The 144,179-nt window shown below is 35.9% G+C and overlaps 1 protein-coding gene across 2 annotated transcripts; it reads right to left on the bottom strand.

Annotated features, from left to right (window-relative positions):
* Window positions 1-23,698: 23,698 nt before the first annotated feature.
* Window positions 23,699-65,662, bottom strand: CRISPLD1 (cysteine rich secretory protein LCCL domain containing 1). 2 transcript variants are annotated; one of them, XM_028111956.2, is made up of 14 exons: window positions 65,405-65,662; window positions 40,528-40,646; window positions 40,047-40,179; window positions 38,896-39,011; window positions 38,086-38,186; window positions 36,270-36,410; window positions 36,032-36,092; window positions 35,859-35,925; window positions 35,522-35,652; window positions 33,762-33,805; window positions 33,596-33,668; window positions 28,839-28,914; window positions 25,157-25,287; window positions 23,699-23,750 (listed from the first exon to the last, which is right to left on the bottom strand). In XM_028111956.2, exons 1-14 carry the CDS (start codon window positions 65,660-65,662, stop codon window positions 23,699-23,701), a joined length of 1,503 nt encoding a protein of 500 aa, XP_027967757.1. The 2 variants fall into 2 exon arrangements, with proteins under 2 accessions (XP_027967757.1, XP_027967765.1); XM_028111964.2 differs by lacking the exons at window positions 38,896-39,011; window positions 40,528-40,646; window positions 65,405-65,662 and having other exon boundaries at window positions 40,047-40,114.
* Between the last annotated feature and the right edge of the window lie 78,517 nt (window positions 65,663-144,179).

Here is a 144,179-nt window from a genome sequence, read left to right on the forward strand (position 1 = left end):
TACTGCCTATCCTACTGGGGAAGGGATGGCCCAGAGAAGCAATTGCGGAAACAGGCCTCCTATCTTGAAAATGATGCCAAGCATATTAAAAGCATTAATTAATGTGAAGAAACCTGACTTCACACAATTCATGAAAATGTTCTATACTGCCAGAGCGCTCTTAACACCTTTCCCTGATTCAGGTACACACCCCAGGCAACTTAACCTGAATCTAAGGCTCTCCCCTTGCCTCAAAACTTGTCCTTTTACTTGTCCTGTTTTGGACCCCAGGGCCATGTACACTGTGCCTTTATTATTAAGGACACTGCCTTTTATCTTTTTGGGTTCCCTTGTGCTCATACCTCACAAGTCAGTGTCACTCTATTTCCATACTCCAGCCAAAGAAAGACCATTGGACCACCTATTTGCCCCAGGGAAGAAAAAGATATGTGTTAAAAACCCTCTTTATCCAAAAATACCTTGAAAATAATTGAACCAAATGAGTATTTCAAAGAAAGCTTTTCTACCAATGACTTCTTGGAGTCAATGGATATGATTGTGTCTATATTTTTTGTATGAAACATAAGTGCATAAAACAAATTTCACAGGATTAGAGGTGGAATTGGTAAAGCAGGCCTGGAAAGTACAAATGCCGCGAGAGTTTCCAGAGATGGCACGTCACTATTGCTCACTCTCTTCTCATATCCAAGATCCAAAAATGTGAGAATTACCTCATAGCCACAGAGAAAACATCTGTATTCCCCCAACGACATGTGGGGATTGTGTCAATTGATATACTTAAATACAGAAATACTCCTAATATCCAATATATTAAGAATAAATATCCTGGTCAGCCTATGTATGCATATCGCTAAAGCCACTTATACCATATGTAGAGAGGTAAACATGCAGAGAGAGAAAGAGTTGCCGATGGGTTCACTCAAAGTCAGTATTGTTTTTCTTGCATCTAAGTCTTGCACGTGAATTAAATCAGAGATCAGCGGTTTTAGAGATACACAATAGTTCCAGCAACCAATCAGTGACTGTTAATATGTCATTGAGGAAAGGGAAGAAAATTTAATTAGGTGTTCTAGGCAAATCAAGCCACCCAAGAGTGTATTTTCTGGACATGATGGTATTTTTACTGGCATGGCATAGTTACATGATGCTATTTTCCTAAGTTAATATATTTTTTGAACAAAAGTTTGACCAAAGCAGTTGGCAAAAGTCAGATTTTTAGTTTTTCAGTTGAAGGCGTGGTTCAGAGGAGGCATCACTTTGACATTTGTCATGTATGAATGGCATGAATGGCTGTAGGTTCTAAAATTGGCTAAAATGGCACTACTGGAGTAGCATTAAGAATTCTTAGGGGGGAAAAATTAAAACCTGGTGAAATCTGAAAAGTTCTCCAGGAAAACTGACACTGTGTTTCATATGCCATTCCATTACTATTAATAATTAGCTCATTTTCCTAAGGAGGAAAAAAATGTTCCAGATGGCCAGTGATGAGAAGAAACAATTGTCAACATTAAATAGATTAGGCAGCAAATCAATAAGGTAGTTAGCACTGTGCAAGCACTGTCAATAGTATAGAAGATTTGTAAGATGTGATCAGTATCAAGACACATTAAAATTGGAGAAGTCTAAAATACATAGCAAAGAGGGGTGCCTGGGTGGCTCAGTCGTTAAGTGTCTGCCTTCAGCTCAGGTAATGATCCCAGGGTCCTGGGATCGAGCCCCACATCGGGCTCCCTGCTCTGCCGGAAGCCGGCTTTTTCCTCTCCCACTCTCCCTGCTTGTGTTCCTGCTCTTGCTATCTCTCTGTCAAATAAATAAATAAAATCTTTCAAAAAAATATGTAGCAAAGAAAACCAGATGGTGTGTAACTTTAACCTATACAGCAATATTCTTTCCCACCATTTTTGCCTGGCTAATTCTTAATCATCTGCCAAGATTCATTTTACATATTAGGTCCTTCAGGAAGCATACCCCAATATGCCACACTTCCTTGTCCCAGTCCCACATCGCACTGAGTGGTATTTCATTGCACTCTATGCCTATCTCTAAAGTATAGTGGAGGTCACACTATATCATTACAATCTCCCCAACTGGGCAATGAGTTCTTGAGAGCCACATCTTTTCATTTTTGTTTTCTAGCACTTGGCACCACTGGCAGTGAGTAGGAGCTCAGTAAGTGTTTGGTATATTAGCCTTAAACCATCAATGGGGACAGAAAAAAAGAAGTAGGGTATGTAGCAAATATGGATTTTAATATTTACCAGTTCCAGAGTTAAAGTGGCCAACTCTCTCTTCTCTGCCCAGCACCCCTCTTTCCAGAAAAGAATGACTCTTTTCTCATCCTATGTAATTCTAGGATGCCTTCCCTTAACCACAGACAGTCACCCAAGCTGTGTATAGAAATCAGTCAAAGAATTGGACATGTAACTCAACTATAGCTGATTAGAACCTTTTCTTGAAATGTACCACCTAGTCACAGGGTGAGAGAGGGTCTTTCTTCCTTTTGTATATCAAGCTGGAAGCCTGTCATCTATTACCTTGTCCTCTGTGTGGGGACAGCATATGTGAAGTAGCAGAAGATGGCCAAGAAGAGTGGCAAGATGCACCAAGAAACAGAATCCATGCAAGCACCAGATCCAGATTTGCAATGCATATTCTGTGTCATTTCAGCTAGAGTTATCTGTCACTTGGAACCAAAAGGAGCCCAGCCTAATGCAATAAACTTACATTAAACTGTATAGTAAACCAAATTTTCTCACAGTTCTTTTAAATTCCCAAGTTATCGCCTATGATTAACATTATTATTACTTGAGTTTTAAAAATCAATAAATTGGGGCTCAAAAGAATCAAAATATCTTGTTTATTATCTCACAGGAAATGTGTCAAATTCACCTTGATATTCTGATTTCAAATGCAATGCTCTTTTCATTACGCATTGCTGCTTTAGGTTGGAGTTAAGACTCCAGCTCAAATTTAGAAAAGCACAAAACATGCTATGACACAAATGTATAGAAGGGTGACCTAGATGAGCCTATCCCTCTGAGAATGAGGGCAGGAGAACAACAACTGTCCTCATTTCTGTGCAGAGTACAGGATGGCTTTTGCTCAGAGAAGAGCATTTTTTCTTTTTTCTTCCCCTCTGGCTTTCAGCAGACGCATATGAAGTTAGTCATACCCAATGTTATATGCTGTTTCAGCATGAAGCATACTCCACCCTTGAGAGGTCATATTTCAGGAATGACGTGATTTGTGTGTATATGGTGGGGGATGGGAAGGTAAGGAGAAGAAGGAAAGACTATGTATATATATTCATATAAGGAACTGGGGCTTCCATTGGGTTGAAGCACCATATAAACACATTATTGTTAGTAAAATTGAAGACCTGGTTAAACTGGAAAACCAGAGGTAAAAAAGACTTTTTGTTTTTAAATATGGAAACAGAAGAAGCCATAACTGAAAATAAAGTGGGGTTCCTGGAGAGTCAGTCTCCTGTGTTTTTGGTCAGTGAAAGTCAATGGAACCCTTTCATAGCAAGCAAAAGTTGGCTACAGAGGCAGCTGACATTGGAAACATAGCACAGAGCTTATGTTTTGTGGAGTTTATTGACTGCTTCCCAAACAGAAGAAATAAACAGAGGACTGGGTTTTTAATTTTAGGATCTATTTGCACCCTACTAAATTAGAGAACCCAAATGACGTCTGCCCGGAGGAACTCCTGGCTGCACCAGTGCTTTCTTTCCTAGCTTGACAAAAGATGATTCAGTTCTAAGCAGGCACATATCACTCTCTTGGCCAGAAGTACCAGTCACTGGGATGAAACAGAAAATCATGCTGTTGCCATTGTGTTTGTGATAATGTTACAACTTTAGCTCTGCCAATTATTTAGTTTCAATTCAGTTTTAAGAAGTTTATGCAAAAAACAAGTTATGTACTAAAAGTCACAAACCAGTTTGCTAACCTGTGGTTTGCACTGGGGGCTTACAGCTTCCCCCTCAAAATTCCAAATTAAATTTCATTTTGAACTTTGTTTTGTAGACACTTATTGAACATTTTCCATATATATTATTTTCTTCTTTAGATAAAAAAATTTTAGATATTTTGTGAATATATTCTCTTTTTTTTAAGATTTTATTTATTTATTTGAGAGAGAGGAGGAGGAAGAGCAAGGGGGAGGAACAAGCAGACTCTGCACAGAGCACAGAGCCCAATGTGGGGCTCAGTCTCAGGACTCTGAGATCATGACCTGAGCCGAAATCAAGAATCAAGAGTTGAGCCCACCAGGTACCTGTACTGATTGTCTTTTTTAACACTGGAACGAGAGCTCAAAGAGAGTAAGGAAGTTTCCTGTATTTGTAGGGCTGAGCATAGTGCCTATTACATAGTAACTACACAGTAAACACTGTCATAAAACAGAAAAATAACACACAGACACACACCTGTGAAAATTGGGGTGTTTGACTTTAGAATGATACATTTTTAGCAAGAGTTTTGCTCTGTATTGTCTTATGACTTGCATAAAAATTAATAGATTATTAATACAAAGATATAACCTGGTATCTATCAAGGAGCAACATAAAATGAACTATGGATTTTTTTTCTTCTCAAAGAGGCTAATTTGTGTAAGATTTCATGTAGTTTTATAGACCTAAAGGCTTCCAGATGATTTGAACGTTGCCTTAAATATCTGGCCCACCCAACCAGAAATAAATCTTATTCTAAAGACAGCTAATAATTCCTGGATTTTTTAGTTAACTGCTTCTATGATTGTAATGTTGAAATGGAATGGTACTCATATTTCACTACCATTTCTTTTTTACTTATGTAGCAACATGAAAGTTAAAAACAAAAAGCAAGTTTTAAGAGACTGTATTTTATTGTAATCTCAGGAAGACTACAATTGAAACAATTCTTCAAAATAATGATTCACAAGTCTTCCTCCTCCCCAAAATGGAGGCACTGTGAAGAAATTTGCTCTCACTAGTTGAAGTAGGCTTTTAGCATGCTTTCATGTTGTGGAGCCAGCTGTTTATTTAAATCCAAGTAACTTCTTCCGAGACTCAGTTCATAAATTCACAATGTAGTATGTTTAAAACAAAGATTACTTCATATACATGTATTATGTATGTATTTGCATATGCCCTGTATCGTTATAAAAAAATACCAAGTTTGGAGGCCAAAGTTACTAATTAAAAAAAATAATACTATCTTTGTATCTCAGTGTTCTTATCCCCAAACAGAAATAATATTACCTAGTCTATCTACCCCCACAAAGGCCATGTAAGGATTAAATAAAACTAACTTGCATTATAGTGCTTTTAGAATTCTAAAGTATGGTATAAATAAAAGATATTACTGTATTCAATAAAAACTTGAACTTTCAGATAACCTTAAGAAGAAAAAATTCAGGAAAATGTGGCAACCAGCCAAAATTTAATTTAATTAAAATATGTATTTATCAAGTATCACTATATACCAAACAATATTCAAGCATTTGAAATATGGTGAACAAAACACACAAAAAAACACCCTGCCTTTAGGGAGCTTACCATCTTGTTGAGAGACGCATCAGAGGGTGTGTGCTTAGAGAGTGAGGACATATGTTTAAGGGTGGCCAGAGAAGAAAGAGACAGTTATTTTAAAATTTTATCTATTTATTTGACAGAGAGAGAGAGCACACACAAGCAGGGGGAATAACAGAGGGAGAGGGAGAAGCAGGCTCCCCGCTGAGCAGGGAGCCTGATGCGAGACTCAATTTCAGAACCCTGGGATCATGACCAGAGCCTAAGGCAGATGCTTAACTGACTGAGCCACCCAGGTGCCCCAAGAGACAGTTATTTTAAATCCTAAAGGTACTGTTTCTCCCCCTTGTTTCTATGAGAGCTAGCCTAATTCATATCAAATGGAGTATACAGGTTTTTACTTCATCATACAGAGAGATGCATTGAAGGAAGGGGGAAAAAATGAGTCTAAACTTCAAAACCACTAAGTTCATTTTGGTTAACTAAATTAACTCAGGAGAAGCCATTATGAGTCAAGAATTATGTGGAATTGCTTAACATTACAGGTGAGAATATCTGAGTCTTCCTGGTAGAAAAAAGGACCCAGGCACACCTGGAAGGTTCAGTCGGTTTTGTCTGCCTTCAGCTCAAGTCATGATCTCTGGGTCCTGGGATCCAGCCCCACATCAGGCTCCTTGCTCACCAGGGAGCCTGCTTTTCTCTCTCTCTCTCTCTCTCTCCTTCTGCCCCTCCTCACCACTTGTTCTCTCTCTCTCAAATAAATAAATTTAAAAAAAAAGAAAAGAAAAGGGCGCCTGGGTGGCTCAGTTGGTTAAGCGGCTGCCTTCGCCTCAGGTCATGATCCTGGATTCCTGGGATCAAGTCCTGCATCGGGCTCTCTGCTCAGCAGGGAGTCTGCTTCTCCCTCTGACCCTCTCCCCTCTCATGCTCTCTCTCTATCTCATTCTCTCTCTCAAATAAATAAATAAAATCTTAAAAAAAAGAAAAGAAAAGAAAAAAGAAAAAAAGAAAAAAAGAAAAAAGGGCCTGGAAAAGAGATTAAAAGGATAAATGGGTGTAAAGAGTTAAAGCAACCTGTCTAGAAGTCCTTTGGGACAAAATATGTATTGAATTCAAATAATGGGATGCCTAAAGGATTATTAAATAACAGGAACTTATATTTTGAATCATTTTTGTTGTTTCAATTTGAATGCTTTCCACTACCCTAGACTAAGATAGGTCCACTATACACGGAAATACTTGGGTTTTAAGAAACTTAAGTGATTTTTTTTTAACATCTGTATTGGTATGGAGCAAAGAGAGGAGAATATTCCCAGGAAATGAAACATGAGTGAAACAACTGGGACCAGGAACTGGGATCAGAGAGTCACCATAAAAAATAAGATCCTAGAAATGCACAGCAATCTAAGTGAAAACACTGAGATACTGCCTACCATCTTATACATACAGAAACAGAATATAGATATGTGGGCTTGAGCCAAGTTTTTACAAATATCATACAGATTTAAATGGATGGCTTCAATTAATAGTTTTTCCAACATTCTAACATGTTTTATTTTTTTATATTTCATTTCATTCTTTTATTATGTTCAATTAGCCAACATACAGTACATCATTAGTTTTTGATGTAGTGTTCAGTGATCCGGGAAGCAACATGTTGTTTTATTCCAATGGACATGACTTCCTAAACCAACAATCAGAAGTACAGAAGTAAAAAGCATTACACATTTAGATTGTGAGATCTACAGGTACCTTGGTATTGTGGGACCATAAATTCTGGAGCCAGAGTAGCAAGTAATGGGGCTGACTACAAAGGAGACCCATTTCATAGTGATGGAAAGCTTTATATGGATCAAGGAGGAGCGTGGAACACCCCATAGGCAACAGAGAGCCTTAGAGATTTAAGCAGAGAAGTGATACATCAGATTTATGACTTAGTAAAACCACTTGGCATTGTGAATAACATGGCTATAAGGGGGGTAGGTATATAGTGAAAAAGACCACTCATGAATCAGTTTAGCAATAGGATTAGCAACCTTCCGGTTATCTAATACTTGAGCAGTTTCATTCAAAATTTTCTTCAGAGGCCTAGCATCCCTGCCAGTGTAAAGTACTGAGGAGCAAGAAAATGCTGCCAAAAAAATGGAAACTCAGATTCAAGTTAAAAAAGACAAAACCACAGGAGGATGACTTTGGTATTTTCTTTTAACTAATGAAAACATCAGAAATTGCTAATACCCACAGTTTTCCAGGAAGAAAGAATTGCTTTACATGGGGCTTTCCTGCCAAAGTTTTCTTCTCTTCTACCTTTTAAAAGAGAGCCTTTGGGGCACCTCATACTCTATAAATTCAGTATTTGAGTAATTATTTTTGTTCTATAAGTTTTGTATAGAAAGTAAATTTCCCTTGTAAAAAAAAATTTTGCTATAGGTTGACAACTGAGAGAGCCAGAAAATTAAGATTAAAAAACTGTAGTCCAATGTGTTCAAAAGAGAGAAAGGAGGCTCTTTAAGCTATGATAAACTGGAAAAAAATAATCATAAATATAAGAATACTGTGAATAAAATTGAACACAGAATCACCTAAGATAAACTTCTTGAATTTCCTACACAAAAGAGCTTTTTAATCATGTTCTAAGACTTAACACAAACAAAAAGAAGAAATGTCCAATGGTTAAAGATCAAAAAGAAGGCGTATCTATTCAAATGCTATTTCCTTTCAACTTCTCTGTCAGAGTAGTTAGAGAAAATGACTAAGAGGAAATTAATTCTTCCAATCCATTGACACAGAATATCTTCCCATTTATTTGTTTCTTCAATTTCATTCATCAGTGTTTTATAGGTTTTAGTGTCTTTCACCTCCACAGCTAAATCTATCCCCACTATTTTTTTTGATACTATTGCAAATGGGATTGTTTCTTAATTTCTTTTTCAAATACTTCATTTAGTGTATAGAAATGTCAGTGATTTTTCTATGTTGATTTTGTACCTTGCAACTTTACTGAACTCATTTATTAGTTCTCAAAGTTTTTTTTTATTGAGTCTTTATAGGGTATTTTATATATAAGATCATGTCATCTATAAAGAGAAACTATTTCACTTCTGCCTTCCCAATTCTAGTACCTTTTATTTCTTTTTCTTGCCTTATTGCTCTAGCTAAGACTTCTAGGACTATGTTGAATAGAAATATGAGAATAGGCACTCTTGTCCAGTTCCTGATCTTAGAAAAAAACCTTTCAACCTTTCACCATTGAGTATGATGTTAGCTGTAAGCTTGTCATATATGTCTTTTATTATGTTGAGATATGTTCCTAAATTGTTAAGCAGTTTTTATCACGAATAGTTGTTGAATTTTTGTCACATGCTTTTTCTGCATCTATTGAGGCCATCATATAATTTTTATACTTCATTCTGTTAATGTGGTTTATCACATTTACTGATTTGTGTACACTGAACCATCCCTGCATCCCAGGGATAAATCCCATTTGATCATGGTGAATGATCCTTTGAATGTACTGCTGAATATGGTTTGGTAGTATTTTTTTTTTAAGATTTTATTTATTTATTTGACAGAGAGAGAGCACGCACAAGCAGGAGGAATGAGAGAGGGAGAAGCCGGCTTCCCGCTGAGCAGGGAGCCTGATGTGGGACTCAAACCCATGACCCTGGGATCACAACCTGAGCCAAAGGCAGATTAACTTATTGAGCCAAGCAGGTGCCCTGGTTTGGTAGTATCTTATTGAGAAATTTTGTATCTACATTCACTAGGGAAAATGGCCTGTAGTTCTCTTTTCTAGTAATGTCCTCTTCTGGTTTTAGTATCAAAATAATGCTGGCCTTGTAAAATGAGATTGGGAGTGTTCCCTCCTCTGATTTTTTGGAAAAGTTTGAGAAGGATTGGTGTTAATTTTTTAATGTTTGGTAGAATTCACCAGTGAAACCAACTGGTCCTGACCTTTCTTGATTGGGAGGTTTGGGATTACTGATTAGTAACTGGTCTATCCAGATTTTCTATTTCTTCCTGATTCAGTCTTGGTAAATTGTATGTTTCTAAGAATTTTTTCCATTTCTTCTAGGGTGTCTAGTTTGTGGGCATATAGTTGTTCATAATAGTCTCTGATGATCCTTTGAATTCATGAGGTATCAGTTACAATGTCTCCTTTTTCATTTACATTTTGTCAATGTGAGTTCTCTTTGATTAGTCTAGCCAAGGATTTGTCTTTTTAATTTTTATTTTGCTTATCTTTTCAAAGAAACAACTCTTAGTTTGTTTCTTTTGTTCTCTTTTCTATTGTTTTTGGTTCCCTACTTGATTTATTTCTGCTCTTATCTTTATTATTTCCTTTCTTCTGCTAACTTTGGGTTCATTTGCTCTTCTGGTTGCTTATGGCAAACAGGTTGCTTATTTGGGATCTTTCTTTTTTCTTAAAGTAGACAGTAATTTATTTTCAGTCCATTTTCTGTTATTCAGATTAGGTAAACCCTTTTGATATGTCCTCAAGTTAATTTATTTTATCCTCTGACATCTCCACTCTAGTACTGAACGCATCCAGAGAGTTATGTGTTCAGTTATTGTACCTTTCAGTTCAATAATTTCCATTTGATTCTTCTTTGATATTCTATTTTTTAACTGAGATTTTCTCTTTTTTTTTAAGATCTTATTTATTTGAGAGAGAGCACAAGCAGAGGGGAGAGGGAGAAGCAGGTTCCCCATTGAGCAGGGAGCCCGACATGGGGCTCAATCCCAGGACCCTGGGATCACGACCTGAGCCGAAGGCAGATGCTTAACCAACTGAGCCACCCAGGCGCCCCTTAACTGAGATTTTTATTTTTTTTCATTTGTTACATGAGAATTATTTTTTAATATTTAAGATTTATTTATTTTAGAGAGAGAGAATGCAAGCAGGGGGAGGGGCAGAGGGAGAGAGAGAAGCAGACTCTGCACTGAGTACGGAGCTGGACATGGGGCTCAATCTTACGACCCTGAGATCACGACCGGAATGGAAATCAAGAGTCGGATGCTTAACCTATTGAGTCACCTAATCACCCCTGTTTCAAGAGAATTTTAAATTGCTTAAATGCTTTTATGATGGCTACTTTAAAATCCTCGTCAGATAATTCCAACATTTGATTTGTCTCTATGTTGCCACTGTCTTTTCTCATTCATATTGTGGTATTTTCCTGGTTCTTGATAGGATTTTTTATTGCATCCTGGACTTCTTGATTTTGTAATACAAGAAAGTGAAACACATACACATAAATATATTTGTGTTATGTCCAGGGATTTCATATTTATATATACTTTTATAAATTATATATCTATAAAAGACTTTCCTCCTGTTGAGGTATAGCACAAGGGCCAAGTAGGTATTTAAGACTAGCTTCTTGCTTGGTCTTACCACACCACCCCCCACAAGTGGGATACCCACTAGTGCAGCACTATTTCTTCCAAGTAGAGGTGTAAGAGCCTTTCCCTGCTGGGCCCCACGCTGCTAGAGGAAGAGAAAGGGAAAAGCAGAATACAAACTAGTCCTACGTCTTCTTACCATTTCACTGAGCCCTGCTGATGTGGGAGGCAGTAGAGGGTGAATAGTCTGTTTTGCATCATCTTGTTCAGTCTCCTTGATGCCAGGTGGCAGTGGAGGTTCACCAACCACTGGACCACATGGAAACTATCTGGGTGGGGTAGTGGGGGGATAGAAGCACTGCCTGATTCTGCTGGATGGGGAATAGAGATGGGTTTCCCACTCAGCCCTATTGCCACTACCCTAGCAAGGGAACCAAAGCATCTCCTGATTAAACTAGTTGAGATTGGAAGGTCAACTGCTTGTTTGGGCCCACCCATACCCAATGGGGCAATCAGAATCACTGGATTCTGTGAGACAGCCATAGTGAGGTACAGCACCTCTCTGAAACCATAAGTATAGGGTGGTTGTTTTGTTGGTGTTTGACTGGAGTAGGGGAGATATTGCCAAAAATGTGTTCTATTGTCAGATAACTCTTTCTTTTTTTTAAATCTGCTTTCAATGTAACGCACCTACATCATGGGTATTCTTTTACTTTATGCCTATTCTTTGAATTCTGAGTTCTTCTAGCAATATCTTATCTTGCTTTATCTTTTACATTACACATCCAGCTTGTCTAAGGTATCTAAACTGTTCCTTAAACAAGCAATGTTTATGAAAATTTACATATCTATCCTCTTCTGTTGAATATGTTTACAAAAAAATCTGATTGAAAGGTTGATATTTGCAAGTTTTTTCTATCTTCTCCATTCATAGATGTCTACTCATCTGCTGATACTGCAAGACAAAGTGGTTTATTGTTCTCTTTCCACACAACTTAATCTGTACACATTCTATGAAAGGGGTTTGCTTAAAAATGATTTTAAGATAAGAAGTGAAATGACATTAATAACTTTAAATATTTCAACCTTTACTTGTATCTATTTTTAATGGTGTTTCTGAAAATATGTTTTTATTACAAGAGCATAATTGTTCCTGATCCTCACTATCATCTTTCCAAAAATGAAATCTTTTAGGTTTTATTTTATTACATAAGGTATAAAATAAATTATATGCACCTAGTACAAATACTTGTTTTATTTATTATAACAATAGTTGTGTTATGTTAGTTATGCTTATATTATTTTTAGGAATTCACTTGTACTTTACTTAGGTTATTACCCTATAAATAAACATTATTAATGCAAACAAATGTAAGTATTTTTCAATGAACATATACTTTTCCTTTCATGTATTCTATATTAGGGTTTTGAAAATAGAAAGAAATATTTTTCAACATATGTTCAACTATCGGTCCTTTCAATCTGATACTTTTTATCAAAGTGCAATAAGTTACTTGTTTCTTATGTAGGATAAATGGAAATGATAGCTAGCATACATTTATCTATAGACATCTGAGGAAGACTACAAAGGACAAGAACATATTGGCTAAATTTTGGCTCAAAAATGTTGAGAACAACGACAGCATTTCCTTAACTATTATGGTGGCATGTTTCCCTGGAAGTAAAACTTCAACTTGCTCTTGGAAGAACTGTATTCCTTCTAAGTGTAAAGAATTTGTAAGAAGTCAACACCTTTGATACTTTTATCTAAACACTTCTTTCATTGTATTGTGTTATTTTAAAAATCCATGGAAGCAGGGGCACCTAGGTGGCTCAGTCGGTTAAGCCTCTGCCCCAGGCTCAGGTCATGATCCCAGGGTCTTGGGATCAAGCCCTGCATCAGGCGCCCTGCTCCACGGGGAGCCCGTTTCTCCCTCTCCCTCTGCCTGCTGCTCCCCCTGCTTGTGCTTCCCCCCACCTCTGTTAAATAAATAAATAAATAAATAAAATCTTAAAAGAAAAAAACATTTTAAAAAATCCATGAGAGCAATGGTTATGTGGCCATGAATTATACATGAATATTTTCCACTTTGATTCATCATCCTAAAATTTTTATTTTTTATTTTTAAGGAAAAGAATTCTCAAATCCTTTTCCCTTTTTTTTTCTGAACTTTTCCACGTCTCCTCTTTCCCCCTCAACCCAAGTTTTCACATCTATGTTTCTCCTTTCCAGTCAAGTGTTCCAACCAGTGGGCAAGGCTGCCAGTAAGCAAAGATTTACTCAACATGTGAGGCTGTGGAGGAATATTGGCTGGTGCATGCACGGGCTGGCTTTCTCTGGCAGTGCTACACTAACAGCTACTGTCAAATAGAACATCATATTGACCAAAAGAGCTGGGGAAGAGCCATTAGAACCAGCAAAAATTACCTGTGGCTTAGTATAATTTTTTATTTTACTTATTTATTTTTTTTACTCCTTTTTTCCTTACAGGATTGTTATAGATCTTCAATTGACACAAGGAAAGTGCTTAAATGGTTTCAATAAGATGACTCATATATGCAATAAAGAGTATATTTATTAATAACTATTAGTAAAGAGCACATAAAGGAATTCTTATTCATATTCTCATTTTCAAATGTTTGCAAAATTTTCATATTTACTGTATTACATGCCAAATGCTATAATTTCAACACTTTACCACCTGTGGTGTTATGAGGCAATAGTGTGTGCACAGATAAAAAGAAATAATGCATATATAAGAAATAAATTATGTCTTCTGTTCACACTTAAATGGTTCTTAATATGTATACACTGATGCATGTCTATTCTTGTACATAAATTCTTAAATGTGCCAATATTTATGGATACTATCCCATGAATAAAAAAATATTTTTAAATGATTAAAATGTGGCAATAACCAAAGAAACCCTGATTTATATGGAATGTCTCCTAAAGGCTGTATACATTCAAAGTAGATCCTGCATTGCAATGGACTAACATTCCCTTAGATAATCACAGGTAGGTCCACACCAGATCACATGCTTTACTACCTCTTTTTTATATAAAGCAGTTAATAGGTCAGACATTTCAAAGGATTACACTATTTCAACAAAGGAAAGGTATAGTGATGAGCTCTCCTAGAATATGTGCCAGACAATATATTAACACCTAATTCTGTTGTATCTGACCTACACAAGCCTCCAGAGCAGCTGCACATACATTTCTTTTTGACATTACAGACAAATAAACTTGTCCAGATGCTTAATCTCTTCTGCATTCTCCCTGTTTTTATTTTTCTGTTATGTTTACCTTACTCTATTAACTGTAGGTATTCCATACTCCCGCCTAATTTAGCAAGCAAGAACTGATCCCCACCCTTTTTTGATCTTCCAGATCTTGGATTCCCCCAATGCCTGGAAATTATGAAAGCAAAACTTGATGAACCATAGACTTTTGGTCCTAAGTGTCTGACCTACCTGTGTGACTGTAACAGCTCGGTTTCAGTTTGGCATCAACCAAATGAATGGAGGATTATTCTCCAAGTATAGCCAGATATTTAAAATAGTATTTACTATTTACAACAATGTGATGAATATTTGTAGCAGACAGAGAGATAGGAACTAAGTGAGAATATTATCTAAGTTCAGTGCACAGCTCAATGTTGAAACACATATTTTCCTATGCTATTCTTTTTGGTCCTGCCTACAACTTGTTGCCCATTTATATCAAGTACTTCTTTGTGATATGGTTTATACATTTATGTCATCAAAGTCCTATTTAGATGGACTAGGCTTGGTTTTGTAACAGGAGACAGAAAAAGAAAAGGAGCTCTCAAGGGGCTCTGCCTGAGGGTGTGTATGGAGGGAGTAGGGACATACTAGCACATCACAAAGTGCATATTACATATGACCTCAGGTCATAGGCTCTAGGGATACAATTGATCCAGTTTAATAAAAAGGACAGAAATAATGGTAGCAGGAATTGCAATTATGATCAAAAGCAAAAGCATAGGGTGTTCAACATTATACCTGTGTTTTTCAAACTGGACTATCTAATTGACAAAAAAATGACTTTTTAACTGAAAATATAAAGATGTGAGACTAATTGGGAAAATTTTTAAATATGAGTAGTAAGCCACAACACACATTAAAACATATTACAAAAAAATTAATAAAACATGTTAGTACTGACTAATAGCTACATAATCAGAAGACAGCAACATATCAGAAGATAGAGCCAATAGTTATATCCAATATTTATAGAAATTTAGTTCAAATACAGCAGCATTTTCAAATTTATGTAGAAAAGATGAATTAATCAAAAAACAGTGTTATGAAAAATGGATAGCCATTTGGAAAAATATAGCTGGATTTCTTATACCAAAATAAATTTTAGATTGATTCAGCATTTTAACATAGTAAGTGAAAACTTTCAAGTGCCTGAAGAAAACATTGAAGATACTTTTAACATATGCTTGGGGTAAGATGATCCTTCTAAGCAGATGACACAAAATTCAGGAGTCATTAAGGAAAAGGTTTGATAAATTTAACAACATACAAATACAAAGTGTAAAAATGAAAAGAAAAATGGTAAAAGTCGTTTAAATTAATAAGGAAGTGTTAATTTCTTAATCAGAGTCGCATAATGTTAAGAGTTCACAGGCATATATGTACAAATTCATAAATACACACAAAGACATGCATATCTGTGATTCTAAATGCATACAAAGCTTAGCTGAATTTATAAAGGGAAACGGGGGTCAGAGTAATATATTTTTCATTATATAGCTTTCAAACTTCTATATTCTTTTTCATTGTCATCATGAGTTACATTACCTTTCTGAACAAAGTACAATTTATAAAAATAAACATGTGTGACCTTCTGGTTCCAGCCATAGTAAAATAACTTGTTTTGGACTAATCCTTCAGCCCAAAACATCTATAAAAGCGGGAAAAATCTATAAAGCATGGATTTGAAGGTTTTGGAAAACATCCAATATAGAAAGGACTTGAAGAGCTAACCTCCTTGAGAGAAGGGAATGTATAATGTGAGATTCATATTCTCTCTGGCCTTCCTTGTTCACTAAAGTCATTTTCCAAATATCAGACAAGGGAAATAGAGCATAGGCAGGAAGTGCAAGTCTTGCTGCACTGAACAGAGTGACCGCAGATTTTGGGGCTCCCATACTGACTGCCATTTAAAGGGCAAACCCCAGGGGAGAAGGAAACCCCAGAGAAAGAGTTCAAAAATTAGTATACAAATCTCCCCTAAATCACTGGCTGACTTCTAAACTGCACTCAGAGAGTAAGACTTAGAAAAATCTTTTTAAGTCTTAGTAGAGAGAGCATGTGGGGGGGCTAAAATGCTAAAGCAGAGATCACAGCAGCCACATGGTATTGGGAGAATAGCTGGAGTTCAAACCCTGCCAAGATGGTGGCTTTGGTAAGACCCAAAGCTTTAATCTGAGACCCCAGAAAGGCAACACTGTAATATTAAGGGCTACACTTTAGGAATAAAGACAAAAATAAAATAGCTCTAACAAAGACTAAAAAACCCAAGCCTTAATAGGACCAAGGGGATCCACGAGTGCTCTGGCTATTTTCCAAAAGAAAATTTAGCCCACCTGGAGGAAGATAACATCATTTTGAATTGCTACAATTTGATCCAGTCCAAAGTATGAGGCAAGCAAAACGAAAATAAACAAATGACCAAAAATCAAAGAAAAATAAGAAAGAAAAAGAAGTCTATGGGTGATTTCAATATTTTAGTTACTTGTTAGTTATTAGTTAGGTTGCCAAAAAATAAAGAGAAAGAGAAAATTTTAAGAGCAGCCAAAGAAAATCACACTTTGCTTTCAAAGGAGAACCAAAAGAAAAAAAAAATTAAAATTTATAGTTTAAGGATCATCATTAGTATGGAAGGCAAAAGACAATGGAATATCTTTGAAGTGATCAAAAAGAAAAAGACAATTCACCTAGAATTCTAACAAAAACATCCTTCAAAAATGAAGGCAAAGTACAGACGTGTCAGATAAATAAAAACTGAGCAAATATACAATGAGTAAGCTTCACTACCGGATATGAAAAGATAGGCCCTCATATTGAATAAATATGACACTATATAGAAACACAGAATATCAGAAGTAATGACAAACATTGGAAAAGGTGAATGCAAATGAATATTGACTACTTCAGTGAACAATAATAATGTCTTGTAAGGCAGATCACAAACATAGAAGTAAAATTTAGTACAACAGAAGCACAAAAGGCAGGAGTGGGGTAAACAGTGAAACTGTTTGAAGGTGCTTGCATTGAGAAGTGACAAATGTGCTAATTTAAAGGTAGGCAGTAATACATAAAAAAAAAAATGCCTATTATGTTCTCTAGAAATTACCACTGTAAGAAAAATAAGAGAGTTACACTGTTAATGGAGAAGGGAAAAAATGGAACTGTGAAAATCAATTTTTTAAAAAACTTTAGAAGGGAATCAAGAGACCAGCAGGGAGCTCCTCTGCCCTACTATTCAACTGCAAACCCAACAGGAAAGTTGCAAGTCCATACTATGTGAGTTACTACTTCACTACACCAGCAGGAGGAAAAGATTCTTCTCTCCTCCCTACCACAGCCCAGCCAATGAGACACAGTCCCAGCTTTGACAATGAAAAGCCCCTATAGTCGCAACTCCCAGGCTACTCCAATGGACTTTTTGTTTATAACAGCCCTCACAATATCCTCCTTTCTTCTATGAACCTCCTTTGTTCTGCGGACTTGCCTATGGTTTTGCTGTAGCTTGCTGGTCCCAGATTGCAATTTTCCGCTATTCCCAAAATAAATCTATTTTTTTCTGGTAAAATAACTGGCAGTTTTATTTATTTATTTTGACTTTTATTTATTCATTTAGAGAGAGAGAGCTGTGGGGAGGGACAGAGGGAGAGGGAGATAAAGTCCCAAGCAGACACACCGCTGAGTGTGGAGCCCTACTTGGGCTCTATCTCACACCCTGAGATCAGGACCTGGGCCAAAAAACAAGAGTCGGAAGCTCAACCAACTGCATCACCCGGGCACCCCAACTGGCAGTTTTATTTTTAAGATTAACAGAATAATTAAATTAAACCTGATTCATCCAAAAGTAGACAAGAAAGGAGGAATAAATGAATAAAAAACAGATGTGCAAATGGAAAATATATACCAACCATAGGGGGTAAATATATTTCAAGGAAAAATATATAACCACAGGTGGAAAAAGCACACACAAACTTACTCAACAACGAATGCTTTGACTCGTTTGCATGTGGGGGGATAGCCCTCACAACATGATACTGATCAGAAGCAAAGGAGGGGGAGAAGAGAAGACAAGGGAATATAATCAAGGGGCCAAGGGACTGCATAAGGGACTTACATGTCCCTTAGGAGTCCAGCGGGGCATTTGTCTGGTTAATGGAAGCCTCCTCTGCAGTAAATGACTTCTTCAGGGCATTTGTTTATGACTAAAATATCTTCACACTTTGTACTTATTCTGAAAAAAGATGTTTACATAAAGAGATTAGACTGTCTATACACCTAACGTAAAAGATGCTGGCTATGGGAGGAGAAATAATTACTTAGAGCACAGAATCCAGAGCCGTATTTTAACAGTTTGAATCCTGACTCCAATACTTATTTTCTGGGTGATTTTGAGGAAGTTACTGAACTCCTCTTGTCATCCATAAAATGAACATGATAATAACAGTACTCTCCTCGCTGGATTACAGTGTGGAATGTGTGAATTTAGGTAAAAATTACTTAGGATAGTGCTTGGCACAAATAAGCACTATGTGAAAATGGCTATTATTAGTACTATTTTTAAAAAGCATTCAATAGGGGGCTCCTGGGTGGCTCAGTCGGTTAAGCTGCTGCCTTCGGCTCAGGTCATGATCCCAGGGTCCTGGGATGGAGCCCTGCATCGGGCTCCCTGCTGAGCAGAGAGCCTGCTTCTCCCTCTCCCTGCCGCTCTGCCTACTTGTGCTATTTCTGTTAAATAAATAAATAAATAATCTTAAAAAAAAAAAAAAAGCATTCAATAGGCTTCTAGTTCATACAGAAATACTACTTGTCTGGTTGCTTTATAATGTCTTTGAGAGTGCATATGCGGTAAAAGATGTATTTTACTTTTTAAAAAATAAAATTCTCATTGTTCTCATGCAACAAATAAATATGCTCCTAAATTGACACATCTAAATACCCAATTAGGTTTATTTCTTATTAGTGTGGCACTCACCCTTACATGTACAGTATTGTATTACATTGCAATGACTTTTGATATTTTCTGAAGTTTGTGAGCGAGTATTCAAAGTATTTAGGCATCAGGACTCTAACATTTGGTTTGTGCTCTTATTCCTGGCTGTATCTCAGGGAAATATAGAAAATATGATTGGAAATATAAGGAATTTATTTGAAATTAGTCACAGCTCTATGTGACTTTGGCCAAGGTAGTGCATATTCCATTTTTTTTCCATCAGCAAACTGAGAGAATAAATGGTAGTTAGATGAACTCTAAAATATTTATCTAACACAGCATCAATCTGTGACAAATATAAATTTATACACACACATAAACTCACATACAACATAGGCAGAGGTTATCCAACTACAGTTCTCAAAGGAGCCTAAGATTTTTTGTTTTGTCGATTAAAACCCTATCAAAGTTATGGGACAATTTCCAGCACATCTGTTCTGGATAATATTACCATAATTATTTCCTTCCATTGAACATCTCAGCAGTACCAAAGCAATAAGCCAAGTAGGGGCAAAAATCTTATTATTAGGCAGGAATAACGGTCTCCAATTTTCTTCCTCTAATGTACGATAACTGAAGTCAGTTAAATACTTCTGGTGGAATTCTTTGAATTAAAATAAAGGTCATTTATACTTAACAGCTATAAATGAACACTCACCTCTCAGCTAAGTGTAAATACAGGATCTGGCCTATTTTTATTACTGCAAGGTCCAGTCTGCCCCCCATCTGGGTCTGGGCAGTGGATAGAGCAGGCCACAGGCAGGGACTTCTGGGGAACACACCAAGCTGCCAAGGTCCAGAATGCCCCAAAACAGAGATGCCTGTTCCCCTGCAGCCAGATCTCACAGGAGCTCCTTAGTCTTGCCATCCAAGGCACTGTCGGAATGTCTGCTGATGAGGCTCCTCGGAGACCTGACTCCCACAAGGCCCTATATGCCAGCCCGGCACCTCTGGCTCACGTGGCCTTCCACGCTAGGCATGGGGAACGCAGCAGGAGGAACCTCTGGCCCCAGGAGGATGGCTGGCTAGGCTGCGGTGGCCCTTGTTAACTCAGGCCTAGAGTTCCAGGATGCCTGAAGGAAGGCACTGTAATAGTGAACTCTGCACGCGCGGTTCGTGCTGACTTGGCATCCAGGCTTCCTGAGATCTTCCAGAATCTGGGTAGCGTAGAGCTAAGACAAGCCAAAGGAGCGAGTCTGTTGAGAACACCCGGAGTTACCAGGGTCCCTTCTCCTCCACAGCAGAATAGTTAACGCCGCGAAAACCAGATCTCGCGATACCTCAGAGCCAAACCTCCCGTGATCTCAGAAGCCAGTGCGGCGACCCGGGCTAAAGGAGATGGGCGGCACCTGTGAATTACAATTGCTTACGTCAGCAGGACCTTACCCAGTATGATGTAATCACCTTTCCAGACTCTGAATCCACGAGAGAGTGGGCGTCCCCTGGTGCCTTTCAAAAATTCAAACTGATCTAATTTAGCCTTGAATTCTAACAAATTAGTGAAAGGATCACATTATTTGGCTAAACTGTTTCTTCAGCTTCTGAAAATTATGGTGCCAGAGTTGAGACACTACCTAAGATAAGTGTTTTAAATCAACGTAAACAATATGACTCTTTGTGCAGTAAGTTAGTTTAAGCCCCAAATCTGAAGTTTGGTATGTTTGCAGAAATGATAGCTGTTTGTTTAGCTCGCTATGTTCTTCCAGAGTACAGTTCTTTTAAAAACATTTTAGAAATGCTAGAGAAGTCGATATTTCAAAATATAATATTGAATAGAAAAGCATACATTATAATGAGCCAACTATATAACAGATTAGGAGAGCAATCTTTCTGGAGAATTCGGCTTTTCTTGAAATACACAGATCACTTTTATTAGATGCAGAACATTAAAGAAATAATTAACACATGGTCTGGTAAACTTTCAAAGTTGAAATAATAATGTTAATACCATTTTATAAGCGTTGACCTGTTTTAGATCCACATTTAGAATGTTTATCAATGATCTAGTTTCATTAGCTATAGTATCTTCTGCTGAGAGTATGTAAGAATATTCATTTATGTCCTCAAGAATAAAATTTAAAATTGTTGGAATATTCATTTAGCAGTACTGACCATTTATAGAATGTAAAAATCATGGTATCTCTGCAACAGAGAGATAAGAATGTTACAATTCTCAAGGAGCTTATCCTTAAGTTTAAAGAACTAAATATAATACAAGGCAAAATCTAAAAATTAGTATGGTCAAATTAAAAGGACATATTAGAGAGCATTATTTAATTCTTACCAAGAGAATTGCAAGAAAATTCCTAGAGGATTTCATATTAAGTGCTGAAGGATCAGTAGTTTAGCATGGCAGATACATAGTTTCCCCAAGGTAAGTAACAGAAATGATTATATTAATAACTAACAGATATTTACCGCATACGATGTGTTTGATTAAGTATGTTATACATAATAGCTCAATTAATTCATAGAGCAATCCCTATGAGGTATTATTCATCCCATTTTTCAGGCGAGGTAATTAAAGTTTGGAAAGTTAAGAAGCTTACTCAAGACCACACCTTGTATAGAAAAGCATAGGTAAGCAATGTGGAGCAAGACTGTGGAGGTTCTTAAATGTTTTTATAAGATGATTAGGTTTTCTTAAATAATGGAAACTTATGGAAAAGAGTAATTCCAGTGAAAACTTTAAAGATGGGTTGAAGAGGCATTGGAAGAAACAAAATAAGGCTCCAGTTGGAGACACTGTAATAGTACAGGAAAATTGTGAATATCTAAACTAGGAACAAATATGAGAATCTTTATACTGATAAGAAAAGATGGGACTTCCCTACTGGGGGGGGGAGCAATGGAGAGCAGAAGATGAATCTGGGTAAAGTTTTCATTTCAATCATGCTATTTAAGAACAGGTGTAATGTGTCTTTTGGAAAAAAAATGTTCTCACAAATCTGATTAAATTTTGATATTTTTAATCTACAAATGCTTAAGTTTTGACTACCCATATTTTGAATCACTTAATTTCTGGCCAGTGCTTGATAAGTGATCATGGCATTATTTTCTTTACCATTTGTTCTCCAGCAATGGTCTATATGAGCCTCTCCTTTCTTGTTTTTCTATTATCCAGCTCTCTTGCTTTTCCAGATCTCTGCATATGATTTATCTCCCCTTTATCTGCTCCTAAACACGTAATCATTTATTTTCTGAAAATATATGAAGTATTTACTGTCTTGTCAATTCTTTTATAATTACTTTATATTCTTCAGATTCTTTCATTTTATTCAAATTTTCTCTTGATACAATGCTCCTAAATATATGATTGTCTTCTCTTTCATATACAAATATCTAGTCAAGTTCACTTTACAGACTTCTGGTATTAAGGATGTTATTTATATTAACATCAATAACCCAAATTTAAAAGACTTCAAATAATTTCATTAATGTAAAATGATTTCTAAATCAAAAAAAGGAAGAAAGGGGACTAAAAATATTTTGAAACATGATTAATTTTAATACGTTTACAGGGAAAGAGTAAATTCACCAGCAGGAAAAAAAATACCAAAATTAACATTTTACAGGTTTTTAGTCTCAAAGCACAATACATTTTTCATAGAAACAAGTATATCACCATCATAGGTACCATAATATGGCAACATTTATACACAAGGCCATTTACCATTAATAAAATCAGTGGCAATGGTGATGCAATACGTTAGTTTATCTTTGTTAAAATTTTTGCTATCATACTTCCTGGCCTGCAGGAGTATTTGCCAGGATACAAAAGAAAAATGTGTGACCTCACTTTGAACAATACATAGAAAGCTCTGGCTGCCTGTGCTTAACCTATATTTACTATATTATCACTAGGAATGTTTTCATACCACTACTCTACCATGGAACAATAGTTCATTCCACTTACTATTAAAGCCATTCCCAAGGAATCAAACATTTTAATAGATTCATTTGGATAGTAAAGAATTAGTTTATACAAAATAAGAAGTGCAATATCAGGACATAATATTCGATATGCCTAAACTTAACAGAAGAGAAAAACTATACAGGTATTAAGTGGAAAACAATTTCAGATTATTTGGAGTAGGTAATGGCACAGTATTGAACTGGGGGAAATGTGATACCATGGTTCCTTTCATTTTTTAAGAATTGATTATTTTTAAATGCACCAGATGATTTTCTGAAGGCCATTCACATTCAATGTTTAGATTCATTTTATTAGTGGCATATACAAAGCACCATATAAAATAACATGTGAAATGTAGAACAATCATGACTATGTAATTAACTATAGAAATAACTGCTAAGAAAATATAGCAATATTTAACACAGGATTTCTAAAACCATTACATATTCATTACTTTTCCCAAAGTTAATAATGTCCCATGTTTAATTTTTACAGAATTTATCTATCAAGATTTATATGCATTTGGCACTTTTTGGGGGGCTGAAAATAGTTGATATCTTCTGTACAGTAATGTTACAATTTTATACAAACTTCAGAAATATGGCATTTGGAATAGTCTTTACGATCGTCTTCCAAGTGTTCCATTTCACACAACAGCAAATACTCTGAATGCCTTTCCTCCTGGAGGATTCTGTAAACTGCAAAAAAATACAGAAAGTATATTGATGTCATCTACACATATAATCTTCCAAATAAATCATGCTTACTTATGACAGTCAAGAAAGCAGCTCTATGAATCCAGATGGCCAACTCTCTTAGGCTACTATAGTTTATAGTTATTGGAAAGCTTGAGTGAGGATGACGTAATTCTTTAAATCTTGGTTGTATGCTGGGCTGCAAGTTTACTAAAATTTAAGGTGCACAGTGGTAATAATAGTATTTTATATATAACTTAACAGATTCCAGACCATGTTTTCCTGTATTACCACCTTTGATTTTAATAAAGCAGAGTTAGGCAGCCATTATTCCGTTTTACTGGGGGAATATTAAGATCTAGGTTTACAACTGACTGATATGGTTAAAAGTTAGCTGCAAGTTAAGAAGATAGTGATACTTATGCAATACTCTAGAGTACTATTATTTTTGAGCACCTACTATGAATTTCCCAGATGCATAACAGATGCTAAATGCAAAGCTGTCTTTCTATAAAGATGGCACTCAGATGGTTATGTGAAAGACAATCTAGATACCTTACATAGTACCAACCTTTGGTGTCCTTTATAGAAACCTTACTGTATGTACGAAACTTCCATTGGCAATTTTAAAGAACCCAGTAAATGTCTAAAAGTTAGGAACTTTTCTGTATCTAAACAACATACATGAGAGTTAATGCTATTTCCCCAAGTACAAATGATTTGAAAAATCACTATAGGTTCTTTGCTCTTACCTTTTTAAAATACTTGATAAAGTAAGTCATATGAATTTTCCCAACCACTAAAATATATAATACTAATGGATTGAATAGTATGAGATGACCAGAGGGCATTCATTTATGTCATACTAGGTATCCAACTTCTAATCAAAAAGAGAATTTGGTTCTGGGAAAAATCAGACTCGTTTTTTGCAAATACTTTGTCATATAACTGGATTAGAGAAATATTCAGTGCCCTGCTCACCTAGAAAGAATTACATATGAGAACTAATCTAGAAAGTCCAAAAGAGGATGAAAGAAATTTCCTTACTATAAAATCAATTAACAAAAGAGTGGTTCTGACTCATAATCCGATTTTCATGTTGATTTTTATAAGCCTGTAGGAGACAGGCATCTCTGGTACTGCAGCTTCTCCCATCCCTATAAGACCAACTATCACACAGGGTTTAAAGGAAACACTGGAGCAGCCACATAACTCCAAACCCATACTAAAGTGAGTTGGTTGTAAAGCAAGCATAAAGGGGTTTGTGTGGTGTGTGTGTGTGTGTGTGTGTGTGTGTGTGTGTGTGTGTGTGTGGAGAGAGAGAGACAGAGGGGAAGAGAGAGGTGGGGAAGAGAGAGACTATAAATATATAAAATAGAAAATATATATGTATACATTTTTAAATTTACCTTTCTGAGAAGATTCCATTTTGAAAAGAAGCAGTGTAAGTCTTTCTTTTGTCCACAGGCATGACGTCTACATAACCACCATGATTTCGCACCACCCCAGCATGTACTGCCGCTCTGCAGATACTGGACAGCTGAGGGGAAAAGGAAAAACCCATTGTTATTAGGAAATTCCTGCTGAACTTGTCCAGTCTACTCTTCCATTGGATTGATATTCGGCAGTTACAGGTGGATGTTTTGTGCATAAAGGAATGTTTCAAAAGTCACAAAGTTAAAGCCCATTCTGAGGGAGTCTGAGGCAGATCCTAAGGGTAACTACAATGGTAAAATCCCTTCACCCTTTAATCTAACAAACACTTGCCTTTCCAAATAGCAGGCTTTTGCTATAGTGAAGCAATCAGATGCAAATTTGCTCCTTTTATCTCTTGAAGGGCCTATTTATCATTCTTAAATTTCAGCCTTTGCGAGTCCCTACTGGAGTCACTCTGACCAAATGTTCACAGGCTTATTATCTGCACCTCATTTATGTTCAGTTTTGACTTACAAACAAATCATAGTTCTGTATATCTTTACAGTCCCATTTCCAAAATACAAGTGTGTATTAAATGGGGAGTTTTCTTCTATTAAATAAAGTGATCTATGCAGAGAAAATCAGCCCAAGGAGAAAAATATAAAGAACAATCATAGCTTCTTACCTATATTGGCAATGTCTATCACTTTGGTTTGAATGGTCTGACATGAAGTACTAGGAAAGTGCTATGATTACATTGTACCAGTTATACAGTCTGCATTGAATTGTATTTCTATGGAAGAGAAAATTATTTTCAGGTCCAACACTTTAAAATTATTAACTGGATTTCTAGAAGTCAACTCTTTTCCTTTGTCCCATTAAAGTCTCCTCCAGACTTTGATGTTTGCGCTTTAATCCTAATGTTCTACCAAAATTTGTCAATAGCTGAATACAGCCTGAGGAAATCCCACAAAATGAAACACTTGAACTGTTTCAGTATAAAACAATCCCCCTCATATCCGAGGGGTCTTTTCTGATCCCACTGGTGTGTTCTTTTTTTATCTCTATGCACATGTGCGTGACTTAATGTGCTTTTTTAAGTTCACATAAGCATGTGCATCTTACATGACCTTGCTTTATTACTGTGCTCTGAACTTTGTGGCATCAGTCAGAACTTATTAGATCAGAGAGCCTGAATGCCAAGCTGTTTAATCCTTTTCATGTTTTTGTTATATCACAAAATACCATATATCTAAAGTCTTGAATCCTTACTCTAAAGAGACATTTTATTCAGTTTAAAGTCCCTCATTGAATTAATGTTTGTATCTAATATGGTACATAACAGATGAAATTAAAAATAATTCTGTACACATTTCAGTATTTATCTTACTGTTAAAAGAGTATTATCAGCATTTTCCCCAAGGCAATAAAAGTGCTTAGATATAACATTCACTAAATCCAAGCACTTAATATGTTTTGAAACTATTGTTTTGTCCATAACTATGCAGTCAGCAGGCATTCCTATTTGAGTTCAAAGGTCAGAAGAGATTTTCTTTTTATACCCGCACTTTGTAAGAATTAATATATCATGAAAAGAAAAAGAATTTATCTGTGAAAACAGTGAAACATTTTTAATGAATGCAGAAATTAACTTTATTTTTAACAAATGAGAAAAGTTCAAAGCAATAGAATGTACAAGTTGTAGCTGTATAAACAGAAAGAGAGAGACAGAAGGAAATGTGGGGAGGGAGGGAGAGAAGATATCTTTCCTTATCTTGTATTCAAAAAGATAATGTATTTTGTAGGGGGTGGGAAGACTGACAGTTAATGCTTGAATCTCTGACTCTGTACTGACCTCATAATAGTGATCCTTATATTTCCAACTTACTTTTAAAAGGATCTACATAATAATACATAATCACCTATATTCATTGCACTAAGGAATATAAAATGATCTCAAGATATAAGTTCTAATAAAACATTAACTCTAGAAAAATAGATGGCTGATAGGTATAGAAGTATATAGGATATTTTAAAAGATTTTTCACCAGGCATGACTAAAATGAAAAGTTTTGGTGTTTAAAGGGACAATCTAAAAAGAATAATTTCTTTTGAAATCTCTGATAATTTTAGCTAGGCTTATTCATGTACACTTATTAATTTATTTTTTCGACAAATATTTATGTGCAAGATTATTTGCTTAATTTCTGATGTCACTGTGTGCTCTAAGTTTGTTAAGGCATGATGTAATTCTGTCTTGTTCACAGGCTGGCACACATCAAATTGTTGATGAAAAAATGATGCATGAATAGCCCAGCTGTCGCCCTCAGGGAACTTCAAAATAATAAAAGAGGTGGAGAAACAATCATGACACTAACAAAATAAGCTACACGCTAAAAGGAAAAGAATAAAGTTATACGGGTTGAAAGAAGGACTACGTTATACATGTATTAGGAGATCCCGCAATACACTCCACAGAAAAAGTGGCAATAATTTAGGATGTGAAGAATGACCATGATTTTAACAGACAGGAAGATAAGATAAGCACAAACATAAGGACTAATAAATTAGGATACCAGTAAGACATTTAAGCTGCAGATATGTATAGTGCAAAGCTGAAGCCTGGGAAGAACTCAAATATGGAGAAAATTTCAGAGCTAACACTGAACTAAAAACAAAAACAAAACAAACCAAAACCCTGGACCTCAATGAACTCACCAATAGAAATAAGATGGTAAAGAGTATTTTAGACCTCTTTTCACAAACCTATTTCCGTAGTATTCTATTGAATATGTGTTTCAAGAGTATATTTCCTGAATTTGTTTTTGCATCTCTCTGACTTAGAAATTTGTAATGGTTTCTAAATGTCTGCCACATAAAAATCTAAACTCATCAGCATCCATTTAGACTCTCCATTTACATGTTTTAAGAGCTGGATCCTTCCATCCCTTGCACAAAATTGGCTGCAGTCCCTTGGAGATTCAACGCTCACCTGTTCCGAGCAAGCAAACCTATGTGTTATGCGTGCATCTCACCTGCTGTCACCTCCCCGTCTTTGTAGATGCTGTTCATCCAACCTAGAATGTTTCCCTAATCCAATTTATCAACCCACACTTGAAACCTGGCTCAAAGAGCACTTGTCCATATGGAAGCCCTCCCAGCTAATAGTCCTTGTCCAACCCAGTAACGTTATCCATTCTAACATCCCCTCAAGTGGTGTCCTTTTATACATATTTTAATGTATTATCTGTCCTTGATTCTATGCTACTTTTTAAGTGCTCCTTTGCCACAATATGAAAGAGATTGTACATACATTTGATAATTTCTTAATTATCAAGTTTACACTATAAATTACTGAAGAACCAAAAGGAAGATTTTTAAAAAAGCAAAATGAATTTTCCTTCAGAAGAATGACACTGGACTATTTCATAGGGGTCTGATGTACAATGTATGGGTAGGACATAAAGAAAAATTTAGTAAAAATGAATTATGCACTCATATTTGCATAAGGAGAGTCATTTTGCAGTGTTATTGCTGACTAGCTTCTCTGAGAATATGTATATCCACATAGAATCTATTCCCTATTTCTATATATAAATATACATACATACATTTAAATGTGTATATACATATATATACATGAATACTGAGAGCTGAATAAATTAAGATACTTACATCAGAATAAACTCGGGTTCCAATCACACGAGCATAATGCGGATTTGCCTGCATACAGTTACGAGGACAGTAGACTCTGAAAAAATATATATATATAAATATTAAGTAGCTGGTTACTTCAGTCATTCTCACTAACAAGACCACAGACAGGCACACAAAAAAGTTAACAGCATTCTCAATCCTACTCATCTTTTTTTCTTCTGAAATAGGTCAAGGTACAAGCCAGGCAGTAATGCAATTGCTTCTGCTTAATTTACCCACTTCCAGCTTTTGGCACAAATGTGTTCTTTTCTTTTTTAACTTAATCAGGAAGCTTTCTAGTTTCTGGATTAAGCAGAAAGAAACATCAGGGTGCATTTCTGAGTATCTGGGAATTGGTACCCAATGTGTCTGTAGAATTTAGTAAACCAATAACTTGAAAAATGTGACTCATTGTCTGCCTCACACATCTCACAGTTTCTTTCTTCTGTGTTCACATCTTTGGTAGCTCCTCTAATTTCATGGTTTTAAGCATGACTATAAATTATTGATTTCCAAATTAGTATCTCCAGTTAAGACTTAATTCCAAATGTGTATGTCCTATTGCTTATTCAGTATCTCCACTTAACTCTAATAATCATTTCAAACTTAGCGTGTTTAAAACCAAATTCCTAATCTCTTCCTCCGGCCCCCAAATCTGTTCTTTCTTTAGGCTTCCTACAATAAAGGGCAACTTCATTACTCCAGGTGCTCAGGCCAGAAACCTTTATTCTAGCCTCAATCCTTCTCTTTATCTCTCACACCTTACATTCAATCAGCCAGCAATTTCTCTTGCTCATACATTAAAATAAAATCAGAGCATTCCTAAACACCTCAGTTACTATAACCCTAGACTTTATGGTGTCTAGCTATAGGTTCTCCTATGATCTCCCTGCTTCCAACCTTGCCCCCTCCACTCTTGTTTTTCCCCACTTATATAAAAGCACACCAATCCAATCATAACATTTCTCTGCTCCAAATACTCCAGTGGCATTCCATCTCATTCAGAATAAATGACAAGATCCTTACAATGGCCAATAAGCCCTTCATATCTTGTCCCCCTCACCATTACCTTTCTGACCCTATATCCTCTGCTTCCACTTTCTCACCCAGCTCCAGTGATACTCACCTAATAGTTATTTCTCAAACATACAAAAAAATAGGCTCTTCCTCAGGGCCTTTGCACTTATCTTTCTCTGTGCCTAGAATATTCTTTCTCCAGACAGCCTATTGCTTTACTGATATCTGATTGGCTTAGCTCATTTAAATAACATATCCCAAAGCCCTTTATTTAAACATGGGGTCCAATTATCACTGTTCAATCACATGTTTAAAAATTCCACTCTGAGAGTTTAAGAAACTATAAAGTGGCACCTTTTTTTAAGCAATGGGCTCTTCAAGTCACACACACACACAGACAGACAACTAGTGCACTAAAAGGAAATTAAAAACTAAAACTGGAAAAAAACAATTCATTTTAGTAAATAGTACACCAGAGTCTCAACAAAATGACTAATGAAAATCATTGTGTGATGAAGGGATCAATGATTTTCCCAAAAGTATTCGAAAAAAACTTTAATCACAACTACCTTTACCAATTGAAGAAATTCCTTAAGATAGCTCTTAATAGCTGCATTTCTTATTTCTAAAACCTATATAATGTTGTACAGCTTATCTGTTACTTATAACATCTAAACTAGAACCATTTAAATATAAATAATAAATGAGTCTGAGCTGATTTTTATAAAAGATGCTATTGGGGATTTCTATAGGAGGAAAGTTGTCCCCATTGACTGTGAAATTTTCCCCATGTGTTTGAGAACAGTTGGGCATTCACTGCCTATTCTATGGTAGTAAAATCATCTGTTCTGCTCTTAGGATCACACTGCAGGCTCTATCTTGACTATATGTAGCACTTGGTTTGTGGAAGGCCAAGGTTGGTTGCTTCAAACTGAGTTTCTACTTAGGCAAGTTCAGGTCAAAGAAAGACTGAAGGAGGTTTTTACTTGCTTGTGTTCTAATCTCTGGTTTTAACACCTTGTTATGTACTACTGAGAATATAGATAGTGACCTGGTAAGCATTCCTTTATATATAATTTAGTTCTAAGTTTTTAATAAAAACGTTGACACATTTTAATGATACCTGCTTTTACATCTTGAACATTCAGTAAGTTTCAAAGATCAAGTTATTTATAGATTATATGTAAATCAGGATATGATTTCTGCCCTCCACTTCATGCCCCATCCCCAGGTCAGGAAAAAAAATTTTCTAGTAGCACACACAAACACATGATATTTACAAGGTTATGGAACTAAATAATAGAGACTGCTTATTTGGGGCTATTCTGCCTGCTATGGAACCTCTTAAGGACACAACTGTACAGGGAAATATTGTTTCTTCATGCTCGTCTTAAGCTAATTTCCTTTCATTTATTTGTTCTTGGCATTTTCTCCAGAATAGATTTATGTCTCAACTTATTTAAGTCACATAAAATTCTGAAACAGATGTACCAACCACATGGTTCCTTAAAAGTTATACACTGTTATATAAATCATACCATTATAGCATAATTTATGAAACTATTAAAAATTTTGTATGAGAAAAGACAACCCTTTGTTTCACTAGTCTTTAGAAGAAAATGGGGGGGGGACTTCCAGACTACTTAAGGTCAAAATTAGTTATAAATCATTACTTCTACCAATTTGTTACGCTGGTAACAGTAAAAGGTAAAATTAATTTTTTTAAAGATTTTCTTTATTTATTGAGAGAGAGAGAAAGAGTGTACGCACAAACAAGGGGAAGGGCAGAGGGAGAGAGAGAATCCCAAGCAGACTCCATGCTGAGCATGCGGCTCAATCCCACCACCCTGAGATCATGACCTGAGCTAAAATCAAGAGTCAGATGCTTAACTGAAGCCCACCCAGGCACCCCGGTTAAATTTCATTTTAAAAATTTCTCGGACGCCTGGGTGGCTCAGTTGGTTAAGCGACTGCCTTCGGCTCAGGTCATGATCCTGGAGTTCCAGGATCAAGTCCCGCATCAGGCTCCCTGCTCAGCAGGGAGTCTGCTTCTCCCTCTGACCCTCCCTCTTCTCATGTGCTCTCTCTGTCTCTCATTCTCTCCCTCAAATAAATAAATAAAATCTTTATAAATAAATAAATAAATAAATAAATAAATAAATAAATAAATAAATAAATAAATAAAAATTTCTCTCTTGGAGGAATATTTTCCTTCCTGGAGTAACCAAAGAAATAGGAAACATTTATTAATATTTCACTTCAGTGATTTTTATTTTTTTTGGAACAATACTGCTATAAATTATTCCACAGATATTAAAATAACCATTTACTGAGCATCTACTAGAGGGAAGCTTTATGCTGGGGTGCTCTACAGAGATTATCCTTACTATTTGGTCCTCACAAGCCTAGTCACATGGCTGAGATAGGGCCTAGCATAATACTGTACATAGGGGGTATTTAATAAATATTCATGGATAATTCTAAAATTTTTTTCATTATATCATAATGGTAAAATTTATAAGCTTCACCTACTTTAAGAAGTAGCTACTTCTTGTATCATCACAGTCTTTTAGTACCTTGTGAATAACCAGTCTCATTCTTTAAGTGAAACACTGCTTTAGTTTTAAAACACTGATGAAGCTTTTCCAAGATAAATAAACTTTTCCATAAAAAGTCAGCTCCCTCAATTTTTAGTAATTACAGGTTATCAATTACCATTCTACCTCTAAATCTTACTACTGGTTCTTAGAATTAACATGTTGGAAGTCACACTGGATGTGAAAAGACATATTTCATTTTTCCTATGTATGGTTATGATGTATGCCCATAATACTTCTAACAGTCTTCACCTTAGTGTGGTCAAGATAAATGAACTATTTTTTCATTATTGTATAGTAGATAAATTCCATTATAATTTTGAAAAAGATAGTTTAAAAACAAAAGTAAAAGGAAGGCAGAAGATGGGCTTTTTGACTTACCAATCACAATTAGATTTATCCAATTTAGGAACTGGATGGAAATGCTTAAAAATATGTTACATCATTATAGTTCTTGTGGTAACAACTTGTTATAGACTGTTTGTGTACCTCCCAATTCATATGTTGAAGCCCAACTCCCAGTGTGACTGCATTTGGAGATGGGCCTTTATGGAGTTAAATAAGGTTAAATGAGATTATCAGGGTTCAGCCCTGATCCCAGGAAAGGAGAATCCTCTCTCTCTGTCTCTGTCTCTCCCCTTCCCTACCTCTCCTGTCTTGCAAGGACACAGAGAGAAGTCAGCCATCTGCAACAAGGAGAGAGGCTTCAGAAGAAACCAAACCTGTCCACACCTGATTTTAGTCTTCCATCTTCCAGAATTAGGTGAAAATAAATTTCTACTTTTTACACCACCCAGTCTGTGGTATGGTGTTATAGCAGCCTGAGCAGACTAAGACAGAACTCTTCACAGCACATGTGAACATACAGAATACATCCAACAGCGCTGGTATTATGGAACAGCCAAAAGCACCCTGGCCTTTGGAGAAAGCACACTGGGAGTGCCTGGAGTGCAGGTAGTTTGTGATGACCCACCACTCCCTTCCGCTTCACAGCTCAAGATCATACACCTTTCAAAGCCTTCATACAGCAGAATTCCAGGCAAGAACAGTTATCACAGAGTAAAAGCCCCATGCATGTATGTTCACTGGTCAAGAAGAATGAGAAAATTTAGAAAACATTACCTTGGGCAATGTGAAGCAGGCTTATGAAATGGACAGAGCTGTTCCACAGTTGTTTCACAAGTGACAGCCTGGACTGAAGAATTGAAACACAAAACAATAAGCAAATCTCTGGCAACAATAACATGCAACATGGCCATAAGAAAATAAGATTTTAAAAAGTGCTAACCTGTTACTTTAGAGACTGTGAAGGAATTAGCAGACTGATATTTGCTGAAGATAAAAACATAAACATGTCAATCATTTTTTAGATGCATCATCATCAACATAATTTCTGATATTATTTAGGTCTATGAATACTTTATTTCTTCTTAAACATTGTTACTCAAATATCTAAATAAGTATTAGTATAAGAATAAATCATCTATTTTTTGCTAAATCCATATTACCTTCAAGTATGAACCAAATCAATACCAACCAAATAATCATTCTTGATATTGGAAAATGGTCTCTTCTCATGATCAATCTCAAAATATATAAATAACAGCATAAAACCACACAGATTTATATCTATATATTTGTTTCCTATTAAAATTAAAACTCTAAATATACTAATCCCCTGTCACCATAGAACCAAACTACTTAATCTCTCACAATAGTAAATACAAGGTAGTATTGTAGAAAGACTACTAAATCATAAGTACCTTAAAGGAATGTGTGTTAATCACTTTTTGTTCCAAGTATCTAGTAAAGTGTCTGTGATGAATGAATTCCTCCTTATTATATGCATCATGCATCGTTAAAAAGCAGGAATAGAAGAATAGGTATACCATTATATATCAAAATTTTAATTGGTTTATTTATACCCAGATTTTCAGAAAAATATCTATTACAAAAGATAAAGCTTATTTGTGATAGTATTTTAATGACACACCTTCACATTTCAAAAGAGTTTTTGTAATAAACATAATCAAAAACTAAGTTCAAACAAAAAAGTAAATAGGATAAATTCTTTAATCCAACACCCAGTGTTTGGCTTACTAAAGCTAATAACTTTTATTATTCATTAAAGGTAATTAATAAATATCTGCTGAATTACTAAGCTAATCAATAAATGCTTCTATAAAGCTTTTACTTAAGAGAGTAATTGCTAATGACTGAAAACCACACACAAAGCCTTTGAACAAAATTGTATACATAGACTGTCATTCTACCAAATTTGCAAGGGTTTTTAATAAATTCTTTCTTATCATTATGACTCTTCTACTGTGGAGTTTCATGCAATTCTATAGTTACAAAGAAAAGAAACTGTCATATATCTTACGAAGGAGCATTCCATATGAGGCCTAATGTTTGTTTTTTTACATAGAAGAAAGACACTAACAAAAAGTTATTTCAAAAGGCCATACTGTTCTAATTTCTGTAGAGTATATATCAAAATATATAGTTCTAAAATAATGTTTCATATATTTAATATGAGAAACATTTCAAAAGTTAATGCTTTTATGTTAAGTTACATTTAGATGGACAAAGGTACATAATATATTACATATTTAGAGAACTTTTCAAAATGCTCGTAATTTTACCTATTAATCTAATTTATCTTACTAAGTTATTGTTGCATGAAATAAACCATTTATCCATAGGCAGGGCAGGGAGAATATGCAAATCAATTAGCTTTCTCTGGGGTATTTTCTTTCATAGCTGAAAAAATCTGTTGCTTCACATCAAGAAAAACAGTAAATGTGTACATTCTCAATGAAACTCCAGAAAATGTGGAGCTTTAGCATGTTCTTTACAAGTAAAACTGTCCAACTTTGAATTCACATACTTCAGCTCCTTTTTGTCTTCAGAAATTACAGAGCTCAAATGAGCCTTGACAATTACCAACTTCCATATAAATCCTTCTATGCTAGGCTCTGAAAGAATTTGTCAACTCATTATTACAATTTAAAATCATCTCATCCAAAAGATCATTTGTGTACTTACCCAATTGTTTGAACACCATTTCTATTGGATTTGATGAAATAATGTTTTCTTCCTTGTCTAGTGATATCTACCCAACCGCCATCATTGTCTATTATACCATAATGAATTGCAGCTCTACAGATGCTGGATTGCTTGGAGAAAAAAGAAGGGAGCAAAGGATATTAAAATATTAAGAGTTCTCCATAGGACACATCTAATTACTATTTACATGACTTTAAATTAAATGAACATATCTGAGCAAAATATCTATATTAATATAAATTGTTATTTTTGCATTTAAAAAAATCAAATATGTAACAAGATCCTATTCCCAAATCATTATATTTATAGTACTTACCATTTCATAATGTACACTGCCAATAACCTTAGCTTTACTATCCAGACAGCCAGCAGGGCATTCATATCTAAATGAAAGAAATTGGAAACAAATTTATTTTCTCTGAATGTCAGTGTAAAATGAAAATACATCATATTTTGTCAGGTAATTTTGAGAATAATAACAAATATTACCTATTACAGGTTGTTCCTTTGCACTGATCTCTTAATCTTACTTCACAAGAAACAATTTGGGCTGAAAAAAGAAAAAAATACCAAAATAATTTAGATAATGTAAAAGCTACTGTAGTTCATAACATATAGTCTAATGTCAAGCTTTTGCCATTCTAAAACTGTCCCAATTAATAAAATATAGTCGCATATGCCATCTATGTAAACTTTAAGATTTGTGTAAATCATGCGGAGCTCTTACACATTTGCTGTGTGCTTATGACTTCATTTCTGTTACTATCGTCTGCTCTTGTCCGAACGTGGGTGTCATGGACTTGTGACTGCTGCCGTTCAATTTCATTTGTTTCTTCTTCTCGAGGAGGGTAATACCTGTCTGATCCTTCTGTTAGAGAGAATAGATTTAAGAAACATGAACCCACCTTAAATGTACACAAATCATCAAATAATGATATACCATTATATGCCTGGGTAACACTTAAAACTAGAAAACTAGAAAAATCTGTAGTTTTTTGGCACAGGTGTTGGCTTAAGGTGGTCATCTTATGTAATGCATTGGAGTAAATAAAATAAATGTATAAGGCTTTGAACTCTTGATTCATTTTTGCTTCCATCTGGCTAACATTAAATGGAGTCATTTCTAAACTTGCTTTATATTTGAGAGTGGTATCAGTGATTGCCTTTCATAATGGTACCATGAAGTCTACACAGTGATCTAATGAAGTAAAGGCTTAGTGTATTTGAACTTGTTTTCCCAAATGAAATCATATTTTTAAGAAAATCGCTTTTCAAATTTTCAAAAGGGTAACATTTAAAATTCTCCCAAAAGGAAATTCAGCTTAAAGAAGGCTTGCCATGCCCTTTTAATTTACTACAATGTCAGTTTCCATGGAAAGGTTTTTCTCTTTTAGAAGGAAATCCAATGTGCAGAAATTTAAACTTAACAATGGAGAATTTATTTTTTTTTCCAGGTTGACATATCAATGGTTTAACAGTGGCATAATTTGGAATGGTATGTTATTTTCATGTATGTCCAAGAACTCAGAACCTAGAAAAGGGAAGTGTGAATTCAGAGGAGAGTCAGTTTTAAGTAAAATAGTGGTCACTGGTGAAGGGGCAAGTAGGGTGGAGGTTTAGAGATGGAGAAAATGGAAAACAGACTCACACACAATGAAAAATGCTTCCAGGAATGGAAAATGGCTCATATAACAGAGGGAAATAAATCATTACTTCTTGTCTGCTCATTATAGTAATGAGCACTCAGTCATCAAGGGGAAAAAAGACATCTCTTTATGAGTACTGAAAAAGGGCTGCATTAATTCATGTTTTCTAAAACACTTAGTCTACATTAATCTTCATTTGGTCATCATTAAGAAAAAGGTACAAGAGAATAGAAACGTTCACTTGGATGCCCAACAAGAGCAGGATTTTCACAAAGCTTTGTCATATAAGTTTTCTCTTCATGTGCTGTAAACAGGACACCACATTTATATGTTCATTTTAGCACATCAAATGCATTTCAGAGCACTACTTTTACAACAGTTTTACAATAATATGATAGCTTTTCTATTGGTTATTTTGGCATGAAAAATTATATATTCTACAATAAGGAGCACAGAATTAGCATAATTCTTTGAGCATCATTTAGTAAGATTCATGGATAAGTATTTTGGCAAAAACTCTTAAAGTGCTAAAAATAAACCATTAAATTGCTAAATCCTTCAAAAATTAAGACTCATAAAAATAACTCTAGTCAATAATATATTAAGGTGGCTTTTAAAAATGTAAATGTACTTATCACTCTGGGATAATTTCAAAGTAGAATTAGAAGTGGTTACCTGAAATAATGACAAAACTTTCCTTTAAACACATATTTGGTATAACAGACTTAATATTATATTTTTAAAATATTTGTAATGGCTTCAAAATAGTTTAAATAGAGTCCTGGGAATTTTTAATGTAATAATTAAATGTGCTTTTTTGCCTTTTAAATACAAAATATTGTAGAAGTTGGATTAAAATATAAATCAAACTGAATATTATGACACAATAGCACATACCTTTGTAGCATAGATTTTCTCTACAGCCGCCTCCAAAACTAGGTGGACAAGCAGAACAGGGCCGTCCATGTTTATAGGGAGCATGGCCCCACCAGTTTCCCCTTAAAGAGATGATCCACTCTATTAAGAGGTAGTCTAATATAGCATAATTTATAAGACACTGTGAAATATTACTATTTTCTAAGTAATGATTTTGGTGTGTAGATATAAAACATTTATATCTTTCATCGCAGAGTCCTTTTAGTTACTAGGTTTATATATGAACTGCTGCCTCATTCTTTTGAAAATATTTTAATTTGCTATGTATATTGTTAAAAATTACAAAATTAAACTTTCACAGAACACTAAGCTCTGTTATGGGATATTCATCCATATTCCATTTGTTTTAATGAAGAGATTTTAGACTTAGATTTGACCCTACATACAGTTGTAATATTTTCAACATAATCATTCAATGGTCTTTACACAGGTGAAAATACATTTCTCAGTTAATCTATAGTTTTTCATCTCTAATAAATCCAAATTATTAAAACTATTTATGTAATATAATGTAATGAGTAAAACTGAAGATATAAAAATGTAATTCCTGTCTTCACAAAGATCATATTTTCAATTTTCATATTCCTCTTAAGCACTGATTTTATGCATCAGGCAACCATTTTAATTGTTGCCATATTAAATAAATAGCATTAAAACAATACACTTTAGTCAATAATACATACTGAAAATGAGAAAAAAAATTGGGAATATAAAGTTACTTCATGTTGTTAGGAAAAATTTACATATAAAAGTAATGTTTTGTCTACTTACTTTGGGGAATAATTGCACACCAAGTAGACAGCTTTGGGCCATATCTGTCCCCAGATATTCATGTTATGACACAAATTAATGGCACAGCCTATTCTGCTACTTGTTGCCCACACCACCTATGTTAGAGAAAGGAAAAGAAAGGCTCAGAAAAAGTAGGCTGAGACAAAGTAAGACAAAAATGTATCTCAGAGAGAGATGTATAAAACTGAACTTGAGAAATGAACCTTTATCATTCAGGATGAAATAAAGCAATGTCAAAAGGATATTTTTCCTGGGACTTTGGGAAGTGCTTGATTCAATTTAAAGAAGAGTGCTACAGGTAAATAACTCTATCTAGCTATAGCATCGTCAAAATATGCATTTACTAAATAGTTCAAAAGTTACATCCTCACAACCTAAATGCTGTGTTAATGTATCTATAAAGAGGCTTACCTAAAAAAGGAACAGAATTTCTCATCTTAAACTGTACTGGAACAAAAATGTAGAGGTTCGAATGTCTTATATAATGTGTATTTTCATAGTATAACTGCTTATTAGGGAATTCAGTGCTGATCTTAATCTTGTCACATGCAAAGGCAGACAGAACAATTTGCTTTATATTCACTAATAATCAGCCATAGAGATTCTAGTAACTCAGATCTGTGGTGAGATTTATCTAGTGGTATTTACCCTTAGTGGTTTGATTTTTACAATTTATCCAATACCAACTGTGGACACTGAATAAAATATATATAATGTATAAAGTGTATTTATATATAATATATAAAATGTATATGTATATATAAATGCTGCACACATATAAATACTGAGTGTCATGGTAAATAAAACTATATTTTTATTCTTTGGAAAATAAAAAATGATACCTGACTTTGAAGATGGTAAATTTCTCCCATGTGCATTTCCTGGGGCCAGATTAAAAATGTTTCACATATAAAATAACTGAAATAATGTCTTTTTAAAATTGATGTTTGGACTTTTCCTAGTAATTACTTTTATTGTTTATAGAAATTGGTAAGTCTATTCTACATAAATCAATATGTTTTTTAATAACCACACCAAATTACAGAAGACTCACATTCAGTAGCTTAAATTCTGCCACAGTTACACAAACTCGACTTAGAAAAATGAGGTATAATATACCCAAAACATACCTGTGTATAATGAGTACACACAGGACCGGAACATCTGAATGGACAATATGGGTTGCATTCATGTTCATACGGGTAGCTAAAGTCTCTCACTTCATCATACCATGCTTGTACATGAAATGTTGGGGGCCTGTATCTATTTGAAAGACAATAACCACCAAGAGTAAGTAAAGTGGGAGAAAAATGTAACACCAAATATTGCAAAATAGATTGGTAAAGTTTGGTAGAGAAATATTCTTGTGTAAGTTATTAATGTTAAATACTTATGCCCATTACACTACTTGTAATTTTATGTCAATGATTTAAACAAAAAATAAGTCTAAAATATTGCTGGTCATTGTGCTATGATTTTTTTTTTTATTATTTGTGTTGTTGTGATCATTTGTTTTCCTTTTAGGCTCTAACCCTTAGAAAATTTTCAGTGCTGAATTAGTATTTCAAGCACTTATATTATCAAAAACAAAAAAGTTACACTTTACACTACCTTCCCCAGTGTGCTCCTAAGTTCTGTCCAATTGATGGAAGCAAACTTGCAGGTCCATGTTCCCACAAACAATTTTCAGCCCAGGATTCTGCGGATCTTTCCAGCTCTACATCCCATGTCTATAGTTTAAAACAAAAACAACATACAGATAATGTATTTGTTTGGAGTTTGGACATTTCTTCAGAATACAGTATGCTTCAGTTCAGTTTCTTCCATTCTTACTGCTTTACAAAGTCAACATCTTAGTCTGGGTTCTCACCATCTCTCACCTAGATTTTTGCACTAGTCTCCTAACTAGTCTCCTTGCCCCTATCTCTTATCCCTCCAATCTGCCCCACAAGTGTTTAGCATTACCTAAGTGAGCACAAATATGCTTAGGGGATTGCTCCGTCTAAACACATCCAACAAATTCCCACATACATAAAGTCCAAGAGCCTTGGTCTCATTGTTCCTTATCATAAAACATGCTGTTCCTTGCTCTTGCTGGCATCGTTTCCTCTGTCTAAAACATCCTTCTACCCGTTATTTGTCACACAGACCCCTACTCTTTTTTCACAGCCCAGCTTTAGATAATACATTTTAGACAACCTTTCCATTTCTCTCAGATATAGACTATTCCCTCCTTGGGGCTCTTAAAACTTTGTAATACTTTTTCATTTAGCAGCTATTACAATGAAATGTTAGTATTTGTCTACATGTCTGTCTCTTTCACAAGACCATGCATTGCTTGGAGGCAGTCATTTCATTCACACCGGTATCTTTGGTCTATTTTTTGTGTTTTCTGTCTATCATATAGACAAGGTGATTAATAAATGCTTATTGAGTATACGAATGATGAATGAATCTGATTCCTATAAAAATACATATGCATTAAAAATACATATACATGTTTACATAGAACTTTCAATGAGGGTGATTAATTTGTACTTCTAAAATAATTTACAAAAGAATATTTAAAATTACAAAATTATTACTGAAATTATCTTATATGTCCTAGGTCTAATGTTCAATTTGTTAATCTGAAAAACAGGCAGTGTAGTAGCAAGTGTGGTTGTAAAAACATAAGAGTTAGGCAGAGCTGGGTTCAGTCTTGGCACAATCACAGAACTCTGGGCATGTTCAGAGAATAGGAAAATAGTCCTGGAACCAGAACATGAGGATACAACCTAAGGTGAGTATGAGGCTGGAGAAGAGCAGACAGACTGAAATCACATTTCAGAATTTAAATTCCTAGAAGTTGATGGATGACTGAATGTAGGTCGCAAGGGGGAAAAAAAAAAGATGCAGATGATGAAGGTTACCAAACTGGGAGAAGGAAAATACAGGAAGAGAAATAGATTGTTGCCATGGAAATATGTTTAATGTATCTCAATGCAAATTTCTAGGGTGCCACATGAGATGTCTGTGATATATGCAGCATGTGTGCCAAGGAGATAGTGGAAATAGATGACTGGGATTCTGGGGAAAGAAATCTGTGCTGAAGATATGAATTTTGATGTTATTCACCCAGAGATGACTTTCTTCAGGAAGATGATATAGAATGAGAAGAGGAATGAAAAGAAAATTCTAAGATTACCAACCTTAAAAGGGAGAAAAAAACAATGATTTAGTAAAATAAACCAGGGAAAATGGGATCAGAAAGGTAAAGGGAAAACTGTAAAAGGATTAAATTATAAAGCAACGGGACAAGGATTCTAGGCATAGAGAGCGGGCAACAAGATCAAATGCCACAGAGAAGTCCAGAAAGACAAGAGCTGCTAAGTGCTAATTCATGATCAAGAACAGTTTCAGATCAATGCTAGGGAGAAGATCAGAACACATGGGCACATACTTGACTGGAGGGAGAAATTGGAGAAGGCAAGTGTGCATTACTTTGTTAAGACTTCAGAAAAGAAAAAGAGAGATGTGCAGAAGCTTAAAAAAAAAAAAAAAATAACCTGCCAGGTTCTAGGGAGAATTTGTAGTCGTGACTGTAGGCCAAAGGAAAGCACACTAGGGAAAAAGAAGCACCAAAATAATAATAAAATAATAATAATAATAATAATAATAATAATAATAATAATAATGGCTTGAAGCCATTGTGGTGATTTTAAAACACTCTTCCCCACAAAGGTGGAGTTGAATTCCCTCCCCTTCCCTTCAATCTGAGCTGGCTAGTAACTCCCTTTTTTTTTTTTTAATTGTTATGTTCAATTAGCCAGTATATAGTAACTCCCTTCTAATACATAGAATGACACTGTGAGATTTCTCAGGGAAGGTTATGAAATAGAGCCTCTATTGAGTCAGTTCTTTCTCTTTTAAGATACACATCTTGGGACGCCTAGGTGGCACAGTCAGTTAAACATCCAACTCTTTGTCAGGGTCATGATCTCAGGATCATGATCTCAGGGTTGTGAGATCTAGCCCCAGACTCCATGCTTAGCATGGAGTTTCCTTGGGTTTCTCTCTCCCTCTCCCTCTGCCCCTCCATACACATCTTAACAGAACTGAGCCAAGAAATTATAGTCTGGCCGCCCTGAAGACATAGCTGGAAAGATATTGTAGAAGAGATCACACAGAGAGTGAGAGACGCAGGAGGAATTTCGGTTGTTTGGGTTTTCCTAGCCCAGGCATAATGCTGTTAGTTTGCAAATCCAGGTCACTGCAAGCAAACATGTGAGAGACCCAAGTACGACCCACCCAACTTAGCCCTTAAAAGAGACCACAGGACCCTTATTCAAGGCCAATCTACTCTTGTTTTACACATGATTCTACAATCTCCGATGTTAGTTTTTCTAATGAAATTGAAGATGGATGCTTTTTAAAGAGGATAAACAACCAGCTCCAAATTCACAAATTCACAAATATGTTACATTGCAAAAGTCTGTTTACATTATCTGTTGTATAGAAATTGAAATAAAATTTAAAATGTATCATTCAAATGCTTTAGGCTAAGTTCTCTTATCTGCAAAATGAGAAATAGAAGATAACTCAGGTCCCCTCAAGGACTAAAAAATTCAATTATTGAGTATGTACTATGGAAAGCTGTTTTTTATGGCATGGCAAGTTTTCTATGTAATGCACTAAAAATAAGGGGGAAACCATACCAAATGAACTATAGTAAGGCTAAAATAGGGACACATTATTTTAATATAAGAACTGAAGCAAAGGAGCATGCAACTAAAATTTACTATTAATATTTAACAAATATTAATTAGTGACAGTTTTTAAAGTAATTATCTATTTAAAGAATGTAATCAAGCACAGGTGTTTAGGTGAATGTCAACAATACAAATTGAGAGGATCTTTAAAAAAACTTAATGAAAATATAGCTGTCCTAGAAGAAATATCATTGTGAAAACATCATGGAATGTATATTTTTATGCCACAACATTATATTACATGTTTTAAGACCACCAATAATTCATACCCATCCCATTTAAATGTAAGTCAGTCTCTACACATTTCTATTTAAGTTCAGGTTTGTAAATAAAATCAAGATGGCCTGATGGACTTTTTTTCCCTCTCTGAACTATTCACCCAGCAATAATTTAAAGCCAAACCACACTTAAAATTACCATTTCTTTATAAAATGGGTACTTGAGGTGAATGAAAACCACCCTATTTTCCAATTACATCTGTAAGCTGTTCCTTCTTAGACCACAGTGAAGTGTTCAATGAAGTTCTATTACTAAAAAAAAACATTTAGAATACTACTAAATTCTTTGTCTCCAATGATATTTTTAAAGCTAGTTCAACAGGGAGACTTTATCATTTCCTGTGTATGTGTGACTGTATGAGAAATCCTAAATGTTAACAAAGGACTGTCAAAAGTAAGCCTAGAAATACAAAGTAATGTTAGTACTAAAATATTATAGTGGTAGAGATTGGAAAGTATGTAGTTAAACATGTACAAAAAATTCCATTGACTGTTATCCTCTGTGAAACATGAATGAACATATACAATTCATATTCCTACCAGAATACCTGCAATCCTGCTCTAATAATAGGTGATGACAGCTAGAAACCACTCAAGGATGTAGTTTTTAACAGAGTTAATATTAGTAGGTTACCAGTAAATTCTATCATTGTACATTAGGCAAAAATTGTCAGTGATATTACTTTTCCTTTCTCTTTGATACTGAGAATAGTTTTGTCTCTTAAGAATGATTAAATATTTTCAAATATATGTTCTTGACCACAGTAAATTTACAACTCTTTCCAGATTAATAAAATTTGAAAGTTCATGTCCTGGGAATTGTATCATGATAATTAGTCTACCAAAGAGAACACCCTAGGTGACACTGAAGTAAAGTAGTTTTACAGAGTTATATTCATCAACAAAGAAAATATATAAATGAGTAAAGACATTTTAAATTGACCAGCTTTAAATGGTCTGACACCTTTAAATGCACAAGAAAATTATTGACTAGAAACTCACACAATTTCATACTTGTTAAATTTCATTCTAAGTAGGAATAAATAGGATTGTAAGATTTTCTAAAATTTTACAAAATTCTACCTAAGTGTGATAAAGCTACAATAGGTCTTTTCAAAGACATGTTGAGAAAATGTCTTTAAATAAAGAAGATAAACTTTTTCCAAAACAACTGGAAAATATAATTAATGTTGCAATTATCTAAAAAGAATATCTAAATAATATAGAAATAATGTTCTAATTCATTACACCTTTTTGCAAAATTGATACAGTTTTAATGGACTTACAAGATAAATGCAAAAGACAAAACTGGTCTTTGACTATCATACTATTAGGTAGTCTAATCAAATGACAAGCATCAGTCCATGATACAATTTGCAATTTAATATGGACTTTTAAAACCTGCTCTGCTTTCTGGCAAAGTAACAATATTATGAAAACACAGTGGTTTGAAAAGACAATTGTGTTGAAAGTCCAGTCTAGGCTAGAAGCTCTGGTCTACTTCCTACCACTAAAAACTAGAAATAGCATGATGAAATTATTTTTAAAAATTATCTTAGCATTTACAATAAACTTTGACAAAAGGAATTTCACAAACATTCTTGTTTTGAGACATATATATCTGCATACCTAACCTGGAATACCACCCTTATATCTCCAAACCTACCTCAGTCCTGAGCAGTCAATGGCTGTCAGAAATAATAATAGCATGATAGCTTTCAATGGTATTGAAAACACCCTTTCCCTAGTTTTATGTCTTCTGGACATATGCAAGTAAGGTTATTAGTCATAAATTTTCCTCTCATTTTCTTGTATAGACAGAGTAAAAATAAGCTCGCATTTGTTCAAAGTACTTCAGTGAGTAATTAAAATACACAGTACACCCTGGAAGAGTTTCCTTTCTTATTTAAATTAGGTACTTTCAAATTTGTCTCTTGATTATGTCAAGTTTGGTTTCTGTTTCCTTATCTGTAACAACAGGAAGCTAGAATAAAGTCCTTCAATTTCTTTCAGCTTTAAAATTCTATTATTTTGCACTTATAGTCTCTTAGAGAATGCTCTGCATTGTTTATAAAACTCCTAAGAACTTACAAACTGTAAAATAATCTTTCTGATGACAATTAAGGGCATTTCTAACTAAGAAGCAAAAGCTATTTTGTGATTAAAAGATGGGCAGAGGACTTGAATAGGCATTTTTCCAAAGAAGACATACAGATGGGCAACAGGAACATGAAAAGATGCTCAACATCACTAATCATCAGGGAATGCATCTTGAAACAAAAATGAGATATCACTCATACCAATCAGAATGGTTCACATAAAAACAAAAAAAGAAATAACAAGTGTTGGAGAGGGTGTGGGAAAAAAGGAACCCTCCTACACTGTTGGTAGGAATACAAATTGGTGCTACCACTGTGAAAAACAATGAGATTCCTCAAAAAAATAAAAAGAGAAATAGCATACAGTCCAGTAATTCCACTACTGAGTATTTAACCAAAGAAAACAAAAACACAAATTCAAAAAGATATATCTACCCCTATGTTCACTGCAGCATTATTTACAATATTCAAGATATGGAAGCAACCCAAGTGTCTATCAATAAATGAATAAAGATACGTTATTAGAATACAATGGAATATTACTCAGCCATAAAAAAGAATGAGATCTTGCCATTTGCAATAACATGGATGAACCTAGAGGATATTATGCTAAGTGAAATAACTCAAAGAAAGAAAAATACCATATGATTTCACTTATATGTGGAATCTAAACAAACAACCAGAAACAGAAACAGACTCAAATAAAGAGAACTGGTGGTTGCCAGAGGGGATGAGGGGTAGGGTAGGGGGATGGGCAAAATAATTGAAAGGGATTAAGAGATACAAACTTCCAGTTATGAATAAAGAAGTTATAGAGATGAAAAGTACAGCATAGAGAATGCAGTTAATAAAACCATAATAACATTGTGTAGTAACAGATGGTAACTATACTTATCATAGTGAGCACTGCCTAACATATAGAATTGTCAAATCGCTGTTGTGCACCTGAAACTAATATAACATTGTATACCAACTACACTAAAATTTAAAAAAAAAGAATTAAAGCTCTATTGCGATTTACAAGATTGCAAAACCAAAAAGGTTTCAGATCTTCCAATTATGAGTCTAGAGAAGAGCTCAACTGTTTCTGAATCATCTCTATTAAAGAAAGTTTTAACATTGTCCAAGACAGATAAACTGAAACTTAACTGAATGTGACAAGAATATATTCTGAGTAAGAAGTTAAATCCAGGCTCCCTTCAGCTTAATCCCAAAAACACAATGGTAAAACCTTTGATATAAGACATAGACTTCTACATGTAATTTTTCTGCACTGCCGAAAGGAACAGCATTTTTCAGCCAGCTAACACATTTTTGTAAAACTGATATAGCTTTATGGATTTCCAAAACATAACGTACACGTAAATTTTCTGCACAGCTAAAAGGAACAAGGATTTTTAGCCAGCTCATGAACGTAGCTGTTGAAGAAAACCAAAGACATGAAGAGTTACTTCTTTCTAAATACCACCTACAAAAGATAATTCTTGCTGTGCCTTCACTTCTGGAAAAACAGGTTTATAAATTATCCATCATGTGTCAAAACTAAATCCCTCCCCAAATCACTGCTGTGTCCTATTTGAATCAGAAAATGCAATCCAAAAATCTGACAGGATAAGCTGTCAACATGATCCTCTCGATAGCAATAACCTGGCCTTCCAAAAAGAACCTGTTATTCTAAGCAAGTCACACATTTGACAGTTCACAAGATTTCAGATTTAAATTCCAAATAGAATGCCTCATTATAAAATTTTTAAGCCACCTTTCTTTGCTCCCTGTTGGTGGTATTATTCAGAATTACAATGAAGAAATTGACATCAGTGAAATAAATAAAGAAGCAAGTCGATCAATGCTGAAAGAATGGATGATGTTTTTTGTGATAAAGTCATCTGGTATAGAAAGCACTATGGAAATCTGCAGTAACACATTCCTTACAACTCAAAAATTTCCTCAGGTGTTTAACTACTGTGCCTCACCTGTCTCAAAAAGACTTTGTAGTACCAGGGAAAATGTACAAGGCTCAGATTTCAAAGGGAACACCTGTGTTACTGCACAGAGGCCAGGTACTGAGAAAGTGGCATTACCTCCAGGCAATGCACTTCTGAGGGTCTCCTGGAAGTTACAGAGATATGAGGCAGATGTGGCAGTATTTTACTTAAAACACTTTAAAACAATGCCTTAAAACCTTAAAAAAAAAAAAAACTAAATCCCTAGCAACCTGTAATTTAGGGAATTGCCTCTTCATTTCCTTAATATTGAAATATTTTTGAAACGGAAATTTAATGTGTGGATAAACACACAAGATAATTTCAATAAACCCATAGTTTAAATATTATACAGAGATACTGAATGTATGATGCATGGAAGATTGCCCTTGTGAGACAGCAGAGCCATTAATTCAACACAATCCTTACAGAGAAATGTCTACTGATTCATCTCATCTCACTGCCAATGCCCTCCCCAGTCTGACCATAACTTAACTAGCTCACTTATATCCCACCTCTATTCAACAGGGACCCTCAACGGCCGACTCTCTGAAACTTTAAAGAGTTTATCAATCACCAGAAGATCTTTTTCAAAATGCAGATTCTGGGGGCACTTGCGTGGCTCAGTCAGCTAAGTAGCTGACTCTTGATTTTGGCTCAGGTCATGATCTTGGGGTCCTGAAATCGAGCCCTGAGAAGGGCTTCTTGCTCAGCAGGGAGTCTGCTTGAAGATTCTCTCTCCCTCTCCCTCTGCCCCTACCCCCTCTCGCTGTGCATGCACACTCTAAAATAAATAAATAAATCTTTTTAAAAAAATGCAGATTCTGATTTGGCAGGTTAGGAGACAAATCTAAACTATAATATTTCTAAGACCTGGTGCTAGGACCATACACTGAAAAACCACACTTAGAGTTGCAAGGTTCTAGCACCTGTCTAGTTTCTTGGTCAATTGAATCCATTAGAGATCTTCCCCAAAAGGAACTGTCCTTTTTCTGCTCTCCTACTTAGTTACTTAAACTTCATCCTTTCACCAAAGTCCTATTCACAATCTCTCTCCTTTCGGAAGTCATTCCAACTACAATATTCCATTTATCATACTCTTCTCTGAACCTTCTTAAACATGTAATTTACCAATTACTATATATTCCCCTTGATCTGTATCCATTGTTTTGCATCTTAATTCCCAAACTAGAATTCAAAATAAAAATTGTGTCTCACACTTTTTTGTGTGTTTTCCATGGCATCTAATATAAAACATAGCATAACATACATTACCAGTATGTACTAATCAGTTATCTCTTGTCTCACAGCTGGCCTGGAAACAATCAATAACTTGGATTGAAGATACAGGACCTGAGTTCTCTGCCTCAAACATACATGTGTGATATAAACTCAAATGGAAGGGTAGTCATAATGTACCCATGCTAAGCAAATGTAAATCCCTAAAAAGCCAAACTTGGATTACTTTTGGAAATGTCATATCTTTGTATTAACTTTGTGATTAATCCAAGGTTATGACGCCTTCATTATTTTTTATTGTCATTTAAGAGAGGAGTAGCTAATAATCTTCAAGACTATGTTCTAGATGTTTGAAGAGATTCAATATTTAAGGAAATCCTTTAGTAACTTGAAAATTACCATCTATCAGTTCTTTAAGTCTCCATTTATAGCACTGGGTCAATTTATAAGAATTAACACCCGTGTTTTAATTTATTTATAGCTCATACAATTTAGATAGATGCAAAATTGATCATTAAGTCAAGCCTAGAAAAATATATGATAGGAAAGTTAAACTCATAATAAGTCATTCTATATTATCTGCTTATGTATTAGTTTATATTTATATTTCAATATAACTTGGGTTTCGAAAGTAAATATTTTTATTATTTTTTTAAGATTTTATTTATGTATTTGAGAGAGAGAGAGCAAGGAGCCCGATATGGGACTCGATCCCAGAACCTTGGGATCATGACCTGAGCTGAAGGCAGACGTTTAACTGACTGAGTCACCCAGGTGCCCTGAAAGTAAATAAAATATTAATTGCTTTTATTTATTGTACTTAGGGATGCTTTTCTAGTTTTCAGAAAGAAAGAGATGGGTTAACAAATGAAAAACTTCTTCTTAGGCAAATTAGTAATAGAAAAAGTTGATGGACACATAGAAACCAAAACTTATAATCTAACACCATAACTTCAATTTAAACCAAACGCTAAAACCAGAAATATTTAAATGATTATGTTTACACAGTTTTAATGAAACTGCTATAGTAAGTTGCTCATTGTTCCTATAGTGAGAATTCTGTGTTAACTTTTCACTAAGAATTCCTCTCAAGAATGATAAATTGTTTTCCTTCCCAGCAGTCAATAGGAGCTATGTAAACATGGTTTCCTGTTTTCCTTGGCTGCTAGGAAACTCAAAGCTAGTTTAATAACCACAGCAATCAGGTTTTTAGGTGTCCTTTAGGAATATGCCTTTAACTTTTTCTTCTTCAATAATTAAACAATGACTAAGATGATGATTTTAAGAAATATGGTTTTCAAAAGTCCTTATTTGAAAATCTGAGAAAGACTATTGTGTTAAATATTCTTTGTTCCCACAAAGCCATTCTTGGTCCCTAACTACCATTCTCTATGTCCCAAAAGGCTCAATTCTACATACTAAGTTACTTCAGGCTCTCTTGGTCCCTGGATTCCAATTGGATTTGGCTAATGGGAGACGCAAACAGGAAGTCAGAGGGTGTGAGGTGTCTGTATTACCCCGACCACCACCAACCCTATGCATCCCTTTTGAATCTTCTGCCTCACTGTGGTGGTGACAGTGACCTGTCACACAGCCCTTCTTTCAGGCAATAGTCCTCACCAGGCTGTGACATCACCATTCAAGCCTGGGTGCCCCCCATCCCTTATGGCTCACTTTAGTCCTGTCCACAACTCTGCATATAGACCCTCATTTTTCTTTTCCTGGTGAACTCTTATTATTGAGGCATTGTTTCCTGCTAAAAAATAGTATTTGAGAATAAAAATATCTCACAGAATTTATATTAGCAAACTGCCTAACATATTACCTGATACCTATTAGATCTTAATAAATGTTCTCTTATTTCCTCGTTCCTTTAAGAATCTACTTAATTTGCTGTGATTTGCATAGCCTTTTAATGGAACACTGCTGATAGTCATGTGACTAAGGAAGAAATTCAAATCCAAAATTTTGAATGATTGAAACACAAGATAATCAATCGTTGCCACCTAAAGTCCCAATGGAAAGGTAAATAATCCCCTTATAATTCAAATTCAATACAATATTAATTATACAAAGTTTAGAGTAAGTTATTCCTAGCTTTGCTTTGAGTCTATTAGCAATAAACTTTCAAACCTAAAGACCGTTTTTCCTATTAAATTTCTAAGATAATATTTCCACTGAGACTCCCAACTACCTCCAAAGTTTAGGCTAAGATGATATGTGTATGTATCATAGGAATAATTTAAAAAGTGTTCACAAACCTCAAGTTTAGAAATCCATTGTAATAACTTTCACTTACAAAAATCAAATGAATACTGTCAAATTTTGTCAAAGGAAATGTTTTTTTCTTTTTTTTCTTTTTTAGATATGAATAGAAAGATGAGTAGGGTTTTGCTGCTCTAGTCTGTCTGATTTGCGCTTGAACAAGGTTCTTTCATTATACGTAGAAAAAAATACATCCCCAAATATCTCCATATAGAGGCTTGGATCAGTTCTTTTTTTTTTTTTTTTTAATTCAATTAGCCAACGTATAGTACATCATTAGTTTCTGATGTAGTGTTCAATGATTCATTAATTGTGTATAACACCCAGTGTTCATCACACATCACATGCCTTCCTTAATGCCCATCACCCAGTTACCTCATCTCCCCACCTACCTCCCCTTCTGCAACCCTCAGTTTATACAGATTGTGGCTGCCAAGTACTTGCCTTCTAATCAACTGTACACATATTCTCATATCAACCTCTTTACTAAGAAGGTTCTCATCATCCAAATGCTCTCTTCCAAATTCCCCACCACACCACGACTATAACTTCTTCCAAATACTATTTCAAAATGTACCTCTTCTAAGAAGCCTTTCTTGAGTACTGTTTTATTCTGAAATTCTTTAAGATTTATATGCACTTTAAAATATACTAATTTGTACTTATAACCACATTGTGATTTACATCTCAAAAACAGTGCTCTGGCAAAAGTCTTCGCACTCTGATCCCTCTATCTCCTGAAAGAGTCTCCATACTTGCTGAGGGGTATAGACATCCTCACTTCATGAGATAGAGCTGTCCATAAACCAATGTAACTCTCAAAGTCACTGAAATCCAGTGCCAATTTAGCCACCTGTCATACTTATTAAAGAATGATTTTACCTAACCAAAATGCAACTGCACTTAAAATTATAAAATAAAATATAAACACCATACTTCATTAAAAAGAATGTTTTTGCAATTTTTAAGAGAATTTTCTTGTCAGAACAAAATTAATCAAATCCTTTTGCATTCTACCCATTTTAGAACTGTTGTTGAAGACCTAATCATCTTTTCATTTTTCATTTATTCATTACATTTTTTCCTATTCCAACTAGCATGAGTTGAGCGTGGAGTATCTGTCAGCCACTCAGCTGGGGAATGCAAAAATTACTAAAGAACAGGTCCTTCCCATAAATGAATGGAAGGTTAGAGAAAGAGACAGGATGCAAATACCAGGGGCAAAGGCAGATATGAAATGCTATGGGAGCTGGGCACTGCGTGGGAGTGCACCTAACTCTGTATGGAAGGGTTTAGACAAAAGCAGATTCTTAAGGAAGAGGAAAAATTTGTTAGAGAGAAAACCAGGAGGGCATAAGGCATTCCGACATGTGCAAAGATGATCAGGCTTGGCAAGATCTGTACAGCATCAAAAAAACCCAAGGTATATGGAATCATGGCATAGATGCTCATGTGAAATTAGTGATGCTTTTCATTTGTTTAGTTTTCTGTGTTCACAGAACTCTTGGTGAACAGACCTCTCTGCTCCCTCTTTCTAGGCAAGAGTTCTGATGCTCTTCTTATTCCATCTCAATCCAGAGCCACGCTCTCCCCCACCCCCATACTTCTAAGGCTTTGGTTTCCCTTCTCTGGATAACATTTGATCTCACCATATACAGTCAATCATTCAGTATTTCAGATATGGATCTGCCATGTCTTGAGGAAATATAAGATACAGTTTTGTGTTTTACTCCCGGCACCTTTAAGGAATTGCCCCCTTCGCGGGATTACTTTATATTGTCTGAGGTACAACATACATGGGAGTCTATGAACAGGAACTCTCGTGCTCATTCCTGGGTCTTATCTAATAGCTCATTACCCTTCTTTTCTAATTGCCCCTCCATACTTGCCCAGTTTGAAATTCCACTTCCTCCCTCCTCACTCATATGCCCTTTATTGTTTATCCTATCACTGACTACACCTCTCCTGTCACTATCCCGCAGAACTGTGCCATTAGCTAATTTTAAGATTTCATTTTCCATTTCTCCTCCAATTAGACTGATTTAAACATTAGGCATTGGGGGATTTTACTGTTCAAACGCTTTCATCTTTTTGGTTTCTAAGTACTTCTTGAAAGAGAGTGAAAAGGAGTTTCTGTTGTCCTGCATTAGTAGTTACAGCTGCTATCTTATAAAAAGGAAGAAGGCGAATATAATAGTTGAGGAGGGGAAAAAGAAAGAATCTGAATTCCAGAGTCAATGTTTCATGTCCTTCAGAGAGCCTAGAGTCTATTCAAACTGGGGTTCCCAGATGGTGCTGCCACATCACCTGGGAGCCTGCAAAATAGTGAGGCCTACATAGACTTACTGAATCAAAATCTGTATTTTAACAAGATTCCCAGGGGATTCATATGCACATTAAAGTTTCAGCAGTGCTGGACTAAAGCATCCTATTCCCAAAATCATACCTAATGGCTTTTATCTAATGAAAACACTTGCTATCCTTAATTTCCTGATGATTGATTTCAAAATGTTCTTTGATTAAAAACTTAAAATATAAAGCAGCATAGCCTACTAAATAGATTATGTCCATATTCATATTTTCTTTTTGAGGCCGATCAGCTGCCAATATAGAAAAGATGCTGCCATTTCTCCAATAAGCTAGATGTAAGTAGTTGACTTAACCACACCTTACTGATTCTGGTAACTACTTAAAAGAAAAAAAAGTAAGTTTCACCAGATCATAGTTCCATGTTCTTATCTTTGGTAAGTTTTAGTAACCCACTATTCCAAGTCACGTATTTGGATTGATCCCATAATTTAATTTTTGGAATTCCCATACAACTATCTGTGTTTAGCATTCAGTTTAGAATCTGAACCCCAAACACTATTTGGTCTGTATCTGTACTTGATCCGTATTATGTAGTATCTGAATATTTCAAAACTTGAACCCCACTAACTTGCCTCTAATCATCTCTTTCTCATCTCCAGAAGATGCCTAGTCAAATGTCTTCAAAGGTCAAGCAGGTGACATCACATAAAATGGCTGAAAAAGAGCAATGTGACCTATGGCAAGTCAGAGCAGGAATCATTACTTTAAATTTCCCTGTTTTTTAAGAAGCATCTTGACATACTATATAGTAAATCTTCTCTATATCTCTTGGATTTTTAAACTTATAGCATTATGAATGAAATGAGCTGAAAACATCTCAAAACATCCCAGACATTTGATTCCATATGGATCTTTATGCAGTGTGTCCAAAATTACCACCTCGTAATGACCTATCTTCACACCCTTCATTCCTGCCTTCTCAATCTCTGCTGATGATCTTGCTTTATAATTTCACTGGGGAAAAAACGGAAGCATCCACATGAAAATTCTCTCTCTCCTCCTCATCGAATACACCAAACTGTCTGCTTCTGAACCTACAGGCTCAGTCTTTCGTGTTACAATAAATGAGGGGACTTTGTAGTTACATTTTCTCCCTCCCATTGCCAAGTGCTTTCTCAACTTCTTCATTCTCATTAACCTACAAACATACTCCTTTAAAAAAAAATGAAAAAAAGCCCATATTCCCCTCTAGCAATAGCTAGTTTATTATCTTTAACCTCTTTCACAGCAACATCATCTTAAAGAGTTACTTGAAGTAACTTCCCTATTACCTCTCCCATTCTCTTCTTCCACTTCAGTAAGACTTCCAGTCGGACCCCACCATTGAAATTACTCATATCAAGGTCATCAACAACCTCCATGTTAACAAAACCATTGTTGGCTTTTCTTCTTCATTTTACTCAGCCTCTCAACAATACTGAAACACTGACTTCTCCCTTGTTGAACTCTCTTCTGGCTTTTGGGACACCAGTCTACCCTGTCTCCAATCTTGCTGACCACTTTTTCTCAGCTTTCTTTGTTAACTGCTCCTCTCTGTTCAACCTCTACATATTGCAGGACCCCAGGGCTCAATCCAAGGCCTACGATTTTTGTCCATAAAAATCTTCCCCTTGGATGATTTTGTTCGGTCAGTTAAGATGTTTCCTAATAACATCTACGTAATTGCCACATTTTTATCTCCAGTCCCACCTCCCCAGTGACCATTAAAACCCAAAGGAAGATGACATTTGGCATCACAATGAAGCTTGGCCAAAAAGATTCCTGATTCCACCCTCACCTACTCCTGTCTGCTTCTCAGAAAATGCTTCAGCTACCCACCAATGTGCTTAAGTAAAATCTATGAACATCCCAGATTTCTCCTTTTCTTTCACCCTTCACATTAAAGCTATCAACCAAACCATTGGCAATGCCATCAAATCATACCTTGAAAGCACCCACCTCTCCCCATCTTTACCACTATCACCCTGGTCCCAGTCACCATTCTCTCACATCCAGAATATAGCAATGGCTTCCTAACTGCCTCTCTGCTTTCAGCCTTAGCTCTCCTTCAGACCACTCTCCATAATGTAGTCAGAATAATTTTTTTTAAAGATTAATTTTTGAAATGGAAATTTACCAGGTCAATCCCTTGCAAGAAATTTTCCAATGGATTTCCATTTCACTCAGCATAAAATCCAAATTTCTCCTCACCTATAACCCATAACCTTGGCTCAGGTCATGATCCCAGGGTTCTGGGATCAAGCCCTGCATGGGGCTCCCTGCTCTGTGGGAAGCCCGCTTCTCCTTCCCCCACTCCCCCTGCTTGTGTTCCCTCTCTCTTGTGTTCCCTCTCTTGCTGTGTCTCTCTCTGTCAAATAAATAAAATCTTTAAAAAATTTTTTTTAAAGTATGAGAATTTAAATTTTAAATCATGTATAATTATTTGGTTGTATAAATTCCTAAAAGGACTATGTAAGAGGACAGAGCTGAACGATAGCAAAGAATGTTCCTGAACTAAATGTCACTCAATTATGATTATAAATTACTATAAATGATTAATTTGTTTTTAATGAAGGCATTCAGTAAAGGTAAAAAAAAAATACTCAAAGAAACTGCATTTTCCTATCGACCAAGGGGTTCTGGCCCATGCTTATAAGTCTACCTCATTTTCTAACACTTCCCTCATTACTGAATAAAGTTGTCACACTAGCCTTCTTTGTGACCCCTGAAAAGCCCACTTCACTTCTGACTTAGAGACTTTGTATCCAGTATTCCTTCTGCCCAGATCTCTGTATTTTTGTTCAGCTGACTCCTTCTTGTAACTTCGCTCTCAGCTCAAGAGACACCAACTCGGAGAAGTCTTCCTCAACTATCCAACAGGATTAGCCCCATCTCTATCCTTCTCTATCATTTCATTCCCCTTATTTTCATTAACTTATTGAACTTTATGTATCCTCCAGCATCAAGAACAGTGCCTGACACAAAAATGCTTAGTCAGTATTTGTTGAATTAAATGCTTTCTCAAGCACAAGTTTATCAATAACAGATTGGTTTAATCAATTATAAAAGCTTTTCTGTAACTTCTTAAATTTTTGAAGGCAACAGATACATAGGAAAATAAGGAAAGGGTTACTTAGATATACTGTAATACCTGAACCAGACAATTCATTACCACTTGAATTTGTACATTTCCTTCCAATGAACTAGATATTATATGTATGTATTGTACATAATAATATATGACATATATGTCAGTTTTATAAATATCTGGCTTTAAATGAATTAGTAAAAATCATTAAAAATATGAGAATTTAGGGGCACCTGGGGTGGCTCAGTCGTTAAGCGTCTGCTTTTGGCTCAGGTCATGATCCCAGGGTTCTGGGATCAAGCCCTGCATGGGGCTCCCTGCTCTGTGGGAAGCCTGCTTCTCCCTCCCCCACTCCCCCTGCTTGTGTTCCCTCTCTCCTGTGTTCCCTCTCTTGCTGTGTCTCTCTGTGTCAAATAAATAAAATCTTTAAAAAAATTTTTAAAAATATGAGAATTTAAATTTTAAATCATGTACAATTATTTGGTTGTATAAATTCCTAAAAGGACTATGTAAGAGGACACAGCTGAATGATAGCAAAGAATGTTCTTGAACTAAATGTCACTCAATTATGATTATAAATTACTATAAATGATTATTTTGTTTTTAATGAAGGCATTCAGTAAAGGTAAAAAAAAATACTCAAAGAAATTGCATTTTCCTATCGACCATCATTATAAGTGTGGGATACGTTTATTGAGTTGCATCTTCTAAAACTAAGCTAAAAATTTTTGGTTAGAAAACATTTAAGAATGCAGATACTACCTGGCCCGTAGAAAATGAAACACACGTGTTTGATGAATGAGTGAATGAACGTGCATGCTCATTGTTTTCATCCCATTCTGCCCAGCTACCCTTGGACCACTATGACTTTACCCAGACTGGTTTATCAGACTTTCAATGTGGCCTCCATACTGTTAAATTCAAGGCTCCTTATTTTACTTAATCTTTATAAGCGTCATCTAACAGAGCTGATCATCACTTCTGCCTTTTTTCATTTAGCTTCAAGGACATCATGCTCCCAGGATTTTTTGTTGTTGTTATTGTTATTTTTTCCTAATTTTCAATTCCCTTTGCTGTTTCTCCCCACCTCTCTACCTCTACACCGTAAAGTGTGTCAAGGACTCACTTCTCAAACATCTCTTTCTATACTCACTTCCTTGAAGATCTCCTCTCTTTTCATGGCTTTAAATACTATCTAAACGCTAATTTTATGTTCCAGACTAGACTACACCACATTTGTCTAATTGCATACATGACAAATTCACTTGGATATTTGAGCTAAATCTTAAGTTTAATATGTCCAAAATTGAGCCCCAGCTTTCTCTACCCAAAGTTGATCTATCTACATTCTTCCCTATCTTAAAAATATGGTAACTCCAATACTTCTAGTTCCTCAGGCAAAAACTACAGCCATATACCACATCCAAAATCTGCTAACTCCAAAATGAAATAAAATCCTAATGATATACCCCATCATAAAGAAACTGGTGATTACTGGACAAGAACGAGGCCATCGTCCTGTTCTGCTTCTCATGCTAAAGATCTCATCTTCTGTTGTTAATAGAGGGAGTGAAAGAGTAGACTGGCTTTTTGGGAGAGGAGAGAAAACCATGTGGGAAAACAGCAGGCATCCTTATCCTGAGAAGTGAGAAGGCAGGGGTTGGTTTAACCTCCTCTAATCTCTTGGAATTTGTTGGCAAAATGGGTATCAAGTAACTGGGTGACTTCTGGGATCTCTGTAACCATCAGGAAGCCACTACAAGTTGAAAGATACAGAATCTTCCCCATTGATCTTTAAACTAGAATAGAAACACCATCCATTTTCAAAAAACTGCAGCCAGGAATTGAGTGGATTTAGATCTTGCATTAGATGCAGAAACTCCCAGCCTACTGGCTGCCTAGCTCACCAAGGCAATTTCAGTAATCTTGCAACAAGGCTTCCTTGAATTTTTCAAGATTGATGTTATGATTGCAAAGGGGTTTTAGTGTGTATTCACACTTTTGCCGCTTCTAACCACCTTTATGGCTACCAGTTATCAGTATTAGATGGATTATTGCAATAGCTTTGCCTCCCTGCTCACAATTTTGCCCCACCTTGCACCACCTAATTTCTGTTCTCAACAAAGCCAGATGATTCTGTGTAAGTTCAAGATCATACTATTCCTCTGTTTAAACAGTTCAAATGGTTTCTTACTGCTCAGACTGAAAGTGAGTTTCTACAATGATCTAAATCTGTCCTTCTCAAAATTCTGATCTCATTTCCTACATTACTTCCCACCCTCCCTCTGTGCCAACCACATGGGCACTCTATTGAGTATGGTGATTCAGGGTCTTCACACCTATTCCAGGCAAGGAAGAATGTTTGTTGTGTTTATTTCTGGGTCCTAGTGGTGCCTGCCATAGAGTAAACCTCTGATATCTGCTGAATGAAGGAATAAATAACAATAACAATTTCAAAATTTTGTGGCATTTTCTGGCTTTGAGTGCTCCATTCTCCTCCTAAAACTACTTGTCTCCTCTTTCTGCCACTTTTAGCAAGATAAAAAATATGCAAGCATGGAACTTTGGGTAAATGAGTTATGAGGCCATCATTTCATTACCTGTATTTATTCTGGATATATGTAACACGTGGCAAATGCTGCCAGAAAATATAGATTTATGAGAGTAAACAGAGCAACTCACAAGATAAAAATCACTCTTTCAGGTTTGGATTCAGGCTACAGACAGATATAGGGCAGAAATCAGACTAGCTTCACCCTGTTTAGCAAACTAGGTTGTCTCATGTCCAGTTTCTATGATTATCTGCTATACTAAAGTACAGGAAAAAACAAGACCACTAACAACTTAACTTCCCATGTTAAACATGGCCTTAGAAAAAATCTAAGCAACAAACAGGAACCAAGTTATTGCAACATGCACCATGGACCAAAAGTACCACTGGTTGTTTGCCTCAGAGCCTCTGGTTGCCTAGCAAAAGGAGAGGTATTCAGATGTGTTTTGTTCTACATTTGGGAAAGTGCTATGCCAAGGTTCTGCCCATAGTTTCGCCCATATGTCAGATGAGAACAAGCAGGCACAGCCACCAAACCTCCCAGCAGAGTGTCTGTCAACAGTTCCCTAAAAGACATGGAAATACTTATAATAGAGGAAAATGGCTTATATAATTGGCCCATGTGTCCTTTTTTAGGTAAATTGTTCTGGCTGCTAAAGCACATTCTAGACTTACGTACACTTTGCATCACAGTGAACTACTTGGGATTTCAGTCTATAGTGTTTTAAGGGCTCTATGTTAAAAATTGTAGCAAGAGGTAAATACCCATTAACTCATTTTAGTATTTGAATTCCAGAACATTCAAATATATTTATTATTATCTCAGTAGCTCCATATTACAGGATAATGTTTAATGTACTATCAATATTTTAAATATTGAATTATTTGAAACATTCATTCCTTCATCTCTAGCATTTCCAATTTCTATGTCAATATCTCCAGTGTTGCTGATATCCTACCTTCCAGAAATTTTATTATTTTAATTCCTCTTTCTTACCTGTCCTCACATTTATCTCATATATAATCTCTATTTTTCCACCCATCCCTTCATTCAACACATTTGTTGAACCATCAACAATATTCAATCAAAAAAATATTTACTAAGCACTTCTAGGCATCAGGCACAGGGTTGTAAACAATAAGGTAGGATGCTTACCTATCTAGAAATTTAAAATCTTGGAAAGGAAAGGAGACATGTAACTATTTAATTGCAACAAAACGGTTATACTTTCAATAAGTTTGAATAAAATAATTGAGGAGCACAGAAGTGGTGCTCCTTCTGTGGAGCAGATGAATGGGTGCACCAGAGAAAGCTTTGCAGAAAGACAACATTTGAGGAAGGGACAGGAAGTACAGACATTCTGGACACAGAAGAAACTGATGAGCAAAGAGGCAAAGAGACATGAGGAAGCACAACCATCTTTAAGAACAGTGAAAATCGGGGCGCCTGGGTGGCTCAGTCGTTAGGCGTCTGCCTTCGGCTCAGGTCATGATCCCAGGGTCCTGGGATCGAGCCCCACATCGGGCTCCCTGCTTGGCAGGAAGCCTGCTTCTCCCTCTCCCACTCCCCCTGCTTGTGTTCCCTCTCTCGCTGTCTCTCTCCTGCTCTCTGTCAAATAAATAAATAAACAAAATCTTTAAAAAAAAAAAAAGGAACAGTGAAAATAGTTCAATGTGAACACAGATCCGGATATACACAAGGGAGTTGAGGGCCATGAGCAGAATTGACAGGATGTGCCTCCTTTTATACATTAATCAAGGTGGGCTTCAACTTGTGAGCTTCCAGAAGTTAACAGAAGTTTTGCACAGCTGAGTAACAACCACAGATTTGTTTGAGGAAAAAGACAGATTTAGTAACAATGAGGAAGGTGGACTAAAGTAAAAATAAAGTAGGAACAGACTGCTATAGTCTGTTGGGTGAGAAGCTGTAGTACCAATCTTGAGGTGAGATTATGAGCAAAGGTTAGGATAAAATGGGAGAGATGAATTCAAAAGACATTTCTGAGACAGGAGCTACAGAATTTGGTAAGTAACTGTGTATTTATGTTTGTGTGCATATGTTATATGAAAGTGGGAAGAAAGAATGAGAGCATGGCAAGAGTTGGGGGATGAGACCAATTTTCTGTTTTGTGGGGTGTTTTGTTTTGTTTTGCTTTGCTTACAGTAAATTGAGCAGATGTTGATGAGATCTACTAAGAATCCAGGAAAAGAAGTAGGATCACGGGCAAGGGGTGGAGGGAAAAAGGTAAGGCAGTTCATTTTCTCTTCAGATATCTTAAGTTTGAAGTAACAGACATCTTAAGTTTGAAGTAACTGTGGAGTAATACCACAAGGAGATGACCCATATTTCCAGTAGGAAATATGAAAATGAAGCTCAAAGAGACGATTGCTACATAGAGATATAGACTAGCTATGGACTATACACCATCAATATATGATGGTATTTAAAGTCAAAGGAATACATAACAACCTGTAGGAAAGGAGAAGGCCAAAAGGAAAAACCTAAGAAACAAAGTTTTACAAGACGAGCTAGAAACAAGAACACATTGATGAAATAACCAGAAAAATAAAACAACCAAATGATAAGGTGAAAGAAAACCCATGGAAAGGAAAGACCCGAAAAAAAGAAAGTATGTGCAACAGTCCAATGTCTTATCTCCTTTCAGCTTGTAGTTTTATTCTTTACACCAATTTTACCATTGAGAAAAGCAGTGCCCAGAATGGTTGCTGACTGTCAGAGTTCACATACCAGCAAGCAGCAGAGGCAAAAGGTGAACCTGCTGCTATCAAGGGCCAAAGCTAGTATTTTTTCCTTTAAAAATCCATTGCCACTTTCAGCAACAGTTTCCCTTGGTGACCTAAGAGCTCTAGTTTCTCAACTTACCCAAAATTAAGTATGGGTAATCTTTCTTTTTAAAGGCTTGTCTAAAGTAAAAATTTGTAGGACTTCTTCATTTATGAGCTTTCAAAAAGAAAGCCAATTAGGGAGCCTTTCCAAGCATCACTGGTTTCAATAATCAATAATTCATTTCTTCCCTTCCTGATTCTGCCCCAGGTCTGTGCTTTCCTCAACCTACTCCTCTTCTAGAAGTTTCCCTGGAAGCAGCACTTGCCTGCTTCTCTTCCTCTAGTTGAGATACGCCCTCCACTCTTTGCCACAATTCATGGTCCTGACCACCTTCCAGGAATAACATAAACCCCCTCCTCCCCACTGATTAACTCTCACCATTAGGAATATTCCATTATTCTGTGCTCCCTTGGCATTATTCACACACTTTAGCAGAGAATTTTATGCCCTTGTTTACTTGAACATTTTCAAATGTGTCTATTCTTTCTTCTCAATCAACCTATAAGCTCTTCAAGGGAAGATGTGGTGTTCCAGAGTCAATTTTTAACCCTATTAGTTAAATGATGATAAGAGTAGGGGTAGGGATGTGATGTTAATAAATGTGGATGTGGTTTGGCTGCCACTGGTTCAAGTACAAAGAGTACACTAAAATGAGCACCAAGCGTCAACAAGGTAACTGGCTAGTGACATGCAGTGTACACGTAGACAAAGTGTTGGCACTTCTAGGGTATTGCAGATTTTACAGGAAATAGCTCTTTAGGCCAAATTTTAATTTTGCTGTCTCAGAATAAATACACTTTTAAATAACTATTTGAATAAGTAACATTTTCACAAGGTTGATCAACATCCATACTTCTACTGCTATGTAATACATAAGTCAACAATATTTCACATAATATAGTATTGTTCTTCTAGACCTTCCCCTTAAATGTGTATTCTAGAAAACGTGTTCCAGTACAGTTGGGCAATGAAGTCCTTTGCAGCCCAGTTAATGGCCAAGACACAGTTCCAGTGCTAATAGTATCTAAGGGCAACACAACATAAACCCTGGCTGGTTTCTAAATCTACATTTCAAGGATAGAATGAAACCAGTGAAACTAAAAAGAAACTCCTATAAACACCCCAGACTAGACATCATACAATAGGCAGTTATTTTCTTTGGAAGTAAGACATGAAAACCAATCACAGAACTGTTCTTTCATTATTTCCATATTACTTAAAACACACACAAATATTCTCAGGTTTCTTTTTGTGAGTTCAAACTCCCAAGTTCTTCCTTATTTTAAATAAAGCAATGGAATACCTATCCACATGGTATAAGCATAAGGTGGCCTACTTGGAAAGGCTCTGTAATTGGCTCTTGCTGTTTGAAAGCTCACAAATGAAGAAGTCATAGAATTTTTTACTTTGGACAAATGCTTTAAAATACACAAAAAGCCGAAATGTGAGACATTACAGACGTCACAGCCTGCAAAGAATTTTTAAAAGAGCTAACATTTTCCTTAGGTATTGTATTTAAACGCTATGGGAAAACATAGAATCAACTATCGGTCATAGTCACATTTACTAAGACCTTACAATATGCCTGATAATGAGCTAAACTTTACACAGGTCATCTCATTCAATCCCCACAACAACCCTCTGAGATGAGTACACATGCTAGACATGAGGGAATGGAAGTAGAGAGAAATTAAGTTGCCCTAAATCACACAGCTAGTGGGTATCAGTGCCAGAATTTAAACCCAGACCGCCTGATTGCCAGGCCCTGATTCTTAACCTCCGATGAGTTCTCTTGAGTGCTACCTACTTTCTTCAGGGTAAATTCTTTTTTCTAGTGAAAGTTAAAATAGTAAGCTGTACTTTGTAATGGGTAATGTGAACTTAGAACTTCCATATATCATAAAAGTTGCCTAGAGAATATCCATCAGCACTAATGTGAATGCAGAAAGAAGAAAACTAGAATGCATTAAAATTAACTATACCCTACAACGTATCCAAAGGAGAAATGTGATTCCCAAGGTCCACCGTATAAACGTTGCTATCACCAATGATTACTTATCAGTTTTTGCTAGTACATTCCTAATTTTAGTGCAATAGATATTTGAAATTTTTTCTCCATATTTAAGGTATAGAGTAATACATTAATGAGTAATATCCTAATAGCCTTTAAAGAACAAGTTTGTGGGATGCCTGGGTGGCTCAGTTGATTAAGTGTCCAACTCTTGATTTCGGCTCAGGTCATAATCTCAGGGTCATGAGATCAAGCCCCGCGTCTGACTCCACTTTGGGCAGGGAGCCTGCTTAAGAATCTCTTGCTCTCTCTCCCTACCTCTCTAAAAATAATAATAAATAAAAATAATGATAATAATGTAAGTTTGTTTCCCAAACTTGTTACTTTACTCTAAAAATAAATATGAGGTTATTATGGATAAGTCACATATTTATTTTAATCTTTGTCCACGCTTGTTTTCACATGTCAAAGTGCACAAATAAACCCACAAGAAAACAAAGTCATTGTCAAAGCACTGCTTAACATAAAGCAACCACAGAAGCATACCCTTTACAATGGGTCATTTACATATTGGTAAGAAGCAAGGACCCACTGGAAAGTTATCAACAATCCAGAAAACTGCTTTAAATTCTTGGTCCCTGATTTTTTCAGATCCACCATTCATAAGTTCCATCAGTTAGGAATTAGGAAGCAAGTGTTCTACTAAGTCACTTAAAAGCAAATGTGTCAGCTGTTCAGCATTTTCAGTATAGGTATCTTCCTGGTAAGAGTAGAATTTAGTACTTTCAGTAGGAACATTGCATCTGAAGATATTTAATTCTACCCTGAAATTCAAAGAGCTCTTAGAATAAAGGGAACACTGATAAAAGAACATGCAGAGGAAGATACTCCCCAAGAAAATCTCTTTTTTTTAATTTTATACAGGACAAATGGTAAAGATTAAATAATAGCATGAGGGAATTTCACCAGGAAGACTGAAAGCATTAATAAACGTTTTTTGTACATACCATTTGAAAAATTTCCTTACCATATACTGCATATTAGATGCTGTTGGATACACCTGACTTCGTAATTTGTTATGAAGGTCCAAGATACTCTGCATGTCATTGTCTGTGATGGCCCTTTTCCCTCTATGCTTGGCCATCCACCATTCACCATCCTCATCCATGTACTTTTCCAAAAGTTTCTCCAGTAAAGTAGCATTAGGAACTACCATGGCTGGAATTGCTCTAGCCATGAATAGCACTGTGGTTACTCTGAGCCACTCCTGCGCGGTACACTTCATAATGAATGATCTCAGGATTTCCCCAGGAAAATCTCCAAGACAGGCTCTTCCACTCCTTTTGGCTATAACGACATGCAGTGTGATTAAGGTGAAAATCGAGGCAGATACTAGTTTTCTAATAACAAAAGTAAAATAACAGTTACAAAGGAAGTGTGACAGTTTGATTTGTTTCTATAATGCCAACAAATGGACATGCACTTTTTGAAATACCTATCTCCAAACCATTTTTCCTCCAGAGGACTTTTCACATTGCGTTATTTTCACAAAATAAACAACTATATGTACCAAGATAACATGCATGAGGCCAAAATAAATGGCAAAAGTAGCCACGAAGAGTCCAAGTCTGAAATCAATTTCTGAATTGAAAGGCTTTACATGGCTATATATTACATACAGCCTGCAAAAGGTATTATCTACCTACAGGGTTTTCTATCAATCTAGAGGTCCATGTTTCTCTGTATTAAGGTATTATTTTATACCAGTGTCCTATAACCAGTTCGCAGACACTCAGAATGTCCACAACATGCAGAAATTGAGGTGAATGTTTTAAAGTACAAAATGTCATTCATCCATGTATCCATGGATACATCTAGAGGGCCCACGGAACTAATGCCAAAGAATGGTCTGGGAGGAAGTCTCCTCTTAACCAGGCACAGGGCAAGAAGAATTCAATCATTATTTCCTGGGAAGTGTGAGCCCAGCCTGTGGCCCGCACCCGATAGAGCTAACAGTTCACCACTAACTTCAGCTTTTCCTCCCACACGCCGCAGGCGCACAGTCTTCATAACCCAAAAGGAAAGCGCGCGACAGGAGGAGGAGGAGATGAAACCCACAGTCACTTGAAAGCACAAGCATCCGCAGATCTCCATCGCTGCAGCTTTCCAAGCAGCCCACTCACCCTCCTTGTCCGCCCATTCTCTACAAGTTGGCTTTTTTTTTTTTTTAAGTGGGGTTTTGGAAGAAAAAAAGTAGATGGGAAAAGGTGGGAGCCTGACGACTCGGCGATGAGTTTTAGAAATGCCCTTACCTCTCCAGCATGAAGTTCCCTACGAGAGCGGAGCGGAACACCACGGCCGGGCTCCCGCAGCCGCCCCAGCCTGCGCACGCGACTGCACACACACAGTCGGGTCGGGAAGGACCGGGACGCAGCGCGTCCTGGGGCGACGAGGGCGCTGACTGAGGGTGGACGCGAGCCTCGGCCTCCGCGGCTCCGTTAGGTCCTGCAGCAGGCGAAGCGCTCCGAAGTTAGAGCCTGAAATTCGGGCTGAAAGGGAGCGGCCTGGCTAGCTAGCGTGGGCGCCCGAGCTCCTCCGAGCGCTCTCTGCAGGAGCAAGGGGCGGGGACAGGAGCGGGGCTGGGAGGCGAAGGCTGGCGGCGACCTCGCGCTCCCCGCTCGGTGCTGCCGCGGTGCGCAGAGCAGGCGCCGAGCGCTTCCGCCGCTCCCGCGAGCTCCCGGACATTTATTGCGGTCCCTGCGCGCGCACGTGACGTGAGCGCCCCTCCTCGCCCACCCCCACCTCTACCCAGCCTGGCCCGCTGCCTGCTGCGGAGCAGGGAGCAGCCGCTCTGCTTCTCCCCCGGCCCTGCGAAGCCTGGACGCTTGGCCTTTGTGGGCGTGCTTTGGGCTTCAGAGGCCCGGCGTGCGGGTCAGGACCCTGGGGGAGGCGTGTGCAAGGAGGGCCCCAACTCCTCCCGCCCCTCACAGCTCCTCTGCTTCCAGAGGTCTTCTTCCTAGTTGCTTCCTGACGAGATGCTACAATGACTTTAACAACCCTTACAGAAAAGGAGGCGCCCCCAGAGAGCATGCAGAGGGAGTGGGGATGGGTTAACACATCAGATCTTGGAGATGCAGAAGAGGTACTGGGGGACGGGATGGGGAAGGAAAGTCTTTTTCTTTTATTTTCTCCAGGAGATCACTTCTGTTTCCAGGACCCAGTGTCTAGAATTGAGAAGTTGTTCTTGTTATTTATTTGTTAATTAAACAAAAAAATTTGTTAAATAAATAAAAATTTATTTATTTGTTAATTAAACCTTTATGATGACCAGATGGACAATGGGTTTCATAGAATGATGTAATGATGTGTCACTTGGGATTGTCTGACAGTTGAGAGTCTCACTTCATCTGTAAAATATGTGGCATTCACTTCCCAAGGGGACGAGAGCACTTTTTTTTTCTTTTATAATGATGTATATATTTTTGGAATTGATATATAAAGGGCACCCTAAATTAATTTATCAGTGCTATATTAACAGGAATTCAAAACCCAGCCCTAGAATTGATAGTGAAATGAGTACCAGTTTCCCCTGTAGTCCATGTTATAATCTGGAGTAAGAAAATAACTATCTTTAAATTCAGGAAGGCTCACCCTACTGAATGTGGTACTGCTTCTACAGATAGGTTTTTTTTTAATTAATTAATTTAATTCATTTACTTTTGCTTCCCTTCTGTAGTGAGCCATGATTTTAATTCTTTATTTCTAAATGCTACAGTGTATAGCATATGATCAAATGAAGTAAAACATTTTGATAGTAACTCCCAAATCATCCCAAGCTGCTACCTGTTTCTTTCCACAATACAATTACACTTTATCAAACCTAAACACTGACATTTAAGCCTCAAGTGCACTTGAGACCTTGCTTCTTCTCACAATAAAGAAAAGGAAAGCATCACCTATCAGAAGGGCACAGAAGGTGAAAAATTTTGGTGTGCATATGACTTTCATAGAAGGTGTAATTTTGCAACTTCATGGTAGTTTAAGCACAAAAAGACTGTTGCTTTGTACTTTTCAAACAGTTATTTATAACTCTTCTGCAAAGGGTTCAGAAAACTGGCTTTCCCTCCTGGAAACTACAATTTTAATGTAGTATTGAAAAGTATGCTGAGTATCAAATAAAAAAATCTTAAAAGTAAAAACATCACTTGAAACATTTTCAAAGTGAATTTAAATTGGGAAGAAGGGAAGTAAGATGATAAGGACCTGAAGTGAAATGCATTGACTCTTGAATGTTTCCATCGTAAGCCTTCCTACACAATATACAAATCAGACACCTAAAGGCTTACATTAAAGAAAATAAGATTTGGCTTTAAGGTTTTATTTCCAAACTCTCCAGACAAGAAAAAAAAAGTTTTTATCCCTTGGCTCAGCATTTAAATTGGTCTCCAATTTGGTACTTCAGGTCATATTTTTATGTAAAAGAATGATTCAAACTTCATTATATTAAATATTAACATTTTGATAATACAGCTGATCATATCTGATTTAATATATATGCCTGAAATGTTCTGAAGAGAAGTGACAATATTCTTGAATACTTAAAGATGATACTCTTCACATTTTTATTTGTGGTTGAGAAATCTGTATGTAGACAGAGCGAACATCTTCTCCATGCTGAATTCATACAAAAATGGCACTTTGGTTTGTGGGTAAGGATGTTACTTACAATGTCAGCATTACTACTTTCTTGTGGCAGACGCTGTTGATTGCTTACAGCCTTCTACCCTTTTCTCCCAAGCCTGCAGTTTACTGAGGGTGGTCACCCTCTCACATGCTGTCCAGCTAGCATCCTTGAGATGAATGTTGATTAATTAAAGCCAGTCATCACAATTTATCCCTGGGCAGTGATTGATTTCACATGGACGTGCCATGCAACCCTGGCTACAGAATTAATTAAAAAATATTTCTAAAAAATGCCAATGGTCATCTGAGCTTTCAGTGAGTCATAATCTTTTTCCTGGTGGAGGGACTTACCTCAGTATTGATGGCTGCTGACACATCAAGGGGGTGGTTATGGAAGGTTGGGGTGGCTGTGGCAATTTCTTAAAACAATGATGAAATTTGCCATGTTGATTGACTCTTTTTTTTCACAAATGATTTCTCTGTAGCATGTGATGATGTTTGAGAGCATTTTACCCACAGTAGAACTTCCTTCAAAATTGAGTCAATCCTCTCAAACCCTGCTGCTGCCTTCAACTAAGTTTATGTGATATTCTAAATCTTTATTGTCATTTAAAAAATCTTCACAACATCTTCACCAGGAGTAGATTCCATCTCAAGAAACCACTTTCTTTGCTCACCCATAAGAAGCAACTCCTCATTCATTCCAGTTTTATGATGTTGCAATAGTTCAATGACATCTTCAGGCTCCACTTCTAATTCTAGTTCTCTTGCAGTTTCCACCACATTTGCAGTGACTTCCTCCACTGCAGTCCTGAACCCCTCAAAGTCATTCATGAGGATTGGAATCAACTTCTTCCAAATTCCTATTGATGTTGATTATTTTGACCTTTTCCCATGAATCACACACGTTCTTTAAGGGCATCTAGTGAAAACTTTCCAGAGGTTTTCAACTTACTTTGCCCGAATCCATCAGAGAAATCATTATCTATGGCAGCTATAACTTTATGAAATGTATTTTTTAATAATAAGATTTGAAAGTCAAAATTAGTCTTTGATCCATAAGCAGCAAAGTGGATGTTATGTTAGCTGGCATGAAAACAACATTAATCTCATTGTACATCTCCATCAGAGCTCTTGGGTGACCAGATGCTTGTCAATGAGCAATAATATTTTGTAAGGAATCTTTTTCTCTTAGCAATAGGTCATAACAGTGGGCTAAAAAATATTCAGTGAACCATGTTGTAAACAGATGTGCTATCATACAGGTGTTGTTTCATTTATAGAGCACAAGCAAAGTAGATTTAGCATCATTCTTAAGAGCCCTAAGATTTTCAGAATGGGAAATGAGCAGAGGCTTTGACTTAAAGTCATCAGTTGCATTAACCACTAACTAGAGAGTGAGCCTATCCTTTGAAGCTTTGAAACCAGGCATTGACTTCTCCTCTCTAGCTGTGAAAGTCCTAGATGGCATCTTTTTTTCTAATAGAAGGCTGTTTTGTCTACATTGGAGATCTGTTATTTAGTGCAGCCACCCTCATTAGTTATCTTAGCTGGATCTTCTGGAGAACTTGCTGCAGCTTCTACATCAGCATTGGCTGCTTCCCCTTGCACTTTGATGTTATGGAGATGGCTCCTTCCATAAATTCTTAAACCAATCTCTTCTAGCTTCAAATTTTTTTCTGCAGCTTCCTCGCCTCTCTCAGCCTTCAGAATTTAGGAGAGTCAGGGCCTTGCTCTGGATGAGGCTTATGCTTAACAGAGTGTTGTAGCTTATCTGACCCCCTATTCAGAACATTAAAACATTCTACATATCAGCAACAAGGCTGTTTTGCTTTCTTATCATTTGTGTGTTCACTGAAGTGGCACTTTTAATTTCCTTCAAGACCTCTTCTTTTTATATTCACAATTCGGCTAACTGGTGCAAGAGGACTGGCTTTTGATCTATCTCTGTTTTCAACATACCTTCCTCACTAAGCTTAATCATTTCTTTTTTTTTATTTAAAGTGAGAGATGGTGATTATTCTTTCACTCGAACACTTAGAAGATGGAGCAGTCAGAGCACACACAACATTTATTAAGTTCACAGTCTTATATGGGCATGGTTCATAGCACCCTAAAAGAATTACAGTAGTAACATCAAAGATCACTGATCACAGATCATAACATAATAACAATGAAAAAGTGTGATATATTTTGAGAATTATGAAAATGTGAGAAAGAGACAAGAAGTGAGCAAATGCTTCTGGAAAAATGGCATAATAGCCTTGCTTGACACAGGGTTGCCACAAACTTTAATTCGTAAAAAATTCAATATCTGTAAAGTGCAATAAAACAAAGCGGGAAAAAAATGAGGCATGCCTGTGTATATTCATCTGTATATATTCTCCTATAGGCATTTCATCCACTGTATGGTTTCATGACCCTCAAACCTGGATCTCAAGCCAAGGCACTGGCTGTTCTGGTAGTACATCACTGATAAACCCATCCTCCGCTAGGGAATATAAGAATAGAATTCTTGTCTTGTTTTAAGAGGTGGAATCAGTGTAGTGCAATGTTTTAAAGTGTGGAATTTTAAATTAAGATGCTGGAGTTAGCGCCATGACCTGTTACTAGTTGTGGGACCTTGATTATGCTACTTGGCCACTCTGAGCCCTTGATCCTTCCTCTTTAAAAGGAAATAATAATAGTAGCTATATTAAACTTTGTCACTTTGTGCACTAAGATGAGTTAACGGGGGTGCCTGGGTGGCACAGTTGATTAAGCAACAGACTCTTGGTTTTGGCTGGGGTCATGATCTTGGGGTCATGGGATCCAGCCGACATTAGGCTCCATGCTCAGTGCAGAGTCTGCTTGAGACTCTCTTTCCCTCTCCTTCTGCCCCCCCCCACCGTGCACTCTCTCTCTCTCTCTCTCTCTTTAAAATAAATAGGTAAATCTTAAAAAAAAAAGAGAGAGAGAGTTAATGCATGGGAGTACTTAAAACAGTAACAAATAGTACCCAATAAAAGTTAAATATTATTATAAGAACTAAACTAGAGGCTTTATATATGCTATTTTATAAACTCAATGGGGTTTAATCAAAGTACTGTGCAGTTTAGAGGTTTAACTTTCAAATCGAAGACAAGACATAGACATGATGAAGACAATCTATAATATTTCTGGCAATGTGTAATCAATTTTCTTCTCACTGCTCATATAATATTTAATTCAGCTTACCATAGGAAACAGTCTCCATTCTTATTCAAAGCAGCCCTTTGTCTCTGCTCAAGATCTGGAATATATATATGTATATGCATATGTCTTTCATATATATGTATATGTCTTTCATATATATATGACACACTTTTAAGGAATGCCATATGTATCCTTTCTACTCTAACTGCAAGCATGTAATCATATATACATATATTAAAATCATATATACATATATTAAAATGAAGAAATCTTAAGTGTTCAGCTTGATGAAATTTTACAAAGTTAACACACCTGTGTGAAAACCACTCAGATCCAGATAGAGAACATAATCATCCCCTAGAAGCCTATTTTGTGCCTCTTTCCTGATATATCCTCCCTAAAGGTAACTAATATTCTTACTTTTTATCTACAATTAGCTTTGCTTATTTTTAATTTATACATAAATGGAATCATACAGTAGATTCTTCCATTGTCTGGCTTCTTTGGTGTCTTGTTTCTTTCAAATTCAGTATGTCTGCAAGAGTCATCCATGTTGTTGTAGATAGCAATAATTTGTTCTTTTTCTTTAGTGAACATACCACAATTTATCCATTCTGTTGTTCAATATTAGAGTTATTTCCAGTTTTGGAGTGTAAAAATAATGCTGCTAGGAACATTCCTGTACATGTCTTTTTACACACATATTTATACTTTTTTTATTGGCTATATAGCTAAGAGTAGAACTAGTGAGTCCTAATGTATATTTATGTAAAATTTCAGTAGGTAAATTGGATTGTATACCTTTTTATTCTTGATCTTTTGTAAGTGTTGGGCGTGTGTCTTTTTTTAGATATAAAATATACATTTCTTATTTCTCTCCTGTCATTGCCTTTTCACTCTTGTACTCATGTCTCTCAATGAACATAATGTCCTAATTTTAATGAAGTTCATTTATCAGTCTTTTTCTTTTGGTAAGTGATGTGTGTAACCTGTTGGAGAAATATTTGCCTATCCCAAAGTCATGAAGAAAGTTTTCCTATGTTATCTTCTGCCTTTATTATTTTACACTTTACAATCAAGTCTTTGATCCACCCAGAATGGATTTTTGTGTTATGCTATGTCAAGGGAATAACTGAATTTTAAAGAAAGATTGCAATGATTATATTCAAATCTGCATTTCTTGTAGTCATCGCTATAAAGCTATGAATTTGTTCTGGAAAAAAAGTGTAAGAATAAAAGAATGAAAAGATAGAAAAAATGTCACTGTTCTTAAAATCTAGAGTCACTATGATGCTTTGATCAGGCTATTTAAAACATAAATGCCAAGATGTATATTGATGCCATAACCTGAAAACTCTTTTAACCTGTTTCTTGAGGTCTAGGAAAGTAATTATTTTAGCTTACTTTTAGATTTTTAGAGAACCTATTTTGTCATCCATTTGAAATTTGACTCATTTACAGTTACTAAGTGCAGTGATTCATTTTTTAAAATATCTTCTTTTACCACCAGTGCTGTCCTACATTATATGAAAAAAACAAAATTTCAATAATTTCCATAAATACTTCTGTGCCTTTCTTGATTCTGTTTTCACTGCTTGAAATCTCCTCCATTTATTCTTTTTGAGTACCCACTCTCTAACCATCCTTCTCCACAAACATTTAACTAATCCAGCCAACCATTATCTTTGTTGTTTCATTTTCCTCAAACTCTTATCAATGTACTTGTCTTATCTTCAACAATGCTAGAGAAGGGAGATCATGTTTATGTGACTTTGTGTTACAATTTATGTGAAATAAACAAATGAATTTGGATTTTTAGAATATTCGGTATTTCTCAGAATGGTACACACATATCCCTGGGCATACAAGCCTGTTGGCAGGAGAACTAGAATTCACAAAACAAAGCACATCATACTAGAGATGATTTTCACTTGGAGCTCTTTTTTTTTTTTTTGAGGGAAAACATATTGAAACAAGTGTTTATGTCACAAATGAATTACAGAGCAGTTGGGCAATCAGATTAATTTTAAAATGAAAACCAAGCATGGTGTACCATTTTCTAAAAAAGAATGCACATTTAAGCCATGCATTCTTTTCAATATATCATTTCTAAACATTCATAGGAAAATGATGTTTGCTAAGGTAAAGAGAAGCAGGTCAAATATTTATTAAAAACCATATTTCAGAATGATACCCTACTTAACTGATGTCCTACTATGTATGTTTTACCTATTGATGGATTTTTTATATTTTCATAGGTCTCTACAGCTTAATAAAGACCTGGCACCTGTGTATTGTTAGCATCTGCAGCATTGTAAATTACAGCAGGAGCCAGAGATGTGAAACTGAGCTATTCATTGATATAAAACTGTCCAACCTGGTTGAAATATTATATTTTAATTTCTTTAAATTAGAATATCCAGAATAGTAGGTAATGCTAAAAACTTTTAAAAATAAAGAAGTGTCTCTGAAGTGCATTTAGCCTGAGAAATCATGCTGCAGCTTCATCTTTGTATTTTAAATCTTTAATTCCAGTAATTAACATACAATGTTATATTAGTTTCAGGTGTACAATAGTGATTCAACACTTCCATACATCACCCAGTGCTCATCATGACAATTGCACTCCTTAATCCCCATCACCTATTTTACCCATCTCCCCTCTCATAACCATCAGTTTGTTCTCTATAGTTAAGAGTCTGTTTCTTGGTTGGCCTCCCGCCCTCTCTCTCTCTTTTTTTTTTTTTTCTCTTTGCTCATTTGCTTTGTTTCTGAAATTCCACATTTGAGTGATGTCATATGGTAGTCTTTCTCTGACTTATTTCACTTAACATAATACTCTCTAGCTCCATCCACGTCATTGCCAATGACAAGATTTCATTCCCTTTATGGCTGAGTAATATTCCATTGTGTGTGTATATATACTACGTCTTCTTTATCCATTCATCAGTCAACAGACATTTGGGCTGTTTCCATAATTTGGCCATTTTAGAACTACCCTATGATCCAGCAATTGCACCACTAGATAGTTACCCAAAGAATACAAAAACACTAATTCAAAGGCATGCAGCTTCATCTTTTAATAATCACTTTTCTTTCTAGATCTATAGAAGTACTTCACTATGTGCCTGGGCTAGAGGTTGTATTTCAGGTTTACCAGGAAGGGCTATTGAAAGGTGAGCATTATAAAAGGAAAAGTATTCACATTTTCATCTACAGAATTAATGTCAAAGACAAGCTTTTCATCCTAATATAAGGAGAATGAAAACATTCTCCACTATCATTAGCTAACAGAAACTCTGCAGTCCACTTTTAATGGTAATTTTAAAGAATCACATTTAAGAAAAGTGAAACAATTAAAATGTCTAGTATTTTCTGCAAATACATACTCTCCATAATTAAAAAATTATATATATGATTATAAAATGCAAAAATTACACATATAAAGTATATATATAGTACCTAATATGTTATATATATGTTATATATATATAAAATGTTACATATATATATACACACAGGTATATATAGTATCTGAATGTTAAACACATTATTTTGCTAGATAATGGGAGAAATGAAGAAAATTTAATTTTAAGTAGATAAGTTGTAGGGGAAAACACTGGAAATATGGAAGAAAATGTGCAACTTTTCATTTGCTATATGTTACCTCTGACTATTCTCCTAAGTATAAAGTTAAGAATTAACATAGATTTTACAAATGCTTTGATCTAAAACAATTAAAATAAAACAAGCTAGAGGCTTTGGCAAATAATAACTTTATAAATAATAGAGCACAGGGGCAAATAAAAAATATGCTGAAATAAACAGCTTTCAAAAACAAATCTGAAACATTCGTAACCTCAATATTGTGTAACTGCATTTACACAAAGTGATTTTTGTTCTGCTCTTGTCTGGCTTCATGCTGTGCCCTTAACTTGGGTACCCATTCTTGGTTCTCACTGCCTCCTAAATATTACTGCCTTAATGCCCTTTGCCCAAATTCTTCCCCAAATTATAGCATTGTTCTCAATTACTGCATGGATATCTCTGCCCCTTTCTTTCAAGGTTTTGTCTTGAATCCTAATTCTTCCAAGAAATCATCCTAATTGCCCTCATATAGAAGTATTCTATCTATACTCTAAAATCTCTGTATATCTGAAAACATCAAAGGAAAGGCAGTGTTAATAGTAAAAACATGCTTTTAGACCTGAAAAGGGCCTATTTTTTAAGTGTAAGTGTTCATTACACTGGTGATCCAGATATTAGAATCTTTAAAATATAAGCCCCTTTTATTTAGAAGAAATACATAGAAATCTAAAGTCAAAATAACTCAAAATAAGCAAAATGAAATTTAATATGTACCTGCTAGAATTTAGGTGAAAAATGTGACATTTTAGGTATAAAATGTGACATTTTTAAGGAAGCATCTCTCATTTTTTTTAAAGTATTCATTGAAAACCTAGCATATTTTAGCTCATGTTAGATTGAATTATTTGCCTACAAATCTTTCTCTTGCCATTGACTTTGGTCTTGTCCATATTGCTTTGCTCAGTAGAATGCAGGTGGAAGCTAAGACCTTTGGGGGCTTGGTAATTTCTACCCACCCCTTTGGAGCTTCTGTCTTCTGTCTTGAGAAGGGCATCCCCAGGTAGCTGTTGCTTTTTTAGTTCCTAGACCTTGGAGTCCAGCCTAGTCCAAGTGAGGTCAGTCAAGACCAGAGCCAACCTGTCAGATTTATTTAGAAGTAAATATTTCTAAAAGCTCTTAGGGTTTTGTTGTGTGCTGTAAATACTTTCATAGTTAACGTATCTACATTATAACAATTCTGTGAAATATATGTTATTGGAGTTCAGAAAGATTAAGTGACTTGCACAGTATGATGATAAATCTTTTCCTCAAGACTAATGTGCTCACCACAACCTCCCTCTTACTGTCACCACACCTGCCCCGACCCCTCTGCTCCTTTCTTTTTCAGGTACAAGTAAAGAATCGTTTGAAAATGTGAAAAATGGTAATAGGGAATGGGAGATAAGGAGTAGCAAACTAATAGAGAATATCTGTGCCAAACATTTTGTTTTGAAGTTTCTAAATCTTGTGCATGGCTAAATACCCCTATTTGTGACTTTTAACATATGAGAATATTTTTGTGATCCTTGGCAAAATGCTGATTGACTTATCTTAAAAAAATCACACTATGTATAAGTAGTGCTATAGATAAGAGGAACAGACAGATGGTAGGTAAACGGTCATATCATGAAACTCCACAATTTTCAAGAAGTTGAGATTGCTCCTCTTTAGCAGAACTGTATTACTCCTCTAAAGAATTTCTGGATTTGAAAATTTATTAGGCAAATTTTTGTTTTAGTCAATCCCAGGATAATGTTATATTTTAAGAAACAATAGTGTTACATTTTTTTAAATATCATATTTTTCTACATTATAGAAAAACAGCCTTGAGAGACTGGTTCAATCCCGAGCAGGACTGTTGAGTTTAGAAGGGTCAAGAAGAATATTCAATTGACTGAAGAAATAAACAACAGGAAGTGTATAGGCTCAAATCCAAGGCAAGACATATTTCTTGATATTGGGAAAGGGAAAATGAAGTACAAAGGCTCTCCGCCCTCAACAATATTATATAAAGGAAATTATGTTCTGAAAAGTCAGGTCATACTGGTGCCAGGCAGGAATAGGTAGGTGTGCGTGTTTTGAGATGTGAAGAATGGCTGTTATCCAGATGGCAGACAGGATGACTGAAGGAGGAATCAGAAGAATTCAAGACACGTTTCTCATTTTGCCAAAGCAACAGTCTATCCAAGTTTACTCAAGATTTAATACTTTAAATTTGAGGTGAAGCTTTAATTATACATTTGGAATATTTGAAAATTAAGATTGCCTGTAGTTATGAAAAGAACATCTGGAAAGGAATATGTAAGAAAAACCATTACTTCCGCAAATCCCATAAGACAAATTCAATTTCTATTTCGAATTAATAGCGTATCTGTTCGTAACAATTCAGCTCACAGACCATCTATTAACAAGATGAAGCACTTCTCCCACATGTTGAACAAATTGCCTTTGCTTTATCAAACAAGGTTTCCTGTTCCACTTCTGGCTTTTCAGAATTTGTTTAAAGTCTGCCCTTGGCTTGCTTTGTTAGACCAAGGGATAGAAATAGAATTAAAAGAATGCAAACACAAAGAAAATGAATTCCAAGTTATACAATATACTCTTTCTTTCACTGTTTCCTTTTTTACTATTCTATCTGCTATTCCCCTTTCCCTATCTCTTTTAAAACACAATTCATTTTTTGCATCATCCTATTTTACTTTTAATATTAACGTGTTTATAATTTAAGCATGCATTTAACTAAGAATCATTTCTGCTTTTTAAAGCTATTTAATTTGGCAAATAATACCTTACTATTGATCTTCAGTTTGTGGCATAACCCTGGCGTCCCTTACTACTGTGGCCATCTAAGGGAGATTGTAATATCTTTAAACAGAAGTAGCTCTGTCTTGGCATTTCATGAATACTCAATAATTATGACTTACTGATTCATAAGTCTACATGACTTTGGTTGCTTTCCATTGGCAATCAACACCATGAAAATACTTTCAAGAAACCTCTGGAAATGTATTTTATTCGTTACTTTAGTTTTTACTTACTCATCTGTTTTATAATAACATGGTAAATACCTTCATGTGGTATAAAAATGAATAACTTCAAATTATTATAGGCATAATGATATATAAAAAGGCATGTTATAAAGAATTTTCTTTATTCATGTTTATAGAAAAGTAAGCTCAAGGAAGAAAGATAACCATTCACCATTGTTTATGCATATGCATTTACTGTGCCAACTTGTTTGCAAAGCATTGTTAATTTTTAAAAATTAAAACTTGACTGCTTTAGAGAGTTTTATGCTGGGAAAATGCCATAATTTGGTTTGACTTGGTCTGTTATCAGATATAAGAATCATGTCTTTCATGACTATGAGAAAATAGTGAAATTATCTAGTCTTCAGGTTTAACCACTGGAGATACTATCTCAAAATGCAAAAGTGTTCAAGATATCAATTTCACTTTTATGTACATTTAATTAAATATGACAAACTCAAAGGCTATCATGTCTGCCAAGGGCAACTAACAACATTGGTTCCATATTCTTAGATAATATTTCCACCTATTTTGCCACATTTACTAAGATTATTTTCTTTTTAGTTCATAGCTATTTCTAGATTTCCAGTATAAGAAATAACCTTTGTTTCTGGACTCAAGTCTGATAGAATCATAGTTTAACCAATAAAATTGAATACATTCAAAAGAATGGAAGACTTGGTACATGAACATTTTCTATAGCCCTTCTTATTTTTAATAGCCAAGGTATACTTTTTCTAAATAGAAGAATACATTTCTAATAAAATCCAATCAATCTGCTTTGTATTTATTCTGTCTAAAAGTTGATTTATTAGAACTCTTGTCAATGCACTTTCTACTTGGTTGAGCTTCTAGTGGAATTATTACATTACTTTGTAGAAAATTTTAGCATTATTCCTCAAAGCTGCATTAGATGTGGTTCTCAGGCATACCTTGACAGAGTGATGGCCTTTTGCCTACTATCAGAAAGACACCTCACCTGCCACAGGTGCTCATAATATAAAGGGAAGTGAGGGAAACATCACTGGGAAATGAAGTTTTGATGAGTTTAATGGGTGACTGTCTGATTATAAAACTGGTCCGCCAGGTTCCGCTCCATTACTCTATCTAGGTGGCAGGTTTTCAGAGATATTCTAATTGCTTTTTACTGAGCCCAGTTTATGGGGATGAAAATTCCATAAATGTATGAGGATTTCAATTTCTTCCATATAGCAAAGTCATATTCTTTTTAACTTCTGATCTCAAAGCAGGTAAAATACATCTACATAGATGCCAACTCTCCCAAGGACAAACCATGAAGAAATGGAATGATTCTAGCTACAAATTCAGATGATTTTGGATTTTGGGAAAAGTAGAAAACAATTCTAGTCATGATCCAAAAGAAGTAACTTAAATGAACCCTTCTATTCTGGTCAAGACACTTATAAAAAAAGTAGGTATTGGGAAAAGCAATGTTTACTACCACATGTTGACGCGGCATGGTTGGCAAAGTTTAATGGAATTTGTTTTAATAAGGAACACTTCCAGTAGATTTTCTATGATTCTATCTCTCCAAGTTCATACTTTCTTTTCCAGAATCAAATCTATAAGTGAACACCATGATCATTGATTTGGAAGCTCAGGTGAATTCTTGTCATGTGTCTTTTCCAAGGATTTTAATAACCATTAAAGTGGTCAGCAAGTCAAGAATTCAGCACTAAGTTGGCAAGGCGCCACTTGGTGCTTAGATAGCATCCCATGATGATTTCTGCACAATGGAAGTGAGGTTGCTAAAGATCCCTAAGTATGATCTGAAGGAAAAATAGCCAATGCTATCTGTGTGTTTGGCTGCAGAGCTTCTTGTTAGTTACATTCTATTATTAAAGTGCTTTCTACCTGTCATTAAAAATGCTCACTGGTTCAGGTATTAACTATTTGAACCAATGAGTCAGAACACAATAAGCCAAGGCATATTTGGAAACTTGGTATATAAAATGTACGGCGTTAAATATAAAGAAGTGGGACTGGATCACTCAATAAGTGGTCCTATGAAAAATTGCTTCAATTGTGGACAAATTAAATTCTGTACTTATTTCACATCACAAATGAAAACAATATCAGTTGTATTAAAGACATTTGTGAGGGAGCTTGAAACTTATAGAATGAATATAGGTGGAATAGTTTTTTAATACTAGGTGAGGGAAGAATTTTTTACAAGATAGAGAAATCACGATATCCAAAAGAAAACTTGACATATTTAACTATGATAAAAATTAATGGCTTTTGTATAATAAAGGGACCATTAAAAGAGTTAAAAGACAAATCACAGATTAAGAGTAGATAATTGTAGCTTATATAATGATAGATTTGTAATAAGAACAAGCAAAGAACCTGAAAAATTATTAAGAAAATCACAAATGACCCAATCAGAGAAAATGACCTAAGAATAGAAGAAGAAAACTGGATAGCTAACAAATTTATGAAATGTATTACCCCATTATTAATGAGGGAAATTCAAATTAAAATAATAAATACAATTTTAAATAATCCTGTTGAAAATATCAATATTTGACCAGGATGCAGAGAAAGAGGGACTCTTATACTAACATAATATTTACTATACTTACTATACACCAGAGTATCTGCTGAGCACATACCACTAATAACATACATTTACATATGGATAAATTATAAAACATGCAAATACTACTCGGGCATGAAAAGAATGAAATCTTGCCATTTGCAACAATGTGGATGGACCTAGAGAGTATTAGGCTAAGCGAAATCAGTCAGTCAGAGAAAGACAAATACCATATGATTTCACTCATATGTAGAATTTAAGAAACAAAACAAACAAGCAAAGGGAAAAAATAAGAGAGAGAGAGAGAGACAAATCAAGAAACAGATTCTTAATTATAGAGAACAAACTGATGGTTACGAGAGGGAGGTGGTTGGGGGGGATGGGTTAAATAGGTGATAGGGATTAAGGAAGGCACTTGTCCTGATGAGCACTGGTGATATATGGAAGTGTTGATTCACTATGTTGTACACCCAAAACTAATATTACACTGTATGTTAACTAACTGGAATTAAAATAAAAACTTTAAAAAAATTATAAAACAGTTATGGGAATGATATATAACAGCTTAGAGTAGAGGTTGCCTTTAGGAATACTGATAAAGGAATATAATCAGGGAATACACTTCCAAAAAAGGTATGTCTGCATCTGTCTGTTATTTAAATTGAAAGAGACAGAGAGAAACAGAGAGACAGAGGTTGGAGCCCAGGAGGATAATTCTTAGATTGTGTGCCTTCCACAGCCTCCTCACCTCTGTCCTTTAGCAGTCTCATCCTACAACTCATGCTCTTAATATCTCTATAAATGCTCACAGCAAACTGAGATAATTATTATTATTCCACTTAATGTACAATGAAACAAAAATTGGGAGATGTTAATAGACTTGCTCAAAGTTAGCAATTGAGGAAGGCATAATTAGAACTCAGATTTGATATGCACACGCACACAAAATGTCTGGGAAGGCATTCTACCAGCTATGACTAACACTGAGCCAGGGAACATGGTGGTGGGCAGCATCCGTAGCACAGAGGGAAGGCTGTGGAGTCCAGGAGGTCCAATCCAAGCCATTTATGGGCAGCATGAACTCAGAAGAGTCACGTAAGGTCTCGAAGGTTCTCTGAGATTCTCTGAGATTTAGTCTACACATCTCTAAAAAAGATCAAATAACACCTACTGCAAAGAGCTGTGAGGGTCAAGTGTGATGCTAAATATAATGCACTTTATCAATGCAAAACAAGGGACAATTTCCTTTAGAAAATGAAACAATTTCTTCTGCTTAGGACTCAGCAACCCCCAAATTCCCATTGCCTAGCCCAGTGCTTGCACATAGTAACCATTCGATAAATATTTGTTGATTGTGATGTTGACTCAGGTGGATATGTATAGGTTTGTTGCTAAAAGTCATTCAAGTGGAAAGGAAGTAGAAGCACACTGAGGATGTCTTGTTGGGATCCCATTAGACTCCCAGGGACAGAGGAAGAAGCAGCACTGGGAGGAGATGCATATCATACACTTGTTTGCTTTCTTCCTTAAGTATTCATGATGGGAGAAAAGGCAGAAAAAATAGGAAGTCCATGAAGTCAATGAAGGTCAGGATGAAAGTACCTATGTGTAAAAGGTGCATGGTAGAAGGTGCCCAAGTTCTGACAGGAAGCAGCTAGTTCATCAGGTATAATCAGGAATCTACTTGTCCTTTGAGTCAGAGCCTGAGTTCAACTTTTGTGACAAATTTATCGGCTTAGAAAAATCTCGGGACCCTCTTTAAGAGAAAGAAAACAAAATTATGAAATAAAAAATTCAATAGTGACTATTTATTTAAAATGAGAAAATAAATTAGAATTCACAACAAAATGCAAGTTTAAAAAGGCCAACACCAACAACAAAAAAGGCCAAGAAAACACATTAATGTCACAAAGTTAGAAGAGGAACATAACATACTCAATTACCACATGAAACACTTCTATAATATATAATCTTTTAGTCTTTGGCTGCATAGTCTTTGATTGCCTTTTCATATGACAACAGTCTTATATTTTCTTTTTTATCATTGAGGTATAGTTGATACACAATGTTACCTTAGTTTCCTGTCTTGTAATATTTTACAAAGAGACAATAGAAAGGTATTTAGTCTTTCTTCCAGCATGGTTGATCAAAGAAGCCATTTCTAATGCAGACAGCTTGTAATAACAACCATATCTAGAGGAGATATGAACCACATGAATATATTCTGCCTATTCTAAACTAGATGGATAACTGCCCAACTCAACTCCTATTTTCCCAACAATCCCTGGAACACTTCAACATCACCCCATAAGAGAAAAAGTGTGATGAAGGGGAGTTCTTAACAAGCTGTCATCAAAATACAATATTTTGCAAATTTTACAAAAGCATAATACTATGTGAACATATTACTAGTGACTTTCTTGAGATTCTGCAAGGGCTCATGCAGGTGATGGACCCTGAAGCTTGATCTCCATCAGCTTCAGGTAATCTGCCTCTATTCAGTTTGCCCTCTGCCCACCAAGATACACCAATGGAGTATAAAGTCAGGAAGTTGGTAACAATTGGTTAGGGAGAGGAGGAGCATCCCTCCCTGTCCTGTTCGTTCCTATTGGCATTATAATAATCTTAGTTGTCAATCCTTCCTGAAAACTGGCCAGAAATTCAAGTCTCCTCTCCATTGGAAATTGTAGGAAAGAACACCACCTTCCTGCCAAAGCTCATGCTCTTCCACTGTTAAAGAAATTAAAATCAGAATGCCATTTCATTGATGTTTAAAGTAACTTAGCCTGACAGAAATGGCTTTTGTTATCTTTGGAGAGAATTTTATTACTCCATGATAATGGATTAGGTAGATGCTTCAACACTCAGGCTAGAAAAATCTGACTGGCACTATTAAAGCTCTGTGTTACCAAACTGTGCACTGAAGGGGAGCTATGAATGTAACACATGTGAATTCAATTGCCTATTAGGTCACCATTAATGTTTCCTTCCATGTGCTACATGGAACCCTGGTGGTTTACTGAATTACTCTCTACCTAGGTTACCACTGTCAAGTGACATAACATACATGTTGTTATATCCAGAAAGCACATTTGGCATAAAGGAAAATAAGGCTCGATGTGAAATGCAGCTCTGTTGCCTTTCCATCTAGGCCACAAGGAAGAAGGAACTGGAGGTTCAACTGGCGATAGCTTTACAAGGCAACTAAGAAAGAAGAAAGAAAGAAAGAAAGAAAGAAAGAAAGAAAGAAAGAAAGAAAGAAAGAAAGAAAGAAAGAAAGAAAGAAAGAAAGAAAGAAAGAAAGAAAGAAAGAAAGAAAGAAAGGAAGAAAGAAAGGAAGGAAGGAAGGAAGGAAGGAAGGAAGGAAGGAAGGAAGGAAGGAAGGAAAGAAAAAAGAGAAAAAAGAAAAGAAAAGAAAAGAAAGAAAAGAAAAAAGAAAAAGACAAACTTTAAAACCAAACCACAACCATGCTCACACTAACCTGGCCCTGAGAAGCCCTAATTCCAGTAACACCCTTGGATTGCATCCACTCTTCCCAAGGCTCTCTCCCAAGACCGAATGAGTTGAGGAGTGTCTTTTTGCTTTACTGAGACCGTGAAGAACAGATTCAGGAATATGGCAAAGCTCTTGGTTCTTGTGGGCAGAGGAGCAGGGTGACCAGCTATGAAGGGCACATTAATTCTTCTGACTCACGGGCCTCAGGTTGATAGCATGTCTATAATAGAGAGTCACCAAAATTTACCTTCCCTCAATGTAGCCTCTGAAAAAATAATTTCTGTGCTTAAATATAACAGGTGCATTTTATGTTATACCTGAATGTTCATGATTCTATATTTCATATATTTTCCATAATTCTAATAGTTAATACAGTTGGATGATTTGTTATTTAAAGGACATATACAGAGAAATGTAACAAACTCAAAAGTATCTTATCTATTATGAACAAATCAGGCTGAAGTTTAGGCATGAGGCAAATCAGGCTGAAATAAATATTTTTCCTCATCATTTAAATTGAAAAATAATTTTTGACACATTTTTGGACAAGGTCATCTGAGACAATATGTTGAATATTATAATTGGTAATAAAAAGTGAAAAAAATGAAAATTTATATCTGATATTATCCCTTTCCTCCAATCTTCAAGTGGTTAGTCTAAAGTAATTTTATATTGGCCATTAATCCATTTCCACATGTTATGTTTATTAAGATATTATAAAAACAAGAAGTAAAAGATCAAAAACACGATCTCACACCACTTAATCTGTTAATGGTTAAATGGTAAAAATGACATCAATGCAATAGAAGAAAGATAAATAGCAATAACTATCTCGAGGTCATTAAACTATCTTTTGGCATTCTCTTTCTCTGTGGTTCCATCCTAATTGTGTCAATAGCTCATTTAATTTCTTCAGGAAAAGAAGGTAATTAAAAAATGATTTGTTCCTCAAAATTTATTGCAGCCTCTTAATACAATTTAGAAACTTTAACTTTTCTTACCTTTTATTTAAATACAGATTAAAATTTAAAGTGCCAAAACAGGTTCACATAAAACTGTAGTTAACTTTCAAAGGTTTTATGTTGATACAAATTATAGAAAGGGAGACAGATCAAAGTAGAGACTAGATAGATTGCTCCCTCTTCTGGTAAATCAAGATATTTGAAACACAAACTATTAAATGTGTGGCACATGGTTTGCAGTGGTTTTAATCATTCAAAGAAATAAATGTTACTATAAACTATTTAAAATCAATTATAACTAATTAATAGAGTCCCCAAACAGACCTTGGAGGGTAGCTTTAAAATAGGATCTCAGAGGGCTAAAGTTAGGTTTTCTTGCCCTTGATAAGCGATGAAAATTTTTTATCCTAAAAACACTTAAGTATGCTGCTGACCATTACTCTTGCATATAATTACAATTCAGACTGAAACCTGAGATGTTTGGTAAGCACTATATTGCAGTGAGGGTGGGTGAGAGAGGAAAACACTGAAGCAAAAATATGCTTTCTGCTCCTTTATAAGGAGGTCCAAAAGAAGATATTACCAACACTCACTTTCCCCTGAGGTTTTATTTATTTAATTTTGCCTCTTACTCAGCAGAGCAGATTAGGGACTGGGGATCAATGTGACAGAGTATGTTACAACCAGAGGAAAGCAAACCAGGCGCTTTGGAATAAACGATGGAAATGAACTTTTTGTTAATCTTTTCTTTGTCTTGTTTGACTCTCCATTATTTCTGAGAGTCATTCATTTATGAATGGATTGTGTCTAAAGTCAATTTATGAATCACTGATTTGGAATTTGTAAATTTTTTTCCGGAGAGTTGAGGCTGTACATGGTAGATAATTTTATTTTTTACGAGTAATTAAAAAGTCTAATAAACATGTAATGTAGTAGAAAAGAATTTTTTTTTTACTTTACCGCTTCTTATCAAGAGGGAAAAGTCACTGAGGAAAATGTCTCGAGAGGCTCCTTTGGAGGAGGAAAAGCTGTAGCTCTGAGGATTTAGTTTGCAAAGAAGCGCCAGATTCAAAGTGTGCTGTGCGCCGCGTGATAGGAGAGGAACGGAGAGAGCAGTAAGTGAAAGGGGTGCAACATGGCAGAAGACCACCTCGGGGAAGATAAAGGTGATCAAACTGACTTGTCAGGAGAATAATGAACTTATTCTTCTCTTCCTCCTCCTCCTCCTCCTTTTTATTATGTTCAGTTAGCCAACATACAGTACTTCTAATAGCAGTGATGTCTTTGTTTTCCCCAACCTTGATCTAAAGAAGTGAGAAGGCTGGTGCCCTCTAGAGGACCATTCTTGAAAGGCGTTAGGGTTTGGAGTTTGGGGAATTACTTCGTTTCACGGTTCCTTTGGGGGTGGGGAAGATGTCCCGGGTCTGGTGTGGTCATTGGCCAGGATACTAGACAACCATGAATGTTCTTATTCAAAGTGGGCTCTCAAAGTATTTTTGTAAACAAAACATGTGTCTCCTTCCAGGTGCTACAGTAACAATTTGTTCTATCAGCTACATTTACTACTTCTGCATGTTAATTTGCCTTTTCAGCTTAGGTTCAGAACTTAACCACTATTTGTGGCCTTGTTTCTTAAGAGAAAGAAAGAGAGAAAGAGAAAAGGAGGAAGAGAAAGAGAAAGGGGGGTAGAGAGAGAGAAGGAGAGAGAAAGGGAGATAGAGAGAGAGGGACGGAGAGAGGGAGAGAGAATCAAGAGGAGATAGAAATGACACAAGTGTGGCTAGCCTTGGTCACCGTAGCCTATTACAATGCCACTGACTATATTCCCCATGCTGTGCTGCTCGCGTGCTGTTTATTCTTTTGAAATCTTCTGTGATTTAAAGTTTGAGATATCACTTTGGTATAGAATCTTCAGTTATTTTATCTTTGTTCCCATCTGAGGGCTGCCTCATTATCAAATATTAAAGGACAGTTTTTAGGTTACTTCCTTTTAAGCAATAAAGACAGAATGGTTGCCTTGACCTATGCTGTGGTTTTAGAAAGGAGCAACATTACCATGAGAGACTATGGACTCTGAGAAACAAACTGAGGGTTCTAGAGGGGAGAGGGTGGGGGGATGGGTTAGCCTGGTGATGGGTATTAAAGAGGGCACATTCTGCATGGAGCACTGGGTGTTATGAACAAACAATGAATCATGGAACACTACATCAAAAACTAATGATGTAATGTATGGTGATTAACATAACATAATAATAATAATTAAAAAAAGAAATTAGAAAGGAGCAACATTTTCTGTTCTATTTATGAAAAGCCATCAGGAATTAGTTTGATGTGACATTTAAAAATAAAGTCTGGTTTATTTGCAAGTACTTCCTTATTTCTTCCCTTCAACAGTCAGTAATTTTTTTTTGGCACAATATACTTACTTCAATTATGGTTATTTCCACCTTTTTCTTATTACATACAAATTATTCTGGTTTGTTATTATTAACAGTTTCCTATTTCTTCTGATTGTCTTTATTCTCTTCTTTCCAAATGTTTTATTATAAATATGTTCAACAATCCTCATTTTGTCTCCCGGTGGAGTCAACTAGGAGTTTTAATGATACAAAAGCATAGTTTTATTATAAATTATTTTCCTTCTATTTCTGCTTGCTGTTATAATAAAAATACCATATTTATTTTTTAATCATTACATTTTCAAGTTAAAATTAAACTGCGTGAAATACCCACCAGCAATAAAAAGGAGCAAGCTATCAATTCACGCAAAAACATGGTGAAAGGGTAAGCAAGTTTTCCTTAAATTCTGAACAAAACTCTCCCCCATTTTATATAGTAGTTGCATCTACAGAAAATTCAGAGTATACTAAAACCAAACAAAAATATTCTGTTTTAATCAAAGAGAAACATTCCTGCTCAGGTAATTAAAAACACATTTTTTTCATTTATGTTCAAGTCTAACAAGACATTTGAAAAATGTGCATGATCTAGAAAAATTCCTTATGGGCGCCTGGGTGGCTCAGATGGTTAAGCGTCTGCTTTCGGCTCAGGTCATGATCCCAGGGTCCTGGGATCGAGTCCCGCATCGGGCTCCCTGCTCCTTGGGAGCCTGCTTCTCCCTCTGCCTCTCTTTCTCTCTCTGCCTCTCATGAATAAAAAAAAAAAAAAAAAAGAATTTTAGAAAAATTCCTTATTGTAGAAGGTGGTCCTGTAAAGTGAACTGTTATATTACATCACGTTTTTCTACTTTTAAAATTAATTTTTATCTCTATTATATTTAATTTGAAATGCCTATATTTGATATAATCATGAGATAGTAACTTACATGAAGTTTTAGTTATTAACTTCAAAACTAAAAACCTGACAATATTACAAAAAATGTGAAATTCTCAGATATCAGTTTGGTTTCATATAAAGAAAATCTATAAAACCTAATTAAGCTATTTTCCTTTTCACACATAGTTTTGAAACATGTCTCACATAGCAGGGTGAGCCTGTCTGTACACGAACATAAAATATTGGAGATGAGTAAATTAGGCCCTTCTAATGTTTTTAGGATTAAAAATATATTTAAAGTACTTTTTTTACTTTAAAGTGTACTTTTTTAAAATTTTATTTTATTATGTTATGTTAATCACCATACATTACATCATTAGTTTTTGATGTAGTGTTCCATGATTCATTGTTTGCGTATAACACCCAGTGCTCCATTCAGTATGTGCCCTATGTAATACCCATCACCAGGCTAACCCATCCCCCCCACCCCCAGAACTCTCAGTTTGTTTCTCAGAGTCCATAGTTTTTATTTAAAGTGTGCTGCCTTGGGGCGCCTGGGTGGCTCAGTTGGTTAATCGACTGCCTTCGGCTCAGGTCATGATCCTGGAGTCCCGGGATCGAGTCCCACATCAGGCTCCCTGCTGAGCAGGGAGTCTGCTTCTCCCTCTGAACCTCTTGCCTCTCATGCTCTCTATCTCTCATTCTCTCTCTCTCTCTCAAGTAAATAAATAAAATCTTTAAAAAAAATAAATAAAGTGTGCTGCCTGACTTATAGAAAGACAGAATCAATAGTAGCTAATTATCTCTGAGAATAATTCATTTCAGGGAACTTACTTTTAAATTCTCTATGTATATGTCATCATTCACTCGAATATAGTGGAATTGCCATTCTTTTTTTTCTTGTCCAAAACCAAAACAATTTTTTATTTTACTTTATTTGAAGTTTTTATTTAAACTCCAGTTAGTTAACATACAGTGCAATATTAGTTCAGATGTACAATATGTATAATGATTGAACACATCCACACAATGCTCATCCCAACAAGTACCCACCTTAAAAGCCATCACCTACTTTACCCATCCCCCCATTCACCTCCCCTCAGGTAACCATCAGTTTGTTCTCTATAGTTAAGAGTCTGTTTTATGGCTTGCCTCTCTCTTCCCCCCCCACCCATGTTCATCTGTTTTTGTTCCTTAAATTCCACATGAGTGAAATCATACAGTATTTTTCTTTCTCTGACTGACTTTTTTGCTTAGCATAATACTATCTAGCTCCATTCATGTTTTTGCAAATGGCAAGAGTTCATTCTTTTTTTATGCCTGAGTAATATTCCTGTGTGCATGCGTGTGTGTGTGTGTGTGTGTGTGTGTTTGTGTGTGTGTGTGTACCACATGTTCTTTTCTTCTTTATCTATGTATTAGTCAATGGACACTTGTGCTGTTTCCTTAATTTGGCTAAATAATGCTGCTATAAACATGGGGGTGCATGTATCTCTTTGAATTAGTATTTTTGTATTCTTTGGGTAAATACCTAGTAGGGCAATTGTTGGATTATAAGGTACTTCTATATTTAACTTTTGAGGAACTTCTATACTGTTTTCCACAGTTTGCATTCCCACTAAAAGTACAAGAGGGTTCCCCTTTCTCTGCATCCTCACCAACACCTGTTGTTTCTTGTGTTGTTGACTTTAGCCATTCTGACAGGTGTAAGGGGACATCTCGTTGTAGTTTGGATTTGTATTTCCCTGATGATGAGTGATGTTTAGTATCTTTTCACGTGTCTGCTAGCCATCTGTGTCTTCTTTGGGAAAATGTCTATGCATGTCTCCTGCCCATTTCTTAACTGGATTATTTGGTTTTGGGGTGTTGAGTTTGATAAGCTTTTTATATATTTTTGACACTAACCCTTTATCAGATATTGTCATTTGCAAATATCTTCTCCCATTCCATATGGTGCCTTTTAATTTTGTTGATTGTTTCCTTTACTGTGCAGATTTTATCTTGATGAAGTACCAATAGTTTATTTTGCTTTTGTTTCCCTTGCCTCAGGAAACATATCTAGAAAGAAGTGCTATGGCTGATGTCAAAGAGGTTGCTGCCTGTGTTCTCCTCTAGGATTTTGATAGTTTCCTGTTTCACATTTAGGTTTTTCATCCATTTTGAATTTATTTTTGTGTGTGGTGTAAGAAAGTGGTCCTGGTTTTATTCTTTTCCATGTTGCTGTCTAGTTTTCCCAACACCATTTGTTGAAGATGAGACATTCCTTTTCCCACTGGATATTCTTTTCTGTTTTGTCAAAGATTAACTGACCATTTAGTTGTGAGTTTATTTCTGGGTTTTCTATTCTGTTTTATTGATTTCTGTGTCTGTTTTTGTGCTAGTTCCATACTGTTTTGCTCACTACAACTTTGTAATATAACTTGAAGTCTGGAATTGTAATGCTTCCAGGTTTGCTTTTCTTTTTCAAGGTTGCTTTGCCAACCCAAGGTCTTTTGTGGCTCCATACAAATTTTAGGATTGTTTGTTCTGGCTCTGTGAAAAGTGCCATTGGCAATTTTGGTAGGGATTGCATTAAATGTGTAGATTGCCTTGGGTAGTATAGACAATTTTAATAATATTTGTTCTTCCAAGCCATGAGTATGGAATGTCTTTCCATTTCTTTGTGTCATCTTCAGTTTCTTTCATCAGTATTTTACAGTTTTCAGAGTTCAGGTCTTTCACTTCTTTGGTTAGGTTTATTCCTAGGAACTATATTACAAAACCAAAACAATTTGAGCAAGAAAATAAAGCAGATCTAGATATAAGTAAGAAGTAGATAGAGATATAACATAAAGTAAGTATCCATGAGTCCATACTGATATTAATGCTTGAATAAGTAAATACATGGGGAAGAATAGACAATCTTTCTAGCAGAAAAATTCAAAGTAATTATTGTAGATAATATGCCCTCAAAGAAGGAGCATAACTCCCCACTCTTAAGTATGGACTTGTGTACAATGACTATCTTCTAAAGTGTACAGAATGGAAAGAAACATAAAAGGAATAACTTTACAGTGGAGAAACCTGACAAATACTATTTCATTCAGGTAATCAAGAAGATATTTACAATGACAAATCATGTTGAGAGTGTGAAACTTTGTATGATGTGATGAAAATGGTACTCTACTTCTGTGATCTTCCTCCCCAAAACACAAAAACCCTGTCTAATCATGAGAAACACCAGACAAATATTCACTAAGGACATTCTACAAAAGATCTGACCACAACTCTTCATGCCTGTCAAGGAAATTGAAAATAAGAGGTCTGAGAAACTGTCAGAGCCTAAGTAGAAGCCTAAGAAGACATGATACTAACTGTAATGTGATATCCAAATGGGAATTTGGAACAGAAAAAAAGACATTAGGTAAAAACTGAGAAAATCAGAGTTAAGTTTTAGTTGGTAATAATGTATCAATATGTGTTTATTGATTGCAACAAATGTACCTTCCTAATAAGAGATGTTAATAACATGAGGTATATGGGAGCTCCTATTGTCTTCAATTTTTATCTTACATTTTTTCAATTACTATCTACAAATTTTTAATATAAAACTGTTCTTAAATAAAATGTTTATTTTATTTTGTTTTTTAAATGCCATTTACTTTTTAAAAAAGATTTTATTTATTTATTTGACAGAAAGATAGAAAGAGAGCACAAATAGGCAGAGTGGCAGGCAGAGGAAGAGGGAGAGGGAGAAGCAGGCTTTTCGTTGAGCAGGGAGCTCGATGTGGGACTCGATCCCAGCATTCTGGGATCACGACCTGAGCCAAAGGCAGACGCTTAACTGACTGAGGCACCCAGGTGCCCCTAAAATGTTTATTTTAAAAAGACCTTTTATCATAGATCTCATTTTCTAAATAATATTATCCAACGAAAAGAACCAGAACTTCTTGGAGAAATGCCATTTCTTCAAAGGCTGGGACATGGTAAATGTAAAATGAACTTGGAGCATTCATTTTGCCAGAAAGAAAGGAAGCATTTTCTCAAAACAAACAAACAAACAAACAAACAAACAAAAAACTACAAAACAACAACAGCAACAAAATATAGATAGGAGCACATCAGAAGAACACAGGAGTCAAACTGAAAGAGCTCCAAATTGCCAAAACTAGGACAATTCGAGCAACAAAATTAATAATGAGAAAACATGAGACAAACTCAAATACAGAGACATTCTACAAACTACCTAACCAGTACTCTTTGAAACTCTCAGAATCATAAGAAAACAAGAAAAAAACTGAAACTGTCACAGATCACAGGAGAATAAGGAAATACAGTGAGTAAATGCAACATCGTGCCCTGGATAAGATCCTAGATAGAGAAAAGGAGTTGAGAGGAAAACGTGAAATTCAAATAAAATTTGTAGTTTCATTAATAATATTGTACCAATGATGATTTTTTTAGTTTTGACCAATGTGCCCTGGTTTTGTAAACTGTCACCATTATAGGGGTGTCATATCTACTATCTTTGTAACTTTTCTGCACATCTAAAACTGTTTTGTAATAACTGTCTTTTTAAAGCAGCTGAGATTAGTGAAGCTGTTGACCTTTTGAATTTGGACATGAGGAAATCAACAAAAAGAGAGATGCATGGCTTGCTTTGTGTCTTAAAGCTAACTATTGACAGAAAAGAAAGTGCCCAACAAGACCTGTGATTTGCAATGTCACCAAAATCTTAGGAAAGCAGATACAGAGGTATGGAAACAATGGTTTTTCCAAATACATGCCCTTTTGTAATTAATGTGTGAAATTAGGAGTTCTACATTTAACTTAGAACAAAGCAAAATTTTAACTGCTGGTGTAGAGACTCCAAATCAGTTTTTGCCAGTCAATTCTCCTCAGATTTTTATTTAAAAAATTTTTTTAAAGATTTTATTTATTTATTTGGGGGGGGTAGTACAAGTGGGCGTGGGAGGAGTGGCAAATGAGAGGGAGAAGTAGACTTCCTACTGAGCAGGGAGCCTGATGCACTCAGATCTCAAGACTCCAGGATCATGACCTGAGTCAAAGGCAGACGTTTAACTGACCCAGGTGCCCCTATTTAAAAATTTTTTTACACGTGTTTTTTATGTACTTATATATTTTAATAAAAATTTTATGTATCTAAGGTATACAACATGATGATTTCATATACATAGTGAAGTGATTACTATTGTCAAGCTAATTAACTAATCTAGTATAATCTCCTCACATAGTAACAACTTATTTTGTGTGATGAGTATACCTGAAACCCACTCTGTTTGCATTATCTAGTGTTTAAAACAGTATTATTAGGCATAGTCATCATTCCTGCACATTAGATCTCTAGACTTATTCATTCTACGTAGTTGCAACTTTGTACCCTTTTCCCTCATTCCCACCAGCCTCTGGTAACCACCATTTTACTCTCTACTTCTATGAGTTTAACGTTTATCAAGAGATTTTTAAAGCCTAACTTTATCTGACAAAGATGTACCCAAAGCTTCTCAAGAATTTATTCCAATGCTTTAGAAAAAGAAGAAAAAGAAATGGAGAATTTTAGAAGTCACTATACATCATTAACCTCAAGGAAATAATAACATAGTTTTAATTTTCAAGTAAACAAATGAATCCTGCACTTAGATGTACTTATCTCTCATTGAATGTGAGCAAAGAATCTGGAAAATTTCCTTTTCATTTTTAATGAGTATATACACAGATTGCAATATCTTTTATTCACTGTGCAAACACCCGCAGCCTCAAACCAAGATCATATATCCTCATACATAGTTGTCTTATCATTACCATTCAAAGAACACATATTTCCGAAACCTATTTGTTGTCCTTTCCTAAATTAATCATCACTTTTAAGAATTGTTTTGACAACATGTGCATCTGGGGAAAATTTAAGAGTTTTGAAATATGGAATTAGATCCATGAATTTATAGGCAGCCACAGGAATAATGCTTTAGCTTTATGACAGAGGGAGCAATAAATTTATAGTAGGAAATATGTTGAATATTATTTCAGAAGACAGGGACCAAGTGCTATCTTGTCATTGCTGAACCATGTATTAAAATTGGACACTAACCTACATATAGGTGAGGCTTATTCCTTCTCTCTCTTTTTCTCTTCATGAATAAAGAGGAGAAAGAACTCTTTGACTGTTATATTAAGAATTGTCTTCCCTATATAATGGACAATAAGGTAGACTGCCTTTACTCTGTGCATGGAAGGAAATTCAGTCTCAGCACACTCTATTTTGTCAAAAGGTACGCTTACTACCTTTAGGCCAAAGGATAGTAATGAGAGGAATTGGAATGGGTCAACATGGTAAATCAACAGGCATCCATGAAACCACTATGTTTTCAACCCACTGTCATCTAAATCAGAATCTATATACATGTTTGAAGTATTAAAAAAGCATGTCCTTGGCAAAAAAATGTTGAAAGGTTGAAACATTCGCTACAAATGTTAGATTTCCCTACATAAAATTGTCACCATCTGCTTACCTCATAGGTGTTAAATGATGCAATAGTGTGAATTAAAAAAATTATATTCCTAAAACGTGTTGAAGATTTATGCTTCATTCTTCAGGTTGATATCTCTAATCGTTTAATTTCCATACTATGTTTGAATTAGGTTCTATTTTTCTAAAGTGTATAAAGGGATTACAAGTCTCAAAGTTTGAGGGACTTTTTCTCCCTAGGGCAGCAGATTATTCCCAACTTCTTGTAATAAGGTATTTTTACTAGGAAGGAGATATTTTGAAAAGCTATATTTTATGAATAACAAAATGTTCAATATATGTATGAAGACCACATCTGATAATTGGAAAAAGTTAAGCTAATAGACTCTCATCTCACAAATCCTAGGTTTTGGACAGAATTAAAGAGTGGACCCTTTCCATTTAAGCTGACCTTCTACTACAGAACTTGCATATTCCATAAGAGCCATGTTTTGTCACTTTTTAATATAATTTGAAATTCACCAAACTAAAATCACTTTCTTCAATATTTCAGCCTGCTGAAATATCCAAGAGAATATAGGCAACAGTGATTTAAGCCCCCATTTATTTACTTATTTGGTAAATATTTGGTGAACTCCATTGATGAGTATTTGACTTTCAGATTTAGTACTGCCCTATTAACATCAATTCTCTCATATCCATGTGAAGTGTAACTTTAGTTGTTTTTTGCTCCACCGGTGATTAGGAAAATTTTCCAGCTCTGTTTATTATTGCGTCACTGTGGGGGATGAGACAAGGAGAGCAGGAGTCAGCTTGTTATGAGGAATGTCCAAATGAATACTATTTGTGATTGTCATTTAGGAAAAAATAAATCTAAACAGGTTTGGTTTAGAATATGTTGTTTTTATTTTTTTTTATTTTTTTAAGATTTTATTTATTTATTTGTGAGAGAGAGAGAGTGAGAGAGAGAGCCCAAGAGGGGGTAGAGTCAGAGGGAGAAGCAGACTCCCTGCTGAGCAGGGACCCCCCCCGATGTGGGACTCGATCCCAGGACTCCGGGATCATGACCTGAGCCAAAGGCAGTCGCTTAACCAACTGAGCCACCCAGGCACCCTAGAATATGTTGTTTTTAATGATTTTGTACATGTCATTGAGACCTGGCCATGGAATTGTTTTGACTTCAAGTCATAAATTCAAAAATTGAAGGAAAAAATCAGTAGTATTGACAAATGAATGTCTTAATTACAAAAATGGATACTTTTCAGAGGAATCAAAAGGGTCTAAAATTGACCCTATTTGAATAGCAAATTCATGAGAGGAACTAAGATAGTTGCCAAATACCACCACTCCACCCCCACAAAAAACACTGGCACAGGATGACTTTAATGTAAAATGTAAAATTCTTTCAGGCTTTCAGGTGATAAATACACATATTCTATTTAAAAATCCACAAAAAGTAGAATTCTTTTTCCCTGAAGACATGTATAAAGCTAATACAACCCTGGAAAAACATTATAGAAATACCTCAAAATATACAAAAAATTAGTAGAAAAAGAGGGGGAAAATAAAAATGGAAAAATTAAAAATAATACATCAATATCACTGATTATTTGTGGCTCAAAATCCAAACTAAAATTTAGCAAATTGAATTCAGCAATATATTCACATAAACATTCAGTACGGTCAGGCAAGTTTTATTCTAAGAATCTGGCGTGATTGAACATTGACTAGTCTATGGGTATAATTCATTATAAATAAGGCAGCTGAAAAAAATATGATAATCCTGATATATTTTTAAAAGTTATTTCATAAATCTTCAGATTGATTTTAGACTTATAAAGTTATTAATATAATAGGAATCAGAGGATGGTTTAGAAAACTGTTTAGGAGTTTGGATTAGTAACATTCCCATTAAAAGTAATAGTGTAATAATAAGGATAAGGTAATTACTGTAACAAACAGTCCCCAAACTTTAGTGAACTTACCCAAGAAAATTCTCAGCCTGGCAGTTCTATAGGCAGCTCCTCTAAGTCTTGACCCAAGAATTAGGATCCTCCTTTTTTTTTTTTTTTTTTTTTTTTTTTTGCTTCAACATCCACTAAGGAATCAGAACTTTTGGCCTCTAGCCTCAGATGAGAAAAAAGAAAGAATAAGAAAGATCACTGGGGAAGTATTTAGGGAACAGACTTGGGAATGATGTACATTATTTCTGCCCACATCCCATTCATTTGTATGTTCTTACCTGACTACAAAGGAGGATGCAAAATGTAGTCTAATTGGGTACTGAAAAAGATAAGGGGTTTGGTAAATGCATAGCAGTCAGAAGAAGCCAAGGCTGCCTTATGTCATTTTTTAAAACCATAATTCCAGAAAAATGTTAGCTAATACAACCATCTCATATAGTCACAAATTGGCAAAAATACTAGCAAAAATAGGAAAAATTATAAGGCATTTTTTCTAATATTTAGAATCATTTGATTTAAAGTTTAGGTTTATGTTAATGTTAAAAAAGCAAAAACAAGAAATGTTTAAAAGATGTTCTATAATTATTTGGATGACTGGACAAAATACTTGCTTAAACCTTAGAAGACAGTGTGCAGGACTGAGAGAAAATGTATGGAGGATTTGTTATTTAGACAAAGTGTCCAGTACTTAGTAGATATTTTAAAATGTTTTCAAATTCAACAATCAAGGTAGGTCTTTTTTTTTTTTTTCATTTCACCCAGGAGAGTAAGGAGGAATTCACTGTCACTCAGACATGACTAAAGATGTTTCTGAAAACTGATAAGATAATCAGCTTTATAATTTACCTTTCTATAAATTAAATTTTGAAGAGTGCCATCTAATGATTATTTCTAGGAAAGTGGTGTGCTATTCATTAATATAAGAGCCTGATTTTCCTTTTGAAACTTCCATTGTAGATTTTTATTTTGAACACAAATTTCACTTGGCTTTGGTTCTTTTTTCTCAGTTCAGGACAGGATGGTGTTTAGAATTGTATCCCCAAATTTGAAGGAAATCTATTTCCAACTGAGATACCATAATAATCTTTTTTTTTCACATTCTCTGATGTGTTTTTGAATCGTGCATGAGGTAATATTCATTTCAGTGTGAATTCTCTTAGAGGATGAGTTATTAGTTATAATGGGAAAACAAAGAGTACCAAAGAGTTAACAAATACAACATTTTATGAAAGGTTTTATTTTTAGTGTGGTTGACATGAAATGGCTAAATAGAACAGAGTAACGATTTGTAACTTTCTATTGCAACGTTATTCCAAAGGGAGAGAGAAAGGAATTAGGTGGTAGAATGGGGAGGATAGTAGTAGAGTATATCTGAAATGTTTGGCTCTTGGAGTCAGGATGTTTGACTTAACATCACAGCACTCCATTCTACTTACTAGCTGCTTGTCTGTACCTTATGTTCCCTCTCATAAAATAGGCAAAATAAATAAAATCTCCATGGTCTGTGGTGAGGAGTAATTAAGATGTGAAAGCACCTGCCGTATAACAGGTACTCCTGTTGATTTTTTTCTTTCAGTGGGTCACATAACTAGATTTGATAGCTGTCTGAAAAAGCGGCACTCTCTGTCAGCAGATGACATAAACATGACATATAAGAAACACATAATGAATGTGTGTTTATGTAGACATAAAGAGACGAGTAAATATAATTGAAATTGTAAGATGGAAAAGGAGATAATTTTAGTCAGATACCCTACCCAAGGCTTCTCAAATTATATCCATGTGTGTGTAGGTAATGTAACTTCCCATACTATTCAACAACTAGTATTTCTTCAGGTATTCTACCTCTCTCTAGTGTCTAATCTTAATTATATGTTCATTTGTAATTATTCTCCATTAATGAGTATCTACTTGAGGTAGGAGGATTAAGGGGCAGGTTGCTGGATATTTGGACGATGATAGAGCCAGATGACCTACACAATTTGTGATAGAAATATTTACTTTATTGAGAGCACCAGGATATAGAGAATTATTCACTCATTTATTTATCAAATAATTACTGAGTCTCTACCATATATGGGTACTATTTTAATTACCTAGAGATATATCAGTGAATGAAAAATATAAAGTTAACTACTCTCAAAAATATTATACCCTAGAAGAAATGATACAGGGGCACCTGGGTGGCTCAGTCGGTTAAGTGTCTGCCTTCGGCTCAGGTCATGATCCCAGAGTCCTGGGATCGAGCCCCGCATCAGGTTCCCTCCCTCTGCCCTGCTCATGCTCTCTTTTTCTCAATCTTTCTCTCTCAAATAAATAAAAAATCTTTAAAAAAAGAAATGATACAGATATTAAATAATATAATAAATAGGTAGATTATATGATACTTCATAAAAAATGAGAGAAAGGAAGACTAGCTATACTGATCATGGAGGAAGTTGTAATATTTAATAGGCAAATAAAGTGGATCTCACTGAGAAGACGAGATTTCAGCAAAGAATTTAAGGAGGTGAAAGATTAATCTAATGGACATTTGTGGAAAAGGGATTCCACACAGGTATTAGGAACAACCAGAGGAAATGTCCTAAGAAAAAAAACGTACCTGGAGCAACATCAGGAGGGAAAGGTAACACATGAAAAAAGAAATAAGAGAGGCCATATCATGAGGGCCCTGTGAGCCTTTGTAAGACTGATTTTACCCTGAGGGAAGTGAAGAGATAATACAGCTTTCTGAAAGAAGTAACATGATAGAGCTTAGATACTAAAAGCTCCACTCTGACAGCTATGCCAAAAAGGACTGTAGGTAGACAGAGGTAGACGAACTAAGGGATATAGTAGGAAGGAACTCTAGAAAACTAAGCCTTAGAAGTGATGACCTGGACAAGTTTAGCAACAGTGGTCAGATTTGGGGTATATTTCAATGGTAGGGTCAAGAGATTTTCCTGGCAGCTTAGAGGTAGAGTGTGCAGGAAAGAAGGGTCCAAAAGAAGCCCAAGGTTCTGAACAACTTCAATGATGGGATCAACTAAGAGTGGGGAGGTAAAAGGTAGAGCAGTTTGGGGGGAATATTAGAAGCTCAGTTATAAAAATATTAAATTTCAGATTCACATCAAAGTGGTGGGGGGTGGATTAATCTAAAGTTCAGGAGAGAGTTCTAGGATAGAGATATATATTTTGAGCTTATTAGAATATAGATGACATTTAATACCATTCATATGTGATGAGATCACCAAGGCAGAGAATATAGATAAAGAAGAGAAGAGTACCAAAAATTAAGCTCTATGGGCATATTATACAAAGATAATTTCACAGTAGTAAGTGTAACCTGGATAGCATGCCTCCTTACTACATTAGGGACTATTGGTGACTCCAGAGCGTGCTTACTTGTAACGGAATAAACAATCTAATTTTGAATCATCATAACCAAAGGACAAATCCTTAGTTGACTCGGGTGGTGTGAGTTCATTAGGTCTTGGCCAAGGCCCTTTGAAAGGAGATGAGAATGAAAATAAAAGGGTAGCCTGATTAATTAGGCTGGCTCCAATCAAATGAAGATAATTGTCAAATAATCCACAGGATTTTGCTACAGATGCAAGAAACCACCTTGTTTTGCCTCACTGCAAACATTTATGAATTCACTGAGTTCTTTAGTCCCTTGCAAAGATTTTATAATCTGAAAATTACAGAAGGACATTCATGCAGTGGCACAAGTGTAAAAACATCACTTATGCCAGTGTTATTTTCTCTGGCCAAAGATTTATGAGTTTCTGTTTCAGCCTTAAATAGCAGGAGGCTATACATGACTCACAGCATTTATTTTTTACCTTTATTTAGTAATCATTGTCTTAAATGGGAGCTCTCAGCTTTTCATACTGATGATTGAAGTCCTGGGAATCAGCTTTAAATTTTTTAGAATTTCACAAGAAGGAACTGTTCTGATGATGACAATGACATAGAGAGAGAGACAGACAGACAGATGCAGAGAGAGAAAGGGAGGGAGGGAAGGAGGGAGGGAGGGAGAGAGGATTGGAAAACTGTTGTTTTGCTGTTGTGTTGTGTTTGTGTTTGTTTTTTAATCAACCTACTACCAGCAACTCCCAGCACATTTTAGGTGGTCCCCCATCTGCCTTCATAGAATTAATCACACGATCACTTTCTGTAACCATGTGATCAATGGGTTCTGTAAGAAGGTTTCAACAACACAGGGAACTAATAAAAAAGAGCAATATGCTGTTAGGCTTATGGGTCATCTCCTGCGATGCCTCTAGTAGGAGAACCGAGAAAGTTCGGCAGACAGGAACAATTAGAACCAGATGGTTAAAGGCCTTACTTGGACAAATAGATATGGAGTTATGGGGCTGATTAGATAGAGTTATTTTCTAAATAAATGGATTTTCTTTTTTCAAAATCAGGAGGTTATTTTATAACTATCTCTACCTATTTTTACAAAGCTTGACTTAGGAGCTGTGTTGTCTATCCAACAATCTATCGCTCATGTACATGTTTCTCAGAGTGCGTCCAGTTTTCCACATCTGCCTGCTGCTTTGCTTTACTACAGGCACAGCTGGTCCATTCATCTGCTTATTTGCTCAAGTTATTGAAAGACGTGACCTTAGTTGGCCTTGTGAGATTTCTTATTAGCAGTGCATGTGCTTTCGCCTCTTATTTCATTGTTTACTCTGTTTAAGTGAAAAATGAAAGAGCACTGCTTCACCATGCAATTCAAAGTGACTTCATTAAAATAGAAAAAGAAATCCTTGGTTTCTTCCTTTTTTTGAAAAATAATTACACAAAATTTTTATGAAGTTCTCTTTCTAGGCTTACCAACTCTATCCCCTCCTTCATTCCTCAGGGGAAACCACAATTCTAAACTATAGCTCTAGAATCTATGACTTTCATTACTTACACACTCATGTATGCATCTAAATATGATGCAGGGTATTGTTTTATCAGATATAATTTTTCATAAGTAGTGCTACACTGTACATACCTTTGAGCAACCTGCTTTTTTTCCCACAAATTCTATTCTTAATATTTCCCTGCTGATACCTGTAGCTCTAGTTCGCTCATTTTAACTGTTACCTTGTTTCCTGTTTCAGGAATAACCATATATTTTTTCTTCCCTTGGTGGACATTTAGATTGTTTCCAGATTTTTATTCTTATGAGAAATACAACAATGACCGTTCTTTTAAATGTCTTCTGAGCACAGGCATAAATTTTCCAGGATATATTCTTAGAAGTGGAAGAGCACTGTTTTAGTGAACTCAACATTTCTATAGCTGAGCAAATCAATTTCCAAAGAGTTTAGCAATTTACACTCTCATCCGCCATGGAGACTTTTCTTCAAAGAATACTGATATTTGGAATTTCTGAACTTTGTTTTCTTATTTTAAAATCAATTAGTTACTGGTAAGTTTGAGCAATATATTCACATGTGACTTTTGGCATATTCTATTGAGGTTTGCATTTTCCTGAATGATGTTTAGGTGTTCTTTATGTGTAAGAAAAAAAGTAATACTTTGACCGTTTAACAAATACAGCAGATATTCTATCCCTATCTGTCCTGTTTTAAACATAATTAGTAGTGTGTTTAATGCATAGATGTTTTCACATTTTGAACAAATCAATTTATCAATCTTCTCCCTTATGGTTTGTGCTTTGGGGTCTATCTCAAGGCTATAAACAAAATTGTTAACATTTTTCTAAACATTTAAAACTTTTATTTTTCATACTCAATTATGTAATATGACTAGAAAGTATCGATACCTTTAACCTTTCCCCAATCTCTTACAATATCACCTTTGACATATATGTATAGATCTGTTTATTCATTTCTTTTCTATTCCATTGGTTTATTTGCTCTTTCTTTCACAAATATCACACTATTTTAATTACTACTACTTTTAATGTCTTATTTACTCTCTGATAGAGGAAGCATCTCTACTTCAACATTTTCCTGGAAATTTTTGGCCATCTGTTCTAATATGAATTTTAAAATCAGTTTCTACATTTACATAAAAAATTATATTGTATTTTTATGTGGATTGAATGAAATTGAAAGAATTGGTAACTTAATAATACTCAGTCTTCTCTTAAAAGTTTTACTTCAGTGATTTTGAGTAAAATTTTATAGATTTCTCCATAAATATTTTACACAAATTTTATTACATTTATTACTATATATATATTACTATATATTATATATATGTAGTATATATACTATTGCATATATTACTATATACACAGTATATATATGAGATAGTATATATATAGTATATATACACCACATATATTGTAATATATATATGCTATATATTGATGAAAGTATATCAAAAGGGCACAGAAGCCAACTTAAAGATATGGGGGATAGTGGCATCAGTCACAGCAATGAGTCGGAGGAGGCAAAGGAAAGTGAAATATGCACACAAGGGGAACTGAAAGAAAGCCTCTCCCACGGGGGGGGGGGGGCGTGACAAAAGGACCACCCATGGACCTCAGAGTCCCCCACTCAACGATCTCCCTACCAGGCTGTGGGCACACCCCAAACCCCAAGTGCTAGGCACTTCCCTTACTCTGCTACTATATCCTCCCTTTTTTTCCTCTGCCAGCTTTTTTTTTTTTTTTTAATGTGCGGCTCCCAACCTTAGCAAGTTAGCTCTGTTACAATAAACCAAAAACTTATTACTATAATACCTCCTCCTAGAAAACAAAAGAAAGGCTCCTATATATCAACTGTCAGAATCAAAATAAACAAAGCCTTATTACCTTTAATAATGAGGATATTTGCTACTTCAAACGCTGCAGCAGTTTGGGAAGTTCTTGGCTATTATTTCTTTAAATACCCACTCTGCTCCCTTCTTCCTCTCTTCTCCTTCTGGTATACCCATTAATCTTATATTGGCTCATCTGAGTGAGTCTGAGAGTCCTTATAGGGTTTCTTCACTTTTTAAAAATCTTAGTTCTCTCTCCTTTTCCACCTGAATCATTTCTATAGTCCTAGCATTAGCTCCCCAATTCTCTCTTCCAGCTGATCTGCTCTATTTCCAATGCATTCTAATGTATTCATTAGAACCTTTCCATCAAACACCATGAAAAATTACAACATGTTATCACAAAAAGAAAAGGACAATTTTTCAGCAATCAGACCCAAAGACATGGACTATTGTGATCTAACAAATGAAGAATTTAAAGTAGCTGTTATGTGGAAATTCAACAAGCTATAAGAAAACACAGAAAGGCAATAATGCAATGACCTCAGGAATAAAGTTAATGAACAGAAGGAGTATTTTACCAAAGAGATTGAAATTCTTCAAAAGAACCAAACAAATTCTAGAGGTAAAAAGTTCAATAAATGAGCTGGAGAATACATTAGAATGCATTGGAAATAGAGCAGATCAGCTGGAAGAGAGAATTGGGGAGCTAATGCTAGGGCTATAGAAATGATTCAGGTGGAAAAGGAGAGAGAACTAAGATTTTTAAAAAAATGAAGAAACCCTGTAAGGACTCTCAGACTCACTCAGATGAGCCAATATAAGATTAATGGGTATACCAGAAGGAGAAGAAAGGGAGAAAGGAGCAGAGTGGGTATTTAAAGAAATAATAGCCAAAAACTTCCCAAACCTGGGGAAGGAACTGGATATACAAGTGCATGAAGCCAATAGAACACCTTGTTATCTCAATGCAAAAAGACCTCCTCCAAGACACATTATATCTGAACTATCAAAAGTCAATGATAAAGAATTTTAAAGGCAGCTGGATGGGTGAGGGACACCCACTAACCTGCAAAGATACTTCTGCCAGGCTATAAGCAGATTTCTCAGGAGAAACTCTAGAGGCCAGGAGGAACTGGAATGACATATTCAAAATAGTGGAAGATAAAACAACCAGCCAAGAATACTATATCCAGCAATGTTATCCTTCAGATATGAAGGAGAAATAAAAGCCTTCCCAAGCAAACAAAAGCTGAGAGAGTTCACCACCACTAGACTTGCCTTACAAGAAATTTGGAAAGGAGTTCTTCAAGCCAAAATGAAAAAACAAAAGTGTACAAAACCCCAATTAAGGTGATAGCCAGAAAACTCTTAGAATAATATTTTAAGATGATAAATTAGATTCCATTAACATTTTTAATTTCTGCTCAACAGAACAATTTTTAAGAAAATAAATATATAATCCATAGTTCAGGACAAAATATCCATATAATATATACATGACAAAGCACTATACCAAATATATATATATATATTAAATATATATTTTAATTATATACCATATATATGTTTTAAAAATGTGTATATTTTAAAACACAGACCACTTAATAATAGGTAAATATCCCAAATAAAAATGGGTAAATGATCACAAAAGAAGGTATATGAACAGCCAACAAACACATAGGTGCTCAGTATCATTAGACACCAAGGAAACTAATGCTAAAACTACAATAAGTATCACTGCATACAACCAGAATGGCTAAAATTTAAAAGACTGACAATACCAAATGTTGACAATATTTCAGAGAAACTGGAACTCTTGTACACTGTTGGTAGAGATATAACACAATACAAGTACTTTGGGCAAATCTGACAGTTGCTCATAAGACCAACATTATACCTCCCCTAAAACCAGTGATTTCACTCTTAAATATTTACTCAAGAAAAATAAAACTACATTTTCACAAAAAGTTTTGTATAAGAACGGTCTTAGCAGCTCTAGTCAAAACAGCTTCAAACTGGAAACAACCTGTGTCCACCAAGAGGAAAATATATAAATTGAGAGAGTCACACAAATGAATGGCACTCAGCAACAAAATGGGAACCAACTACTGATACAAAAAACAAATATGAATGAATGCCCAAACCATGCTGAGTGAAATAAGTAGTACATAAAGAATATGTACCATATGTCTCTATATGAGCGTCTAAAAAACAATGTATAACCAATGTTTGATGGAAAAATGAGAAGAGTGGTTTCCTTTGGGGTAAAGATTGGGGACTGACTGAGAAAGAGGTGAGGAAATTTTCTGGCATTATCATAGTGTTCTATATCTTGATAGGTATAGGATTACCCAGGAGTATTCATTAGTCTAAACTTAGCAAATACGCCCTAACATTTGTATGTTTTGTATGTAAATTTACATAATTTTAAAACAAATAATTGAACTCCAGCTAATGACATGAATGCTAAAGTATTTAGGGGGAAGTGTACTGACATCTGCATCAATAGAGGCAAATGAGATAGATTAATGTTGGCTAGAGGGATGGAAGTGTGATAAGGCAAGTGTAGTAAAATATTAATGATTAAATCTAGGTTATGGATAAATGTTCACTCTAAAAGTCTTTCAATTAATGTTTCAGTTTTTAAATAAAATGCCTGGAAAGTTGATGTTGAATATTAGCTACAATATATCCTCAACTAACTATAAATGATCTATTCTCAGAATGTGTCATAATTTTAAAAATGTACATCAACAAAATAAAAAATAATTTTTTTGTGATTTGTCTTCTATTGGGGAATTTGATAAAAAAAAAAAAAAAAGACATGACTGCAGACTGACCTGTGAGCTGGACCCGGGCACTCTGACTCTTCACTGGCTCCATTGTCTTTGGACTGTGGATTCCACCTGCCTTTCCTACTCCCAGAGGCTGCTCTAAGGACACCTTCATATGGTGATGTGATCTTGAAACACCTGCATGGTATATATGACTGAGCCAATTAGGGCCTCTTTATAAACTTTTAAGATTTGGAAGGTGAGTACAGGGATCCATTCATCTTGCCACCACCAAAGGCAAGCATCATATGTAATTGCCCTTTGCTATTATTAAAACTGCCACCTACCAACCTGGAGTGGCCTGCCTGTTTCTTTGATCTCCCCTGCTCTCTGTGTATAGGGGCTGGTTTCAGATTATACCCAGGAAGCTCCTGGGAGGGTTATGAACCTACATCTTCTAGGAGAGATGCTGGGTTATTGCTGCATGACACCTCTCAAATTGTTTGAAGATGATTATTGAAGTACTCTACCACATATGAAAAACTGTATGCAATGTTTTCCAAAAATGATTTCTCAAGATTTGGGTCCCCTGCAGTGTTCATATTTCTTGCCCCTTACCTACATCTTTCTCCAAAATAAAAACCTCTCTGCCAATATTGGCAAGTCTGCTTAAATTATTAATAACCTAAATAATATGAACACCTTATTGGTACATTTCAGCTCAATCTTGGAGTAGAAGACCCTTGGCTGGTATGGGTTTTTAAAAAATAATCCTATCGTTTTTATCTTAGTCCTGCGTATTGAATGAGACTTATAACTATTATGGGTAGTAAGAATGGAAGTCCCTAGATATATTTCCTGAATAGAATATTTAGTCATTCCAATAAGCTTATTCTCAATAATACAGGGAAATCTCATTTTATTCAAAAGGGCACATACCTTCATCTCCAAAGTACACAGGACTGTTTAATGTAAATTGACCTGCATGTGGGAAAACTAAAGGAAAAAAAAAACAACACGAAAGATTTTGGATACAGATAAAATCCAATAGATGGCAGTGAAATACAGAAAATTCACTGATTCTTGACTTATTTGATTGCTTTCACGGTAAGCTGCTAGTCTATTGCCAATTAAAAACACCCATAAACTGTAGAATCTTTTTAGAATCCTGTTACACTTTTAAGATACTGTGAGGTCTTGGACAAGAAATAGCTCCAAATTTACTGGGTTCATGAGGATGCTGTGGCTTTGTGGGATGAAAGGTCTTGTTTGAGGTTACATAAGCAAGTTTGCAGTAAATTCAAGTGTGGCATCAACATGATTCAATGGTCCTTGTGTGAATTCTAAATCCATCTCACAGCTGATGATTCTTGAAAGATGAAAGCTGTATTTAATTAATACTAATAATCCATGGGTAGGAAAATGGTACAAGAGTCTGGAGATGGGCAGGGATTAAGCTATGCAGGACCATCTAGGTTCTATTAAGGATTAGTGGTTTCACTTTAAGTGCAAAGCATGATGCAATGGAGCTTAACTCTAGCTTTTCATTTTTATAACCATTTGAGGAGTTAAAAAACAACAACAACAACAACAACAACACAATAGCCCACTTCTCCGCAGATCTCCAGAGGTACTGATACGAGTTTTCTGGGAAGGGAGGGGTCTGAGAATTGGCATTTTTAAGTTTCCCCAAATGATTCTAATGTGCAGGCAGGGCTGAGAACCTCTGGCGTAGTGAAGGCCACGGGCTTTGGAATCAGAGACTTGGAATTTGATCTGTGCTCTCCCCACTTCTTAGCTCAGTGAACTTTTATACATTATTTCATCTCTTTAAGCCTGGGTTGACACTGATGTAATGGTCGTAACAGTTTTACCTACCTCATAGGATTAGAGTTTTGGAATTACATATGAATCACTACATTTCTAATCTCTAGCTTTAAATAGTTCTATACATTCAGTGTATGTGTGACTGCTTTTGAATGTGTTCTTTGCCTCTCATCTGTGGAACTCTAGTTTACTTTTTTTTATTACCGTGCTATTTTATTTTGGCATTGATTCATGAATCACATAGATGACATTTACATAATTCATTCAAAGATATCATGGTGACATGAATACACATTATTATCCTCAAATTCAGAAGTAATATTATTAAATCAAATGGTATTTTTCTAAATAAAATCACCATAATATTATTTTTTATAGCACAGATGTAAGGTTTGCCACGTGGAAAGGAATTTGTCTTGATATCAGTAAGGCTTAAAACAACAATTTATTTAACTTTCAATTCTGTCAGTCAATTCAAGCTGGTCTCAGATGGGCAGTCCTGATTTCAGGTGATCATCACTGCAATTCTTCTTGTGTCAACAATTAGCTATTGGGTCTGCTCTGGGCTGTGGTCTAGGATGGCTCAACTGAGATGAATTATTTTGGCTCCAGGTGGTCTCTAATCTTCCACCATGTTAATTTTTGTTGTTCTCCTTGTATGGCAATGCATGCAAGCCTCTTGATGCCAAGGCTCAGAAGTGATACACCATCACTTCTGGTGCTTTCTGTCTGTCAAACTAAGTCACAAGATGAGCCCAGACTTAAGGGGTAGGAAATAGTCTCCACCCCTTGATGGGAAGAGATGCAAGGGAAGTAGACACAGGGAAGTGTGAGAAATCGGGGCATGTTTGCAATTTACCATGGTCTTCTTTGGGGTTTCTCCAAAAATAAAAACTCTAGTTAATTGTTGGGAATTATAGAGACAAATATCAGCTAATCTTCAAGAAGAACTTTATCATAGTTGAAATGATGAGCTCCCTGTCCCTGTAAGCAATCAAACTAGGCTAGATGCCATTTTGTACACATAATGTAGGAATGACTGATACATTAGTTAGAAGATTTGATAAGGAGATATTGACATTGTGTTTGAATTTTAAAGTTTCATTCTTTGAGGTATTTTATTCTGGAATTTGAAAAATCAGTAAAAATATAAATTACAAATAAGTGAAAGGATCAAGTGCTCAAATATGAAAGGTAAATCTTAAACATTTTTAAATAAAATATAGGAGGATATCTTTATGACACACACACACACAAAAACACTAAAAGATGTTCACCCTAATACTAATACTAATAAGGTAGGTAGAATAACCAGGGGAATGTAAATTAAATGATAATGAAATACTACTACACACTTAGTAGATTAGAAAAAATAATTAAGGATCTGTCACTATTAAGTGTAGGTAGGATGTGGATTAATAGGGACTCACGCATTACTTTTGTTGGGAGTACAAATTGGATGACCACTTTGGAAAGAATCTGGCATTATCTTGTGAGGCAAAAAAATATGCAAAACCTGTAAGTCAGCAATTTGATTCTTAGCTTAGGAGAAAATATTTCACATGTGCACAAGGAAGCATGTAAAAGTGTCTTCCAGAGCAGCATTATTCTCAATAATAGTAATAAAGAAACAAGCCAATGTCCATCAGTGGAATGAATAAAATAGCAGTTATTCACAGCATGGAATATAATTCAACACTGACATAGGAGAGATTATAGCTTCAATTATTGTGGTTTCTACAACAGTCCCTTAGCATGTCAAATATCAATCTTTTGCTCAGATGCCTATGTGTACTGCAGTCCTATTCATCTGAAATGATAATGATTAAAGGCAGTGCACTATTCTGATGTAAGTTAGAACTGATCAGATATGTGGGGCTAGTCCATTTCCAAAACAAATATCCCTAAAAGGTAGTTGTAGTGACAAGAATTCAATCTTAGATTACCTGTTAAGAGCATCAACTATGGTTTCTCTGCCTCATCCACACTAATTAGGATCATTCTGTCTGACTGCATTCCTACCTTCATTCCTAATGTTTATTTCAGATGTTTGCTTGGACTAGTGCCCATACCTCTCCATCGGCTCTTTCTGCCTCACTATCCCTAAAACTATTTCTAGTATTCTTACAGGGTGTGTGTGGGGGGAGGAGGGACCATCTCAACAGTACTGATGAATTAATTCTCCTGCTATTACATCCTCTTCTATCAACTCAGTGACCCCAAGTAGTGACTTTAGCTTGAGTTGAACTCAAGTCCAAATGTGTCTGTTGGTCTTACTGATTTAGAACAGTTGACCCCTTCCTGGCATGGGCCAGGCCCTCTCCCCAGATTGTTGCCTATGCTCCATGTATTCCACTCCATCAGATTTTGCTCACCTGCTGCCCAGTAGGACCTCCCAGTGCATCTCATGGTATAGCCATGTGGCTTATAAAAATTGGTTACTGGGGCGCCTGAGTGGCTCAGTCAGTTAAGCGTCCAGCTCTTGATTTTGGCTCAAGTCATGATCTCAGGGTCCTGGGATCCAGCCCTGTGTTGGGCTCTGTGCTCACTGGGGTATCTGGTGAGGATTCTCTCTCTTCTCTCCTTCCATGCTTCTCCCCACTCATGTGCTCTCGTTTTCAAATAAGCAAATAAATCTTTAAAAAAAACTGGCTATATATTGGCTAATTGAACTTAAATAAAACAAAATTCTATTTAAAAAAAAAACTGGTTATCTACCAGTTCTCCTGGGGAGTCCCTTCATGATCCACTTCTTATTGTCATCAAATAAACTCTTAATTCTACCCTGAAAGGCTGAATAATTCCATCCTCAATTTCCACCAATTATTACAGAAATTTAATTCAATGAATATTTCTCCACAGATATATTTCTTGTATTTCAATTTTTTTATTCTCTCTTCTGCTATCTTACACATACATACACACTTACTCATTTCGATCATAATACCCTGCATATAGTAAGCACACTGTAGGTGTTGCTATTTTAAGATAAACTCTTTTAGGGTTAATTGCTTAAATACACGGCTTCCTTGAATAATTTAACTCCCCAGTCATCACTACAGCTACATCCCTTGAGCTGCAAACATCTTATAGGTAGTTGATTCGATGGTTGCCTAAGAGTAAAGTTAGAATTGTAGTATTAAACAGACACTTTTCTAGCAAAGTTACAGATAGAATGAAGCATATTAACAATGAAGCCTTGGTTTTTCTCTGTGATCACTACCTCTGGAAGGGGCTTCCTAGTGAAAACATGGAACTAATTAAGTCCTTTGAAACCACTGGCCTCAACTGGAGTGAAGAAAAAAAAAGTTTGAGAGAAGAATCTCAGAAAATGGCTAGAAGAGAGATACCTGTGGAAAGGATGTCAAAATAAAAATAAAAAAAATAATTGTCATTGAAATAAAAAACCAAACACTATGAAAAATAAACACATTCATTTGCTACCAAAGCTGATGGAAATCTTAATACACCAATGCAAAGACACCATAAGGCTTGATGTAGCATTGTCACAAACTGTCATGGGATGGGAGGCAGGGACACAATTCCAGTAGTCTTCCCATCCTTTGTACCACTTCAGCCCCGTTTGGTAAATAAGTCAGAGAAATTGTCAGAAGCAAGTGGAAAGAAGGTTCAGAAAGGTAAAGAACAAAAAAAATTACTTGTGAATTCAGTTATTATCTATTGAGCCCCCACTGTGTGCCACAAACTTTCCCAGCCACTTAGAATATACCACTGCACCAAGCAGACAAAAATCCATGTCCCCTTCGAGCTTTTGTGGTGGGGAAAGGCAGAGAATAACACACATTGCACGTCATTTTTAGTATCTGGTGTAGCTGAAAGGGCCCGCGGTGAGTGAAGAAGACAAACATTCACGTGCTGTTGTTTAAACAGTACTTATAAGATCATCTTATTGTTCTAGTCTTTCAGTGTTTTTACTGCACGAAACGCTACTATATGCCAGAAACCAAAGGAAGAACAGGAAGGCAGGCTGCAAAAGCCTTCTGCCCATTCCATCTCCCACAGAACAGTCAGAATGCTAACAAAATAAACAGACAGAAAAGAAATAAAAGGAGGAAGGAAATGTAGGGAGAAAGGGTAGGGGAGAGAAGGGAGAAGGGGGGGAAGAGAGAGGGAAGGAGGAAGAGAGGAAGGAGGAGGGGAGGGATGTGGGAGGAGGAGAGGAACAGAGGAAGGGAAAAAAGGAGAAAGGAGTGATGGATGCATGGCAGGAGAGAGGGAGTTAAGAAACCAAATCTGATTACATATTCCCTTGCATGGATGCTTCCCTTCACTCAGAATAAAATTCAAACTCTGTCTTGTTTACACAAGCCTACATAATCTGGTCCCTGTTACCTTCACACTTCACACTAGTTCACTCTCCTTCTCACCTGAGGTGCACCAGCCACACTGCCTTGTTTTGTTTTGTTTTGTTTTGTTTTTAGTTTCGCTACCACCAAGTGTGTTCCTGAAGAAGGTCTCGTAGGAGGTATTCCCTGCACCTGAAAGAATCTGCTGCTGGGTCTGCAGAGAGCTAGTTTATCGATGTCATTCAGATCTGAGCTCAAACGTCACCTCTCTGATCACTTATAAGCCACTCTTTATTGTGCTAGCTTATTTTCATTCTCCGTGGAGCCCTCTCAATATCTGTTATCTTTCTTACTTACAACTTTATCTACTTATCAACCCCCGCTAGAATCTAAGCTCCATGAGATCGTAGATGTCCACTTACAAAAGGGAAGCAGATATCATTCTCTCCTCACAGATTCCATTGCAAAAATGAGAAATACACCTAAATAACATCACTGAAAAGCAAAAAACATCATTTGATAGGTGCAAGTAGAGTTCAATGAGACATCTAAAATGATGGAAAAGTGATCTGCCCTGGGACTATCAGAAAATACTTCCTGAAATAAACAAGCAGTTTTACGATAATATTTAAAGTACTAGACTTTGAATATAGGCAACAGGAGGGAAGAAGTTTTGTTCTGGGTTGAAAGGTCAGCAGAAGAATTCCTAGTCTTGGAAAGGGCTACAAAACTGTTCCATGTTACCAAGAACAAAGCTCTCAGGAGGTCATAGTGAGAGTCACGGTTATGCAAAGTCCATGATTTGAACTGAGAATGTCCTTCATAAGGAAGAAGATGCACAGATGCACGGAAAAAGATCTGTTTCACATGCATCCAAGGAAATGGCATAGTCCTGGCATCCATCAGAAGCTCCTCTAGGGGAGTAGTGAATATGTCTCGTGATCTAGAAAACAGTGTGCTAGTGAAGGATCTAAATAGTTCGTCCACTGAGTGAAGCGACTGTTGACAACTCCCAATTTTTGTTTACGATGTAGAATGGGAGGAACATGCCACTGAAAATAAAAATAAACTTTGGCAGTAGAAAAGAGGAAGAGAAGCAAAAAATTTGAGTTCCTAAGTGGATAATCAGCATATCTATTGTTTTAAGCAATAGCTGTGAAGCACCTGCTATATGCGGAGTAGGGGGGGTAATCTCTAGTAGTGAACGAGGCAGGTAAAGTCCTTGCCACAACAGGTATATTTTGGAGTGTAAAGACAAGAAATAAACATATAAATGAGTAAATATACAGTCTGTCCTATATTGGTGAGTGTGATTTCAACCTGTCTGACCAGGACCAGGTGTGTTCCCCACAGATCCCATGTGTAGCTCAAACTAGAATAATCAAAACTTCTATGAACATCTTTCCCAAACAAAGTTGGGAGAGTTGTTTTATAAATTTTTGCAACTTTTAAAAATTTGCCTCAAAATCTGATAAGAATCATTGCAATGCTTAAGATAATCCTATGGTATATATATATATATATATATATATAGTTAACAATGAGATATTCAAGATCATTTCTAATTTCTCTTCAATCTGCCCCCTTTGCTACTGGCATGGGTATTGGACACATTCTAAGGGAATTTAAGAACGTTTATGTAACATTAGTCCATGTTTCAGATGAAGGACATGAAAAGTGACCACTCTTACAGTATTTCCTTGGTTCTACTGTACACTCTTGAATCAGATGGACTTTTGTTTTAAACTACAGCATTTCTCATATTCATATGTCTTCAATTTTGACTCTGGAGGTAGCATTCAAGGGAAATGAGATTTTATCCTGAAGCTAATGAAGTACTCATTTAGAACACAAGAAGTTGGACCATGAACAATTGGATCTGAGGTAAAATGTGATTGTATTAAAACAGAAAAATCTATCTGAAGAACATTCTGGAAAATTATCAAGAACTTTTGACTTGGAGGGTGAGTTGTGGAAAAGGATAAATGCATTTATCCCTATGAAAAAATTATTTCTGTCTTCTCCATCTTGATTTTTCTGATAATATACAGAGTTCTCATTGGATAATATGTTTAATAGCATCATAAAATTAGAAAACATCTTAATTTTCTCATTTCCCTGCTGTTTCTGCCTCGTTTTAAGCTAAACTTACTTCCAGTGTTGGTGCATATATACTTTCCACGATTACTCACGCTGAGAAATATGACACTGTATAGCTTCTCAGGGCGTGTATTTGCTCACGAGAGAGCCTGGAAAGAATAGATTCTCTTAAGCAAGAATAAAACATGTTTCTCCTTCTCTGAAATCCTTTGACTTTTGTGATTCTTTAAAAGTATTTTCTTTCTTTTGTCCCCAAAATAGAATATTTAAACTATACTTAAGATGTGGAACATAAGGAATAGTGTGGAGGACCACAGGGGAAGGGAGGGAAAACTGAACAGGAAGAAATCAGAGAGGGAGAAAAACCATGAGAGACTCTTAACTACAGGAAACAAACTGAGGGTCATTGAAGGGGAGGTGGGTGGGAGGTGGGGTAACAGGATGATGGGTATTAAGGAGGGCATGTGTTGTGATGAGCACTGGGTGTTATACACAACTAATGAATCTTTGAACACTTAAAAAAATTCCTCATCTTATAAAAAAAAGAATGTTACTAACTATAGAATTTATTGAAGCAGGACATAAAGCCATTATAGTTTATGGAACTCTATTTACTGTAGTTCACTCTGCAGAACAAGTATAGAGCAGTTCACAGTTTCCCCCTTCCTATTAACAATTCAATGGAAAAATATGCAATAAAAATTGAAATAATTAAGTGGGAACAATGACTGTGGAATTCAGATTTTAGAGGAAGATGTTTCTCCAGAAGGGCAGTGGGGATGGCAAGCACTTAATTCTCTATGGACAGGACTTAATGTCTTTTGCTGTCTTCATAAAGCTTTTTTTTAAAGATTTTATTTATTGTATTTGAGAGAGAGAATGAGAGAGAGAGAGCACATGAGAGGGGGGAGGGTCAGAGGGAGAAGCAGACTCCCTGCTGAGCAGGGAGCCCCATGCGGGACTCGATCCCGGGACTTCAGGATCATGACCTGAGCCGAAGGCAGTCACTTAACCAACTGAGCCACCCAGACGCCCTGCTGTCTTCATAAAGTTGAAGTTAAACCAATGGCTTCCATATTGCTACAGGGAACTACACTAACTGAGAAATCACCAACTAATATTTGGAGGGGCCTTTGTAGCTCTGAGATATTCCAGAACTCATAATTAGCACTCCTACAGAAAAGTTCTAAACAAAGCCACACTTACTTGTTTGTGTTATTCTGCAAAGGCTTGTGATCTCCAAGGGCAGACACAGCTGTTGTGGAACAAAATGGCTACACGAATTACAAAGAAGTATTAAGAAGCTTATATATGTAAAGCCAACGTGTTTCACTTATGACCATCATCTAGTATCACTGCATGGGCAGTTATAATAACAAATAAGTGAAAGAAAGAAAGAAAGGAAGAAAGGAAGAAAGAAAGAAAGGGAGAGAAAGCAAGAAAGAAGGAAGGAAGGAAGGAAGGAAGGAAGGAAGGAAGGAAGGAAGGAAGGAAGGAAGGAAGGAAGGAAGAAAAGAAAGAAAAAAAGAAAGAAAGAAAGAAAGAAAGAAAGAAAGAAAGAAAGAAAGAAAGAGAAAGAGAAAGAAGGAAGGAAGGAAGGAAGGAAAGAAAGAAAGAAAGAAAAAGAAAGAAAAAGAAAGAAAAAAGAAAGAAAGAAAGAAAGAAAGAAAGAAAGAAAGAAAGAAAGAAAGAAAGAAAGAAAGAAAGAAAGAAAGAAAGAAAGAAAGAAAAAGAAAAAGAGGGCGAGGGAGAGAGACACAGACAGAATAAGAACCACATCAAGCTCACTGGCCCATGAAGATAACTTCTGTGACTAAGTGAATATATTACAGGCAGCTATACAAAAGTGAACAAAGCTGCCCTGGAAACAGTGAGTTGTTACATTTGTTATCACCTTTGTGTTCAGGTCAATAATAAATGTATTTTCTCAGGGACAATGAGGTCTTGAGTTCTAGTATAGCAGAAAAGACAACAGACTTGGCATCAGAAGATCCATTTCAAAAATCTACCTTGGCCAATACCACTGTGCCTCTTGTTTTCTCAACTGTGAAATAAAGCTAATAAAGCTGCCTGGGATTCCTTCTCTCCCACATCTCATTTATCCGGCTCCACTGCAATCACACTGTTGTTGCTTCGTCCTTTCTCGTCTGCTTTATATAATAGCCTCCTAACTGGACTCTGCATATTATTCTAACATATTCTCCACCAACTTTCTAAAGCACAAATATGAATATGCCACACCTTCCATTCTTCTACCCAAAGTTAAGATATTAGGAATTTTAATCATCCAAATAATAGTTATGTATTGATATGGAGAAAACTCTTAATCGAGAGCTGACACCATATTAACTCTTAGAGACAGAATTTTCTTGCTTTGGAAAATGCCTTGTTGCCCTAAGATAGTAGTTCTCGTATTTTCTCGTATTATGAGCCCTTACACACTTAAAAAGTATTGAGGACCCCAATGGGCTATTATTTCTTTGTGTTATACCTATTCATCTTTACTGTATTCCAAATTAATCCTGAAAGCTTTTAAAAAAAAACAGTATAACCAAACATTCCATTACCTTGAGAAGGATGCTGTCATCTCATGTCTGTAGCACCTAGAAAACTCCACTTCACCCTCATGAGACAATGAAAATGAAAAGGCACATCATTTCTTAGTAATACAATGAAAATAGTTTTTACCTTGCAGAGCCCCTGATGACCACATTTGCAGAATTGTTGCTGTGAGAGCAAAAGAATCCCAGGAATTCATAGGAATCTGGGGAGGGTTTCAGTCTTCCACAGGCCATGGAGTTAGTAGTCCTTCTGAGCACACTTCCCAAGATCTTAAAAGGCTAGAAAGCCCTCAAATGGCATAGGGGTTAGGTTTATGTATAACGATAATACATTGGAAATAACACAGTAACCAACAATAATTGGATGATGAAATAATTTTATGGTTAAGACAAATCAAAATGCTAAAAATTATGGTTTCGACAAATACTTAATGTAAAGTAAAGCACAAATACATTAAGAGAATAAAATAAGACTTAAATGATTTAATTCATATAATAAATGTAATATATACCATATAAAATACAAAAGAAAATACACTAGAAGGACATATATTTCAAATTGATTTTCTCTGGATATAGGTTAATGAAAGATTTTTCTGTCTTTACAGTTTCCCATATTTATTTACATTTCTACAGTAAATGTATATCAGAAAATTTATAAAATCAGAAAATAACTTTTAAAAGTCTTTTCATGTTTTACTATTGTTTTGGGGATATAATCCAAGCTGTTTAGCATTGCTCACCAGGCCACTGTGGTGGTTGACCATCTTCCCAGCCCAAACGTCTCCTCTGTATCCAAAATGCACCCATCTTTAACAATACTGGCCTGCTCAGAACTCAGGCCATGCTTCTTCATGACTCTACTTTTGCACACACTTCTCTGGATCTTGGAATCACTTATATCTTTTTCCATATGGTTAAACACTACCATTCAGTGCTTGGCTTGTCATTCTTTACCTCAAGAAATTTCTCCTCATGCTCCTATAGCAAACTTTGCATGTGTGCATTTGTGTGTCAAGTTTTCTCTTTTTCCTTCTAAATGGAGAACTCCTTACAGGCAGGGACTTTATTTTTGTTATTTTGTTTCCTGTTTGTTGTTTGGTTTTGGTTTTTGGCTGTGTGTTTTGCTAGAGCTAGCACTGAGAAGCAGATTCAGAGAGAGCACGGGGGAAGCTCAGGGAGGAACATGTTTCTCTGGAAAAGGTCTCCCAAGGGCTGCCTCTTCAACAATATTTGAAGTAATATGTTGCCATGCTTGTTGTTCAAACTGGTTCACAAAATGGATGAAGCAGTATGAGGATCCAGAAGTTGAGATATGTAGAGAAGGATTCAGGGGTTAGGCTTTTTAATGCATTTCTGATGAGACATTTTAGTGGTGTTCTCCCCTACACCCAACCATGGCTCACTTCCTCTGATCTTTAAACCTGGCAATGCTTTAAGAATGTATAAGTCCTCATGAAGGTTTCTTTTTTTAATAACTGGATAACAAATGAAGGAATGAGTGGTGAGGGAAATTTAAACTGTGATACATTATTGAAGCAAAGTGCATTGCAATAATATTCTACTGAAATAGACATTTATGAATAATAGATAGCTGGAGACATTCAGGTAGCTGCTGTATTGTGAATAAAATGGATCATCAAATGGAAGGAAGATGCACAGAGAGAAAAACACTATTTAAAGAAACACTGTGGCACAACTTCACATTCTGGGCCATAGCTGAAGTCGGCCAGGAAACCTCAGCTGGAGACCAACTAACCCAGCACAGAGCAGTCCAAATTTGGAGAGTCTAAGAGATAAAATTCAGAGTAGGAAGTAGTGTCAGAAACCAGAGGACTTTCTTAACGATCTTCACCATAATGAAGAAAACACTTCGGAGCATTGATCAAGCCCAGTGTGTCAATCTCAGATGCAAAAAGCAATGTGAAACAAATACATGTATTTGTTTATAGGGGATTCAAACTTTTAGCACCATCTTTAGTTATCATAATAATGGTAACTTATTTCTTCAGTAAAATTTTAGATAACACAAGGTTTCATCCATTACATTCATGACTGGAAAGAAAATTCCAACCCATTGATTTAGAAGTCCATGATGAAAAATTTTAATATATATGTATTGAGCATAATAGTACAATTGTGGTTTTCCACTTCAACTTGTATCTGGGTCACTTAGCTACTTTGAATTTCAGTTGTTTTTTTTGTCCTGTAAGTTGAGGAGTTGTTATAGATGAACTGTAAGGTAACTTCCAAGTCTAAACCTACTCTATGATTCAATGATGGATTTAATCATTCTTAATTCCATTTTGTTCTGACATGTTAAGAATTTGGCCTCTTGGGGGAGGAAAGATAATTTTCAAATACCATTAAATCTGATTTAAAACCACAGACTCCAAAGAATTTATAATATGTATGTAAAATAACCATATCTCTATCTTTAGTCAATTGTTCTTTTATACTGTTTGGCTGGTTGTTTCAATATGTAAGCCTAATGGGGTTAATTAAGGACCTCAAATATAATTTGAAAATGTTTACAGACAGCACATATTAGGTTGCCAATCCCATCTGTGGACATTGCTATATTAATGACACAATATTTGTTTTAGAGGTCATAGTATTATTTGCCAGGTTAAACATTTGTAATCTGGATCCAGCTTTAATATACCCTTTCAAAGAAAGCCACAGGCTGCTATACACTACATCAACAGTACTCTTCAATCGAATGGTTTGTCAGGATTACAGAGGCAACTAAGCCAACAATAACAGGCACCTTCCATGTGGATGCTAATTAGAATGTTGACATAGGAAAACCCCTTACTAGGGACAAGTCGGTGTTCAGTACTTGCAACCCAACATCAGGCTGAAGGCAAAGCTGTTAATAGAATTTGTCCCCAGAGTGACCAACAGCAGAGCAAAAAGAGCTTCAGCCCTTTTTGTACCCTGTGGTGGTGGTGAGTGTGTGGTGTAAACTCCTGGCTGCACACTGTCTTCTGATGACCACACAGTGGTTAATTTGTATTTCTCCTCTCAAATATCATTTTAAAGGTCACTCTTTTGTTTACTAAACTATACATAGGTAAGCAATATCAGAATAGAGACCTAAGTGTGCATTGCATTTGAGGTTCACTATCATCACACTTTTAAAATGATTTCAAGTATGTATTACTTTTATTGTACCTTCTATGGTATCCTAGATTTTTGTATTTATATAGTGTCTCACCCTTTTGAGCTTAGCATAATTGCATGTTCATCTCATTATATCATCCACATATTTAGCATTCCTATGATATAGGGAAGAGATGTTTTCAAAAAATTTACAATGATATAGACACAGAAAGAACTTGTCAAAGTTGAAAGATGAGGTAGCAGGATTCAATAGCAATAGCAACAATAACAACAAAAAGTAATGAAACAGAATATCAAAGGAGGTAAATGGTTTTTAGACTATGGCTACCGGATAACTTCTAAAATCTCAGAATCACAGCGTATAAAGACAACTGACCAACCAACCATTAGTAGGTATCTGTGTTATGCCTGGGTGTATTTGCTACTTTTATAGTACATTATTATCCTACTTATATTGAAAAATTAATCTTACTTGGCTATTGCCGAAGAGGAGAGTGTAAAATGACTTTCCTCTTATAATTGTCATGAAGTAAGTTCTATCTTTCAATGTCTCTATGGTGACCAGGTACTAAGATGGTCCCAGATGATCCCAGTGTCTAGTCCCATCCCCTTGAGTGTGCATTAGCCTAGTGACTTGTTTCTAATAAACAGGCTATTCCAAAAGTAGCAGAATGTCACTTTTGTGATTAGATGACATGAGATAGTAACATCAAAGCCTTGATGAAGCTAGCTGCCATATGGACAAGCCATATGAAACTGAGGGTGGCCTTCAGCCAATGTCCAGTGAGAAACTGAGGCCCTTAGGTCAGCAACCCTCAAGGAACTGAATCTTGCCAACAACCACATAGGCTTGGAAGTGGATCTTTCCCTAGGAAAGCCTTCATATGAGACCACAGCCTAACTGATGACTTAATTGCAGCCTCTGGGAAACCCTGAAGGAGAGAATCCAGATAAACTGTCTGTTGTTTTAAGCCACTAAGTTTGTGGTAGTTTGTTATGCATCATTAGATACCCAATACTGTCTCTGACTTAGAGAAAATGTGTTTCAGGTTTGAGATTTATAATTTACTTCAAAGGATGACTTGGCTTAATTGCTGGCACAGGATAACCCACAAGAATTTCACACCCAAAGGATATGCTGGTAAATAACCAGATACTAGAAATCACTGTTCATTTTAATGTCTGAATTAACTTCACAGCAATTATCTATTGTCAATACCACTATATGTTACATAAAATGCATTAAAATCTTCTTCATGTTAGCCACTCACAGAAGCTTTTTTCTGTATTGAAATATCTATTAAAGTAAAATATTTAACTTGGAAAAAATGATATTTCTTACCTGATTATAGCATATAAAAGTATAAGAATTAGCGATCAGATCGGTGAATTCATTCTGGGAATGTTATTTGTAGAAGTCAGTTTGTGTGTCATAATGTTGAACCTTAATCAAAACTATTTTAAAGGCAGGGCACCTGGGTGGCTCTGTTGGTTAAGTGTCTGACTCTTGATTTTGGCTCAGGTCATGATCTCAGGCTTGTGAGATTGAGCTTCATGTGGGGCTCTGTGTTGGGTATGGAGCCTGCTTAAGATTCTCTCTCTCCCTCTCCCTCTGACCCTACTCCCTCCTTCTCGTAAAACAAAAAACAAAACAAGGCTTAAAAACTGCAGTGCAAGTCCATGGCACTGTTTGGAATAATGAGGTTACCAGAGCTATTAACTGCCATGTAACATAATATTCCTTAAATTTGGATCCAAATATAAATTCTGAAGCTTTACATCAATTCCCACATAGTAATCTCAATATATAGTGATGAATTTGGAAAAGTTAACGTTCATATTATTCACAGGATTTCTGACTTTACACTCTTGGATTGTATCAATGAACCACTATAACTTTTGTACATTAAGAGCTCTTATTTTTAAAAAACCTGTTATTGCATCATACATGAGGACTCTTGATCATTTTATTATGCTAACTACACTTCCTTAAAATGAAGCCAGTTTCTTTATACCACCCATGACCTGCTCAAAATATTCCAGATGCACAGTATGAGAGTTTATCCTCTTCCAGAACCCTATGTAAGGAGATGGCTTATTTTGCTAGACCATGGCTTTCCTACATGATGCCACCGACTTCATGCAGGTCAATGACCTTGGGAACAGATAAACTTAGAACCCACTGTGTGGCCTTGGGCAAAAAAGTCTCTTTACACTTTAGATTTCTGCTCTGTAGAACCACAAATAACAATAATCTTTGTTTTGAAGACTTAGAGTAAATGTACAGGAGGGAAAATGATTTTTTAAAACTCAGAACTGACTGTAAAAAAGCAAGTGTATAATTTCTTTCCAGATGACTCTATCTATATCTATCAATATGAAAACATGAAAAACTCAAGGGACAATTGCAGAGAGGAAAACAAAAAGCAATCTGAACTTTTCTGCACAAAGAAAATAAACGGAAATTTTGGCATAAAAGAGCACATAAGAAAGGAGATGGATGTGGGACAAGAGAGGAGGGACCAAAAACACAGTGCTTCAGTGACGAGGTGGGTGGCCATGGAGATGTGCCCGAAAATGCCAGGATCAAACAATTCCTCAGTAATGAGTATTGTGAAGCGATGCAAGTGAATCTTATTGCCCCCAAACTTAATAGATTCTCTTGCACACACAAATTCCTACTGTGGATATTGTCTGGGGACCACATCTGGCCATGGGAGTTTGGGGAGGGACGATGTTGGGGAAGAGAAGAGTTGATGGGATTCAGTGAGCCACATGGATGGGGATGGAAACTTGGAAGGAGACAGGGAGTTGGAGGAAGAACCGAAGGAGATCACAAACTACCTGCAATTTCGGGAGATGAAACACCCCCGGGGAATATAGGAGAGAGAGTTTAAATGTTTATAAATCTCAGAGAATACAGTGAGCCCCAGCTGACATCAATATTACTTAAAGATTTAAGATACCTGGAATAGAGCCCATTTCAGCACTTTGTTCTTCACCAAAACGAAAGCTGAGACCGTCTAGGGGAGTTTAGGAAATTACGTTCCCAGATTGTTGGAAATCATTCAGGCAAAATCAGAGAATTTGACTTACTAGAGAAATTCACCTGTTTGGATTTGAATCATTTCTAATCATTAGATAGATAAGTTAATTAATTCAATGTGGGGGAGTCCTATCACAATGCGCACATATATCAAATCATCACATTATACACTTTAAACATTTTACAGTTTTATTTATCAACTATACCTCAATAAAATAATAAAGAAAATAAAAATCAATTATAATTATAATAGCTTATTATTCAGTTATACTCAGTATTATGTGTATACACACATATAAGTATTAAGAACAAATTAAATGCACTGAAATTCTGTTATTAATACGTTTACTAGGGAATTTATAATAGTCTCCTCCATGTGGGCACTAGCTGTATTCTCTCCTGGAATGGCTCCTTCTCTCACTCCCTCCTTTCAAATCCTGTCTTATATGTGAGGCCTCCCCCAGCTGCACTCTTTGAAATTGCAATGCTCACCTTCCCAGAATATGGCTCACCCCACTGCCTGCTTTATTAATTGATTTATTAATTCTCCTCCAAAGCATTTATCACTTTCCAACATACTATGTGTGTTACTAATTTATTTATTTTTTGACAGTTTTGTCTCCATAACATAAGGTTCATGACCTTGACAATTTTATTCTTTTCTCTTCAAGGTTGTTTCTCTAACAGTTAGTACAGTGCTTGTCACTAGTAAGCATTTGGTGACGATTTGTTGAATAAATAAATGAATTACTGAATCCTTAACTAGGAATAACATTAGGAAATAACATATCCTCTGTTCTATTAGCCCTATTTTTGAGTTAATGTTATAGGTTTGGAGTTGCTTGCTCACCTGGTATGACATCCTCTACCTTTTTTCCACTGCATTCATCACGTTTTTCAAATGAGGCTTTGCTACAACAGGACATTCTCATCATTTCCATTCATTTATTTTAAATTTACATTCAATTTTTTGTTTTTTAAAAAATTGTTCACAATTCTACCACCCATTAACTGTTGACATCCACTTTTATTTTTTTTTTTTCAGAGATTTTCTTTCTTTCTTTCTTTTAGAGAGAGAGCATACGTGTATGCACAGGAGTGCAGGGAGGGACAGAGGGGGAGGGAGAGGGACAAGCAGACTCTGGTGCTGAGCACAGAGCCCAACAGGCAGGGCTCCATCCCACAACCCTGAGATCACAACCTGAGCTGAAATCAAGAGTCCAATGCTCAACCAACAGAGCCACCCAGGTGCCCCTTAAATTCACATTTTAAAGGTAAAGCTTTTTTGAGGATATCGTTTTTAAAAAATATGTTGTATATATGGTGACAAAGTTATTTTTTTTAACTGGGAGAATCTTTGTACTGCTCAAGCTTATCCATTTTATTTTAAAGATATTACAGGAGAATGTCCATGGCAGCAAACACATCAGGGGTTTGCAGTATCAGTGAGGCTGTTTCTGTAGAACACCTGTGTGTTTTCTTCCTGTCCCAGACAGATTCTCAGCTGCTGCCCCTGACGTCCTCTAAGCTATTGCTGCCCTCAGGTCTTTCACCTGGGAAGTTTTCTCCCTCTAAGACTACTCTGCTCCAGAGTCTCCCCCAGGCTCCTTCCCCTTCTATTATCAAGATTAGGGTAACACTACAGAAGCTTAAGCTTCAGGGACCCTCCCTAGCACAGGCCCCTTCCAAGACCCTGTTCCTAATTTTACATTTATAGTTTTTGTCATCTTTTTCTTTTATTTTTTTAAAAAGATTTATTTATTTATTTATTCATGAGAGACAGAGAGAGAGAGACAGACAGCGGGAGAAGCAGGCTCCCAAGGAGCAGGGAGCCCGATGCGGGACTCGATCCCAGAACCCTGGGATCATGTCCTAAGGCAAAGGCAGACACTTAACCATCTGAGCCACCCAAGTGCCCTTGTCGTCTTTTTCTTATACCCCCTCCACCTTCCTGTACACACATCAAATTGTGTAAGCTTCAGACCCCATGTTTTAGTCAACTCAGGCTAGTAAAATAAAAATACCACATACTGGGTGGCCTAAACAAGATATTTATTTCTCACAGTTCTGGAGGCTGGGAAGTCTAAGATCAAGGAGCTGGCTGATTCAGTTGCTGGTAAGGTCCCTTTTCCTGGTTATGTCCTCCCAAGGCAGAGAGAGAGAGAGCAAGAGCTCTGTGGGGTCTCTTTTTATAGGATCCTTAATCCCATTCATCAAATCTTCACGCTATGACCTAACACCTTCCAAAGGTCTATCTCCTAGTACAATCACATTGGGAATTAGGATTTCAGTTTATGAACTTTGGGTGGATGGGGGGGCAGGGAACCCAAAATTCAGACCATAACACCTCTCAAAACCAACTCTGTCCTGCTATTGCACCATAGAACTTTGTAGAACCTAAAGAACTGATCATATGTTATCATAAATACTTATCTATATGTGGATTGTATTTATGCAGATTATGACCTTCTTGAGTCCAGGGTTCGTGTCACATTATCTTTCTACCCTGAGCATGTGGCATGCAGCTGGGCAGATAGTAGTGCCTCAGTAGGGTCCTAGGAAAATGATTTGCTGAGAAAGAAATAGCCTCAAAGTTCCATGATTCCATCTTACTACCTTCTCATCCTATGATACAGGGCTTCACATTTCCCTTCTGCCACCCATTCAGACACTTTCTTTTGGTTAAGAACTGGCTTAGGAAAGAGTAGTCACATTTTTCACTTCACTCTTCAGGTCTGAGTTAAACTGTTTATATACTGAGAGGGAGGACAGTGTCATGGAAAGCAGGATGAAATTCTTAGCTTTAGATCTAGAGAAACCACCTACTATTTGTACAACTCTGGAGGCATCACTTTCCATCTGTAAACTTCGGTTTCCTTATTTATAAAAGACAAACAAATAAGCAAACAAACAAACCAAAGGGGGTGAGAAGCCTGGGGGAGAGCAATATTTGACCTGTTAGGATCACGAGCTATTTGGTAATCAGATGAAATTATACATACGAAAAACCCTGACACAACATAAATGTAAAGTGTTAATATTATTTTGAAAAGTAGGGAGATAACTTTATTTATATAACTTAATTTATATATAAACATGGGTTAGCATTACTCTTTAGTTAAATGATTATGATTCCCCAAGTTCACAAATTTAAACTCCAGAATCATAAAATGATTCAAAGATCAAAAGAAAAAATACATAAATGCACTCATAATTAAAATGTCATAATAATAAAGTTTACTTGCTACTTTTGATTTCTCAGGGTTTAGAAACAAACAACTTGCTCAGCATATTTTGGCAGGACTTCTTTTTAAAAAACAAGAAGGTTAACTACCAAATTATGAGGACAGCAAATGGAAAAAAAACAACCGTAATGCTGCTAAATAAAGATATGAACACAAATTCTATATTGGAAATCAAACTAGTATGTTTTAAATTGAAGGTTGTGTGGGTTATTTTTTTATTTTCTTCTTATATTGGATAATTTTTCCAAGAGTCTTATTATACTTAAAAAGGAGTTCCATTTTTTGGTTCTTTCCCCAAAAGTATGAGTATTTTTTTTAAAAAACTCTGTGACGTCTATTGACAGAGAAATAAATATGTTCTTCTATTTTAGTCTTATTTAAATACACTTGGTATTTAAGGTGTGATTCACACTAAAAATACATATTCCATGTTAAGAAATTGTATCTTCAGGATATAACATGTAGAAATGTAGTTAGAAACTTACAGTTACACAGTGTGTGTGAAATAATATTCCATGGCTATATAATTTTTAACTGAAGATATCCGTGTGTTCTTTGTCCACCAACTAGCAGGAAACATAAAGGGAATCATCTGCTGTGGGAGAAAGATAGATAACTCTTCTTAATAATTCAAATCTCTAAGATTTACTACAAGAATATCCCGGGGTTCTACCATTTTTTAGGGAAATCAAATTGATAAGTCCACTGCCAACACCACCCATACATTAGTATTTCTAAAGTTAGTTTGTTAAAAAATATATATATCCCTCTTATTAGTAGTTTTCAAAAGATTTTACTAGTTGAAGTCAATGAGAAAAACAAATTGAAATAAAATATTAAAACAAAGCAAACAAAACCAAAGCACTGGCTTACAGAGCACAAAATTGCTATGCTAAGATAATTTAAGTCTCCTCAGGCTTCTTGGCCGACACTAGACAAGCACTCTAGTTCCTGTTCTTTCATTAGTTGACTTGACTTGGTTGAAACTCAAGGACATTGAGACTACTGGACTGAAATAATTTCTGGAGCTGGTGTGAATCACAGCCCCTCACAGAAGCGTCTCTGGGATTACTTTATGAATATGAACAGGTCGCTTTGATACTCTGGTTCCAGGGTTGAGTGTATTTCTCCTTTCGCCTTCCTTAGGTCCCTTGGAGATGGAAGATACTTCCATTTCTGGTCCCTGGGTTCCAACCCCATGTTTTGTATCTCTTTTTACTGAACCCATAGGCAAGTCAGCTTTCACCCAGCAACTCTTATTCCCTGGGCCCTCTCTTCTGCCAAACTTCCTGCTTTCCTCTTTGGCTTATTTGAAACACATTTTTAGCCAGTGCTTCTCAAATTATTAGACTGTAAAAAAAAAAAAAAATGTTTACATGAGAAAAGAATTTCATGGTGAAATAAGTTTGAAAAAAAATGAAACATTTTACCAAAGAAGATACACAAACGACCAACAGGTACATGAAAAGTTGCTCAATACTACTGCCCATCAGGGAAATGCAAATAAAACCATAATAAAGTGTCACTTCACACTTGTTATAGGTCTGTTATCAAAAAAAAAAAACAGATAACAAATGCTAGCGAGGATGTGAAGAAAAGGGAACGCCTATACACTCTTGGTGGGGATGTAAACTGGTACGGCTACTGTGGAAAAGGGTATGGAAGTTCTTGAAGAAATTAAAAATAAAAATTACCATATGATCTAGTAATCCCACTTCTGGGTATATGTATGAAAGAAATGAAATCATTATCTCAAAGAGATAACTGTATTCTCATGTTCATTACAACATTATTCACAAAAGCCATGGTATGAAAAATGTGATATACATATATATGGTGACCATTTTAACATTCACATTATAATAATGATGTATTAGATCTTTATTTAACAAAAAAGTGATAATTATTTTGCAATGATGCAGGAAAGAGAAGTGGTTCCATAATAGAAAGTCATTACATAGTGTTATATTAAAAAAAATAGAGGTAAACAGTAGTAATAACAGGAAAAAAAAAGTTAAAATGGTTTCCTCTGGATGCAGGATTCCACCATCTCTGTGGATGCTCTCTGTTTTCTGTTGGTTTGTTTGTTTGAATATAAACCTTTTAATAGGGGTGCCTGGGTAGCTCAGTCGTTAAGCGTCTGCCTTCGGCTCAGGTCATGATCCCCGGGTCCTGGGAAAGAGCCCCGCATCAGGCTCCCTGCTTGGCAGGAAGCCTGCTTCTCCCTCTCCCACTCCCCCTGCTTGTGTTCCCTCTCTCGTTGTGTCTCTCTCTGTCAAATAAATAAATCTTTAAAAAATAAAAATAAAAAATAAAAAATAAACCTTTTGAAATGTTTGCCTTTTCAATCAAATGCCTATATCTGATAAAAATAAAAAATTCTTTTAAAAGTCTATAAAACTTCAACATACAGTCACTGTAGCTAACTGTTAAATTAGTGGAACAGACAGTGCAGACAATTAGCCATGGAGAACTCAGAGGGGTTACAGCCCTGGTGTCATGAAAATAGATTTGTAGACAGCAAACAATGAGAAGTTCCCTGTGGCAAGATCCGAGGGTGTTGTTGGGGGAGACTAGCTACAGAGCAGGTAGTGATGAACCTTGAAGATCATGGTTAGTTGCTGGAACTCTACACTGTGATCAGTAAGTGCCTAGCTGGGCTTGTAAAGAGAGGAGAAAGAAAATTAAATTTACTTTTTAGAAAGATATCTGGCACCAAACTATAGAAGAGAAAGAATCTGGAAATGCATAATAATAAATAGCTGCTGCAGGAGTTTTGAGACATGATGAGAGTCACAGAGACAGTGGAAACAGAGAGAGATCCAATTCAGGAAATATTTCTAAGATAAAATCAGTAACACTTCATGAAAAATTGGATGCGGAGCATGAGGGACATATTCCTGGGTAGTTCCAAGCTTTCTAACAAGGGAAGTTCAGAAGCCAGTGACCCATAGATTAGTGAGACTAGAAAAAGAAGACCATTCTACTGCTGAGGATCTCTGAAAGAATCAACAGAACATGTGTTTCTCTGGAGAAGTTGGCATACCCGCAGGGTTGGCATGGGCTCATACCTTACAGGGTGAGAAACTTAGATGCGCTAAAAGTAATTTTCTTTGTTTCTCCATAATGGAAGTCACCTTTGTTCATAAGACTTCAATTCCAGTTGAAATAGAAAATGTAACCTTGCTATTTTAATGTAACTCAGTTGGGCCCAGGTAGATCTCAGTCAACTTTGGGTAACTATTTGGACTCTTGGATTTCTTTAGTTTCTTCTTCTCTTTTTCTTATTACTGGGAGAAGGTTCTTGGTTCAGGATACCTAGTGAGGAAGCAGAGAGGTAGATGTGGTGACTTGTAAATTTCCTGGCACCGAGGGAACCGTGTCCATTCCATGGTCCTTTCATGTCCTTGGTGGCCTCAGCTTGTCCCCGCTGTCTTGCACAGTGACCTCAATCCCTAGTGCATTTGCTGCCAATGCCCATGGTCTACAGCCCCCACTTCTTAGAGCCACATGTTATTCATCTTCCGCTCCCCCAATGAATGGTCACTTCTTCTCTACAGGCCCTCAAAGCTATTTCCACACCTTGCTCAAAGGGTTTTTGAATTCTCCAGTGTTTTCCCTACAGCGTAGGCTGAAATTCGTAAGCACACACTGCAGATACCTCCCACAGACTTAGCAACTTTGGCAACCATGCTGAACTCTAGACCTCCCTTTTAAAAATCGATATATATATATATATATATATATATATATATATATATATAGAAAAAAAAACACTTTTCTCTCTTAAACTATCAGAATTTTTCTTTATTTTTCTCTGATTGAACAAAACTTATATCTTAAGGATTTATGAGCTCTTGTTTGTTCTAGCTATGGAGTTGTTTATGCATATTGCATGGCTACTAAAAACACTGTTATGTTTTCAGTGCAAAATTATTAATTGTTAATTTTTGTATTTAGGTCACATGGATCCATACCCACTTTACTAATCCACTGAGCCGATGTTTTTACTGCAATTTGCAGTATATATTCTCTCTCTATATATACATATATCTATCAATATAGATGCATATATAGCTAAACAAATAACTTTCAATGATATCCTTCAGTGGGGATGGGAAGGCCACAGGGTACGTGAATCTGACAAATGGAGGCCATGTCAAGACTATGGATATCAATAAAATGCACTAAGGACCAAGATTAATGGTTAAAACTTAGAGAACAGATGTTCACCATACTAAAGGTCAGCAAGAACAAATGATGGCACACCTATCAGATACTCCACTCATAGTTATTTTAGGACACATCGTGATTCCACTTTTTACTCCCTGGTGAAGGGAAATAGAAGGAAGTTTGGTGGAGAATTCAGAGTGGACTAAGTAGTTACAAAAAGCAGACAGTTAAAAATTGGTCATAAAAATAATTTTAATTTTTTCAAAAAGTAAAAATCGTATGCATATTCTTCTAACCAAAAATACATATATATACACAATAGGAAGTAATAGCAAAATGAGATAAAACCTACAATACACAACCGTCTACTTGGAAACTTAAAAGAAAATGTTTTCTTGGGCGCCTGGGTGGCTCAGATGGTTAAGCGTCTGCCTTTGGCTCAGGTCATGATCCCAGGGTCCTGGGATCGAGTCCTACATTGGGCTCCTTGCTCAGCAGGGAGTCTGCTTCTTCCTCTCCCTCTGCCTCTCCCCCTGCTTGTTCTCTGTCTCTCTCGCAAATGAATAAATAAAATCTTTAAAAAAAAAAAGAAAATGTTTTCTTAAATAATTCATGAGTGAGAAAATAAACTGAAAAATGTATCAAAAATGTATCGAGCTTGACAATAATGAAAATTCTACATTTCAAAACCTAGCAGACATAGCAAACTAAGATTAACTTAATAGCTTCAATCAATCACATAAACAAGTGAAGCATAAAAATTCAACTACAGGATTGAGAAAAATAACAACAAAATGAACCCAAAGCACAGAAGAAAAATGTGAAGATAAAAAGAGAATTACTTAAAAAGCAGTAAAAATATAATAATTCTAAGACTTGTTGAAAATGCCAAAATGTTAAAAATGTAGATAACCTACACAAATATAGTTACACAGGTACATAAAATACACATGCTGAATGAGTAATCACAGATCCTCGGGGAATAAAGGAAGTATACGATATTGTCTTGCTTAAAGTTATGCAATCACATTTGAAAATCAAAGTGAATTTTTTCTACAAAATCTACCTGAGAAGAGCTAGAAAATGGAAAGATGGAACAGCTGCAGAAAAAGTACTGAAAGACCTGTTCCGCACTCAAAACATAACAGGTCCAAATGGCAAAATATATAATTCCTACCAAAGCTTTATTCACATCATTTCAGAGTATGCAAGAAGGGAAAACGTTCACAGTTTTTTCATAAATCCAGTACCACATTGGCACGAAAAGCAATTAAAATATAGCAAAATCAATTTTATGTCATAAAAATGTAGCAAGTTCTGCATGAAAACAATACTAAAAGAACTGCAAAAAATAATGAAAAAACTGGGAAAAGAGCAATTTTTAATAGGCATTCCGGACAAGGAGCTAATATATTTAATAATCAAGAGGTTATTCAAATGTGGAAGCAAAAAACCAACAAGCAAATGGGAAAACAGATAATCATTTGAGATTACTTTCAATTAATGTTAAAAACTACCCACAATATGAAAAATACAAATTAAACTATAATGAGGTATCATTTTTTTCTGATCAAATATGCAAAAACTGAAAATTATTGACAAAAATAGTATTTTGCAATGTGTGGATATGAATTAGAGATAAAATAAGCAGTATCCATTAATATTTTTAGTGTATTTTCCCTCTGATTTAATAATTTTACTTTTATACATTCAACCTATAGATAAATGCACAGCATGCATTTCAAAATTCGTCTTAGCATTTTTATAGTAACAAAAATCAGAAACAACTGAAATATCCAGCAATAAGTTAAAATCTGTAAACCCATAAATGTGTACATTTTATACTCATTAAAAGCAATGAGTCAGGACTGTGTTATTGGTGGGGACTTATTTGCCAAATATATTAAAAGAGAAAAAACAAGATGCAAAACAGTCTGCACATGTTATTGCTTGTGCCAGAAATGGACAACACACACACATACACACATTCTTTAATTTGCATCGAATGTCTGTAAGATGAAACACAAGTAACTGGCAAGGACCATTGCCTCTGAGGAATTACTTTGTATTGCTTAATTTTGTTCCTTGTGTACATGGATTACCTCTTTAAGCAAAGAACAAAGGAAAGAAAGAAGGAAGGAAGGAAGGAAGCAAGGAAGCAAGGAAGGAAGGAAAGAAGTAGCCACTGGAGGAAGGCAATGAGTTAAGTTTGAGACCTGCTAAATGCGTGCTACCTCCGGGGATACATTTTCAGTCAGCAGATGCAATTCCTGTCTAGGGAATGAGAAAGAAGAGACTAGAGTTGAAAAATTCATGATTTTTCTCAGTGTAGGAGAATTTGGAGGAATGGGTAAGATCATCTTGAGAGACAATAGAAGAACTAACACAGGAAATGTGAGACACGCAGCAATTAAACAGCACTCAGAGGAAGAGAGACCAACAAATGTCACAGACGAATGGCCAGAGGAAGGGAAACCCAGTAAGAGGGAAGGAGTTTCAGTAAGAAAACACACACCCTTCCACATGATCTCATGCCACTGAGAAAACCACAGGGTGTACTATATGAACAGTGAGTGGAACCCAGACCAGACATCCTTTTGTTCATTTGTTAAATACAGCACATCAATGCTTATGTGCACACAGGAAATACTACATTTTGAATTGGTGAAGTAGGCCGTATGCCTATTTATCATAATTATTATTTTTGCTTTGTAGGGGACTAACAAAGTGTCCTACAAAAACCTAGCATTTGGTCTCATGAATCGAAGGGTGAATTAATTTACAGTGTATGGCATGATATAGGATACCAGGAGGTAGCTGTTGGGTAAATGTTGAATAAGTACAATTGGTTTGTCAGTCTCAGCATACAAAATGTTAATAGTTCAATAATTATAATATATCCCGCATCCATAAATTAAATCAAGCGGCTATTAAGTTGAAAATTAATCAGCTATGAGAGAAGGTCCCACTTACATCCTTTCTCTTACCTAATTGTAAGCAGTGAATTTAAGACGTGTGAATTTTCCAGATGTGGTGCAGGAAGGCTTGGGGAAGGGGAAAGGGAGCCTGGGATTCAGGGAGGGGCTGTTCCTGCCTCCACCCCATGGTGTCACACAGATAAGCATGGGATTCACAAAGAAAGAATACACTCAATTGAGCAATTTCTAATTTCCATACTAAAAATGATTTAAGATGACATCTAATAAGTAGCTATTATAAAGGAAAGGAGGCACTTCGGCAGACATTTTGGCAGTTTCTTACAAAAGTAAACATATTCTCACCATATGACCCAGTAATCATTCTCCGAGGTATTTGAGTTGAAAACTTACGTCCACTTAAAAGCCTGCCCACAAATGTTTGTAGCAGCTTTGTTCATAATTGCCAAAACTTGGAAGCAACCAACAGATCCTCCACTAGGTGACAGAGACAACCTTAGCAAGGACCTGAAAGCTGTCCCTTTAAAATGGAATCATTAGGAAAGATAGCAGTTAGAGTGCCTGGGTGGCTTAGTCAGTGAACCGTGTCTGCCTTCGGCTCAGGTCATGGTCCTGGGGTCCTGGGATCCCAGCAGGGAGTCTGCTTCTCCCTCTCCCTCTGCCCCGCCCCCCCACTCGTGCTCTCTCCCTCTCTCTCAAATAAGTAAATAAAATCTTTAAAAAAAAAAAAAAAGAAAGAAAGATAGCGATCAATCAAAATACTTGGAATATGTAGAACCTGACATCACTGTTGAGCCTCTAAGGGTGAAAAGAATATATTTTTTTTTCTTTTTATATCTTTGGGCAATTTTAAGAAATATTTGTTCTTTTATTTGTTAGTTTGTGTTTGAAGAGCTTGATTTTGGACACTTTGGATACCTTACAATTGACTACATGTCAGGTAGATGTGGACACAAATGATTTGTACAAAAGTGTTTCTTTTTGTATACTTCCTTTGTATCACTGTTTTTATTCTTACATAACCAAAATACACCATAGGTCATGAGTTCAAACAAAGTCACAACCCATTTATAGTTTCCCCCGACGATGCCCACTGTAAATTAACCCAGTCATTGATTGGCTTTCCAGTTTTAGAACTCACTTCAGCTTTGCTGAATGTTAGGAGAGATTTTGAGCTTTGTGTGTTGGGCACAGTTGGATGTCAGTGAAACATGACTTCCTCAGAGGGGAAAAGAGCTTTTGGCCATAAGATAACTCTTACCAGAGTTTTGATGAGTTAAGTGTAAACGAATCAGAAACGTATTATATTTCCCTTGAAGTACTCAAGGATTTAAAAATTAAGGAGCAAACAGCTTGGCAAAATGTGTTAGAAGACTTTGCCAAACCCAAACATTAAAAAAAATAGTCTGGGTATTTTCAGGATTCTAACTGCCACCAGTTTTACCTATAACTAATTGTTAGAGTTTGACATCAAATCGTGGAATCAGATAGAAAATTCTGAGGAAAAGTAGGTTACTACCTCATTGCCACTTATTAGTGTTTTCTATAATTAGTTCCTAATTTTAATGTACAATTTAAATCTACATTCAAAGCAAAAATTTTTATTCCACCTGGGTTCACATGCTGCCTCCTCTAGTTAGTTACTAGCTGTTTGACCTTGAACAAGTAACTTAAACTCTCTGTGTCTCAGAGTCCTTATCTTTAAAATGAACATTGTTGTGATGAGCACTGGGTGTTATATGTATAACATATATATGTTATACATATATGATTCATCACTAAGTTCTTCTCCTGAAACTAATATCACACTATATGTTAACTAACTGGAATTTAAGTAAAAACTTGAAACAAAAGAAGAAAGAAAAATGAACACAATTATATAGTATTACCTTTATATATAATATATTTAAGACCCCTAAGCAGGACCAGGGACATAATATGTGCTCAATAAATATCAATAATTAGATGGTACAACTGCTTTGGTTCCCAAAGATAAGCCACTTATAAATAACTTTGCTTCCCTGATCCCTCCTGGAGTTGGAGGAATCAAATATCCAGATTCTAGTCATGGTATTTGGCTTCAAGCCCCTACCCAGTTTTGCTTATGAACTCTCTCTTTCCTTCTCTCCTCTCTATAGTTCTCCTGTGAGGTTTCTCTTACATCCCATCTGCAAAGGAGTTGTGGTCACTAGATCTGTATGGGCAGTTGGGACCATGTTTTATTTTTCTGCTCCTGTGGTCCCAAGATTTACAACATGAGAGTAACTTCATCCCTGGTTCCCTTTGGTGCTCTTTCTGGGGAAGAGAGGTGCCATCATAAGACATTCCTACCTCCTGCATATACCCCCAGCCCAACCCTTGACATCACCGGTAGAAGCACTGATACCAGAAAGAAGGTCATAATCTCAATTTGAAGGATAGCAGTTCCCTGAGATCGTGCTCAAAACTAGTCTTTTGTCATTCATGCATTTATTTATCCAATATATACTGAGAATGCATGACTATTTGATCACTCAGAGGAACCAACCTGACAAGTTGACTGGTTTGCCCATCCAGTTGCCTAGCTAGTCGGGGACCTGAGTGAAATCACTGTCACTCCCATCTCCTCTCCTTTTAGGCTCTGAAATTCTTTGTTTCATTCTTAGTCCATATGCTTTGTCTAACGAACAAGAAAAAATGGAACTCTAGCTTATATTGCAAACTGTGTATCTGAGTTTATCTACCATCATGTTATGTGTTCTACTATTTTTTCAATCATTGCAAGCAATTTGTTCCTCTTTCCCCATATCCAGATTGTGCTCAGTGCTGTCAAAGGGAGTGGAGGGAAGGACATGGAACCTCAATGATTTTGTAATGAGTTTCCTTCCCATCAACCTTCAACACACACACACACACACACACACACACACACACGCATGTACACAATTAGTACACATTCATTTCATTCCATGAATACTTATCAGGCACTTAATAGTGCCAGGCAGTATTCTAGGCATTGAGAAAGCAGCAGTGAACAAAACAAAGAAACTCTTGGAATGTCCATTCTAGAAGGGGAGGGAGAACAGACACAAATGTAATGATATCATTCGTCTTATGACCATAAGTATTACAAAGAAAAATAAGTCTGAGAAGATGGGGATGGTCACCATCACACACTACACTATCACTACACTACACTGCTATTCTTTGTTTATAGGATAATTTTTTGTCACTATTAACCTAGAGGCTTTCATTCTGCCCAGAGATAGAACTGTGAGCGATGATACATGAGTGACTCATATTCAAATGTTTTCCTTTTATGAATGATGAAACTGTAGTTCATGACAACAAATAAGTATTTCAGTTCCATTTGAACTATATATATATGTGTATATATATGTGTGTATATATATATGTGTGTATATATATATATATATATACACATATATACACTTTCCTAGTGTAATTTAAATGCTGAAGAGTCCTAATTTTAGTGCCCTGAGAGTCTGAAAATTGGCCTCAACTCTCCTGAGTTTTTTCACCCAGGGTACATGAATGTTTGTAAGGAAACTCCAGCTGACCCACTTGATACGCCATAGTCCCCAGGTTCCAAGGCAGGAATTTCACAAATGTTTGTGATTAAATACAGGGAGGGAGCAAGTGACAAATGTCAGTTGGAAGTTGTCAACTTTTCTAGAAGAAAAAAATCTTCTATTAATGAAGAAATGATGTATATCAGTTGATTAATAGAAATGCTTTTTAAATTCTAGTGACATAAATCTAACTAAGAAATTTTAACAAAGAATTTACAAAGATTTACAAAAAAAGGTCCAAGAAGAATTGTATTATTAACCAGGATAATTTGTTCTGTAAACTTTGCAAAGTCACTCTTTGTACATGCTGTTTCATTGGCCTGGAATGCCCTTCCCTTTAATTAGTGAAACTCTTACTGTTTACAATTCATTTTATGATCTACCTCTGCCTCTGTTAGCGCGTCCATGTAGATTTCAGTGCAGTTCTGTGTTCCCATCAAACACTAAGATTTCCTCTGTTGCTGATTTTTTAACCAGAAATGTAACAACTCAAACCTGACTCTCATTTCCTTTTTTCATGGTTGGTGGAAGTTTGTCCTGAAACCTGTCTGTTTCTCAGTTATGTGAAAAGGGAGGCTTATTCAGGAGTCACCAATGTTTCCAGGCAAATTTGGAAGTTATAGGATCAGAAATTATGATCACCATTGTTAGACTGGGATGTAGGTTGAAATATAATATGATCTTCTTTAGGTTAAGATCACACATTCACTATAGAAGCAATGAATCAAATGGAGATTGTTGAATTCATACATGCATGCTTACAATTGTGCATTCAAGCATGGTATTAAGCAGAATAAAGAGTTATTATAATTTCTTAAAAATTATCTAAACACATGATATAGGAGAGTAGAATTGCCTGCCATTAAAGATTTTGAGAATTTTGGTCAGAATTCTCATGGAAAATCTGAGAGCATTGAACTGAGATGAGACATCTATAATAAAAACAAAATAATGTTTTAATGGTTTTCTCAAGATGAAAGAGAAGATTGCTCTTCCAGGCTTCTAATAGTTTTGCTCACTGGCAGGATTTTTACTAAGAATGTTATAAGTCAGTTTCAATACTTGCCCATAAAAAGAAAGAAATAGAAATTATGACTTAATTTTCATTATTCCCCTCTGAGATATTTGGCTAAAGTTGAACCATATTATAAAGTATTTAGTGATTTTTATTATTATTTTTTAATTAAGGTGACTATAAAGTATTGAGATTTAATTAATCAGCTCTGTGATGTTGGAGAATCCAAATTGTTGATTTAGCCACTTGTATTTAAGATTATATAATTCCTTTCCTCCCTAACTTTGTACAATTACTAATTAAAAATTTGATTTTTTCAAAATAAACTGAAAATGCTCATAAAAGAAATTATAAGGTCTTCTCTTGATAAAACATGAGCATAAATATTACCACAAAACTCTGGATTTAAAAACTTCTGAAAATACACCTTTCTTTGGTCTGGCTTTTTTCAGTCAGTATAATTATTTTGAGATTCATCAGTGTGTGTTTATCATGTACAGCATAACTCCATGTATAAAACTTTAGTAAAATACACACAGAAAACCAGTTAGTGGTGCCTGGGATCAAGGAGAGGGGCTGAGGAAGCCAGGACAAAAGACCATGGGAAAGTTTGGGAGTAATGGAGACATTCTGTTCCTTGTCTTTTTGTGCTGATAGTTTCAGAGGTACACACATATGCCAAAACTTATCCAGTTGTATAATTTAAATATGGGGAGTTTATTGTATGCTAATGATAGCTCAAAAGAGCTGTTTAAAACTCATGAAAATAAGCTTTTCACATTCTTATTTTGTAAGATCAATCACTCTCGTACTTCTTAAAATTCAAGTCTATTAAATTCATTAATTATATCATATTTTCAAAGATTTTCCCTTCCAGAGTCTATGAAAACAAGAGAAAAAATTTTCAAAACTTTCACTAAACCATACACAAGCACATACACATCCAGATGATAAAACCTCAGTCTGATTTTTGGCTTATTGTTAAGAATTAATAAAGCTGAAAATAATGACTTATGTTCTTCAAAAAGGCATAATAACCCTCCACATCTGAAATTCATCATTATGTGGTCAAGTTCTAGTGCTTGTGATATTTGGGGCCACCTGGCTCTGTTCAAGTCCCTTCTATGAAAACACTGTGAAAGTCAAAACTAGGAGAGACCAATGGCTAACTAACTAGGTATCAGAATGTTCTCTGTGAATATCAGCTTTTATGAAATATCAGTTCTCTGACACCATCAAAATTAATCAATAAGTAGCTTAATCAGTAATTAGCTTATAATCCAATAATAACAAAATAAACAAAATCTTGGATTATCTTGATATGCATTGGTTTTACCATTAAAAATATATCAATTCATACATTAAATATAAAATTTAAAATATAGTTAAATATATTTTTATTAGTACCAATAGCATATTATGGTAATACTAATATGTCTTATTGAAAAAATTGTATGGTCTTAACACAGGCAGTTTTGGTTAGTGGATGCTTCTGGTCAACAGAATTTCTTGATTCTCTGTTTTGAAGGGCCCCTCATGCCCTGGATGCAGCCTACCCTCACAGCCTCAGCTCCTGCCTCTGTCTCATGGGACCCTTGCTTCAACCTTATGGTGCTACGTGCAGTTTCTCAAATGTACTAGGGAATTTTCTACTTCTATCTCTTTCCTATACTGTCTTCTATCTCAAGCCACCAAGTGCATCTGAAAAAAGCAGTTTTCAAGCACCAGATTTAAATGTTGAATGAAATAATTTAAGTAAAAAAAAAAATAGGGTCCAGTGGCTCTTATTAAGTAATCGTGCAATAAATGGTAGTTAAGTAACATTTTTAACTGTACGTTCTCAGCTTTTAAATAGCAACAGAATTATCATATTATATTTAGTAATGCACTTTATTTTTTTTTTAGAGTATTTAACAACCTATTAGACTCTATCCTTGTGAAGTGCAGGGACAGACTGCATCTTACATGTGTCCTTGATGGCTCACTGCACTATGCCTGCACCTGGACACTTAATATATAGTAGCTGAATCCAGTTGCCTTGACATTTAAACAAGGGTTTGAAGATATTCAATGACTCCTAGGGCATATCCTCTTGGTGGAATATAAAATATTAAGTCTTCTACTCTAGCTTTTCTCTTTTGTTGCGAGCAGGTAATTAACCCAAGAACAAGAGTATGAAGAAGCTGAGATGCATTTGCACACTTGGAGAACAACATGCATCACTTTTAGTCTGGCTCTATCAATCCCAAGATTTCCTGGGTCAGGTGTGGAATTTGCCAATTGATCATATTTTAGACAATGCTTTAAGTACACTGCAATGTGATATCAAGGGCCAATTTAAATTAGTATATAACAAAGTTAGACTTTGGATTTCAAAAAATCAGCAAGACTAAAATATTGAATCAGTGTAGGGTTGTTTGGGGGAAGAGCAGGGGAATGTTAATCTGAGGATTTTCTGAATATATGCATTTCTCCAATTTTCCTCAAAGAAGCAAGTATAACACGGATGTTCTGTTTTGAAATTTCTTATGGTCTTATAATATTTCAACATTTATTCAATATTAATATCTGTCGACCAATCTGTTGATCTATCTATATACAACTTGGTCTCTACTGCACTTTGTTATCCAGTGGAAGAAAGAGACCAAGAAATTAACTATCAAATTGATAAAATAGGAATAAAGTGTGCTATGAGGAAAAAATAAACAAGATCAGAGGTAGAAAATAGGCAGGGGCAACTCAACTTTAGACAGTATGGCCAGGGACGGAACCTTTAAAGAGGCACTGTTTATTTTTTTTTTAAGGTTTTATTTATTTATTTGAGAGAGAGAGAGCACTCACAAGCTGGGGGGGATGGAGGGGAGAGGAAGAGGGAGGGGCAGAGGGAGAGGGAGGAGAAGGGGGAGTCGGAGGAGCAGAGGAGAGGGAGGGGCAGAGGGAGAGGGAGAAGCAGACTCCCTGCTGAGCAGGGAGCCAGTTGCAGGGCTCAGTCCCAGGACCATGAGATCATGACCTGAGCCCTGAGCCAAAGGTAGCCGCTTAACTGACTGAGCCACCCAGGCGCCCCTAAAGAGGTACTGTTTAAATGGAGTTTTGAATGATGAAAGGTAATTCATGTAAAAGTCTAGGGAAGAGAGTTCTAGGCAGAGATGAAGAATAGGTCTAGAATTGAGGATGGAAAGTCCTGAAACAACTTTGTGGACTCTTGTTAACTTAGGCTGCCCTGTGAGATGGGCAGATTCACCCAAGAAATTGCTACATTTTCTTCAAGAGCAAAGAACATATGAAATAGCCAACATTTCTTGAGAGATGTCAATGGACCAGGCACTGTTTGAAGGCCCTTATATATAACTTTCTTAATCATCCCAACAACCTTATGAGGTTGTTTTTACCCCCATTTTATAGAAGACAAAACTGAGACACAATGAGGATAAGTAAATTTGTAAAGACCCGAAGCCAAATTCAAACAAGTCGTTTGTCTCCAGAGTCTATACCGTTATGCTGTTCTGCCTCTTTTATGTTCTGTAGCTTTTATGAAGGTAGTATGGAAATAAAATCAAGCTTGCTTGGACAGTAATGGGATGGGCCAGAAAAGGATATGGTGAGATGAAGTAAAATCTACAAAGGAATCTCTTTCCCACACACTCACCTTCCCTCCTCATTTTGCTCCAGGACAGAGAGGGAAAAAAAAAATTTCAAGCATCAGGCTTAGTCCTTTAGTTCAGAGAATATAAATCTGAAAGGAGATCTAAAGCAGGGATAGCAATTAAAAGAGGAAAAGACATGTGTTAGTAAATCATTTCACATTTTGGTGCCCGAGATTTCATTTATCTAGCAGTGGTGGATTGAACCAGAAAGGCAGATAATCAAACTCAGGGTTTCAAGTTTAATTTAATTGTACACGTGTGGTTTCACAGAAATTTTCCAATTGATAATAGCTACGTAATGAGAAGATAACTGAAGTTGAGAGATGGAACTTTATTCAATGGGAGAATTAGAAGGACAAATTAAAAGCCCAGTCAAAAGTGAGTTCTAAAGAACGGGGATACCAAGGCCCTAGAATGACCGGTGGTATTACGGACATTAACCTATTACTGATCTAAGTCCCTCTGTGGTCTTCTTGCTTAGGTAGAAGGTACCAGACCTTCAGTGTTAGTCTATGTGCTCCTGACCCAGTCTGAGAGTCATGACACTTGAAGACTGAAAGGGCATTTGAGATTACTGGGTAACAAAGCAGAGGCTATCCAGTCCACACATCTGTTTTGAAACCCACCTTGTGCCCACCAATGGGCTACGCCCTTTGCGGCTATCTCCCCAGACAAGCCAGTGGAAAGACAAAGGCACCGTCAGGGTCCTTCCCCAAGCTGGATCCTTACAAATAGGAGAATTAGGCACAGTAAATAGTGTAATTAAAACTAAACTAAAACGATCATGCACACAACATGTACTTCTGCCAAGTAGATATTCTTGAATGGATCTGAGCCAAAATTTTGGGAAGACAGAGCAATAAAATAAGCAAGCAGCCCAAGAGCATTAGAGATTGCTGGGGCAAGAGAATATCATGGTGTCTCACAATATCTTTCTCTTAATTCACCCCACCTCACTTTCCAGAAATCTCCAGTCTGCTCTTCATGACCTTGTCCAGCCATAGGTGTTGAATCTATGTGGAGGAAGTGCAAAGTCTTCAAGAACGTAACTTTTCCCACCTATTCTCCTGGGCAAAGTAAGTGTGACAGACTCCACCAGAAACATGTCTCCAGCTCTCTTTTTTATCCACAACATTCAAAGGAGCTATTTTTTGTGTTTCTATGAGCTGACACTACAGAAAGCTCCCCAAGACAGTTGTGTGTGCATCAAAACAGAACATAAAGACAGGTGCATTCTGTAGTGTGTGGAAGACCTCATGTACTCCTTAGAAAATGGTGCCAATACTGACAACAATACCAAATGAGAAAGGGTAGATGGGGTAATTAAAACAATCCTCAGTGCCTGAGCAAGGCCTCAGCATCGTGTATAAACTTAGAAACAGTGCAAAGCATCTAGCCACTGAAATACTTTTCCAATCACTGTTTCAATAAAGTAAATAGCTCCTTAAGAACATGAAGAGCTAATGCAACTTTAGAGAACCGAAGCTGGTCAGTTTTCCATTCAATGTGGTGGCCAGAGCGC

Source organism: Eumetopias jubatus, unplaced genomic scaffold (assembly GCF_037043125.1).
Source record: "Eumetopias jubatus isolate StellerSeaLion01/CBP00866 unplaced genomic scaffold, mEumJub1_p1.0 scaffold_4, whole genome shotgun sequence".
Lineage (NCBI taxonomy): Eukaryota > Metazoa > Chordata > Mammalia > Carnivora > Otariidae > Eumetopias > Eumetopias jubatus.

What these genes read in the sequence shown, in the direction of transcription:
- CRISPLD1 (XM_028111956.2), bottom strand. Translation starts at nt 65,662, where the DNA reads ATGAAGTGTACCGCGCAGGAGTGGCTCAGAGTAACCACAGTGCTATTC. An exon ending in AAAGGAACAACCTGTAATAG is followed by an intron (nt 35,926 to 36,031) that starts GTAATATTTGTT and finishes TCTTTCATTTAG; the next exon opens with ATATGAATGCCCTGCTGGCT. An exon ending in AATGGAATCTTCTCAGAAAG is followed by an intron (nt 23,751 to 25,156) that starts GTAAATTTAAAA and finishes ATTTTTTTGCAG; the next exon opens with TTTACAGAATCCTCCAGGAG.